Source organism: Salmo trutta, chromosome 12 (genome assembly GCF_901001165.1).
Source record: "Salmo trutta chromosome 12, fSalTru1.1, whole genome shotgun sequence".
Lineage (NCBI taxonomy): Eukaryota > Metazoa > Chordata > Actinopteri > Salmoniformes > Salmonidae > Salmo > Salmo trutta.
The window spans coordinates 86,186,036-86,330,214 of record NC_042968.1 but is presented as its reverse complement, the minus strand read 5'-3'; the positions used below and the strand labels follow the sequence as shown (position 1 = coordinate 86,330,214).

The window sequence follows — 144,179 nt, the reverse complement described above, 5'->3', positions numbered from 1 at the left end:
GAGAAAGAGAGAGAGAAAGAGAGAGCGAGAGATATAAAGAGAGAGAGAAAGAGAGAGAAAAAGAGAGAGAGAAAGAGAGAGAGAAAGAGAGAGGGAAGAGAGAGAGAGAAAGAGAGAGGGAAAGAGAGAGGGAAAGAGAGAGAGAAAGAGAGAGGGAAAGAGAGAGGGAAAGAGAGAGGGAAAGAGAGAGAGAAAGAGAGAGCGAGAGATATAAAGAGAGAGAGAAAGAGAGAGAAAAAGAGAGAGAGAAAGAGAGAGAGAGAAGAGAGAGGGAAAGAGAGAGAGAAAGGAGAGAGGGAAAGAGAGAGGGGAAAGAGAGAGGGAAAGAGAGAGAGAAAGAGAGAGCGAGAGATATAAAGAGAGAGAGAAAGAGAGAGAAAAAGAGAGAGAGAAAGAGAGAGAGAAAGAGAGAGGGAAAGAGAGAGAGAAAGAGAGAGAGAAAGAGAGAGATAAAGAGAAAGGTTGGATAGTGGTTGGTTAGTGGTTGGTTATGATTGGATAGTGGTTGGTTAGTGGTTGGTTATGATTGGATAGTGGTTGGTTAGTGGTTGGTTAGTGGTTGGTTATGATTGGATAGTGGTTGGATAGTGGTTTGATAGTGGTTTGATAGTGGATGGTTAGTGGATGGTTAGTGGTTGGTTAGTGTCTGTTTGTGGTGGTTGGTTAGTGGTTAGACAGTGTCTGTTGGATGCTTGCCCTTTCCCGTTTTATGAGGAGATACATGAATTGTGTTTGGGATTATAACACCACAGACATATACCTGTTTGGATACACAGATTTCTGAGTGGATATTGACCCTACACATTGACCCTCTACTGCACACATTTTGTTTTTTTCATTCTTTGGAAGATTTAGGCTTTCTGATCATGTATCAATAATAATTTTAAAAAACTTTTGCCCCACCCAGAATTGTTTTTGTTGCATCAGGGCAACGCTGTGCCATAAGCATACTAAAACATATTTCCAGAAAATGTATTAAAGGGGAAAATAGTAGAAACATTATTCATCGCTGTCACTGTCCTCAAGCTCACTGTCATTACCATCATTATTTTGTTTAAAGAGATAACTTGACACAAAAAAACATGTACTTGTGTAGGAACCTCTAAAGAAACATATTTGATAGGTTTTGAATATATTTTGTTTTAATACATATTTAAAACATATAGTTGTATTTTTGTTGCCTCAGGGCACCGGTTGTGCAGTTAGGCTACTTTCAAGGCAATATCATGATCAATGAAAAACATGTAATTTGACGTAAAATGATAGCTTTGGTCAATGCTTTTTGCCAACACATACACTGACATTCACAGGCAATGCACACAGGGGCATTATATGGGTGAAAGAATCTCTCTCCCCCTCTCTCCCTCTCCCTGATACTATTCAGACCGCTGTAGACGATTAATAGACACATTGTGATCTGATTGTGACCAGATCTTATAAGTGTAAACAGACAAAATCAGGTCAAGATCATTATGAAGGACGCATGTTAGAGGCAGGTATAAACAGGGCTTCATTTTCCCCACCTGTTTCAGTAAGGAGGCAGACAGATGGGTCCAGTTCAGTGCTAGTGGTGAGGACTTTTTATTGGTGAAAGCGTGTACAGTTTCAACAGCTATGTACATCTACTACGTACAGACAAAATAACAAACCAGACGATAACTGGATAGGTTACATAAATTGGACAATAACTGAAGATAAATCTAATTAAGGTTGAGTTCAATAAACACCAGGACTCAAAAATATAGCAACTTGTCCCCTCTTTCTCTTGCACAATAAACATCTCCAGGAAATAATCCAACATCACCATCAATATTTATGTTTCAACTAATAGTGTAAGACCCTGCATTAAGCAGAAATATACCGGGTTAATATTTATCTCACACTTGGGTCTTGGCCAGCTTGACACTACCCAATTACCCAGGATAAATCACGCTTCAGACCGCAGACCTGGTTTGACACCCCAGCCTGGTCTCATGGACTAGACGTAACATAGTAAATGTAAATCTGGGACATTGAAATGAGTATGATATGTTACGTATGGTATGGTTACATAAGACAGAGGGTTACTTAAGGCAAAAACGAAGTAGGGTGGTTGGTTGAGGTGGATGGGTAGGCATGTAATACGAACGTCTAGTAACCCATAGGTTGTGTGTTTGAATCTCATCATGGCGAACTTTAGCAGTTTAGCTAATTTGCAACTACTACCTACTTTTTAGCAACAACTTAGCATGTTAGTTAACCCTTCCCCTAACCTTAACCTTAACCTCTAATCCTAACCCTGAGCCTAGCTAACGTTTGCCACCTAACCTAGCTAACGTTATCCACAAAAAATTTGAATTCATAACATATACATTTTGAAAATGTGTAACACTGTATGAATTGCAATTCGTAACATATCATACGGAATGGGTGATGGACATCCACAAATGAAGACATACCATACGAAATGAAACGCAACATATCATACTATTTGGAGGGTCCCGGGTTTACGTTTACTATGCTACATCTACCCCTGAGTCCATGGTTGGACACCAGGAAGAAATAGTTTGGCTCTTCAATAAACAAGGATTAACCTGTTGGGGATAGGGGGCAGTATTTGCACGGCCGGATAAAAAACGTACCCGATTTAATCTGGTTACTACTCCTGCCCAGTAACTAGAATATGCATATAATTGTTTGATTTGGATAGAAAACACCCTAAAGTTTCTAAAACTGTTTGAATGGTGTCTGTGAGTATAACAGAACTCATATAGCAGAACAAAACCTGAGAAGATTCCAAACAGGAAGCGCCCTCTCTGACCATTTCTTGGCCTTCTTTGTCATCTCTATCCAAAACAAAGGATCTCTGCTGTAACGTGACACTTTTTAAGGCTCCCATAGGCTCTCAGAAGGCGCCAGAACTTTGAATGATGACTCTCCAGTCTCTGGCTGAAAAACAGTAGCGCATTTGGTAAGTGATCGATCTGAGAACAATGAGACGGGCGTGCGCATGCACGTGAAGAGTCCATTTTACTTTCTCAGTCTTTGAACGAAAACAACGACTCCCGGTCGGAATATTATCGCTATTTTACGAGAAAAATTGCATAAAAATGGATTTTAACATGTTTTCTCTCTTTACAGGCAAACATCAGCAGTACCTAAGGATGTGGATAGACACATATTATGCAATAAATAAATGTACTTTCTCATAAACCAATAAACCAATTCCAGTGTCTGGTAATTAAAGTCAGGAACAAGGCATGGTACTGACCCAGCTCTGCGATGCCACCTCATCCGCCCCTTTACCCCACTTCACTCTCTCTCTCTACATCAACACATCCCCTCTCTCCTTCTCTCTTTCCCTCCCCATCTCAACCCCTCTCAATCCCCCGTCCACTCTCCCTCCTCTCCCCTCTGTCAGGGCGTGCCAACCCCCATAGATGAACTCAAGAGTATAATGTTATTTGTACATGTATCATACACCCATTCATTTGGATAAGCTCTACGTCATAGTGAGCTATATACTATGAGTTTGGATAAGCTCTACGTCATAGTGAGCTATACTATGAGTTTGGATAAGCTCTACGTCATAGTGAGCTATACTATGAGTTTAGTTCAAATACATTCTGATAAGATATGTGACTTGATCTGACACTTAGCCCAGTGCTGACCTGTCATTCAGGGCAGGTAGGGTCCACCTGTTTTGAGCCCCACATTTTTAGCAACCAAAGAAAATGCCTGTTTTGCATGTTATTTTGGCATTAATACGTGTCACATATCAGTTTGCAAACAATGTAAAATAAAAAATAATAATAAAAAAAAAAAATATATATATATATATACTGCTAAAAAAATAAAGGGAACACTTAAACAACACAATGTAACTCCAAGTCAATCACACTTCTGTGAAATCAAACTGTCCACTTAGGAAGCAACACTGATTGACAATACATTTCACATGCTGTTGTGCAAATGGAATAGACAACAGGTGGAAATTATAGGCAATTAGCAAGACACCCCCAATAATGGAGTGGTTCTGCAGGTGGGGACCACAGACCACTTTTCAGTTCCTATGCTTCCTGGCTGATGTTTTGGTCACTTTTGAATGCTGGCGGCGCTTTCACTCTAGTGGTAGCATGAGACGGAGTCTACAACCCACACAAGTGGCTCAGATTGTGCAGCTCATCCAGGATGGCACATCAATGCGAGCTGTGGCAAGGTTTGTTGTGTCTGTCAGCGTAGTGTCCAGAGCATGGAGGCGCTACCAGGAGACAGGCCAGTACATCAGGAGACGTGGAGGAGGCCATAGGTGGGCAACAACCCAGCAGCAGGACCGCTACCTCCGCCTTTGTGCAAGGAGGAGCAGGAGTAGCACTGCCAGAGCCCTGCAAAATGACCTCCAGCAGGCCACAAATGTGCATGTGTCTGCTCAAACGGTCAGAAACAGACTCCATGAGGGTGGTATGAGGGCCCGACGTCCACAGGTGGGGGTTGTGCTTACAGCCCAACACTGTGCAGGACGTTTGGCATTTGCCAGAGAACACCAAGATTGGCAAATTCGCCACTGGTGCCCTGTGCTCTTCACAGATGAAAGCAGGTTCACACTGAGCACATTTGACAGATGTGACAGTCTGGAGATGCCGTGGAGAACATTCGGCTGCCTGCAACATCCTCCAGCATGACCGGTTTGGCGGTGGGTCAGTCATGGTGTGGGGTGGCATTTCTTTGGGGGGCCGCACAGCCCTCCATGTGCTCGCCAGAGGTAGCCTGACTGCCATTAGGTACCGAGATGAGATCCTCAGACCCCGTGTGAGACCATATGCTGGTGCGGTTGGCCCTGGGTTCCTCCTAATGCAAGACAATGCTAGACCTCATGTGGCTGGAGTGTGTCAGCAGTTCCTGCAAGAGGAAGGCATTGATGCTATGGACTGGCCCGCCCGTTCCCCAGACCTGAATCCAATTGAGCACATCTGGGACATCATGTCTCGCTCCATCCACCAACGCCACGTTGCACCACAGACTGTCCAGGAGTTGGCGGATGCTTTAGTCCAGGTCTGGGAGGAGATCCCTCAGGAGACCATCCGCCACCTCATCAGGAGCATGCCCAGGCATTGTAGGGAGGTCATACAGGCACGTGGAGGCCACACACACTACTGAGCCTCATTTTGACTTGTTTTAAGGACATTACATCAAAGTTGGATCAGCCTGTAGTGTGGTTTTCCACTTTAATTTTGAGTGTGACTCCAAATCCAGACCTCCATGGGTTGATAAATTGGATTTCCATTGATTATTTTTGTGTGATTTTGTTGTCAGCACATTCAACTATGTAAAGAAAAAAGTATTTAATAAGATTATTTCATTCATTCAGATCTAGGATGTGTTATTTTAGTGTTCCCTTTATTTTTTTGAGCAGTGTATATATCATTGAGTTAATAAAGCCGCATACAAACATGGTCTCTTTTTTGTTTTCTTGAGTAAGGCAGCTCCAAAATGCAGGTATTTCAGCCTAGTTCAGTGCTTTCTGTTGGTGGGGCAAGCCAGCAGAAAATACAGAGTGTTGCGCGTGATTGGCTCATTGTTCTGTCAGTCATGGGGACACTACGTCACCACAAAGTCTAAGGGTAGAGCTTGAAATATGTTGCCCCTTGGTTGCTGCCATAGAGTTACATGAAGTGCCCATCCAAGAAGGCTCAAGGTCATTGGAGACGGATAAGATTTTTATTTCTTTCTTTTTTATTTTACCTTTATAGGCAAGTCAGTTAAGAACAAATTCTCATTTTCAATGATGGCTTAGGAACAGCGGGTTAACTGCCTTGTTCAGGGGCAGAATGACAGATTTGTACCTTGTCAGCTTGGGGATTCAAACTTGCAACCTTTTGGTTACTAGCTCTAACCACTAGGCTACGCTGCCGACATCAATTCACATTATATGTGCAGTAGCTTTGATTGGACTGATCATGTCAACATCATACTTTCAAAACAATATCCGACTGGGAAAATACGTTTTAACTTTCATCCAACTCGGAATTGTAAAATCGGGAACTCTGGCCTCTTTCTAGACCTCCGACCTAAAGATCACTGACATCATCATGATTTGATCTTATTTTTCTGAGTTCCCAGTTGTCTTGAAGCACTATAAATCCAGAGAATGACAGACTTTCATGACAAAGTTTGATGACAAAATTTGCCCACGAATGACCGTTGCGCCACCTTCCTGTACAAATGAGCACAGCACAACAAGGTGAGTCCAAAAATGTACTGTATGCTGCTGCATAAATGATGTAATATGCCAGGGAGATATGTATACTGTAGCTAAGAAAGTAATACTAAGTGTATGTTGTGTAGTAAGCTGTTAGTAGCCCATGTGCCTCACCCTAATAATTTGGTATTTTTTCACCCCTTATTTTTGCCTACTGTTCTGACTTTGTGGGAAATGTAATCATCGAATATTGTAAGAGCTTTTATTGTCTACTTATATGTGTTGCCCTGTATAATGATAGGAGACAGGCGCAGGAATACGTAATAGAGTTTTTTATTTCTCCACCCAAAATAAAGTATGTCATGAAAACGATGGGGACGAAGCCCAAAACAAACACGTATATATATATATATATATAACACAGGGATGTAACCCAAACAACAGAGTGAGGTGTAAACCTCTAATAACAAGTGCACAAAAACAAGTGCACAAAAACACTTAGCACAAAAGCCAATACAACAGAGTACAGGTACTCACAAGACCAACGGACATGGGACAATAATTGACAAGGACAATGGGGAACAGAGGGCACATATATACACATACTAATCAGGGGGAATGGGAACCAGGTGTGCGTAATGAGACAAGACAGTCCGGGGTTGGTGGTAATGAATCCAATTCAGTGACGCCTAGAAGGCCGGTGACGTAGACCTCTGGAGCTGGTGAATGGAATGAGCAGCAGTACCGGGGGGATCCGTGACAATATGCCCCCTTTATGTATCCTACGGTTCTGACTTGGTGTACAGGGAGAACACTGTAAGAACGGCCCATGTTCTGAATTCTGTCGCTGTACATTTCTGAACAAATAGTTATATCGACTAAGTCCATCCTAGCTCGCTCATTAATGTCTTAATCGAAATTATAGATTGCCTCTTATCCGCTTGTCATCCTCTTATGCCATAGTTTGTACATCTCAATTGTCAGTGGAAACCCCATTTGTTTAAGGCTCCACTAATAGCCAGGTGTAGCAGTGGTAAGGTGTTGGGACTGCTGTTGGGACAGCTTTATGTAGGCCCTAACAGTTTGTGGGCAGCATTTGTCACCGCTATAGTGCAATTAATGTATTGTTTAGTGTTGTGTTGTGTAGTGGCTTTGCTGGCATGCATCCCACCTTTTTTCCCCCCCACCAAGATGTACATGCTAAAATTGCACCGGACTTAACTACAGTGCCAGAACATCCAGCGGGCAAAACTGATTAGGATGGCGTCATAATGATGGCATCGCCTGTTTTGCCTCAGTACTGGTAACTGAGACAAGGGGTTCGATTAGACAGTGGAGAATGGTCTCTGTCTGTCTGTCTGTCTGTCTGTCTGTCTGTCTGTCTGTCTGTCTGTCTGTCTGTCTGTCTGTCTGTCTGTCTGTCTGTCTGTCTGTCTGTCTGTCTGTCTGTCTGTCTGTCTGTCTGTCTGTCTGTCTGTCTGTCTGTCTGTCTGTCTGTCTGTCTGTCTGTCTGTCTGTCTGTCTGTCTGTTCTGTCTGTCTGTCTGTCTGTCTGTCTGTCTGTCTGTCTGTCTGTCTGTCTGTCTGTCTGTCTGTCTGTCTGTCTGTCTGTCTGTCTGTCTGTCTGTCTGTCTGTCTGTCTGTCTGTCTGTCTGTCTGTCTGTCTGTCTGTCTGTCTGGGGAGAGAATGAAACAGGGATCAGATCATTCAAATGACAGGTCAGGATAATTGATCTCTCACTATATGTATGAAATGTATGCATTCACTACTGTAAGTCGCTCTGGATAAGAGCGTCTGCTAAATGACTAAAATGTAAATGTAATGTGTTTAGTATTGATTACATAACAAGTTAATCAGAGTGTCAGACAGGCTTCAGCCCCGAACCATTCACACCAATTAACAATGTGTTTATGTCACTCAGTGAAATGAGAGAGTGCTGAGTTACCGCTCTCTCTCTCTCTCCCCATCTGTCTTCCATCCTTTCAAGCAGTTCAGAGGGGAAGCAGAGAGACGATAACATGACAGAGAGAGAGAGAGAACCGTGTGTGGGCACGATTTCTCCTCTAAGTAGTAAAGCAAGTAGCCAAGCCAGAGCAACTGTTTCTGTAGCATGAGGCAGCTTGATGTACACACCCTGGACAGGATGTTAGTCTATCGCAGGGCCTTAGCCCCAATCTATCTCCCTATCGCTGAGTGCCAAGCAGAGATGCAGAAGGGTCCCATTTGTACAGTGGTGTGATTTGGTATGACTTGGCCAGGGATCCAACCTTCCAATCTCAGACACTTTAATCACAAGGCCACCGAGTTGGATCTCCTATAAACGTTTCTATAATTGTTTAGATGACAATTATAGAAAAGTGTCTGAAGAAGATGATTGGCAGAAGAGGACTGTCTGAAGAGGACTGAATAAGAGTGTCTGAAGATGATTGGCTGAAGAGGACTCACTGAAGAGGCCTGCCTGAAGAGGCCTGCCTGAAGAGGAGTGTCTGAAGAGGAGTGTCTGAAGAGGCCTGCCTGAAGAGGCCTGCCAAAGAAGACTGAAGAGGAGTGTCTGAAGATGATTGGCTGAAGAGGCCTGTCTGAAGAGGACCTCTAGTCCACACAACACAACCTCTAGTCCACACAACACAACCTCTAGTCCACACAACACAACCTCCAGTCCACACAACACAACCTCTAGTCCACACAACACAACCTCTAGTCCACACAACACAACCTCCAGTCCACACAACACAACCTCCAGTCCACACAACACAACCTCTAGTCCACACAACACAACCTCTAGTCCACACAACACAACCTCTAGTCCACACAACACAACCTCTAGTCCACACAACACAACCTCTAGTCCACACAACACAACCTCCAGTCCACACACCACAACCTCCAGTCCACACAACACAACCTCCAGTCCACACAACACAACCTCCAGTCCACACAACACAACCTCCAGTCCACACAACACAACCTCCAGTCCACACAACACAACCTCCAGTCCACACAACACAACCTCCAGTCCACACAACACAACCTCCAGTCCACACAACACAACCTCCAGTCCACACAACACAACCTCCAGTCCACACAACACAACCTCTAGTCCACATAACCACATTATTGTCCAATCACACATCAACCAGCTCAGTGGCCTTGTGGTTAGAGTGTCCGCCCTGAGATAGGAAGGTTGTAAGTTGAATCCCTGGCTGAGTCATACCGAAGACTGTAAAAATAGGACCTAATGCATCTCTGCTTGGCACTCAGTGTTAAGGAGCTAGATTGGGGCTAAAGCCCTGTGATAGACTAGCATCCTGTCCAGAGGGTGTACTTGTACATCAAGCTGCCTCGCGCCGGCTTGCTTGTGCAAGGCTACTTAGTTTCACATCAATGCCACCTTATAGGCTGTCAAGACACCACTTCCTGTCCCACATTATTGACCAACACCAGTAACTGTCACCTGTTCAGAGAAGAATGAAGATTTGAGGTTGTACAGTATCCATCCATCCCAAGGAATATTGATCTATTCAAAGCTGCCAGAGCATGGTGACAGATACAGGTTCAAGTGTGTGTGTTTACAAGCGTGTGGTGCCGCATACAGTGGCCTGTTTTATCTGACCTGCAGCTCAATAAGATCCAGCAGTCTGATACAACGTGTGTGTGTTCAGCTAACAGAACCACAGAGGAACAATATGTCTCCACTTGGTATTTTATTAGGATCCCCATTAGCTGTTGCTAAAGCAGCAGCTGCTCTTCCTGGGGTTCCACACAAAACATGAAACATAATACAGAACATCTAATAGACAAGAACAGAACAAAAAAATATATTAAAAAAAAGGCACACGTAGACTTCATATCAACCGGGGTGACCCTGTGTTTAATAATAATAACGGGTGATTAAACACACAGACAGACACCAATGCGGACCGGCATGCACACACACACACACGCACACACACAGAGATCAATATCTAATTTGACACTGCCACCACCTTCATCAGGTCTGCCAACTGACAAAGTGTGTGACCTCCAACTCCAATCAGTGTGTGTATGTGCGTATCTATAAGCGTGTGTGTGTGTGTGTGTGTGTGTGTGTCTCAGTTCAGTGTGTTACTCCCTCTGTGCTGGATTTGCATCTCAATGACAAAGTGTCTCTGCCAGAAAGTCTGCTGCACTCTGCAACAACAACCAGACTTCAACCATCCTCATCCACTCCCCAGATACCCCCTCTAAAAGGTCTGCTTCCTTTAAAATAACACCACACACACACACCTCGTATGATGAGGTTGCATACCGGTAGAAATCACATCCCTGTAAAAACACCAGAAACAATGAAAAAACAGTGACACCCCCCACACACAACACCTTAGTTAAAGTGCCACATCTTCTCTCTGTGTTGCAGTTCTCTTTATGGAGTCACACAGGTACTCTTTCTGTTTGTGTGTGTGTGTGGTGTTTTCACCTTGAGAAGTCTGATCTATCCTTCATGCTTCACTGCTCACACAACCTGCCTGATACACATTGAAGATAATATGGTATGATTCCAATATTAAATGTAACCGTTTTTAAATCCCCCAGTCACGGGTCTGTTCAGTCCAATAGAAAGCTGCCATCTGCCAATACGTGAAAATAACCTTTTGCTAAGAGATGGCAACACAGGATGTCTCCACACCTGCGCACGCACACAAAGCCCTGTAGATACATAATATCATGTGCTGTCAATCACTCAGTCCAGCCAACCAGGAGAGAATATGACAGGTAGTGTAGAGAACTCCCATTGGACAACTAGACTGATCCGGCCCATTGACCCTGTCACTGACGTCTCTCAATATAGGCTGTGTATAACACACAGGTGCTGTCACGCATGCTTAAGTCCAGGTACAAATAGAGGGTCTCTCTCTCTCTCTCTCTCTCTCTCTCTCTCTCTCTCTCTCTCTCTCTCTCTCTCTCTCTCTCTCTCTCTCTCTCTCTCTCTCTCTCTCTCTCTCTCTCTCTCTCTCTCTCTCTCTCTCTCTCTCTCTCTCTCTCTCTCTCTCTCTCTCTCTCTCTCTCTCTCTCTCTCTCTCTCTCTCTCTCTCTCTCTCTCTCTCTCTCTCTCTCTCTCTCTCTCTCTCTCTCTCTCTCTCTCTCTCATCAATTTATAAAGCCATGCTGATGTCACACAGTACTGTACAGAAACCCAGCCTAAAACCCCAAACAATGCAGGTGTAGAAGCATGGTGGCTAGGGAAAAACTCCCTAGAAAGGCCAGAACCGAGGAAGAAACCTAGAGAGGAACCAGGCTATGAGGGGTGGCCAGTCCTCTTTTAGCTGTGCTGGGTGGAGATTATAACAGAACATGGCCAAGATGTTCAAATGTTCATAGATGACCAGCAGGGTCAAATAATAATAACCACAGTGGTTGTAGAGGGTGCAATAGGTCAGCACCTCAGGAGTAAATGTCAGTTGGCTTTTCATAGCCGATCATTCAGTGTATCTCCGCTCCTGCTGTCTCTAGAGAATTGAAAAATGCAGGTTTGGGACAGGTAGCATGTCCGGTGAACAGGTCAGGGTTCCATAGCCGCGGGCGCCAACCCGGACAGGAAGTTCACATCAGTGACTCAACCCACTCAAGTGACGCATGCCTCCTAGGGATGGCACGGAAGAGCACCAGTAAGCCAGTGACTCAGCCCCTGTAATACGGTTAGAGGCAGAGAATCCCAGTGGAAAGAGGGGAACTGACCAGGCAGAGACAGCAAGGGCGGTTCGTTTCTCCAGTGCCTTTCCGTTCACCTTCACACTCCTGGGCCAGACTACACTCAATCATAGAACCTACTGAAGAGATGAGTCTTCAATAAAGACTTAAAGGTCGAGACCAAGTCTACGTCTCTCACATGGATAGGCAAACCATTCCATAAAAATGGAGCCCTATAGTAGAAAGCCCTGCCTCCAGCTGTTTGCTTAGAAATTCTAGGGACAATAAGGAGGCCTGCGTCTTGTGACCGTAGCATACGTGTAGGTATGTACGGCAGGACCAAATTGGAAAGATAGGTAGGAACAAGCACATGTAATGCTTTGTAGGTTAGCAGTAAAACCTTGAAATCAGCCCTTGCCTTAACAGGAAGCCAGTGTAGAGAGGCTAGCACTGGAGTAATATGATCAAATTCTTTGGTTCTAGTCAAGATTCTAGCAGCCGTATTTAGCACTAACTGAAGTTTATTTATTGCTTTATCCAGGTAGCCGGAAAGTAGAGCATTGCAGTAGTCTAACCTAGAAGTGACAAAAGCATGGATTCATTTTTCTGCATCATTTTTGGACAGAAGTTTTCTGATTTTTGCAAAGTTACGTAGATGGAAAAAAGCTGTCCTTGAAACAGTCTTGATATGTTCGTCAAAAGAGAGATCAGGGTCCAGAGTAACGCCGAGGTCCTTCACAGTTTTATTTGAGATGACTGTACAACCATCAAGATTTATTGTCAGATTCAACACAAGATCGCTTTGTTTTTTGGGGACCTAGCACTAGCATCTCTGTTTTATCCGAGTTTAAAAGTATTACATTTTCCGCCATCCACTTCCTTATGTTAGTGGTTGTTCCACTGGATATCATAAGGTGAATGCACCAATCTGTAAGTCGCTCTGGATAAGAGCGTCTGCTAAATGACGTAAATGTAAATGTTATGTCTGAAACACAGGCTTCCAGGGAGGGCAATTTTGGGGCTTCACCATGTTTCATTGAAATGTACAGCTGTGCGTCATCCGCATAGCAGTGAAATTTAACATTATGTTTCCGAATGACATCCCCAAGAGGTAAAATACATAGTGAAAACAATAGTGGTCCTAAAACGGAGCCTTGAGGAACACTGAAATGTACAGTTGATTTGTTAGAGGACAAACCATCCACAGAGACAAACATATCTTTCGGACAGATAAGATCTAAACCAGGCCAGAACTTATTCGTGTAGACCAATTTGGGTTTCCAATCTCTCCAAAAGTATGTGGTGATCGATGGAATCAAAAGCAGCACTAAGGTCTAGGAGCATGAGGACGGATGCAGAGCCTCGGTCTGACGCCATTAAAAGGTAATTTACCACCTTCACAAGTGCAGTCTCTGTGCTATGATGCGGTCTAAAACCAGACTGAAGCATTTCGTATACATTGTTTGTCTTCAGGAAGGCAGTGAGTTGCTGCGCAACAGCTTTTTCAAAAAATTTTGGAGAGGAATGGGAGATTCGATATAGGCCGATAGTTTTTTATATTTTTTTTTGTCAAGGTTTGGCTTTTTCAAGAGAGGCTTTATTACTGCCACTTTTAATGAGTTTGGTACACATCCGGTCACACTGTATTCTCTCTTTCACACTGTATTCTCTCTTTCACACTGTATTCTCTCTCTCACACTGTTCTCTCTCTCACACTGTTTTCTCTCTCTGACACTGTTCTCTCTCACACTGTATTCTCTCTTTCACACTGTATTCTCTCTTTCACACTGTATTCTCTCTCACACTGTATTCTCTTTCACACTGTTCTCTCTCTCTCACACTGTATTCTCTCTCTCACACTGTATTCTCTCTCTCACACTGTATTCTCTCTCACACACTGTATTCTCTCTCACACACTGTATTCTCTCTCTCACACTGTATTCTCTCTCTCACACACTGTATTCTCTCTCTCACACACTGTATTCTCTCTCTCACACACTGTATTCTCTCTCTCACACACTGTTCTCTCTCTCACACACTGTTCTCTCTCTCACACACTGTATTCTCTCTCTCACACACTGTTCTCTCTCTCACACTGTTCTCTCTCTCACACTGTATTCTCTCTCACACACTGTATTCTCTCTCACACACACTGTATTCTCTCTCACACACACTGTATTCTCTCTCACACACACTGTATTCTCTCTCTCACACACTGTATTCTCTCTCTCACACACTGTATTCTCTCTCTCTCACACTGTTTTCTCTCTCTCTCACACTGTTTTCTCTCTCACACTGTATTCTCTCTCACACTGTATTCTCTCTCACACTGTATTCTCTCTCACACTGTATTCTCTCTCTCACTGTTCTCTCTCTCTCACTGTATTCTCTCTCTCACACTGTTCTCTCTCTCACACTGTTCTCTCTCTCACACTGTATTCTCTCTCACACTGTATTCTCTCTCACACACTGTATTCTCTCTCACACACACTGTATTCTCTCTCACACACACTGTATTCTCTCTCTCACACACTGTATTCTCTCTCTCACACACTGTTCTCTCTCTCACACACTGTATTCTCTCTCTCACACACTGTTCTCTCTCTCACACTGTTCTCTCTCTCACACTGTATTCTCTCTCACACACTGTATTCTCTCTCACACACACTGTATTCTCTCTCACACACACTGTATTCTCTCTCACACACACTGTATTCTCTCTCTCACACACTGTATTCTCTCTCTCACACACTGTATTCTCTCTCTCTCACACTGTTTTCTCTCTCTCTCACACTGTTTTCTCTCTCTCTCACACTGTATTCTCTCTCACACTGTATTCTCTCTCACACTGTATTCTCTCTCACACTGTATTCTCTCTCACACTGTTCTCTCTCTCTCACTGTATTCTCTCTCTCACTGTATTCTCTCTCTCACACTGTTCTCTCTCTCACACTGTTCTCTCTCTCACACTGTATTCTCTCTCTCACACTGTATTCTCTCTCTCACACACTGTATTCTCTCTCACACACACTGTATTCTCTCTCACACACACTGTATTCTCTCTCACACACACTGTATTCTCTCTCACACACACTGTATTCTCTCTCACACACACACTGTATTCTCTCTCACACACACACTGTATTCTCTCTCACACACTGTATTCTCTCTCTCACACTGTTCTCTCTCTCACACTGTTCTCTCTCTCACACTGTTCTCTCTCTCACACTGTTCTCTCTCTCACACTGTTCTCTCTCTCACACTATTCTCTCTCTCACTGTATTCTCTCTCTCACACTGTATTCTCTCTCTCACACTGTATTCTCTCTCTCACACTGTATTCTCTCTCTCACACTGTATTCTCTCTCTCACACTGTATTCTCTCTCACACTGTATTCTCTCTCACACACTGTATTCTCTCTCACACACTGTATTCTCTCTCACACACTGTATTCTCTCTCACACACTGTATTCTCTCTCTCACACTGTATTCTCTCTCTCACACTGTTCTCTCTTTCACACTGTTCTCTCTCTCACACTGTTCTCTCTCTCACACTGTTCTCTCCCTCACACTGTATTCTCTCTTTCACACTGTTGTCGTGACGTTGTATTAGTTAATGTGACGACTGTTGCTCATCGAATCTCTAGGACGCACTGCTCCGAAATTTGGTATTGGTCCGAAAAAACAAATTCCCAAAATTCTTTGGGGTCTTTAAATGATCAACGTTGTTAGCATATTGTATCTCTGGGAAAGCTTCCTCCAAAGAGAGTTTAAGTACAATCTCGGCACATTTCTTTTGGTTTTGTTGACCTCTATTCTGTCAGGGTCAAGAAGTATGCCTTCTCTGTTGTGATAGTCTTGAATGTACTTGTCTTTGCTCTCTTGATCTGTGACCGATGCAGGATAGCCTAAAGCCATTTGCTTGCATCTCAAGAAGGTCTTGATGTACTCTTTAAAAAGAGTGTCTGATTTCCTGGAAAAGTTCCACACTTCAAAGATTTTGGCCACACGATATGTCATCTATAGAGCCTTAGAGAATTGAACTGTGACCCATACACCTGTCGGGGCTCTTTCATGATTTGAGTGATCACAAGGCTTTTCCTGGTTGTTGTTTTCACTGCAGGTGCAACAAAGGGGAAAGAAAAGTTTTCCTTGAGATCCCTTGTAAGGTAACACTGGTATAAACAAACCCCTAGGAGGGTAGACAGTTGCTTTGATCATACCCAAATAGTTTTGGGGTAAGTCAAAGTCGCGGTGAATAATTTCAGCATGCCCCATAGGACAGCATGAGGAACTCATTACATGAGGATAAAGGGATGTAAAATCTAGATATCCTATTGTCTCGTCGGGTTGCGCTACATACCGCAATGTCAAAGCATTGGTACGGCCTCCATACAAGGCCTGTCGTGGTTCCAAGGTTTCTGGTGTGTCAAAGCTGGAAAGGAAGGCTCGAACATGAGGATCAGACTTTTTGAGTGTGGTCCACTCATGCTCCCACATCACATTCACTTTCAACCCGTAAGTAGCCTGTAAAGATTCACATTTGTCTTGAAACTCTTGGTACATTTCCCCAAAAGTCTTTTGGGTTAGGACACACATGGCCTGGGGCACAAAGAAAGATTTACAACCGTGGAAGAAACAAGCGTTGTACTCAAATACGGTCTCAACACCGTCAATCTGTGTGTATCCATCTACATGATCAGGCCCAAACGCCTTCTCACCCTTATTCAAAGCATGTTGAATAAAAATGTCTTTATCCTGGGCCAAGTACTCCAACCACTGAATGGACCCACTAGAGTATGACTTGAATTGGCTTCGGTAGTTGTCAGGCGATGGAATAGCGATAGATGCTGGAGGTAAAAAGTGTGTACAATAGGTTTTCATGCATGCCGATGCAATAGTTGTACAACTCCAGGGGTCAATGCCTGCATCTATGATTACCTCTTCTCTGAATCTGAGGCATCCTTCACAAAGTATAACTACATCGTTGTCACAGTATGACTCCATCTCTTTGTGGAAATCAAAAGTGCTGTGACATACTGTCCCGTACCATGTCATGAATCTCTCGCTTTTTGGGAGACATCTGATCACACCCGTAAATTGGGATAAGATCCTATATAATGTACATTCTCCTCAGATGTGAAGAAATGGGGAAACCAGCCTTTCACAGAGTTCTCAAAACCCAAGGCCTCAGGCATTTGAGCCAATCTCATGGGTAAGAAGCTTAAACTGTCAATGTATCTCTGGTTGAAGGCGGGGTCTACAAAACACAAGATTTTACTACCTTGAGCTATGACACTGGGTGCAATGCCTTGCTGTATCAAGGGGTTCAAAAGAAGGTAGGAATCATAGGCTCTAGAATTGTGAGCTATAAACGTGAAGTTTCTGTACTGGGGTTTTCTAAAGTGTTTTAGAAAGAGGAGTGCACAATTGGGCCCCTCTGCCGACCACTTATCACTCTTGAAAGTCATGGTAGATACAAAAATAGGTAAATGAACACCTGATTGCTGATTAGTCTCAAAATCATAAAAAAAACGTATTTCTCTGAATGACATGTGCGGTGACAAGCCGCACAGGGTGTCAGGTTTAAGGGTTGCATCGGACATGTCTCATGCAGACATACTGAACAGTTATAACGACAAGAGTGCTCCCCCTTTCGGGTGTAGCCTGTATGACAGGCTGGAGACATACAGTGAGGGAAAAAAGTATTTGATCCCCTGCCGATTTTGTACGTTTGCCCACTGACAAAGAAATGATCAGTCTATAATTTTAATGGTAGGTTTATTTGAACTGTGAGAGACAGAATAACAAAAAAAATCCAGAAAAACGCATGTCAAAAATGTCATAAAATGATTTGCATTTTAATGAGGGACAGGCTGGCGGCTCTGGCGGCTCCAGACTGGCGGGCGGCTCCGGACTGACGGGACTTGCAGTGGGCCTGGCTCTGGGCGCAGGCACAGGATTCACCAGGCTGGGGAGACATGTAATGGGCCTGGCTCTGGGAGCAGGCACAGGACTCACCAGGCTGGGGAGACTTGCAGGAGGCCTGGCTCTGGGAGCAGGCACAGGACTCACCAGACTGGGGAGACATGCAGGAGGCCTGGCTCTGGGAGGAGGCACAGGATGTACTGGGCAGGGAAGGCGCACTGGAGAGAGAGTGCGAGAGGCAGGCACCTGCTTACCGCAAAAAGCACGGGTAGTTGACTCAGGCCTCACCCCTAGTCCAGCCAAACTACCCGTGTGCCCCCCCCCACCAATTTTTTGGGGGGCTGCCTCTCGTTCTTCCCGGGTACGCTCCGATATCTGTTGATCACCTGGCCCCAAGTCCAGTCTCTCCTCCCAATCCACTCCTGATGAGACCAGGTGTCCATCTCCTCCCGAGCACGCTGCTTGATCCAGTTGTGGTGGGTAGTTCTGTAACGATCGTCTGAAAGAGGGGACCAAGATGCATCGTGGTCATAATTTAATATAAATTACGAAACATTTAAACAAAGAAACAAAAACAAAAGCCAACAGTTCTGTCAGTTGAAAAACACAAGACAGAAAACAACTTCCCACCAAAACCCCAAGGGAAAACAGGCTGCCTAAGTATGGCTCCTAATCAGCGACAACGATGTACAGCTGTCCCTGATTGAGAGCCATACCAGGCCAAAACAAAGAAATACAAAAACATAGAAAAAAGGACATAGAATGCCCACCTAAATCACACCCTGACCAAACCTAGATAGAGACATAAAAAGGCTCTCTCAGGTCAGGGCGTGACAGGTATGCCCTTTTATTGCTTATGATTTCTGATTGCAAGAGACTATCTACAGTGAGATACAGCCTAATACAGTGAGATACAGCCTTCAGCCTACAGCCTTCAGCCTACTACAATGAGATAGTCTACTACAGTGAGATACAGCCTGCAGCCTACTACAGTGAGACACAGCCTAATACAGTGAGATACAGCCTAATACAGTGAGCTACAGCCTAATACAGTGAGCTACAGCCTACTACAGTGAGCTACAGCCTACTACAGTGAGATAAAGTCTACTACATTGAGATGCAGCCTACAGTCTACTACAGTGAGAAACAGCCTACAGCCTACAGTCTACTACAGTGAGATGCAGGCTACTACAATGAGATGCAGCCAACAGGCTACTACAGTGAGATACAGGCTAATTCAGTGAGATACACCCTACAGGCTACTACAGTGAGATACAGCCTACTACAGTGAGATACAGGCTACTACAGTGAGATACAGCCAACAGCCTACAACAGTGAGATACAGGCTACTACAGTGAGATGCAGCCTACTACAGTGAGATACAGCCTACAGCCCACCGCAGTGAGATACAGTCTAATACAGTGAGATACAGGCTACTAAAGTGAGATACAGCCTGCAGCCTACCACAGTGAGATACAGGCAACAGGCTACAACAGTGAGATGCTGCCCACTACAGTGAGATACAGCCAACAGCCTACTACAGTGAGATACAGGCTACTACAGTGAGATGCAACCTACTACAGTGAGATCCAGTCTACAGCCTACCACAGTGAGATACAGTCTACTACAGTGAGATACAGCCTACAGTCTACTACAGTGAGAGACAGCCTACTACAGTGAGATACAGCCTACCGCAGTGAGATACAGTCTAATACAGTGAGATACAGGCTACTAAAGTGAGATACAGCCTGCAGCCAACTACAGTGAGATACAGCCAACAGGCTACAACAGTGAGATACAGGGTACTAAAGTGAGATACAGCCTACAGCCTACTACAGTGAGATACAGCCTACAGTCTACTACAGTGAGATACAGCCTGCAGCCGACTACAGTGAGATACAGCCTACTACAGTGAGATACAGCCTAATACAGTGAGATACAGCCTAATACAGTGAGATACAGCCTAATACAGTGAGACACAGCCTAATACAGTGAGATACAGCCAACTACAGTGAGATATAACCTACTACAGTGAGATACAGCCTACAGCCTACTACAGTGAGATACAGTCTACTACAGTGAGATACAGTCTACTACAGTGAGACACATTCTACCACAGTGAGATACAGCCTACTACAGTGAGATATAGCCTACTACAGTGAGATACAGCCTACAGCCTACTACAGTGAGATACAGTCTACTACAGTGAGATACAGTCTACTACAGTGAGACACAGTCTACTACAGTGAGATACAGCCTACAGTCTACTACAGTGAGATACAGCCTGCAGCCAACTATAGTGAGATACAGCCTACAGCCTACTACAGTGAGATACAGCCTACAACAGTGAGATACAGCCTAATACAGTGAGATACAGTCTACTACAGTGAGATGCAGCCTACAGTCTACTACAGTGAGATACAGGTTGCTACAGTGAAATGCAGCCTACTACAGTGAAATACAGCCTACAGCCTACTACAGTGAGAAACAGGCTACTACAGTGAGATAGAGCCTAGAGCCTACCACAGTGAGATGCAGTCTACAGCCAACTACAGTGAGATTAACTCTACAGGCTACAACAGTGAGATACAGGCTACTACAGTGAGATGCAGGGTACTACAGCGAAATGCAGACTACAGCCTACTACAGTGAGACACAGGCTACTACAGTGAGATGCAGCCTACTACAGTGAGATACAGTCTACTACAGTGAGATACAGCCTACTACAGTGAGATTCAGCCTACAGCCTACTACAGTGAGTTACAGCCTAATGTAGTGAGATATAGCCTATAGCCCACTACAGTCAGATACAGCTTAATACAGTGAGATACAGCCTACAGCCTTCTACAGTGAGATAGAATCTACTACAGTGAGATAAAGCCTACTACGGTGAGATAGTCTACTTCAGTGAGATGCAGCCTACTGTCTACTACAGTGAGATACAGTCTACTACAGTGAGATACAGCCTACAGTCAACTACAGTGAGATACAGCCTACTACAGTGAGATACAGCCTAATACAGTGAAACACAGCCTACAACAGTGAGACACAGACAAATACAGTGAGACACAGTCTACTACAGTGAGATACAGTCTACAACAGTGAGAAACAGCCTACTACAATGAGATACAGTCTACTACAGTGAGATGCAGCCTACAGCCTACTACAGTGAGAAAGTCTGCTCCAGTGAGATACACCCTGCAGGCTACTACAGTGAGATACAGCCTACTACAGTGAGATACAGGCTACTACAGTGAGATACAGCCAACAGCCTACAACAGTGAGATACAGGCTACTACAGTGAGATGCAGCCCACTACAGTGAGATACATCCAACAGCCTACAACGGTGAGATACAGGCTACTACAGTGAGATGCAGCCTACTACAGTGAGATACAGCCTACAGCCTACCGCAGTGAGATACAGTCTAATACAGTGAGATACAGGCTACTAAAGTGAGATACAGCCTGCAGCCTACCACAGTGAGATACAGGCAACAGGCTACAACAGTGAGATGCTGCCCACTACAGTGCGATACAGCCAACAGCCTACTACAGTGAGATACAGGCTACTACAGTGAGATGCAACCTACTACAGTGAGATCCAGTCTACAGCCTACCACAGTGAGATACAGTCTACTACAGTGAGATACAGCCTACAGTCTACTACAGTGAGATACAGACTACTACAGTGAGATACAGCCTACCGCAGTGAGATACAGTCTAATACAGTGAGATACAGGCTACTAAAGTGAGATACAGCCTGCAGCCAACTACAGTGAGATACAGCCAACAGGCTACAACAGTGAGATACAGGGTACTAAAGTGAGATACAGCCTACAGCTTACTACAGTGAGATACAGCCTACAGTCTACTACAGTGAGATACAGCCTGCAGCCTACTACAGTGAGATACAGCCTACTACAGTGAGATACAGTCTAATACAGTGAGATACAGCCTAATACAGTGAGATACAGCCTAATACAGTGAGACACAGCCTAATACAGTGAGATACAGCCAACTACAGTGAGATATAACCTACTACAGTGAGATACAGCCTACAGCCTACTACAGTGAGATACAGTCTACTACAGTGAGATACAGTCTACTACAGTGAGACACATTCTACCACAGTGAGATACAGCCTACTACAGTGAGATACAGCCTACAGCCTACTACAGTGAGATACAGTCTACTACAGTGAGATACAGTCTACTACAGTGAGACACAGTCTACTACAGTGAGATACAGCCTACAGTCTACTACAGTGAGATACAGCCTGCAGCCAACTATAGTGAGATACAGCCTACAGCCTACTACAGTGAGATACAGTCTACAACAGTGAGATACAGCCTAATATAGTGAGATACAGTCTACTACAGTGAGATACAACCTACAGCCTAGTACAGTGAGATACAGTCTACTGCAGTGAGATGCAGCCTACAGTCTACTACAGTGAGATACAGGCTACTACAGTGAAATGCAGCCAACTACAGTGAAATACAGCCTACAGCCTACTACAGTGAGAAACAGGCTACTACAGTGAGATAGAGCCTAGAGCCTACCACAGTGAGATGCAGTCTACAGCCAACTACAGTGAGATTAACTCTACAGGCTACAACAGTGAGATACAGGCTACTACAGTGAGATGCAGGGTACTACAGCGAAATGCAGACTACAGCCTACTACAGTGAGACACAGGCTACTACAGTGAGATGCAGCCTACTACAGTGAGATACAGTCTACTACAGTGAGATACAGCCTACTACAGTGAGATACAACCTACAGCCTACTACAATGAGATTCAGCCTACAGCCTACTACAGTGAGTTACAGCCTAATGTAGTGAGATATAGCCTATAGCCCACTACAGTCAGATACAGCTTAATACAGTGAGATACAGCCTACAGCCTTCTACAGTGAGATAGAATCTACTACAGTGAGATAAAGCCTACTACGGTGAGATAGTCTACTTCAGTGAGATGCAGCCTACTGTCTACTACAGTTAGATACAGTCTACTACAGTGAGATACAGCCTACAGTCAACTACAGTGAGATACAGCCTACTACAGTGAGATACAGCCTAATACAGTGAAACACAGCCTACAACAGTGAGACACAGCCTAATACAGTGAGACACAGTCTACTACAGTGAGATACAGTCTACAACAGTGAGAAACAGCCTACTACAGTGAGATACAGTCTACTACAGTGAGATGCAGCCTACAGCCTACTACAGTGAGAAAGTCTGCTCCAGTGAGACACAGCCTACTAAAGTAAGTCACAGTCTACTGCAGTGAGATGCAGTCTACAGTCTACTACAGTGAGAACCAGCCTGCAGTCTACTGCAGTGAGAACAAGCCTGCGTCTACTACAGTGAGATACAGCCTACAGCCTACTACAGTGGGATACAGTCTACTACAGTGGGATAGAGCCTACTGTCTACTACAGTGAGATACAGCCTACAGCCTATTACCGTGAGATACAGCTTACTACAATGAGATACAGCCTGCAGCCTACTACAGCGAGATGCAGCCTACAGCCTAATAGAGTGAGATGCAGCCTACAGCCTACGACAGTGAGATGCAGCCAACAGCCTACGACAGTGAGATGCAGTCTACTATAGTGAGATACAGCCTGATATACTGAGATGCAGCCTACAGCCTACTACAGTGAGATACAGCCTAATACAGTGAGATACAGCCTACAGTCAACTACAGTGAGATACAGCCTACTACAGTGAGATACAGCCTACTACAGTGAGATACAGCCTACTACAGTGAGATACAGTCTACTACAGTGAGATGCAGCCTACAGCCTACTACAGTGAGATACAGCCTACTACAGTGAGATACAGCCTACTACAGTGAGATACAGGCTACTACAGTGAGAGGCAGCCTACAGTCAACTACAGTGAGATACAGCCTACTACAGTGAGATACAGCCTACTACAGTGAGATACAGCCTAATACAGTGAGATACAGCCTACAGTCAACTACAGTGAGATACAGCCTGCTACAGTGAGATACAGTCTGCTACAGTGAGATACAGCCTCCTACAGTGAGTTACAGCCTACTACAGTGAGACACAGTCTACTACAGTGAGATACAGCCTACAGTCTACTACAGTGAGATACAGACTGCAGCCAACTACAGTGAGATACAGCCTACAACAGTGAGATACAGCATAATACAGTGAGATACAGTCTACTACAGTGAGATACAGCCTACAGCCTAGTACAGTGAGATACAGTCTACTGCAGTGAGATGCAGCCTACATTCTACTACAGTTAGATATAGGCTACTACAGTGAACACAGCCTACTACAGTGAAATACAGCCTACAGCCTACTACAGTGAGATACAGCCTACTACAGTGAGATAGAGCCTACAGCATACCACAGTGAGAAGCAGTCTACAGCCAACTACAGTGAGATTAAGCCTATGGGCTACAACAGTGAGATACAGGCTACTACAGTGAGATGCATGCTACTACAGTGAGATGCAGCCTACAGCCTACAACAGTGAGATACAGGCGACTACAGTGAGATGCAGCCTACCTCAGTGAGACACAGTCTACTACAGTGAGACACAGCCTACAGTCTGCTACAGTGAGATACAGCCTGCAGCCTACTACAGTGAGATACAGCCTACTACAGTGAGATACAGCCTACAACAGTGAGATACAGCCTAATACAGTGAGATACAGCCTACTACAGTGAGATACAGCCGAATACAGTGAGATACAGCCTACAGCCTACTACAGTGAGATACAACCTACTACAGTGAGATACAGCCTTTAAGCCACTACAGTGAGATACAGGCTACTACAGTGAGAAACAGCCTACAGGCTACCACAGTGAGATGCAGTCTACAGTGTACTACAGTGAGATACAGCCTGCAGTCTATTACAGTGAGATACAGCCTACTACAATGAGATACAGCCTACAGCCTACTACAGTGAGATACAGCCTACAGCCTACTACAGTGAGATACAGCCTACAGCCTTCTACAGTGAGATACAGCCTACAGGCTACTACAGTGAGATACAGCTTACAGGCTACTACAGTGAGATACAGGCTACAGCCTACTACAGTGAAATACAGTCTACAGCAAAATACAGCCTACAGCCTACTACAGTGAGATACAGCCTACTACAGTGAGATACAGGCTACAGCCTACCACAGTGAGATGCAGCCTACAGCCAACTACAGTGAGATACAGGCTACTACAGTGAGATGCAGCCTACAGCCTAATAGAGTGAGATGCAACCTACAGCCTACGACAGTGAGATGCAGCCAACAGCCTACGACAGTGAGATGCAGTCTACTATAGTGAGATACAGCCTGATATACTGAGATACAGCCTACAGCCTACTACAGTGAGATACAGCCTAATACAGTGAGATACAGCCTACAGTCAACTACAGTGAGATACAGCCTACTACAGTGAGATACAGCCTACTACAGTGAGATACAGTCTACTACAGTGAGATGCAGCCTACTACAGTGAGATACAGCCTACTACAGTGAGATACAGGCTACTACAGTGATATGCAGCCTACTACAGTGAGATGCAGCCTACTACAGTGAGATGCAGCCTACAGCCTACTACAGTGAGATACAGCCATGCACAGCTGTCTTGACAAACAAACAAATAGGCCTATCGGCACCATGAACAGCACCCTACACACTAAAACAAGATTGTGATAAAAAACAACAACAACATTCAGCTAAATTGTTTTAATCTTGCCTTTTAAAAAGAGATGCAGCTTCCTTGAACTTCCTGAGTAAATCGATCATTTGCCCCGAAGATCCCCCTCAATTGCCAGTTGGTTTAGTTGAGCTTAGTTGTGATTTATTAGTTGTTGTTTTTTAACAGCCATAACCTCCAGACTCCTCATTACAGTTTAGAACAGGGGTGTTAAAATAATTTGGCCCCAGGGGCCACATTCGGTCTTCGACTAGGTCTGGAGGGCCGCAAAGGAAATTGGTTCTATTTCATTGCAGTCAATTTGCAAAAAATAGTCCTCTATCCATTGTTTTTGGAATGTTCAATGCACCCTGACTGTCAATTACTAGCGAGATGGACAGTCAAGAAACTGTACACCTGCTCGTCGAACATCTCATTCCAAAATCATGGGCATTATTATGGTGTTGGTCACCCCTTTGAAGCTATAACAGCATCCACTCTTCTAGGAAGGCTTTCCACTAGATGTTGGAACATTGCTGCAGGGTCTTGCTTCCATTCAGCCACAAGAGCACTGGTGAGTTTGGGCACTGATGTTGGGCGATCAGATCTGGCTCACAGTCAGCGTTCCAATTCTTCCCGAAGGTGATGAGGTTGAGGTCAGGGCTCTGTGCAGACAATTCAAGTTCTTCCACATCGATCTCGACAAACTATTTCTGTACGGACCTCGGTTAATGCATGGGGGCATTGTAATGCTGAAACAGGAAAGAGCCTTCCACAAACTGTTGCAACAAAGTTGGAAGCACACAATCGTCTTGAACGTCATTGTATGCCGTTGCGTTAAGATTTACATTCACTGGAACTAAGGGGCCTAGCCCGAACCATGAAAAACAGCCCCAGACCATTATTCCCACTACACCAAGCTTTACAGTTGGCACTGTGCAATGGGGCAGGTAGTGTTCTCCTGGCATCTGCCAAACCCAGATTTGTCCGACGGACTGCCAGATGGTGACGCGTGTTTCAACACTCCAGAAAACAAGTTTCCACTGCTCCAGAGTCCAATGGTAGCAAGCTTTATACCACTCCAGCTGATGCTTGGCATTGAGCATGGTGATCTTAGGCTTGAGTGCGGCTGCTCAGCCATGGAAACCAATTTCATGAAGCTCCTGACAAACATTCTTGTGCTGGCGTTGCTTCCAGAGGCAGTTTGGAACTTGGTAGTGTGTTACAACCAAGGACAGAAGATTTTTACGGGCTACATGCTTCAGCACTCGGCGGTCCCGTTCTGTGAGCTTGTGTGGCCTACCACTTTGCTGCTAAGCCGTTGTAGCTCCTAGACATTTCTACTTCACAATAACAGCACTTACAGTTGACTGGAGCAGCTCTAGCAGGGCAGAAATTTGACAACTGACTTGTTGGAAAGGTGGCCTCCTATGACGGTGCCACGTTGAAAGTCACTGAGCTCTTCAGTAAGGCCATTCTACTACCAAGGTTTGTCTATGGAGATTGCATGGCTGTGTGTTCGATTTTATACACCTGTCAGCAACGGGTGTGGCTGAAACAGCCAAATCCACTAATTTGAAGGGATGTCCACATACTTTTGTATATAGTGTAGGTCCATTGTGTAGGTCCATTGACTGTGCACAGTGCTTATTAGCGAGCTGGACAATCAAGAAACTGGTTTTAATCATTTTAAAGTACATTGAGTTTGTCTCGCCCCCACCCTCCCCCCCAAAAAACAACAACATTTAAACAAAAATACAAAATATATACACTGCATATTATAATTTTTTACTCAAACCACCCGCGGGCCGGATTGGACCCCTTTGTTTTGAGCTGTACGTTTGACACCCCTGGTTTAGAACATCATTCATAGTTCTCTCCTCCACACAGAGAAGAGCAGGAATCCACCAAAGGTGCTTTAGTTGAAGTCATTATCATAGATTGCCATGCATGAGGGAAGGCTCACGTGCACCTGATCCCCTGTCTCCAGCTATAGAGCAACTGCATTAGATGGATACTCAAAACCAGCGTTTTCCTTCCGTTCTACATGAAACATTATTTTCTGATTATTCTTGGACATGTACACACCCATGTTGGCCTCACCATGGAGGCCTCACCATGGAGACCTCACCATGGAGACCGCACAAGGTAAATCTGATGTAGTAGACTCCTCTCACTGGTGCTGTCAAGAAACCTGCAACATGGAGAAGAGTAAAGAAATCAACACCGTCAGTCTCTTACAGACACTGAAGTAACCTAGTAATATATTGCAGCAACAACCAGCCATAGGAGGGGTTCAAACCCTATGGCACCACAGCACCACCTTTTGGACAAAATGGACTCATTTCCCTTGGATGAGCTACTTCTGTACTCCTTAACATGCCTGCCAAACAGGGGCCTCCCGAGTGGCGCAGTGGTCTAAGGCACTGCATCACAGTTGCTAGCTCTGTCACTAGATCCTGGCTCGAGTCCACGCTCTGTCTCAGTCGGCCGCGACCATGGGGCGGCGCAAAGCTGTCCAGGTTAGGGGAGAATTTGCCCGGCAAAGATGTCCTTGTCCCATTGCGCTCTAGCGACTCCTGTGATGGGCCGGGCAAATGCACGCTGACACGTTCTCCAGGTGTACGGTGTTTCCTCCGACACATTGGTGTGGCTGGGTTGCAGGTTAAGCTGGTATTGTGTCAAGAAGCAGCAGCTTGGTTGGGTTGCAACTCCGTGTGGGAGTTGCAGTGATGAGACTATAACTGTTACAATTGGATACCGAGAAAAAGGGGTAAAAAATATTTTTTTATTAAAAAACATGCCTGCCGCCTCCCGGGTGGTGCAGCAGTCTAAGGCAGTCTCTGTGCCACCAGAGACTCTGGGTTCGAGCCCAGGCTCTGTCTCAGCCGGCCGTGACCGGGAGGCCCATGGGGCGGCGCACAATTGGCCTAGCGTCGTCCGGGTTAGGGAGGGTTTGGCCGGCAGGGATATCCTTGTCTCATCGCGCACTAGCGACTCCTGTGGCGGGCCGTGCACGCTGACCAGGTCGCTAGGTGTACAGTGTTTCCTCCGACACATTGGTGCGGCTGGCTTCCGGGTTGGATGCGCACTGTGTTAAGAAGCAGTGTGGCTTGGTTGGGATGTGTTTCGGAGGACGCATGGCTCTCGACCTTCGCCTCTCCCGAGTCCATGCGGGAGTTGTAGCGATGAGACAAGACAGTAACGACTAACAATTGGATACCACGAAATTGGGGAGAAAAAGGGGGTTACATTTTTTAAATTAAAATAAAAACATGCCTGCCAAACATAACAACTCAAAATATAACAGATCATGAAATACACTTTGATGGATATTTTTCTTATGTTGACTACTTTAAATGGGATCTTCTCCAAAAACCAAGCCATGAGTTCAAAGGAATAGTCTGTAGAGCCCCGAGACAGGATTGTGTCAAGGCACAGATCTGTGGAAGGGTACCAAAACATTTCCAAGTCCCCAAGAACACATTGAAGAATCTATATATTCTTATAGATTCAAATCAAAAAATATATTTTGATTTGTTTAACACTTTTTTGGTTACTACATGATTCCATATATCTGTTTCATAGTTTTGTAGAAAATAGTAAAAAAATAAAGAAAAACCTCCATCATTCATAAATGACAATCCAAAAAACTAGGCTAAATAATAGCTAACAGCAACAAATACAATTGGGTTTCTCTCAGCGTCGCTGCTTGAACCCGTAAATATTCTCCTCGTGCCAGCATGTGGCCAGTTTAGTGTAGTCATTAGCCTACTTGTGGCTGGGTTTTAGCCCTTGCCGATGTTGGTGAAGAAGTTACTGTACTTCAGAGTAGTGTCAGTGTTGAAGGGCCCCATGTATCCCGTATTAGTCAAATCAGTTTAGAATGCCACCTTTGGTCTCTCTGTGAACACAAAATAGTAAACACTTTTTGATTTGTACTGGCAACTATGTTAGCATGAAGCACACAACGTGCACTATATACTAAAGCAAATAGTTCAATCTACATAGTAAGCACATGAGGAAGGACTCAAGGCCTATTCTGACAGAAAACAGCAATATGGTGAAGGATGGTGTTGTGTTGAGTCCATGTACACATTACCTGCATTCACACTCTTCAGCTCATCTACCTGGCTCTCACTAGCACTTAGTCGGTTGTCCAGGGCTGACAGTTCTGCTGCTCGGGCTGGAATAATGGGAAGAACTTTTGTATTTTGGAAATTCATTTTAGGGCTTTTAGAATGAATCAAATTCACTTTTTGTAATTTTAGTGCACAGTCGTTTTTTAACTGTGTCTGAATGCATTGAAAATACACTGAAAACACCCAAAATACACTGCTCAAAAAAATAAAGGGAACACTTAAACAACACAATGTAACTCCAAGTCAATCACACTTCTGTGAAATCAAACTGTCCACTTAGGAAGCCAGAGAACACCAAGATTGGCAAATTCGCCACTGGCGCCCTGTGCTCTTCACAGATGAAAGCAGGTTCACACTGAGCACATGTGACAGATGTGACAGAGTCTGGAGACGCCGTGGAGAACGTTCTGCTGCCTGCAACATCCTCCAGCATGACCGGTTTGGCGGTGGGTCAGTCATGGTGTGGGGTGGCATTTCTTTGGGGGGCCGCACAGCCCTCCATGTGCTCGCCAGAGGTAGCCTGACTGCCATTAGGTACCGAGATGAGATCCTCAGACCCCTTGTGAGACCATATGCTGGTGCGGTTGGCCCTGGGTTCCTCCTAATGCAAGACAATGCTAGACCTCATGTGGCTGGAGTGTGTCAGTAGTTCCTGCAAGAGGAATGCATTGATGCTATGGACTGGCCCGCCCGTTCCCCAGACCTGAATCCAATTGAGCACATCTGGGACATCATGTCTCGCTCCATCCACCAACGCCACGTTGCACCACAGACTGTCCAGGAGTTGGCAGATGCTTTAGTCCAGGTCTGGGAGGAGATCCCTCAGGAGACCATCCGCCACCTCATCAGGAGCATGCCCAGGCATTGTAGGGAGGTCATACAGGCACGTGGAGGCCACACACACTACTGAGCCTCATTTTGACTTGTTTTAAGGACATTACATCAAAGTTGGATCAGCCTGTAGTGTGGTTTTCCACTTTAATTTTGAGTGTGACTCCAAATTCAGACCTCCATGGGTTGATAAATTGGATTTCCATTGATTATTTTTGTGTGATTTTGTTGTCAGCGCATTCCACTATGTAAAGAAAAAAGTATTTAATAAGATTATTTCATTCATTCAGATCTAGGATGTGTTATTTTAGTGTTCGCTTTATTTTTTTTTGAGCAGTGTATATCATCAATACAACTAAGTCCACAATGTGAAGTAACAAAATGTTGACATTGAGGTTAAAGGGGAACTGGACCCAGTGATTTAGCCTAGTTTTTTTGGCTTGTTCTTCAAGAAATGCTGTTAGCCATGACAGAAGCCAAAGGTGAGTTGACTTCTGGGTGTGGTTTGATGTGGGTATTCCATCTGTCAGAACATTGCCTGCAGCTGTTTCCCCACAATGAATCACAACAACAACAAAAACTCCTGCAGGTTGAGTTCAATAACTACAAGCAGACGTAGCGTGAGATGCCGGAAGAGGTTTTGAATAGGTCAGTAGCCGACAGAGTAATATGAGAAGAATGCAATTGCTTAATTTATGGATATATTCTAAACTAAGTGTTTTGACAACTTTCAAATGTAGCATTAGGTTCATATAGAATAAACAACCCTTTACATAATACCATAGAAGCAGTATTCTGCTAATATAACAATGTACACCTTTCACATGTCCTTATCATTCCCAGCCAATACAGATACTGTACCTATTAGCATTTTGTGTGGTGGTAATGTGGCTACTTTGGCAAACATGTCAGAGTGGTCATACCTTCCTGTGTGGTGGTAATGGGGTTACCATGGTAACATGTCAGCGTGTTCATATATTCCTGTGTGGTGGTAATGGGGTTACCATGGTAACATGTCAGAGTGTTCATATATTCCTGTGTGGGGGTAATGGGGTTACCATGGTAACATGTCAGCGTGTTCATATATTCCTGTGTGGTGGTAATGGGGTTACCATGGTAACATGTCAGAGTGTTCATATATTCCTGTGTGGTGGTAATGGGGTTACCATGGTAAAATGTCAGTGTTCATATATTCCTGTGTGGTGGTAATGGGGTTACCATGGTAAAATGTCAGAGTGTTCATATATTCCTGTGTGGTGGTAATGGGGTTACCATGGTAAAATGTCAGAGTGTTCATATATTCCTGTGTGGTGTACCATATACAACAGGAGTTCCCTGATCCTGATGCAGAATACACAGCCTCCCCATACTGACTGATATCATTGAATTCAATAAAATAAAAAAATACAAGTAAAAGTTGTGTCTAGTAAAAATGATATGCCGAGTCCCATGTTAGAGACATCAGTATCAAGCTTGTTTGTCAGTCTGGACTTCATCACATCGTCTTGCAAGTCTCCAAGTGCTGGAACCATCGAAACATCTGTAGACACATACACAGTCACTGTTCTATTACCAATGGCAGTTAGGGTAGGTGATATCTGACAAGCAAACATATACCATGTTTGAACAGGTCAAACTAAACCTACCTAATTCTGGGTCTCCCCATCGACAACCGTTGGTGAGCAGGAAAGAGGTGAGACTGGAGGTAAGGTCTTTGCCAGCACCCCATTGATGGGCATAGCAGCATACATCAGCTCCTGGCCCCTCATCAAAGATACTGGTCAGACACACACACACACACACCTAGCCTGGTGGACCCAGCTTGATCGCTGTGTTTACCATTCCAGTGAAATAGAATGGTAAACACAGCGATCAAGCTGGGTCCACCAGGCTAGGTTATGAAAGTGAATTGGGACAAAACTGATAACTGTTTCAACCTTTGACCAGGTCAAATGTCACCAACCTGATTCAAGTGTCCTTCCTGTTCCATTTATAGGAATGCCCAGAGCGAGGGCATGTCTGCGTAATGTTGAGGGTCCCCTTGCTGGTCAATTCAACCTCAGAAATTGCAACCCAAATAAATGCCTCAGAGTTCAAGTAACAGACCCATTTCAACATCAACTGTTCAGAGGAGACTGCATGAATCGCCTGGTTCATGCAGTCTCCTCTGAACAGACTCTGTGAGGCATTTATTTGGGTTGCAATTTCTGAGGCTGGTAACTCTAATGAACTTATCCTGTGCAGCAGAGGTAACTCTGGGACTTGCTTTGCTGTGGGGGTCCTCATGAGAGCCAGTTTCATCATAGCGCTTGATGGTTTTTGCAACTGCACTTGAAGAAACTTTCAAAGTTCTTGACATTTTCCGTATTGACTGACCATTCATGTCTTAAAGTAACAATGGACTGTCGTTTCTCTTTGCTTATTTGAGCTGTTCTTGCCATAATATGGACTTGGTGTTTTCCCAAATAGGGCTATCTTCTGTATACCACCCCTACCTTGTCACAACACAACTGATTGGCTCAAATGCATTAAGAAGGAAAGAAACTCCACAAATTGACTTTTAACAAGGCACACCTGGTAATTGGAATGCATTCCAGGTGACTACCTCATGAAGCTGGTTGGTAGAATGCCAAGACTGTGCAAAGCTGTCATCAAGGCAAAGGGTGGATACTTTGAAGAATCTTAAATTGAAAATATATTTTGATTTGTTTAACACTTTTTTGGTTACTACATGATTCCATATTTTTACTTCATAGTTATATAGAAAATAGTAAAAATAAAGAAAAACCCTGGCATGAGTAGGTGTGTCCAAACTTTGAACTGGTACTGTAAATATATTTTTTTAATACCTTAAGACCAAAAATACGCTGCTTAACAGATTTCATGTATATGGCTGCCACCCACCGTTGTACTACAACCCTGGAATTATAGTGCAGGGGGAACTGGGGAGAGAGGGTTGGGGGCTAAGGGGGGCAGGGAAGGGAGGGAAGGGGGAACGATTTATAGAGAGGGTCTACTGGGGGGGGAGTGACCAATGGGTGGGCTTCCCTGTGTGTACTTTTTATTTAACATCCATAGGCGTATCAACACTAAAGACAATTACATTTTTGAAAAACAATGGCAACACTAGCTATTCTCCTATTGAATTGGAAAGGCCTTAATATTTCTATCATGTGTAGTGCTAATTTCTGCATTACCAAATGAGGAGAGTTACAAACACACCAGTCTGAGTTAAACTACATATTTAATAATTAAGATACTTTTGCAAAAGTACTTTGACCTTCAATAATGCACTCTCTCAAATGAACCAGGAAGGTCTCTATACAACAATACAAAGAGCTTTTTATACCCATGAATCCACCCCTTCAACGTACATTGACGAACCACAAATCTTAGGAACAGTTCACAAAGGTTAAGTTTTGTATGAAAAGACATCTATAAAACACAGCAGACAGCAACTGCTATCTCAACAGTGTTCATTATATAGACCGGTGTCTGGTCTCCCTAGAACCGTCCCTCCCTGGTACGGTATAGAACAAAACCATTAGCTCATGTCCTCTGGAATGCTTTTTAGGCGTTCTTATCAAAATACATCATAGCACTGTCAGAGGAGATTTATCTCATAGAGGCCCATCCTTTTGTTCCCACTCCTGGACAAGCTCACTGAGGGGAGTGACCTGCGCACAGACATTGTGGAGACAAATAATTGGTTCCCCATGAATCACGCCATCCCGTCACATGGTTTAAGAATAGGTAAAGACATTCACATAAGACAATGTTTCATTCTGTCCTCCTCTCTTGCTGATATTCCTCATAGCAACAGAGATATGTAAAAAACAAGTCTGACCTCTCCCCTCTCTGGGCCCCGAGTGACTGAGCCCCAACTAAGGGAAACGTGCAACTGAAAAACACCAGAGTCCAAAGGACACTTTCTAATGACAAGTATCTCACATAAGCATATTATACTAATAAAATATCTTAATTATCTATGTTACCCAACTAATTCTGATTCATCCACCACATTCCCCTCTGAAGGGACTCCGTCCCTTCTAGAGAATCAGAACAGTAACGTTACAGGAGAACCAGTGTCTAAACACAGACTTCATCACAACAGAGAAGACAGTCATCCCTCTGAGTCCCCTCTCAACTTAAAAGAAAATCACCAGATTTAATTACATTCATTCACATAGAAAATACATATATTCTACATAAACCAAAAATCACAAAACAATAACTCGTTGCATGGGGTTCCTGCACATGACCAACTTCCACAACACTAACTCGGCCTCATTCAACCCCCCCAACACATTTTCTAGACACTCTAGCAATTTGTCTGGGAAGGTTATGATACACAGTCACCTGCATGAATCCATGAAGAAAAACAAAAAATGCATACAGTTTATGAGATTCCAAGCTATATTTTCCATAGACAGTAAAAAGCACATAATTAATGCATAATGCAGTGCATGCACCAATGGAGTTTAATAAAATAAGCTTTACTTATCTAAAACACTCCAATGGATCAGCATAGTATGTTGCAAATGACTATTTCTATCCCAGAAACCAAAATTAGCATATCTTGTTGTACAAATCCAGGTAGTGACTCCTAGTTAAAATAAAATGTATTCCCCTTCGTGCCTAATGAACATGACCCAAGATAAGCATCATGATTCCACTATTTATAAGGCAATGCCTATAGATCAAATAGACTAGGAACATTTTCACTCTCCAGATCAGAGTTCACCCATGTCATTCACCATGGCATGCTTATAATAACCTCAACATCCTTAGTTCAACAACAATCAATCCCTAATACATTAATTCCTTCACTCATTTAGATATTAACATACTCAACTCAAATCAATCCTTCAGTTTTAAAAATCATTCAATTTCCAAATAAAATCATAATTAGAACTCAGATAATTATCCAACCAAAATGTTAAAATGACATTGCTCAGTGATTCAAATTTGTCTTATCACTCAAAGTAAAAAAACTCAATATAACAAACATCAATATTAGCAGAATGTACATTTATATTAACATCCAGTATAATTATCTCATAATTTTTATCATGATTATTATACAGATCAGATTCTCAATGCATTCTTAATCTAAATTACTATAATTTCACGTGGTGTAGACCTCTACAATCATCCTGATACCCCAAAAGCACAGTTGACCAAACCCCTCTCTCCAGGCACTGATTCTTCTGGCGTCCTCTTCGTTCTTCTTCAGATAGCTTTAAAGTTCAAAGTGAATGGCCCATTATAATGTCCCAATGTCAATGTTTCACCTTGGATGCCCATTCGTCAACCAATATACCAGCAACATAAGAATAGTTTAGAACAGCACCTTTCCCCATGCTCACTCCACGTGGACTCCTCTCACACTCCTGAGAGAAACATGAGAGAAAAGCAGTTGATAGCTTATATCGGATACTGTACACCGGTTGCTGGCTCGGCCATTCCTCTCGGTAGAAATGGTTCGGACAGGGCCATATTCAACGCCTTCGTCACTCCTTCAGCCAATTAGAGGGGGTTTGAGGTACACACACTTTTCGGTCCAATTATCTCTTCCATGCATTAAGATACCGTCTGATGTCACTTTTCATGATAACCTCGAAAGAACATCAGAACAACAGTTTAGTTCAGTTCATTAACTACATGATAAATTACTTTTACCAATTATTCTTAATACAAATGTCTAAACATATTTCAAAGCGAATAACACATTCTATTGAAACTATTCTTTCAAATTGGCTAATACTTCCCATGACAATTTCAACTCCATTGCAGAGCCACAGAATCAGGAAGTTAGACCTATAACCCATCGGGAATAGAACAGAACAACACAACAATACACTCCTTCACATATCACTCAAGGTGTGTAAACTTCAATCCAAATTTTAAAGAACTGAATCCAAAACCTCAAAGGACTGTATCCTCCCCCATTTAACACAACTCTCCATGAGAGTAATGTATAAAAAAACACTACTACTGGTCAAAGGATAAAACAAATTTCAAATAACATAATCAAATGAAAATCACAACTCTGAAAACCTCCACAAAGAAAAAAATATTTTACCCATATGGTCATAGGACAATAGACTTAAATCAGCCTATCCTTAGTTAAAGGCAATGCCCTATATCACATAGATCCAAATATGTCTAAGAACTCTAAATTCTATCATAATTATACATTTCACGAATGATCTTGAAATCAGTATAACAAATGACCTAAAATTCATTATCAAAATGGCTTTCTCATGAGGCTGATCAGACCACAAAGGAAAACCCTGAAAGGTCATAAGTCATACCACCCCTTCACAGAAATGTTTTACTATTTTAGACAAATGAAAGAAAAAAACTCAAACATTTTCTGCATCTTGTATCACAGGTCCCCAGAACATTTCTTTAATTAAAAGAATCCACATCTTTAATTAAAACTCAGGGGGAAAAAAAACTTCTAAAAATTACATGTGTATACCCCTTTAAGATATCTTAGCACTAAGTCAAATGGAAAACTCACCAACCCCACAGGAAATAGAAAAACAAATCAAACATACTATTTTAAAAACACCAACAAATAGTAATAACAAATATGTTGTGTGAGGGTATTTGCAAACCCTAAAGTAAAACCAAACAAAACATTTCCAGGCCTTTTCCATTTTGGTAGCCTCTACCTCACTCACCCAAGACTATAGCCCCAGGAAACATTCCAAAGAGAGACAATTGTCACAGGCCGGCTCATAGCCTGTGGCAAAAATGAGAGGACATCAACAACCGGTATAGGCCAATTCAAAAAGTTCTTTATTATAAAACAAAACTATTAATTCTAAACAAAGAAAAAAGGAATGAGGTGTGGAAATGTCATAATGTAAGGTGCATGGATGCGTGAATATGTGTGTGTAAACATGACTGAGTGGAAACTAAATAAACCAACAAAGGAACAAACAAAACCGGCTCATACCTGGAGGAGCAGGGAGAGAGAGCAAGAGAAGCGAGCCAGAGCGAGAGGTTAGAGGAGCAGTTTGTTAAATACCCTGAGCCCAGGTGGCTCCAATCAACACCAGCTCCAATCACTAACGACCCTCCTCTGCCTGCAGGAGAACCGCCCCTGCACTGCAGAGGAGGGGCCGTGACACAATGAAATCCCCATTTTCCCAAATAAAAACACAAAACACTTCGGTAGCATTCATTATACTACACCGATTCAGAAACCCAAAAGTTAACTACAAACAAAACCTAATAATAATTCCACTGTACTCCGTCAAATCATTAGTTTTAATCTACATCAATGCTTAATTGACCATGCATTACCCTTAGATACAATTATCCTGGTATCATTACTAGACCAATGTCCAACAAATATGTGATAGCTTTTTTCCCCTTTGGATTGTTCCTGTTACCCCACTAAATGTAAAAACAATACTGTCGCAAATGTAGTACATTTCTCAGCGTAAGGAATCAGCAATATTTAATCCCAGTCATTTAATAAAATGTTGTTTGAGACGTGTTCTCCCATGTCGCCTTTAACATACATACTTTAGTTGACTTCCATCCGTCCTGGAGGAAAGAATCCTACTCAATTAGATAATAAAATGCTTAATTAAGTGAAATCAACATAAAAAAAATAACCAGTTGTCACCGCCACTCCTCTGCAGTGCAGGGGCGGTTCCTCCTGCAGGCAGAGGAGGGTCGTTAGTGATTGGGCTCAGGGTATTTAGACCTCTCTCTCTCTCTCTCTCTCTCTCTCTCTCTCTCTCTCTCTCTCTCTCTCTCTCTCTCTCTCTCTCTCTCTCTCTCTCTCTCTCTCTCTCTCTCTCTCTCTCTCTCTCTCTCTCTCTCTCTCTCTCTCTCTCTCTCTCTCTCTCTCTCTCTCTCTCTCTCTCTCTCTCTCTCTCTCTCTCTCTCTCTCTCTCTCTCTCTCTCTCTCTCTCTCTCTCTCTCTCTCTCTCCTCTCTCTCTCTCTCTCTCTCTCTCTCTCTCTCTCTCTCTCTCTCTCTCTCTCTCTCTCTCTCTCTCTCTCTCTCTCTCTCTCTCTCTCTCTCTCTCTCTCTCTCTCTCTCTCTCTCTCTCTCTCTCTCTCTCTCTCTCTCTCTGATCCTGTTTGTTCCTTTGTAGGTTTACTTAGTTTCCACACACATATTCATGCATCCATGCACTTTACATACACCCTACATTATGACATTTCCACACCTCATTCCTTTTTCTTTAAACAAAGTTAATAGTTTTTTGGTTTATTATAAAGAAACTTTTGATTGGCCTTTACCTGTTGTTCATGTCCCCTCATTTTTGCCACAGGCTATGAGCCGGCCTGTGACACAGTAAACAAACCCATAACCTCTTCCCAGCAATCAAATCATTTCCATCTGTTGCATACATTTTGTAAACACATTTTGTTAAACAAATCTAAAACCTTTCAAACGTTTGTGCTGTCTCATCAGCGTAAGAATCAAAACTAACTTTTTTCCACTCATAATATACAACGTTTTCATTCCCCAAAGGTCAGTACTGTTCAGCTCGTACATTAATGATCTTCCTTCTGTCTGTACAGGGTCTGAAGTTCCAATGTATGCAGATGATACATTGATCAATGCATGCAAATAACAAACAAGCTACACAAGAACTCACTACTGTAATGGTTCAGATGACAAAGTTGTTCAGAGACTCATGTTTGCATCTCAATAAAAAAAAAAAAAAATACTTCATTCAACTCTTTCTCTGTATGTCATTTCCAGCAACAGACAACATATATCAAAATTCGCCTTGCTATTATTTTGAATGAATTAGTCTTTCAATTTAAACTAAACAAGCTATTAAAACGTTCAGTTTAAATCTTAAACACTAGCGACAGTATCTTTCCAGGCAAAACATACCAATAGTTGAATTACAATCAAAAACACAGATTTTAGTCCATTAGCGCATTGGCCGGGAAACAAACCCAGGCCTCCCGCGTGGCAGGCGATAATTCTACCACTGAACCACCAATGCTGTTTAAATGAACAAGACTCCCAGCAAATAAACCCATTTACAATCTGTAGTCGTAAAATCAGGCCCGTACTACTGAGACAATTCCCAGAACATAGCCCTCATTTAGAAGTCCAAGCTTTACTCCGGCGATGATTCTCACAGGCCAAATGAATAGATTTAGCAGTCAAATAGTAAAATCAACATTCATAGACTAGGAAACAGATCTTGCGCCTTTTAATAAAAGTAGATTTAAATACGTTGAGAAAACAATTACTTTACTTCATCATATTAAAATCAGGCAATGATAATTAGTTTGATGGATAACCTAGGCTTTGTCCGACTTTATAAATTACGTCGAGATTCCATCTTAATGTGCTCTAACGTTATGTAAAATGGTTTATTCAATATATCCAGCAACTCCTCTCATCCTGGGAGGAAAAAATTAAACAGTTTCAGAATTTAAGGGCAGTTTTAATTTCAACTGTTGTACCCAGACGGAGATAATCCAATACGCATTTATAGTTACATCGTTAGGGTAAGATGGACACACTCCAATCAGATTCTAGAGCACAATTTCCCAAACATTATAGACAGTTTAATAACACTTAAAACCTCATCTTTATCGAATTATCCATTAAAGATACCAACTCAAAACCTACGTACGTCTATGAATGGGTGGTTTAAATTGTATCTAATTATATTCTCAGCATTCTTTATCAAATCTCTAGTAATCGATTATACACACACATACAATTTATCATATTTTCATATATTCACAGAATCCATATAAAATGTTAGAAATGTTTAGGTACTCACACAGAACTTTAAGGACCACCCACACAGGATTGGCCCGAAACTCACACAGAACTGGTCAGATGTCCACACAAAACATAAGAACATAATTGAAAGGTTACTTACACAGAGTAAACCTACCCCGCTCACACAGAACGCTCCTACAAAGATTACCTAATGGTAACTTTAACAAAAATACACACAGAGTAACCCTGGGCATACCTGGCTAGTAACCCTGGGCATACCTGGCTAGCACATTTAAAATTATTCACCACCTCTGAGGGTCACTTAGACAGTCACACAGACATTCTCAGAACTAGGTCCTTATTCCAATAGGGCTTCACCAAGTACCATGTTTCACACAGAACACACAGTCACCTTGGCCCCTCACCCCCACAAACCGCACCAATCCCCACTGTGATCAATTCAGTTTCAGGACGGCTCTAGGTCGCCCGCAACCGATCAGTGGCAGAGTATCAGTGGCAGAGTATCCACAAACTCTCAGATTGCTTTCCTCTGACTCGGCCCTGTTTACACCTCCAAGGTGCCCCCCTCACTTAGGAATACACACTCAGAGCTCATGTAACAGGGGCTTTTCTAAAAACTCCACTTCAAGTGTGTTTTGCTCACCTCTTTCTTTAAAAAAAACTAAGTTTGAGATGTGGTATCCATTCGGCTCGCTGCCTCTCAGATAAAAGGTGGGTCCATCTGCTTCATTCCCGAAGTGTGGTTTCCCTGAGATCCCAAGTTTGAGGGATCCCTCGTGCACGATTTACCCAGATCGTCAGGCGCGATCACCGAGTGAAGATTCACATCCCATCCTCGTCGCCAAATGTAGTGGCTAATTTCTGCATTACCAAATGAGGAGAGTTACAAACACACCAGTCTGAGTTAAACTACAAATGTAATAATTATGATACTTTTGCAAAAGTACTTTGACCTTCAATAATGCACTCTCTCAAAGGAACCAGGAAGGTCTCTATACAACAATACAAAGAGCTTTTCATACTCATGAATCCACCCCTTCAACGTACATTGACAAACCACAAATCTTAGGAACAGTTCACAAAGGTTAAGTTTTGTATGAAAATATATCAATAAAACACAGCAGACAGCCACTGCTATCTCAACAGTGTTCATTATATAGACCGGTGTCTGGTCTCCCTAGAACCGTCCCTCCCTAGTACGGTATAGAACAAAACCATTAGCTCGTGTCCTCTGGAATGCTTTTTAGGCGTTCTTATCAAAATACATCATAAATCTCCTCTGACAGTGCTCTCTCATAGAGGCCCATCCTCAGTAAGACACCTCTTGTTCCCACTCCTGGACAAGCTCACTGAGGGGAGTGACCTGCGCACAGACATTGTGGAAACAAATAATTGGTTCCCCATTAATCACGCCATCCCTTCACATGGTTTAAGAATAGGTAAAGACATTCACATAAGACAATGTTTCATTCTGTCCTCCTCTCTTGCTGATATTCTGCATAGCAACAGAGACATGTAAAAAACAAGTCTGACATCTACCCTCTCTGGGCCCCGAGTGACTGAGCCCTAGCTAAGGGAAACGTGCAACTGAAAAACACCAGAGTCCAAAGGACAAGTATCTCACATAAGCATATTATACTAATAAAACATCTTAATTATTTATGTTACCCAACTAATTCTGATTCATCCACCACACACGCCTTCCAGCTGTCTTGATATTCTAGCAAGAAACCATATTGATGTAGAAATGCTCCAAGGACAAACACCTGCTCCAAAAGGACACACATAGAATAGAGAACAACTTGTACAAACGGGCTGCTTTTTCATCAGCCTTAAATAAAACTAAGTGTGTAATTATAACGATACATAAGAAACTCAAAATCACCATCCTTGGTAAATACGAAGACCAAGAAGGCAGAATCCCTTTCTTTAAATGTATCCATAATGGAAATAAATGGCCTTTATGTGTATACTCCAAATTAATATGATCCTATGTTTATTCTGTGGACAACATATTGTTATAATTAACTGAATTACAACTGGTTATAGGACAGACATGAATGCCATTCTGGACATGGTAAACAGATCTAATAAGCCAAATTACAATCTAAGGCACTCCAACATATACAGTACTATACTCTCCGATTAAAACCTCATTGATGCCTGGCAAGCTCATAACGCCAAAGCAAAAGGGTACACGCTCTATTCAAACAGGCACCAAACATTACCTCCAATCGATTTCGTACCATCTACTCCTCATATGAGCCTCTGTTCATCATACTTATTACTGCCAGATACAAAATGTCAGAATCTCCTAAAACAGTGTTTTCCAACCCTGGTCCTCCAGTACCCCCAACAGTACACAGTTTCCCAACCCTGGTCCTCCAGTACATTTACATTTTAGTCATTTAGCAGACGCTCTTATCCAGAGCGACTTACAGTAGTGAATGCATAAATTTCATTTCATGCATTTTTTTTTGTACTGGCCCCCCGTGGGAATCGAACCCACAACCCTGGCGTTGCACACACCATGCTGGCGTTGCAAACACCATGCTCTACCAACTGAGCCACAGTTTCCCAACCCTGGTCCTCCAGTACCCCCAACACTACACAGTTTCCCAACCCTGGTCCTCCAGTACCCCCATCACTACACAGTTTCCCAACCCTGGTCCTCCAGTTCCCCCAACACTACACAGTTTCCCAACCCTGGTCCTCCAGTTCCCCCAACACTACACAGTTTCCCAACCCTGGTCCTCCAGTTCCCAACAGTACACAGTTTCCCAACCCTGGTCCTCCAGTACCCCCAACAGTACACAATTTCCCAACCCTGGTCCTCCAGTACTCCCAACACTACACAGTTTCCCAACCCTGGTCTTCCAGTACCCACAACACTACACAGTACCCCCAACCCTGGTCCTCCAGTACCCCCAACACTACACAGTTTCCCAACCCTGGTCCTCCAGTACCCCCAACAGTACACAGTTTCCCAACCCTGGTCCTCCAGTACCCCCAACACTACACAGTTTCCCCAACCCTGGTCCTCCAGTACCCCCAAAATTAGTTTCCCAACCCTGGTCCTCCAGTACCCCCAAAAGTACAGTTTCCCAACCCTGGTCCTCCAGTACCCCCATCACTACACAGTTTCCCAACCCTGGTCCTCCAGTTCCCCCAACACTACACAGTTTCCCAACCCTGGTCCTCCAGTACCCCCAACAGTACACAGTTTTGTTGTAGTCCTTGACAAACACACCTCATTCAACTCACTGAGGGCTTGATGATTAGTTACAATAAAACTGTGCAGTGTTGGGAGTACTGGAGAACCAGGGTTGGGAAACACAGTCCTAAAAGAGCCACAAGATGGAGCTTTAAAGTTTCCTTACTATAAAATTATACTTTCTGTGAACAATTTTAAACTGAATTGACAATTCATAATGATTAACAAAAATTAAATCGATGATCCTCTGATTTTATGGGACACCATTAGATGTTTTATTAAAAACCATGCAACTACTTTTTTCAATGTCAAGACAGAACTAAATCTATTGATGAGAGAAAGCAGAATTTGCCATCCATGGAGTTAGACTCAACCATTGTAATCGACCCAGTCGTCTACTGGCTAAAAGCTTAGCAGTAATGATCAATTAGCTGATATTGCAACTATTGAATCTGAATCAGGTGAATTACTATCAGAACCCAAATTAAATCAACCAAAGAGTCTCCTGTTTCTATAAAGAACTGTACACCTGATTGTAAATCCACACCAAGCCAGATAGAGTACTTTTTAAATGATATAAGAACTCCTCTTCTCTCAACTTAGGAAACCGGCTTGCTGGGAGCACCTGGATAACAGCAAATCACCTGGCTGTGACAGTATTCCTCCTGAGGTCTATTTAAAAATGTTGGAACCAATTAGGTCCACTGTTAATCATTTCTGGCACCCCAATGGTGGAACAAGCTCCCTCACGACGCCAGGACAGCGGAGTCAATCACCACCTTCCGGAGACACCTGAAACCCCACCTCTTCAAGGAATACCTAGGATAGCATAAAGTAATCCTTCTAACCCCCCCCCCCTTAAAGGATTTAGATGCACTATTGTAAAGTGGTTGTTCCACTGGATATCATAAGGTGAATGTACCAATTTGTAAGTTGCTCTGGATAAGAGCGTCTGCTAAATGACTTAAATGTAAAATGTAAATTTCAACTAACACAGCCGTTCAAAAAGGTTAATTTGGAAGGGATGTGAATACAGCATGAATTTTGCTTTCATTAAAAAAAGGATGACACCCATTGTTTTCACAATCGCCCTCCATCTTCGAACTTGACTGGCCGGCACAGAACCCTAACCTCAACCTCATCAAACACCTTTGGGATGAATTGGAATGGCAACAGGGAGCCAGGGCTAATCTCCAAACAGCAGTGCCCGACCTCAAGAATGCACTTGTGGCTGAATGGAAGCAAGTCCCTGCAGCAATGTTCCAACATCTAGTGGAAAGCCTTCCCAGAAGAGGAGAGGCTGCTATATATAGCAGAGTGGTACCAACTCAATATTATTGCCCATGATTTTGGAATGAGATATTTGACAAGCAGGTACATTCAAACAAACATGTACATTCATATCCATACTCTACCTGAATTCTCCCTCTCCTCCCTGTTTCTATTGGTAAGAATCATGTCTTTCTTCTCATCCAGCAAGAATAGCTGGATCTCTTCTCCCCTCTAGTGGAACATCAGAGTGGTACAGCGCAGACAGTCAGCCACTCCCAAATCCCTCTCTACCCCTTGGCCCTTTGATATAAGCAGTGTAGTAGTGGTGGTGGTGATTTGCACCATTTCTTTTTTCACCTTACAGATCTGCAAACATTGAAGTGTTTCACACTCAATTTGATTACCAATATCAGCAAAACACATGTATCATGAATATAACTAGTTAGACTAGAGTTACACAGCTTAAGCACAAAATGTATAAAGTACTTAATAAATATTTGATTGATGGATGCGGTCCTCTCCTGCTTCATTTGGACTCGCACTTCCTTTTACGATTATCATTGGTGACAACACTTCACCCCCAACAATCAATCTGTCTTTGGTGTGGCTGCCAAGGGTGCAGCAGGTAGCCTTGTGGTTAGAGGTGGAGGGTTGCTAGTTTGAATCACGGGTCTGCCGGGGAAATAATCTGGCGGAAAGTGAGCTGCCTGCCGTTCTGCCATTGAGCACGTAACCCCCCCACAATAACAGCTCCGCACACGTCTCCTAAAACCTGTAGGTATGGGTCTTTCAGAGGGTTTGATAAAGACAGAAGGCAAATGTCAGTTGGATCTTGTGTGCAATTGACCAATAAAGTGATCTTAACCTTAACACTTTATCAGCAAATGTTTAAAAAAAACAAAAAAAACAAACAAAAAATAATAATAATAAATCGGTCTTCTCAAATGTATTCCAAACATCAACACAAAAAACATAAATCATTAGACAAGAGTTGTACAACTTCAAGACTATAACCATCAAGAACTGTGACAAAACAAGCAATGCAAATGTATATTTGTTTTTATAAGCAACAGCCAAGCCCTGTGACAACATTGATTCACTTATGACAAAATGCAAAAAAACAGCACTCAAAACACTTAATCTCAGAAATCAGACATTGTGACTCGCTTTTGTTTGGCATGTCCCTCCCTGACTGTGTCTTAATAGTGTTAACTAGCTTCCTTCCCTTGTGTCCTTTCCTCTATGGCCACTGATCTGGCAGGGCATGATAGGTGACAGCTACACGGAGGTAAACCTCTACACGGAGGTAAACCTCTACACGGAGGTAAACCTCTACACGGAGGTAAACCTCTACACGGAGGTAAACCTCTACACGGAGGTAAACCTCCACACGGAGGTAAACCTCCACACGGAGGTAAACCTCCACACGGAGGTAAACCTCCACACGGAAGTAAACCTCCACACGGAAGTAAACCTCCACACGGAGGTAAACCTCCACACGGAAGTAAACCTCCACACGGAAGTAAACCTCCACACGGAAGTAAACCTCCACACGGAGGTAAACGGTAAACCTCCACACGGAGGTAAACCTCCACACGGAGACGGAGGTACACCTCCACACGGAGGTACACCTCCACATGGAGGTCACACGGAGGTACACCTCCACACAAGAGGTACACCTCCACACAAGAGGTACACCTCCACACAAGAGGTACACCTCCACACAGAGGTACACCTCCACACAGAGGTACACCACACAGAGGTACACCTCCACACAGAGGTACACCTCCATAATTGACTAGTGGCAATAAAGGTACGGAATCAAAGTTGTGAAGAAGAAAAACACAGTCCAGTGTAGTGTTTTACAAGGTCAGCCATAGTAGTACGGCGCCCCTGGAGCTCAAGGGCACATCGACAAATGTTTCACCTTGTCGGCTCAGGTACTCGAATCAACGACCTCTTCGGCCGTTTACTGGCCTAACTAACCGCAAGTTTACTTGCCATCCTCTAAAAGGAAAGGAGGCAACGACAGAGTGTTGAGACACAGTCATATAGTGTCTGTGTCCCAAATGGCACCCTATTCCCCCTTGTATAGTGCACTACTTTGACCCGATCCTGATGCTGGCACTGGTCAAACGTAGTGCACTATATAGGGAATAGGGTGCCACTTGGGACAGATATGGGTGATTTCAGTAAACCTATAGATATGGAACAGTTCTGAGGTCATCTATTAAAACAAACAGTTAAAAACAAAAACAAACTGATGTGACACTTAAGCCTTTTAAAGCTGATGAACACATGAAAAAGGAGGAGTGCGAGAGAGGGAAAGGAGGATATGGGGGGAGAGGATGGAAAAAGCAGGAATGGTTAAGTCAACAACAGTAAAGAGAGTTTCTAGCTTCAGATAAACAACAAAAAGGAGTTAACATTGTAAAACCCAACAACACTATTCTACACACATACATAGGTATAACCATCAGAAATGAAAAACACATGTACACAACGGTTATGCTGAGAGTGTGTGTGTGATATCTTGCCATCCAAAACAACTCCATTTCAATTCAAACCTGACATCGGTTAGAGGAAATTCTGACAACAGATCTGACAATAATTTAATTATGTTACAATAAAAATGACTAATAAATGTAGGGTTTAAATGTGATATTGACACATGGTTTGAATACATGGCTGTGTGTCTCTGTACGTGCAGGTGTCTGCACCCACACAAATGCCAAACCAACCCCCAACCTTGAAAATGTTGCATAATCTGCCAAGCAGTGTTCTGTTAGTTAGGATATCTGACCATGTAAGACATGGCTCCCGTTCAAAAAACACAGTGAAGGTTGGGTCCAGACCATTCCAACTCAGCAAATAGGCATTCTAATTTTATTATAGTCTGTTATTTTCAGATAATTTATGTGAAATGGAATTGACCCCAACCCTTAACCATGAGTTATTACATCTAAAACCTACTTCCTTCACAAGCAGAAACCACCTTCTCTCTCTCCCTCTTCTCCTCCTCCATATACAGAATGTCTTCCCTACTTTTCTAGATGGAATCTTCCTCTGAGCTAAGCACTAATAAGATGTCGTAGAAATCAGAAGAGAAGTGGACTTGTCTGCCTGCTAAACCCACCCCAGAGGTGTTGGAGCTAAACCCACCCCAGAGGTGTTGGAGCTAAACCCACCCCAGAGGTGTTGGAGCTAAACCCACCCCAGAGGTGTTGGAGCTAAACCCACCCCAGAGGTGTTGGAGCTAAACCCACCCCAGAGGTGTTTGACAATTCAGGCAGGTCACCGTCCCAAATGTCACCCTAAATGAACTAAATAGGGCACTGGTCAAAAGCAGTGCACTAAATATGGAGCATCCCAAAAGGCTCCCTAACAGGAACTAGTGAACGAGGGATTGCATATTTAAATGTTCGTAACGGGAAGAAAACTCTTTAAAAAGCAACGCTCTAAAATACTAAAAAAAGAAAACCGTTGAAATGACAGTTTGAACTGATAATGGTTAGGAGGCATAATGTGATGCAGGACACATGCATGTTGCTCTGGAGACGATCAGTTCGACCATGCTACAACAATAAAACGACTGAGTAAAGTAAGACATTATTCAACGAAGGCAGGGTATCACACCTGAAGCCTGGTAGCTTGACAGACATGATCCTGGTCGCTGAGAGAGTATATTCCCCTAAAGGCACACTGTAGTGTAGAGTCAGTAATATAGGATAAAATACCTCAGTCAAATCTCTATCACACTCTACCATGCATCCCTTTAAAAACCAAACATTGAAGTAAAATACATCCACAGAACACGCACACAGCACCGTCTTTGATAATATACGCCCACAGGCAGTGTAACTAGGGCTGCATCAAATAAAACATAACGGAAAACTGGAAGGAAAACTTGTAGTGTTGTGGTGTGTCATCTGAGGAATACAAATCTTTCCAAAGCACAGTCTTTTCTGGAGTGTCACTGGGAGTGTGTGTGTCAGTGTGTGTGTGTCAGTGTGCTCCTTTTGTCAGGCACAAAACATAGATAGATGAAGTAGGCATATCTTGGTATTAAGGAACAAGAGTCACAACCAATGTCCCGCCTCCCTGCGTGTCTTCCAATGGCACTTAGCCTACCCCTGTTTTATCCAATGGCAGTTGGATCACACTTCCTCAAAAAAAGCCATCTGAGCCATGTAGGCAGAGTTTCTCTGAAAGAACAAAGAACAAAAATGTTTCAGAAAGGGGAAAAATACTCCTCATAAAGAGGGCCCTGAGTTTTTCCTGGTCAGGTCATGTGGTCAAAATAGCATCTGAAAGGTATGGAGTTTGTTTTCTGTTGCCTCGGTTACAGTAAACTGTAAAGATGAAATTAATGTCTTAACAATAAAAAGGGTAAAAACGGCAGTGTTTAACACTCAATTCAGTAGTTTTGTGGTAAGTAACACCATCTAGTACTGTCCTCGTCATATCAAGGGTTCAACTGTCCCAGGGTTTAGATCTGTTCCTGGTCGCTAGGAGACCGTAAGAGAGGTCTCTTATCAACGGGAATAAAAACAACATTCTAACTGGTCAGGGGAAACAGCTGACACAGATACTGCATGTTCACATTAATAAACAGAAAAACACCACAACATTTTGTTTACGGGGTAGGAGGGCAACTCTTACATTACTATTGGGGCATGTAGGGAGGTTCTGGGGGGTAGCTGCTTTTAGTAACGCTAGTATTCACACACTAGCGTTGCTGGGAATTAGCTAGCAAAAAACTGAATAGCCGCCCGCGAGTCAGAAGTTAAATTCAATCTTACACTGTCGATTGTCTGTAGGCTTGGTCCTTATGCAGGGGAGGAATTTGAGAGAGAAACATCTAACGAAAGATATAATTTAATGGGTCTGTTGCAGACCCATGCACTTCCTCAGTGAACTGTGCTCATCTCGGCTTACCTCATGTAAAAGAAAAAGTCCCCCACAAGTTCTTGTTTTTTTGTGCACGCAGGACTTTTGGAAAGTCTGTTTATTTATACATTAGATGTATTTTTCTCCATTCCCCCTGTAAGGACCAACCCTATGGACAATCGACAGTGTAAGAATAAAATCAATGTAAATTCAGGCTTGCGGATGACTATTCCGCTTTTATATTTTGAAAAAAATACCTACCAAACATGTTTAACCTTTTGATTGTTAACACATTTAAATTGTACTATTTAGTATAACCAAGGCAACAGTAAACAAACTGCTTTCCTATCAGATGCTATTACTATGGGGCATATAGAGTAGTTCTAATATTACTATGGGGCATGTAGGGTGGTTCTGGGGGGGTAGTTCTAATATTACTATGGGGCATGTAGGGTGGTTCTGGGGGGGTAGTTCTAATATTACTATGGGGCATGTAGGGTGGTTCTGGGGGGGGTAGTTCTAATATTACTATGGGGCATGTAGGGTGGTTCTGGGGGGGTAATTCTAATATTACTGAGGGGCATGTAGGGTGGTTCTGGGGGGGTAGTTCTAATATTACTGAGGGGCATGTAGGGTGGTTCTGGGGGGGTAGTTCTAATATTACTATGGGGCATGTAGGGTGGTTCTGGGGGGGTAGTTCTAATATTACTATGGAGCATGTAGGGTGGTTCTGGGGGGGGTAGTTCTAATATTACTATGGGGCATGTAGGGTGGTTCTGGGGGGGTAGTTCTAATATTACTATGGGGCATGTAGGGTGGTTCTGGGGGGGTAGTTCTAATATTACTATGGGGCATGTAGGGTGGTTCTGGGGGGGTAGTTCTAATATTACTATGGGGCATGTAGGGTGGTTCTGGGGGGGTAATTCTAATATTACTGTGGGGTATGTAGGGTGGTTCTGGGGGGGTAGTTCTAATATTACTATGGGGCATGTAGGGTGGTTCTGGGGAGGTGGGGTAGTTCTAATATTACTATGGGGCATGTAGGGTGGTTCTGGGGGGGTAGTTCTAATATTACTATGGGGCATGTAGGGTGGTTCTGGGGGGGTAGTTCTAATATTACTATGGGGCATGTAGGGTGGTTCTTACATTACTATGGGGCATGTAGGGTTGTTCAGGGGGGTAACCGCGGGCCTCGTTGCGGAGGCTGTAGACCCCAGCCTGCTGCTGCTGCTGCTCCTCCAGCTTCAGAGACTCAATCTCAGACTTCAGCTCCTTCAGCTGGTCCTGCAGGTGTTTACTCTTCTCCACGTACTCTAGTCTGGGGGAGAGAGGGAGATAGCCTTCACCTATCAGTTTTGTTTACTCAGATTCTTCAGGTCATGAGAAAAGGGAACAACTTTTTGGAATCAAATGTCCCAAATGGCACCCTATTACCTATGTAGTGCACTACTTCAGACTTCATAACCTGGTCAAAATTAGTGCACTATTTAGGGAATAGGATGCCATTTGGAGGGAGCCCAACTCACCTCTCCCTCTCTATCTCCATTGACAGTCTCTTCATATCAGAGTCTTTAAAGTCGATCCGCATCGATCCGGATCCCAGAGCTAGATCTCCTCCCTCTGGGGGAGGAGGAGGGGGGGAGTAGGCCGCTATGAGCTGGAACACACACAGAGAAAGAACAAGAGGCACCAGTTATAGGGGCCAGGAAAAGGGAGGATGTGGTTTTGATAACCTCTGTTCGACATGATCAATATGGTTATGGTATGGACTGTACTGGGTATGTTGTATTAGCTGTGATTGTAGTAGTGGTGAGCTCTAAAATGATGGTTCAGGTACCGAGTAAGATTTATTGGTTAGGGTTATAGTTTTCTGTACCGGGTAAGATGTCTTGGTGATCTCCAGGAGTTTCTGCTTGGCTCTCCTCTCAGCATCCTTGGCCTCTGTCAGGTCCTGCTTCAGATGGTCCGCCTCCTTCGACCTACAGAGAGGAACCGCTACTTACTGTGCATTGACTAGTCAGCGATGCACAAAATATACTGCAGAGCTGGGCCGACTTTTATAACCAAGAGCGTGGAAAGTGGGTGTTTAAACTTCTCCTCTGTTTCGGTCCTGCAGCTATTACATTGGTGCATAATGAAGCGCACCCTGTGTACATGTGCAGACACTGAGTGAATTGTCTTAGGTTAAGCTCATCTGCAATCTCTACCATTCCTCCTGCGGCTATTTTAAACTCATCTGCAATCCCTGCCGTTCCTCCTGCTGCTTTAAGCTCATCTGCAATCCCTGCCGTTCCTCCTGCTGCTTTAAGCTCATCTGCAATCCCTGCCGTTCCTCCTGCTGCTTTAAGCTCATCTGCAATCCCTGCCGTTCCTCCTGCTGCTTTAAGCTCATCTGCAATCCCTGACGTTCCTCCTGCTGCTCGTGGCTACATTTGACCTTTACTACTACTTATCCTCTTAAGTAAAACACTTATAATAATAAGATGAATACTGACAGTAATATCTGTACCTCCTCTCTGACTGCTCCACCAGTTTGACGGCCAGCTGCTCTGCCTCTCTCATCTTCTGCTCCATCAGTCTCTTCTCCTCCTTGGTCTTGAGGGCAGTAGCCTCTATCCTCTGCCTCTCCTGCTCCGCCTCGGCAGCCTTGTGGGCCAACAGCTTGGCTTCCTCCTCGGCGATCTGGGCCTTCTCAGCCAGCAGGTCTGCGGTCTCCTCTGAACGCAGCTACAAACAGACACAACACCTTCATAAGCAGATATAACACTTATAAACGGTTCATAAACATTCCAAAGGAGACCCCGCCCTCATGGAACAGACGCCACCCTTACCAGCGCCTCATTGGCCAGCCGTGCCTCGTCCTGCAGCTGGAACAGCCGTCTCTCCATCTCCTCCTTCGCTCGCTCTGCCTCCTCCCTCATTTGCTTCTCCCGCGCAAGGATCTGACGCTCCACCTGCAGATGGACAGGCAGTTCAGCCAATCAGAGAACAGATAATATCACTCGCAACCAATCAGAACGCTCTGCCTGCAAACGGATAGGCAGAACAGCCAATCAGAGAACAGACTGGCTAGCAACTGACATGAACAGTGTGGTATGTTCACAACATATCTTCTCATTGAAAAATACTGGCAGCTACTAAGTCATATATATATATATATATATATATATATCTCTCTCTCACTGAAAACTACAAAAATACAGGGGTGTGGTAGAGTGTCTGTGGATGTGTTGAGAGCGGACCTTCTTGCGAGCCTTCTCCTCCTTGGCCTGAGACTTCATCTGCTGTACCTCGATGGAGTCCACCTTCCTCCTCCTCATGAACAGGTCATGGTTCCCAATGCACAGCTGCAGGATCTGAACACACACACACACAGGCGCAGGCAAACACACATGGGTTAAAATGGGCTTGACCCGATAAGAGGTTAAAACTGGCACCAATTGACTTCCTACAAACAACAACCTACCAGTTTGTTGACTCTCAGTTGGGAGGAGTAGAATTTGAAAACATCCTTCTTCTTGTCCAGAGGTTTTATTGTGAACTGTACCAGGGGAGAGGACAAAGTTAATAACAGGTTATCATCTGTGTAGTAGATGGTAGCCATTAGCGTCAGGAAACCAGACCGCTGCGATCAGGTTTACTTCACGTAAAACATAAAAGTGAGCTTGCGAGAGCAGGCCAGTTTAATGTGGCTAGGTAGCCATAACATCAGAGATGTATTTTTAATTGGATGAAAACGAAATAAATAAATAATAGCAGATTCACCGTGGTTACCTCCTTCTCGCTGTAGGAGATGTTGCGGATGCCGCTCCAGGGGAAAGATTTGTTGGGGTTCAGTTTGCTGTTGGGGCTGTAAATATGAAGGCCCTGGGCATCGACACCCAGTAGCAGGTCTGTGTCTCGTTTATTTTGCTGCGGAGATATCACAATATAAAACATTTGTACATATATAAACTCATGCATGTCTGTGCCATGATTAATTTGCTGTGGAGACATAACGTATTATAACATTCATACATGTACTATTAAGACACTGAACAAAAATATAAACGCAACATGTATGTGCTGGTCCCATAATAATAATAAAGCTAGCATATGGAATTGTTTTAAGATCATCATACCAAGGATCGTTTAGCTATATGATTTAGAATTTTAGGACTCCTTAAGGTATAAAAAAAACAAATATGTACATTTTTGTTGATGAAACATTGAATTTGGCATTATTGCTATTAGCCCATAGAATGCATTGAATATCAGATTCACTTCATAAAACAGATAGATTTTTTCCGGGACTATAGGAAGTTTGTTCTGTCCTATATCTGAGAGACATAACAATTATCAGGAAACAATATATTTCTATATTTTTTTACATGTATTTAACTGCTTATTTTAGGCACTAAACTAACTCCGTATATACACACACTAAATGACCAAAAGTATGTGGACACCTGCTCGTCAAACATCTCATTCCAAAAATGATGGGCATTAATATGGAGTTGCTGACGTTGCTTCCAAAGGCAGTTTGGAACTCTGTAGTGAGTGTTGCAACCGAGGACAGATGACTTTTACGCGCTACTCGCTTCAGCACTAGGCTAAGTCTACCACTTCGCGGCTGAGCCGTTGTTGCTCCTAGATGTTTCCACTTCACAGTAACAGCCCTTATAGTTGACCGGGGCAGCTCTAGTAGGGTAGAAATGTGACGAACTGACCTGTTGGAAAGGTGGCATCCTATGACAGTGCCACGTTGAAAGTCACTGAGCTCTTCAGTAATGCCATTATATTGTCAATGTTTGTCTATGGAGATTGCATGGCTGTGTGCTCGATTTTATACACCTGTCAGCAAAGGGAGCGGCTGAAATAGCTAAATCCACTAACTTGAAGGCGTGTCCACATACTTTTGTATATATAGTTGACTTCCATTCATTTGGAAGTACGTGTTCATGTATGTGTTCGTGAGAGACTCACCTTTCCACAGAGGGGTCATATTAGTGTGTAGCCCAAACTGTTCAGACGCTACAGACAGAAGTTGGCAGAAGAGGCTGTACCGACTTCAGACGAGTCCCGTGATGCTTGTAGGGGTCGTAGAGCAACACTGAGAACACCATTGTGTTCTTAAGACTCAACTTTCCACAGAGGGGTCATAATAGTTCAGGGTCATTATTACCATACGGAAATGTTAGACTGTCTCGTGGTCTGACAAAATACCGCTCTAGCTAGCTCTGCCACCTTTCACCACAGATGTGGAAGGGCGATATCGGCGGATGACGTGGATTGAGACGCAGCCCATGCAAAAAAAAACATCTCTAGCTTAAACAGACAGATGTGTATTGTGTTAATTAGATTTCTGAAGGGCCCCGGAGAAGGGTGCAATACTTAATTTCTGAGTATTTGAGAATTTACAAAAAATGCGGCCGAATCAACTACTTCTATTAGAAGTATTTGAAAATATTTTCTCACAATTTCCTATTAATAGCGTAATACTTGAAAGTATTTTCAAAATACCTGGGTTAAATGCACGGGAGTCTATTTCAGTCAGTGTATGAGTATTTTCAAATACTTCCCAAGTGTATTTCCAAATACATTACAATAGTCAACTACTTGTCTTTTCAAATAAAACATATCTTAATAGTTATTTCCAAATGTGTCAAAGTATTTGTAATACCATAGATAGTATTTAAACCCAGGTCTGACGGAGTGCGTACATCAATACAAACCTTTGTTCCAGGGGATGGGTGAGCGAGGATAATGTAGAAGAGATAATAACTGGTATAATGCTTCCAAAGTGTAGTTTAATCAGACAAGGTTTCGACCCTAAACAGCATCTTTATCCAATAATTAGGGGTCAAACAGCAAAAAAAACATATGACTGTAAAATACCTTCACTGTATTGGGCTGCTGAAGGTTGTATCGGGCTGCTGAAGGCTGCGTTCTTATGTCCTTGAATGTAATACAGGCAATGTGTTTGTGTGATTTTATTGCATTCAGATGTGCCTGGCTTTATTGACAAAGTTCCTATGAAGATAAATAAAGGTCTAAATTAGTTTGTGTTTGCATAGTATACTGACGATGTGCCCTTGAGCAATGCACTTGACCCTAATTTGCACCAGCGGCACCGCATGGCTGACCCTGCAAAAACAACATTTCACTGCACCTATCCGATGTATGTGACAAAATATATTTTTTTAATTCAACAAGGATGGGCAACTCCAGTCCTACTCCTGGCCTGAATGGTGTCACACATGTTCCCCCAGCCCTAGCTAAAACAGCTGATTAAACTAACTATTCTATACTGGAGACCGTGATTGGTTGATTATAAGAGTCACGTGTCTGTCAGCTAGGGCTGGGCCAATCAGGCCAGTGAGTTGCCTGCAGCCCATTCCTGTTATACAATATGAAATCACCAGAGTGTAACAAACTACTGTTTGATTGAAAGGTATGAGAAACGTGGTGGAAACTCCCTCTATCCCATGCCTTCACCAATCCAATTACTTTATTTGTGGGAAGTAGTGAACGAGTGTACACTTCAGGAGAAAAGAGGGATTATTGGGACGCAACCATAGTAAGAGAGAAGTGTTTGACTGAAGGGGTGACTCACAGTGATGGCAAAGTAGCTGACTCCGTACATGTCCAGGTCCTGCGCTATCTTCAGGTAGTCCATCTCAGCCTCATCCCTGTAAACAGCACACATACCAAACACATCAATCATTAGACAACACTGTCTCTGGCCAAGCAACACAAGTCAATGGGTCATGTAGTTCTGTATCTATGGGAGAAACATCTGACTCGTCTGGTACTGGTAGATACTGCTCTATAGCTGTGTTTCTCAACTCCGGTGTTCCAGTAACCCCAACAGTACACATTTTTGCCATAGAACCACACCGGATTCTATCAATCAACTAATCATAAAGCCCTTGACAAGTTGAATCAGGGCCACGTTCAGCAGCCAATATCGAACTATGCAGATAGAAATGCCATGAATGTCACAGACGTGAGTCCTTATTCTACATGTCAGAGATACATGTTAGTTCTACATAACATATCTATCTGAACTTTCCTAAACGTGGTGTGCTGCTGAATGCTCCTCAGGCGCGTTTGTCCGGGGCTACAACAATAATGTGAACCGCTGGGAGAACTTCAGGACCGAAGTTGAGAAACTCTCTGCTTCTCTATAAGTGCAGTAGTAGCTGCGTCAGCTGGTCTTACCTGGCGATGCCTCTGTGCTCTGCGTACCAGGCTGTGATCTTCTCCTCCCACATGTCTGCAGTCATCTGGTACTGCATCAGAACCTGTGGAAACAAACAAATAACAACATGATCTCACACACCAAAAGATGACCACACATACACAAATAACATGATCACACACACACACACACACGCACACACGCACACACACCCCCACACACACCCCCACACGCACCCCCGCACGCACACCCGCACACCCACACGCACACCCACACGCACACCCACACCCACTTATTTTTCCATAGTGGTACTACTTACTCTTTTAGGTAGGAGCTCATCCTGGGCTAAGAACCCCGGCTTGTGAAAGTTTGGTTCATAGTCCCCATACTGTATGAGAGAGAAAAAGACATTCATGTAGATGACAGCTTTCGAAATCTACACCTGGAGAAGCCTTGAAAACACAGCCCATATATTAACATCAACACAGGTTATTCACACTGAAAGGGCCTTTCCTTACCTTGGCTTGAACAGCGTACGACGCCAACAGGACAGAGGCTTCAGGAGAACAGAAAATCTCCTCGTCTAATATTTGCTTTTTCACCTGGAGGGAATTAACATTAACCCAACCCGTTCTCAGCAGATAGACATTAACCCAACCCGTTCTCAGCAGATACACTGGGTAGTCTGAGAACAGTTGGCACGACAAGACTTCTCAGGACAATTAAGCTACAGTAGTAAAGTCAGAACATAAAAGAGCTGAATCCCAACTTGATATATATACTAGAGGTCGACCGATTAAGGCATCACCGATTAATTAGGGCCGATTTTAAGTTTTCATAAATCGGTAATCGGCAATCCACGAGGAAACTGCGTGGTAGGCTGACCACCTGTTACGCATGTGAGCCTGCCACGCGAGTGCAGCATCAAAAGGACCTTGTGGCTGCAAGGAGCCAAGGTAAGTTGCTAGCTAGCATTAAACTTATCTTATAAAAAGCAATCAATCTTCACATAATCACTAGTTAAATACACATGGTTGATGATATCATTAGGTTAACTAGCTTGTCCTGCGTTGCATATAATCAATGCGGTTTATCATCAAATCACAGCCTACTTCAACTGTAGCAAAAGCGCATTGCCAAAAAAAGCACAATCATTGCACAAATGTACCTAACCATAAACATCAATCCCTTTCTTAAAATCAATACACAGAAGTATATATTTTTTAAACCTGCAAATTTTGTTAAAATACATTCATGTTAGCAGGCAATATTAACTAGGGAAATTGTGTCACTTCTCTTGCGTTCTGTGCAAACAGAGTCAGGGTATATGCAACAGCTTGGGCCGCCTGGCTCGTTGCGAACTAATTTGCCAGAATTTTACATAATTATGACATGACATTGAAGGTTGTACAATGTAACAGCAATATTTAGGCTTAGGGTTGCCACCCGTTCGATGAAATACGGTTCCGTATTTCAATGAAAGAATAAACGTTTTGTTTTCTAAATGATAGTTTCCGGATTGACCATATTAATGACCAAAGGCTCGTATTTCTGTGTGTTATTATGTTATAAATAAGTCTATGATTTGATATTTGATAGAGCAGTCTGACTGAGCAGTGGTAGGCAGCAGCAGGCTCGTAAGCATTCATTCAAACAGCACTTCAATGCGTTTGCCAGCAGCTCTTAGCAATGCGCTGTTTATGACTTCATGCCTATCAACTCCCGAGATTAGGCTGGCAATACTAAAGAGCCAGCCTAATCCAATAGTCAAAGGTATATGAAATACAAATGGTATAGAGAGAACTAGTCGACGCGTCATAATTCCTTTATTAACTACAACCTAAAAGGACCGACTGACCCATGTTCAACTGCTGTTCACACGGAACCCTTCTCCACTTCGACCTTCAAAGTTCTTGTTTGAATATTTGCTCTTTCTAAAATTATCCGCCGCAATTGTTGCAATCCCTATTACTAGCCTGTTCAACCTCTCTTTCGTATTATCTTAGATCCCCAAAGATTGGAAAGCTGCTCCAGTTCCCCCTCTTCAAAGGGGAAGACACTCTAGACCCAAACTGTTACAGACCTATATCTTTCCTACCCTGCCTTTCTACAAGTCTTCGAAAGCCAAGTTAACAAACAGATCACCGACCATTTCGAATCCAACCGTACCTTCTCCGCTATGCAATCTGGTTTCCGAGCTGGTCGTGGGCGCACCTCAACCACGCTCAAGGTCCTAAACGATATCATAACCGTCATCGATAAAAGACAGTACTGTGCAGCCATCTTCATCGACCTGGTCAAGGCTTTCGACTCTTTCAATCACTGCATTCTTATCGGCAGACTCAACAGCCTTGGTTTCTCAAATTACTGCCTCGCCTGGTTCACCAACTACTTCTCTGATAGAGTTCAGTGTGTCAAATAGGAGGGCCTGTGGTCCGGACCTCTTGCAGTCTCTATGGCAGTGCCACAGGGTTCAATTCTTAGGCTGACTTTTCTCTGTAAACATCAATGATGTTGCTCTTGCTGCTGGTGATTCTCTGATCCATCTCTACGCAGACGACAGCATTATGTGTACTTCTGGCCCTTCTTTGGACACTATATTAACTAACCTCCAGACGACCTTCAATGCCATACAACACTCCTTTCGTGGCCTCCAACTGCTCTTAAATGCAAGTAAAACTAAATGCATGCCCTTCAACCGATCGCTGCCCGCACCTGCTCGCCCATCTAGCATCACTACTCTGGACGGTTCTGACTTAGAATATGTGGACAACTACAAATACTTAGGTGTCTGGTTAGACTGTAAACTCTCCTTCCAGACTCACATTAAGCATCTACAATCCAAAATTAAATCTAGAATCGGCTTTCTATTTTGCAACAAAGCATCCTTCACTCATGCTGCTAAACATACCCTCGTAAAACTGACTATCCTACCGATCCTCGACAATGTCATTTACAAAATAGCCTCCAACACTCTACTCAGCAAATTGGATGTAGTCTATCACAGTGCCATCCGTTTTGTCACCAAAGCCCCATATACTACCCACCACTGCGACCTGTATGCTCTCGTTGGCTGGCCCTCACTTCATATTCCTCGCCAAATCCACTGGCTCCAGGTCATCTATAAGTCTTTGCTAGGTAAAGCCCCACCTTATCTCAGCTCACTGGTCACCATAGCAGCACGCGCTCCAGCAGGCATATTTCACTGGTCATCCCCAAAGCCATCTCTCCTTTCGGCCACCTTTCCTTCCAGTTCTCTGCTGCCAATGACTGGAACGAATTGCAAAAATCACTGAAGCTGGAGTCTTATATCTCCCTCACTAACTTTAAGCATCAGCTGTCAGAGCAGCTTACCGAACATTGCACCTGTACACAGCCCATCTGTAAATAGCCCACCCAACTACCTCATCCCCATATTGTTATTTATTTTTTGCTCCTTTGCACATTCATCTTCTGCACATCTATCATTCCCGTGTTAATGCTAAATTGTAATTATTTCACCACTATGGCCTATTTATTGCCTTACCTCTCTAATCTTACTACATATGCACACACTGTATATAGGTTTTTCTATTGTGTTATTGACTGTACGTTTGTTTATCCCATGTGTAATTCTGTGTTTGTGTCGCACTGCTTTGCTTTATCTTGGCCAGGTCGCAGTTGTAAATGACAACTTATTCTCTACCTGGTTAAATAAAGGTGAAATAAAAAAATCAAACTTCTTAACTGGGAATATTGAACCACCAGCTTTCATATGTTGTCGTGTTCTGAGCAAGGAACTTAAACGGTAGCTTTTTTTACATGGCACATATTGCACTTTTACTTTCTTCTCCAACACTGTGTTTTTGCATTATTTAAACCAAATTGAACATGTTTCATTATTTATTTGTGACTAAATAGATTTTATTGATGCATTATATTAAAGTTAAAATAAAAGTGTTCTTTGTTCATTCAGTATTGTTGTAATTGTCATTATTACAAACAAATAAATATATACATTGCCCTATATAAATATATATTGACCTATATAAATATATATATTGCCCTATATAAATATATATAAAAATTGGCCGATTAATCGGCATCAGCTTTTTTTGGTCCTCCAATAAATCGATCGACCTCTAATATATACACAAATAATCGACATCAAAGCATCGTTAGATTCCTGGATTCCCTAACAAGAGTTTTAATACAGTTGTTTTACCTGCAGGAAGAAGAGGTGTTGTGTGATTTCCTGCACCAGCTCTTCTTCTACCTTCTCTGGGAAGAACTTGGCCAGGAAGTGAAACGTTATCGGCGAGTCTTTAGGGACCTCTTGATCCAAGACCTGCATACACACAAACAAAAAAATCAATACTGTTAGGCAATATTTTTTTCCATTATCTTGCTTTCTCTCCATCTTTCCTTCTCTCTCTCCCTTGCCCCCCCCCCCATTTCCTATCTCTTATCAAGACCCACCCCCTCCTCTTCTTGCCCTACTTCCCTCACTCACCCGTTTCTCTGTCTTCAGCCATGCATAGGTGTCCTTCACTGTGTACCGGAGCCCAAAGAACCAGGTTTCCCTCAGACCCACTGTCCGACACACCAGATCAAACAGATCCTTCCCTTTCCATTTCACCTGAGAGATATTGGGGGGAGGGGGGGGCAGAGGAGACAAAGAATATTTGCATTAATAATTATTTGTACAGTATTCTAACATTACCATGATGAGGGAGGAAGGGGGAAGCGAGAGCATTCAAGACTACTATTTCAGCTACTGTTTCTGTTTGTTGTACACACAAAAATGTAATGTCATTACAATAAGGCAAAAGTACATTACCTCACAACTAAACTCCATTTCAGCATCCATAGTGATGACTTTGACCTTAAAAGTCTTTGGTTGTTTCTTTTTTAATCCTAAAATCGACATTTTGGAGGCCTTGGAGATTGGTGAGATACCTGTAGAGGGGAAAACACCACCAAATACATGTCAATCACCATTCCATCAACAACTTCATGGTTCGCTTGCCCAGATTTAGGCCCACATCCCCTTTCCCAAATTAGCGTTCACGCGAGAATTTAGTTCTGGGTTCAGAGATCATCCTGTCTTGATCGCTACAATAACTAATTTGCTGAGTTCTGAATATTTTATATCAATATATAATAAGCAAAAGATACCCGCTCTCAAACAAAGTAAAGAAAATGGTCTAGCGTAACTAGTTAAATGAGTTGTTAGATTCTTGTGAATCTATCGTTACCCTCTTGTTGTGACCATCCTCTATCAGCATCTAACTTAACTACTGTTAGCTAGCTAGTTAGCAAACATTTCTTACTCACAGTTTGTCCCAGCTTTATAGAGTTCATTAACTACAGGGTGTCAACACTGCTATTCCTTCAAATATAATTATTCACAACATGAATGTGTTTTAGCTATTTGTTTACACATGCGCAAAGTAAGGTAGCCTGTGTTTGGTCTAGCTAAACTAGCTAGTAAATTAGCAAAACGGCTTTGTAACTGTAGTCAGAAGAAATGATTAACAACGTCTAAACCATTTTTTGGTGTCATATCTGCTAGCTTTAAAAAAAAGTTCATTAAATGTAGCTAAACCTTTACTTTTGGAAGAAAAAAAAGTAACTAACGTTACTAGACAAGGCCGAGTCACAGGAATAAACTGCTCCACTCCTGCCGTCCAAGAGTCAACAGGAAAGGCTGAGATTTGGCTGGTAAAGCCACCGAACCTTTCGAAGCTAGCTAACAGTTATTGGCTATAATAACACGAACAAGTTTTACGCCACGAAAGCGGACCAAAACAAGTTGTGGGACGGGCGAAACTTTCTCCAAACATCCATAATGACAAAAAATATATATATTTAAACTGCCACTTCGACAACTTTGTACAGAAGGAGCTTTTAAAAGGGAACGGTAAAACCGATTACTTGCTAGCTAAACGCTCATAATATAGGGGACGTGAATTACAACGTAGCTAACTATGAATTCCCAAATACGCGTGCACTAGCAGAGATCCGTTTGAGGAGATGGGAATCCTATTAACGCCCGTTGTGTACGTTTCCCCTGCATCGTCAACGGGCTACGCGGTGCACTCTGGGCCAAGGTGAGTTTTCCTTCCAGGAGAGAATTGGGAGTCAATTGCTTTGCTAGCGCGACAACCCAACATTAGCATGAATTTCGTGAACAAGAAGTACAACATTACAAATATTTTTCTGAGATGTGAGATAATTAACTTGTTTTCTGTAATATAGTAGAGAGTTGGAATCGCGAAAATACGTACTTTCCAGGAAAATAGGCAGGTGTATCGACTCATACCCTGACTGAGAAGGGATTATGTTAGCAACTGACAAACGTGAACGCGATTGGTCCAACAGTCTGCTGGGTGGGTGGTAAATACGTTTCGCCATTCAATGCCCAATTCGTTTCCTATCTCCTTTCTGTAATGTCTCTAGTACTTGGAATGCGATTCCTATCTCCTCCCTTTCTCTGATACCGCTGGTACTTGGACTTGGTGGTCACTAGTTACCACAGTCACAAACCCCGACCATTTCTACAATTTTCTTCTTAAAATTTGGATTTTAGACCTAACCTTATCCAGACGGTTAACCGTATGGCTAACAATAACCCTTAATTAATACCCCAAATCACATTTTTGTTTTTTATATATTTTACTATATAGTTGTTGGACTCCCGTTTGCATTGCGTGTGTGCGTCACATCAGTGCCACCCCAAAGTCATTCCAGTTTTCTAGTGTAGCTAGCTAGCTAAATCATCTGGTAAGTAAAAACATGAGTGATAACGGTAAATAAAATTAGTTGCACGGTTAGTCTTGCGCGATTGAATGACCTCAGAAAGTCTACATCAGTAACAGAAGCGGGCTGTTTCCTCATCTTTCCTCATGCTTTTGACATGCTTAGTTGTATCCTTTGATGTTGTACGTGCTGATCATGCATTGTGGGAATAAATCAATGACTTCCCTAATCTATAGAACAAACTGTTTTTAAGCCTAAAATTGAAACAGTTGTTTTGAAATGACTTTAATGTCCTATAGGTCGTTAACAATAAACGTCACAATACTGTGCAGAGCGTTTGATTTGGCTGCTGGGGGGCAAGGAGACCCAGTTCCGCTAAAACTATTGACAACAACGTGTTGTTTTGGTTTTAATACCGTCACCTCTTGAAGAGCATAGTCAGAAATACACATTTCCGATTATTCCACATTTAGCTCTATCATCAGAGTTATACAGCATGTAGCTAAGTGCATGCTTTTCATGACGAGTAAAAAAACTATTTAGCAGATACGTGTGGTATCTTATCCATTTGACATGTACTGTAACGTTAGCTATCTATGCAAACGTATCATTTACTGTAGCTTGTTTTTTCAGATTTGGCTTTTGGAAAGAGTCCTCCACCTCCTGGTAAAGTTGTCAATCGGACTACTGCCATCACCAGTATTAGATGGCAAGCAAATCAAACAATATTTGGCCATCTAGTTTTACCACTGAAAATGAACTTGTTAACTAGCGACATTGACGTAGTCTTCTATTACCTATCTAGACAATTTGACTGACGTGGTCCATCAATCAATGTTGTCTATCCTGTCTGTCAGCAGCAATCGTGATTAAACACTATTAAAAACAATGTTATAAAGGTGGTTACGTTAGATAACTTCTCTAGGTAGGCAGGCCTACGTTGGTTAGAGAAAAAAGTACTGTACACAGTTTCTACCGGTAGCTTGCAAAGTCAACGTGTCAGCTAAGGGACAGTTAGAAATTTGCTGGGAGGGGTCAAACTCTTTTTGTTGTTGTTGCATTGAGGAGTTAAAAAAAATAAACATATAACGTTAATGGACACAGGAGGGGAGTGCGTTTTCCCCCATTTTGCAGGTTTTACTATATAATGTCTTCCATATAGCCACATTTTCTCATCTGCTTGCGCCTCCCATATAAAGGTGTTTGGTATTTCCACACTCTTACCATACCACAGGTCAGTATTCTCTACCAGTCAACTGTCTATCCTGCCCTCTGTCCATAGTGACTGCAGTAGTAGGTCGATCATATATCAGTTTTTATTAGTAACATGGCCAAATACAACAGGTGAAATACTTGCGAGCCACTAACCAACAATGCAGTTAAAAAAAATACGGATAAGAATAATCAATAAAAGTAACAAGTAATTAAAAAGCAGCAGTAAAATAACAATAGTGACATTATATACAGGGGGTACTGGTACAGAGTCAATGTGCGGGGGCACCGGTTAGTTGAGGTAATATGTACATGTAGGTAGAGTTATTAAAGTGACTGCATAGATGATAACAACAGAGTAGCAACTGTGTAAAAGAGGGGGAAGGGGCAATACAAATAGTCTAGGTTGCCATTTGATTAGATGTTCAGCAGTCTTATGGCTTGGGAGTAGGAGCTGTTTAGAAGCCTCTTGGACCTAGACTTGGTGCTCCGGTAGTGCTTGCCATGCGGTAGCAGAGAGAAAAGTCTGACTAGGGTGGCTGGGGTTTGATAGTTTTTAGGGCCTTCCTCTGACACCGCCTCGTATAGAGGTCCTGGATGACAGGAAGCTTGGCCCCAGTGATGTACTGGGCCGTTCACACTACCCTCTGTAGTGCCTTGCGGTCGGAGGCTGAGCTGTTGCCATACCAGGCAGTGATGCAACCAGTCAGGATGCTCTCAATGGTGCAGCTGCAGAACCTTTTGAGGATCCATGCCAAATCTTTTCAGTCTCCTGAGGGGGAATAGATTTTGTCGTGCCCTCTTCACGACTGTCTTGGTGTGTTTGGACCATATTAGTTTGTTGGTGATGTGGACACCAAGGAACTTGAAGCTTTCAACTAGAGGTCGACCGATTAATCGGAATGGCCGATTTAATTAGGGCCATTTTTTTTAATTGATTTATATATATATATATATATATATATATATATATATATATACTGCTCAAAAAATAAAGGGAACACTTAAACAACACAATGTATCTCCAAGTCAATCACACTTCTGTGAAATCAAACTGTCCACTTAGGAAGCAACACTGATTGACAATACATTTCACATGCTGTTGTGCAAATGGAATAGACAACAGGTGGAAATTATAGGCAATTAGCAAGACACCCCCAATAAAGGAGTGGTTCTGCAGGTGGGGACCACAGACCACTTCTCAGTTCCTATGCTTCCTTTGCTGATGTTTTGGTCACTTTTGAATGCTGGCGGTACTTTCACTCTAGTGGTAGCATGAGACGGAGTCTACAACCCACACAAGTTGCTCAGGTAGTGCAGTTCATCCAGGATGGCACATCAATGCGAGCTGTGGCAAGAAGGTTTGCTGTGTCTGTCAGCGTAGTGTCCAGAGCATGGAGGCGCTAACAGGAGACAGGCCAGTACATCAGGAGACGTGGAGTAGGCCGTAGGAGGGCAACAACCCAGCAGCAGGACCGCTACCTCCGCCTTTGTGGAAGGAGGAGCAGGAGAAGCACTGCCAGAGCCCTGCAAAATGACCTCCAGCAGGCCACAAATGTGCATGTGTCTGCTCAAACGGTCAGAAACAGACTCCATGAGGGTGGTATGAGGGCCCGACGTCCACAGGTGGGGGTTGTGCTTACAGCCCAACACCGTGCAGGACGTTTGGCATTTGCCAGAGAACACCAAGATTGGCAAATTCGCCACTGGCGCCCTGTGCTCTTCACAGATGAAAGCAGGTTCACACTGAGCACGTGACAGAGTCTGGAGACGCCGTGGAGAACGTTCTGCTGCCTGCAACATCCTCCAGCATGACCGGTTTGGCGGTGGGTCAGTCATGGTGTGGGGTGGCATTTCTTTGGGGGGCCACACAGCCCTCCATGTGCTCGCCAGAGGTAGCCTGACTGCCATTAGGTACCGAGATGAGATCCTCAGACCCCTTGTGAGACCATATGCTGGTGCGGTTGGCCCTGGGTTCCTCCTAATGCAAGACAATGCTAAACCTCATGTGGCTGGAGTGTGTCAGCAGTTCCTGCAAGAGGAAGGCATTGATGCTATGGACTGAATCCAATTGAGCACATCTGGGACATCATGTCTCGCTCCATCCACCAACGCCACATTGCACCACAGACTGTCCAGGAGTTGGCAGATGCTTTAGTCCAGGTCTGGGAGGAGATCCCTCAAGAGACCATCCGCCACCTCATCAGGAGCATGCCCAGGCGTTGTAGGGAGGTCATACAGGCACGTGGAGGCCACACACACTACTGAGCCTCATTTTGACTTGTTTTAAGGACATTACATCAAAGTTGGATCAGCCTGTAGTGTGGTTTTCCACTTTAATTTTGAGTGTGACTCCAAATCCAGACCTCCATGGGTTGATACATTGGATTTCCGTTGATTATTGTTGTGTGATTTTGTTGTCAGCACATTCAACTATGTAAAGAAAAAAGTATTTAAAAGATTATTTCTTTCATTCAGATCTAGGATGTGTTGTTTAAGTGTTCCCTTTATTTTTTTTGAGCAGTATATATTTTTGTATTTTTTAATATATTTTTTTATTATATATTTTAAAATATATATATATATTTTTTTTTTACACCTTTGTTTTACTAGGCAAGTCAGTTAAGAACACATTCTTATTTTCAATGACGGCCTAGGAACGGTGGGTTAACTGCCTTGTTCAGGGGCAGAACGACAGATTTTTACCTTGTCAGCTCGGGGATTCGTTTTTGCAACCTTCCGGTTACTAGTCCAACGCTCTAACCACCTGCCTTACATTGCACTCCACGAGGAGCCTGTATGGCAGGCTGACTACCTGTTACGCGAGGGCAGCAAGAAGCCAAGGTAACTTGCTAGCTAGCATTAAACATATCTTAAAAAAAACTATCAATCTTAACATAATCACTAGTTAACTACACATGGTTGATGATATTACTAGTTTATCTAGCGTGTCCTGCGTTGCATATAATCGATGCGGTGCTTGTTAATTTCTCATCGAATCACAGCCTACTTCGCCAAACGGGTGATGATTTAACAAGCGCATTCACGAAAAAAGCACTGTCGTTGCACCAATGTGCACCTAACCATAAACATCAATGCCTTTCTTTAAAATCAATACACAAGTATATATTTTTAAACTTGCATATTTAGTTAATATTGCCTGCTAACATGAATTTCTTATAACTAGGGAAATTGTGTCACTTCTCTTGCGTTCCGTGCAAGCAGTCAGGGTATATGCAGTAGTTTGGGCCGCCTGGCTCGTTGCGAACTGTGTGAAGTCCATTTATTCCTAACAAAGACCATTATTCATTTGCTAGAATTGTACATAATTATGACATAACATTGAAGGTTGTGCAATGTAACAGGAATATTTAGACTTAGGGATGCCACCCGTTAGATAAAATACGTAACGTTTCCGTATTTCACTGAAAGAATAAACGTTTTGTTTTCGAAATGATAGTTTCCGGATTCGACCATATTAATGTCCAAAGGCTCGTATTTCTCTGTGTTATTATGTTATAATTAAGTCTATGATTTGATATTTGATTGCTCAGTCAGACTGCTCTATGGTAGGCAGCAGCAAGCTCGTAAGCATTCATTCAAACAGCACTTTCGTGCGTTTGCCAGCAGTTCTTCGCTGTGCTTCAAGCATTGAGCTGTTTATGACTTCAAGCCTATCAACTCCCGAGATTAGGCTGGTGTAACCGATTTGAAATGGCTAGCTAGTTAGCGGGGTGCGCGCTAATAGCCTTTCAATCGGTGAAGTCACTCGCTCTGAGACTTGGAGTAGTTGTTCCCCTTGCTCTGCAAGGACCGCGGCTTTTGTGGAGCGATGGGTAATGATGCTTCGAGGGTGGCTGTTGTCGATGTGTTCCTGGTTCGAGCCCAGGTAGGAGCGAGGAGAGGGACGGAAGCTATACTGTTACACTGGCAATACTAAAGTGCCTATAAGAGCATCCAATACTCAAAGGTATATGAAATACAAATGGTATAGAGAGAAATAGTCCTATAATTCCTATAATAACTACAACCTAAAACTTCTTACCTGGGAATATTGAAGACTCATGTTAAAAGGAACCACCAGCTTTCATATGTTCTCATGTTCTGAGCAAGGAACTTACACGTTAGCTTTTTTACATGGCACATATTGCACTTTTACTTTCTTCTCCAACACTTTGTTTTACATTATTTCAACCAAATTGAACATGTTTCATTATTTATTTGAGGCTAAATTGATTTTATTGATGTATTATATTAACTTAAAATAAGTTCATTCAGTGTTGTTGTAATTGTCATTATTACAAATAAATTTAAAAAATTGGCCGATTAAGGTGGGAAGGGCAGTGTGGAGTGCAATAGAGAGAGCATCATCTGTTGGAGAGGTATGTCAATTGTAGTGGGTCTAGGGTTTCTGGGATAATGGTGTTGATTTGAGCCATGACCAGCCTTTCAAAGCACTTAATGGCTACAGATGTGAGTGCTACGGGTCGGTAGTCAATTAGGCAGGTTATCTTAGTGTTCTTGGACACAGGCACTATGGTGGTCTGCTTAAAACATGTTGGTATTACAGACTCGGACAGGGAGAGGTTGAAAATGTCAGTGAAGACACTTGCCAGTTGGTCAGCGCATTCTCGCAGTACACGTCCTGGTAATCCGTCTGGCCCCGCGGTCTTGTGAATATTGACCTGTTTATAATGGTCTTACATTGGCTGTGGAGAGTGTGATCACACAATCTTCCGGAACAGCTGGTGCTCTCATGCATGTTTCAATGTTATTTGCCTCGAAGTGAGCATAGAAGTAGTTTAGCTTGTCTGGTAGGCTCGTGTCACTGGGCAGCTCTCGGCTGTGCTTCTCTTTGTAGTCTGTAATGGTTTGCAAGCCCTGCCACATCCGACGAGCGTCAGAGCATGTGTGGTACGATTCGATCTTAGTCTACCCGTCAACCTGTCTATCCTGCCCTCTATCCATAGTGACAATAGTGGTAGTTTGATCATTTGTCCAGATCTGCAATAGGTTAACAACAATCATACCACACATAAAACAATTCAAATCTTCACCAATTTTCTATATAAATCCACAAGATAGAGGAATAGCTGATAGGCAGCGGAGAGGTCACGTGCTTCATTGCGCATAAAAGAGCAGTGAAGACATGCAGCTCAAAAATCTCCCCTATTGATCTTGTTGATGGATAATAAAATGATCCTACCTAGACTATCCTACAACGCCATAATCAATTAATAATTGCATTATTGTTTTCAAATAAGTACAGTTCTACTATAGGCCGTAAACTGCAGTGAAAATTTTATTTGAGTAATGGCGCAAAAGCCTTGTTTCATTCCATTTGGGTCAGTTGTGGGTCTACTCTGGACAGACTACAGAAAGGCACAGTAGCAGGCTAGTCTGGCTGTATTTTTACTTCTAATACTGATGCGCTGTCTGTTGCCGATCATCATTCTCCCAAGTTGTCACATAGGCTTATGTCGCTGTGTTATTGGGGACCTTCAATGCTGCAGTAATGTTTCGGTACCCTTCCCCAGATCTGTGCCTCGACACAATCCTGTCTCGGAGCTCTACGGATAATTCCTTCGACCTCGTGGTTTGGTTTTTGCTCTGACATGCAGTGTCAATTGTGGGACCTTATATATACAGGTGTGTGCCTTTCCAAAATTATGTCCAATCAATGGAATTTACCACAGGTGGACTCCAATGAAGTTGTAGGAACATCTCAAGGATGATCAATCGAAACAGGATGCGCTTGAGCTCAATTTCGCGTCTCATAGCAAAAGGTCTGAATACTTTTGTAAATACATTTATTTTATTTTTTATTTAAAAACTGTTTTCGCTTCGTCATTATGGGGTATTGTGTGTAGATTGCTGAGAGAAAATATATATTTAGTACATTTTAGAATAAGGCTGTAACGTAACAAAATGTGGATAAAGTCAAGGGGTCTAAATACTTTCCGAAGGCACTGCAAATTTAATTTAATTATATACATAGCATCAAAATGTAGAAAATGTAATTTCCCCCTAGCTGATCATTGTCTGCAGCCTTCTCTGATCGTAGTGTAATGAGACAGGCAGAGATGGTGAGCTCGTCCATGGTGATTGGCGAACCCTAAACCTTCTGGCCCTTTAGCCTTGCATGTTATCGACTGTGCCACAAAACCATGCTAAAGTGGTAAGGTCCATATCCCCATTTATAAACACAGGGTTACTACAGTTATTGTTATTTATGCTGGTAATAATTATTTTTGAGTTAGTTTTAATAGGGGCAGGGTCATATGAAAAAATATGTAACTTTGGGGATGGGGCTGAATTTGTTTTTAATGACACCTCGAGTTGGACCAGCCGAACGCTCTGCACATTATTGTGATGTTTTATTGACAACGACCTATTTTGATAGCCCTGACATAATAAGGTCAGTCCAATCGTTACCTTTGGTGTCTTGGGCCAAGGTTAGTATTCTGAATGCATGACATTGATTACAGAATTTTCTTCCACCAAAGGGATTGACAAGAATCTAGAATGTCATATAGAACATTTGAGGACGTGAAGGAAGTCATTCTATCAGCCCACAAAAACACAGAGGCCGGGGATAAAGTCGGCTTTTACAACACCTGGGCAGAGAACTATGACCAGGTAGGATCATTACTGTAGGCTACATCTCAAATGGCACCCTATTTCCCATATACGGTAGTGAATGACTTGTTATGACCTGAGGTCTAAGTGGCATTGGTCAAAAGAAGTATGGTGCACTAAAGGGGGGGACAGGGGTGTCATTTGAGATTTGCCTAAAGTCCAACTACTTGTCAATGTAATGCGTTAGGCCTACTGCTCCACTACTACTCCACGTTCTGTGAGCTTGTGTGACCTACCACTTTGCAGCTGAGCCGTTGTTGCTCCTAGACATATCCACTTTACAATAACAGCACTTACAGTTGACCGGGGCAGCTCTAGCAGGGCAGAAATTATACAAGCTGACTTGTTGGAAAGGTGGCATCCTATGACAGTGCCACGTTGAAAGTCACTGAGCTCTGCAGTAAGGCCATTCTACTACCAATGTTTGTCTAGGAGATTGCATGGCCATGTGCTCGATTTTATACACCTGTCAGCAACGGGTGTGGCTGAAATAGCTGAATCCACTAATTTGAAGGGGTCTCAAAATACTTTTGTGTATGTCTTTCTATACATTTTTTTTAAGAAATCATTTTGACAGTATCCATCTTTTTTTTACTATCCACATGTTGCAAGCCATGTGTTTTGTTGTCCAGTCTTCATGGTAGTAGGTGAGGAAAACAGACTATATTGTCACGCCCTGACCAGGGGAACTCTGCTATTTTGGTCAGGGTGTGGTATTTCTATGGTTTATTTTCTATGTTTTGTTATAGCCTTTCTTTGTGGTTTATTTCTATGTTGGGCTCGGGGGTGATTTCCAATCAGACAGCTGTCGCTAGTTATGTCTGATTGGGAATCACATTTAAGTTCCTTTCCCCCCACGATGTTTGGGTTGTTGTCTCTTTTTGTTGAGCAGTTAATGATCAGGCATTTTCTTGGTTTTGTGTACGTGTTTAATTCAGTGTAAGAATAAACATGTGTTCGCTCCCAGCTGCGTTTTGGTCCGCTTCCTCGTCACCAGGCGACGATCGTTACAGAACAACCCACCGAACCAGGACCAAGCAGCGGGAGGATAAGGAGCGCGAGAGATGGGCTCGCGAGGGGAAGGAGTTCTGGACCTGGGATGAGATCATGTCTGGGAAAGGACCCTGGCGGAAGGATTCCCAGGTCGAGGAGGTGATGCCAGCCGGTGGAAGGAGTCGCAGGCGGCGGTCGAGGAGGCCCGGAAGACACCCCCAAGAAAAAATTTGGGGGGGGCTAATGGGGTGGTCCGGAAGGGCAGAGGAAGAGCCCAGACCACTGCTCTCGTGGGGGATAACGGCGAAGGAGGAGGCAGAGATGTGGCAGGTCCTGGAGGACCTGCGTAGGGACAGCGTGGAGGAAGAGCCTTCGGTGGCAGAGGTGCGCACGGTATCGCCAGTGCGCCTGCACAGCCCAGTGCGCTCTGTGCCAGCGCCCCGCATTTGCCGGGCTAGGGGGAGTGTTCAGCGAGGACGTGTTGTGCCGGCTCAGCGCTCCTGGCCTCCGGTGCCCCTTCTCGGTCCGATGTATCCTGCGCCGAGGACGCGCACTGTGTCTCCGGTACGGCTGCACAGCCCAGTGCGTTCTGTGCCAGCGCTCCACACTTGCCAGGCTAAGGTGGGCGTTGAGCCAGAACGGGTGATGTCAGCTGTGCACTCCAGACCTCCAGTGCGCCTCCTCTTTCCAGGATATCCGGCGCCGCTTATGCGCACTGTGTCGCCGGTGTGCGGTCACGGTCCAGCACGTCCTGTGCCAGCACCTCGCCCTTGCCGGGCGAATGTGGTGCGTGTCCACAGTCCAGTCCGGTCCATCCCTGCTCCCCGCACCAAGCCAGTGGTGCGTGTCCCCAGTCCTGTCCGGCCCATCCCTGCTCCCCGCACCAAGCCAGTGGTGCGTGTCCCCAGTCCAGTCCGGCCCGTCCCTGCTCCCCGCACCAGGTTAGTGGTGCGTGTCCCCAGTCCTGTCCGGCCCATCCCTGCTCCCCGCACCAAGCCAGTGGTGCGTGTCCCCAGTCCAGTCCGGCCCGTCCCTGCTCCCCGCACCAGGTTAGTGGTGTGTGTCCCCAGTCCTGTCCGGCCCGTCCCTGCTCCCCGCACCAGGTTAGTGGTGCGTGTCCGCAGTCCTGTCCGGCCCATCCCTGCTCCCCGCACCAAGCCAGTGGTGCGTGTCCCCAGTCATGTCCGGCCCATCCCTGCTCCCCGCACCAGGTTAGTGGTGCGTGTCCCCAGTCCTGTCCGGCCCATCCCTGCTCCCCGCACCAAGCCAGTGGTGCGTGTCCCCAGTCCTGTCCGGCCCGTCCCTGCTCCCCGCACCAGGTTAGTGGTGCGTGTCCCCAGTCCTGTCCGGCCCATCCCTGCTCCCCGCACCAAGCCGGGGGTGCGTGTCCCTAGTCCAGTCCGGCCCGTCCCTGCTAAGAATAAACAGTCCGGCCCGTCCCTGTTCCCGCACCAGGCCCACGGCGCGTGTCCACAGTCCGGCACGGCCTGTGTCCGGTCCACCGGTGACCAGTCCTGTTCCGGTCGGCGGCTCCGCTCCGGAGCCTGAGCATGCCGCTCCACCGTGGTCCAGTCCGGGCCAGAGGGGTAGGGCTAGGGTGGAGGCAGGGGGAGAAACACGCCCGGGGCCAGAGCCTCCACCGAGGGTGAGGCGCCCACCCGGGTCCCCCCCCTAATAGACTTTAGGTTGGTGCGCCGGGAGTACGCACCGTTGGAGGGGGGGTACTGTCACGCCCTGACCAGGGGAACTCTGCTATTTTGGTCAGGGTGTGGTATTTCTATGGTTTATTTTCTATGTTTTGTTATAGCCTTTCTTTGTGGTTTATTTCTATGTTGGGCTCGGGGGTGATTTCCAATCAGACAGCTGTCGCTAGTTATGTCTGATTGGGAATCACATTTAAGTTCCTTTCCCCCCACGATGTTTGTGGGTTGTTGTCTCTTTTTGTTGAGCAGTTAATGATCAGGCATTTTCTTGGTTTTGTGTACGTGTTTTATTCAGTGTAAGAATAAACATGTGTTCGCTCCCAGCTGCGTTTTGGTCCGCTTCCTCGTCACCAGGCGACGATCGTTACATATATATAGTTGTCATGCATCTAATTAGCCATTTCTCAGTGGCACCGGTGGCAGCCCACCTTGGCATCCTATTTGGCTATCAATTTAAAAAAAAGTTAGGGGAATCAGGTCGGACTCCGATGGAAAAAAGTTAATTCCTCAACGTGGATCAACAAAAGGCAAGTGGTGCCTGAAGACAAAGCAAAAAAGCTTTATCTCAACAAGTTCGTGCCAATTTACCACATCACCGAAGCTACCAACTCGTTCTCAACTGATGAAACACCATCACAGGTGGAAGCTAGTAGACCTACTGATGCAGCCTCCCAGTCCAGACTGACCTGACTGCTCTGGCCCGGCAATGACAGTGTCCTCCTCTAATTTCTCCCATCAAGAATAGTTTGGTATTTTATTAGGATCCCCATTTAGCTGTTGCAAAAGCAGCAGCTACTCTTCCTGGGGTTCCACACAAAACATGACATAATACAGAATGACATAATACAGAACATCATTAGACAAGAACCGCTCAAGGACAGAATTACATATATATTTTTAAAAGGCACACGTAGCCTACATATCAATGCATATACACAAACTATCTAGGTCAAATAGTGCCTCAGTTACAGTGCCTCTAGTGAGAGTGCTGGCCATCCTCCTCTCCCAGAAAACAAAGATAACGACTGCAAGGTTCCCAGTGGTGCTCATGACCCCCCCCCCCCCCCCCCCCCCACAAGTGATGAGACGGTAGCCTAATTTAATAGGCTACCAGCTAAATACTATATATAGCTATAGATAGGCTAATCGGCTAGACTACGTTGTCTGCATAATGGAACATCCCCTAGTTAGCTATTGTTTTGACAGTGGACTGATTGTATTACTTGGCATTAATAGACTGGTTTTATGCAGCACAAACTTTCTATCCAAGTTGCGAGAGAGCGTGAGGATGGCTAAGTTAGGCTGTAGGACAGTTGTGTATTCTTAAAAATCTATTGGTTACTGATTAGTATGCTCTGGCATCGAAAATTCATTTTACAATCTGCAATGTTTGAATTTCCCACTTTTAATGACTAAAGAAGTAGTGTAGCTAAATACATTATTGCTGCCAGACAGCATTCAACATAGCAGCATCGCAACACCGTAGGCCTATAGCTTCATGAAACATAAACGAAAATGACAACCTAATAAAAATAAACATGTATCCATTAAAGCAAAGCCATAGGCTAACATGTATCCATTAAAGCAAAGCTACAGGCTAACATGTATCCATTAAAGCAATGCTATAGGCTAACATGTATCCATTAAAGCAAAGCCATAGGCTAACATGTATCCATTAAAGCAAAGCTACAGGCTAACATGTATCCATTAAAGCAATGCTATAGGCTAACATGTATCCATTAAAGCAAAGCCATAGGCTAACATGTATCCATTAAAGCAAAGCTACAGGCTAACATGTATCCATTAAAGCAATGCTATAGGCTAACATGTATCCATTAAAGCAAAGCCATAGGCTAACATGTATCCATTAAAGCAAGGCTATAGGCTAACATGTATCCATTAAAGCAAAGCCATAGGCTAACATGTATCCATTAAAGCAAGGCTATAGGCTAACATGTATCCATTAAAGCAAAGCTACAGGCTAACGTGTATCCATTAAAGCAAGGCTATAGGCTAACGTGTATCCATTAAAGCAAAGCCATAGGCTAACATGTATCCATTAAAGCAAGGCTATAGGCTAATGTGTATCCATTAAAGCAAGGCTATAGGCTAACGTGTATCCATTAAAGCAAGGCTATAGGCTAACATGTATCCATTAAAGCAATGCTATAGGCTAACATGTATCCATTAAAGCAAGGCTATAGGCTAATGTGTATCCATTAAAGCAAGGCTATAGGCTAACGTGTATCCATTAAAGCAAGGCTATAGGCTAACGTGTATCCATTAAAGCAAGGCTATAGGCTAACGTGTATCCATTAAAGCAAGGCTATAGGCTAAGACGTATCCATTAAAGCAAGGCTATAGGCTAACACGTAACACCACATAGTCTGATAGACAGCCGCGTAGACGTCGCAATTTCAGAACTCTGGATAGCAATTAATAGTCAATACTTTGAGTGGCTGGCGCATTAGATGTATGTGTTTTTTTTAGGGAGGGGAGTGGTCCAGAGAGACTGGGCTACTCCAGTGTCTACTGTGTATAACTGTGTGTATGTTAACTCCACCGCAGGACGTGGGTCTTCTGGACTATCGTGCGCCGAGTCTGGCGGCAAACTGCCTGTCCCCCTGTTTCCATGGCGACCGGGTGACAGCAGTGATTCTGGACGTGGCCTGTGGCACTGGATTGGTCGCAGCACAGGTGAGCCTCACTAAATCACACCCCGACACCTATGGTAAAATGTCAGGTAGCTTTAACACAGTTTTGCGCAGTACACAGGATGGAGTGTAGCTTTGGGGTGAGTGATGACGTCTGTGATTTTGTGTCTGTCTGATATGCAGCTGAAGAGGATGGGCTTCAGGCATTTTGTGGGCGTTGATGGGAGCAAAGGCATGTTGGAACTGGCCAATAAGACGGGCCTCTACCAGGACCTCAAGCAATGCATGCTGGGAGACGAACCACTTCCTGTCCAAGCTGGTACCACTGAACTTTGTATAACTGATCATGTTCATAATAGTCAGCAAATATCAATCTGTCTGAAGCAATCCGACATTACTAGACCATTAGATTTATTCTGACTTGAATACTGGCAGACTTTTATGCTTTACCCTGGGAGATTACATTACAAACATGCAGGGAGATTACATTAGACATGCTTTACCCTAGGAGATTACGTTACAAACATGCAGGGAGATTAGATTAGACGTGCTTTACCCTAGGAGATTACGTTACAAGCATGCAGGGAGATTAGATTAGACGTGCTTTACCCTAGGAGATTACATTACAAACATGCAGGGAGATTAGATTAGACGTGCTTTACCCTGGGAGATTACGTTACAAACATGCAGGGAGATTAGATTAGACGTGCTTTACCCTGGGAGATTACATTACAAACATGCAGGGAGATTAGATTAGACATGCTTTACCCTGGGAGATTACATTACAAACATGCAGGGAGATTAGATTAGACAGGGTTTACCCTAGGAGATTACATTACAAACATGCAGGGAGATTAGACATGCTTTACCCTGGGAGATTACGTTACAAACATTCAGGGAGATTAGACTAGACATGCTTTACATTACAAACAAATGCAGGGAAAGAAAAGCAATTTGGTGAAAAAGAGTTTACTACAGTTTCTCACTGTCTCCTCTTCACCCTCTGTCTCTTTCCCCCTCCTCCTCATCCTCCCTCTCTATTCCTTCTCCCCCCTCTCTATTCCTTCTCCCCCCTCTCTATTCTCCCTCTGCTTCCTCATCCCCTGTAACTCGTCGTCCTCCTCCTCTACCCTCCTGCAGGGCAGTTTGATGTGGTAGTGATTGTTGGGGCGCTAAGCGACGGCCAGGTGCCAGTGAGAGTCATCAGAGAGTTGTGCCAGGCCACCAGACCAGGTCACATGACTGTTTTTAATTGGACAAAACATACTGTACATAATGTAGTACCACTTTATATAGCGGGTAGTTTGGGTTCTGAAAGCCGTGGTATGTCAGACAATATACCACTGGTATGACGCAAAATTACTTGTTTACTCTTCTAGTTGCGTTGGTAACCAGGTTTGTGGTATATGGCCAATATAACCTGGCTACGTGCTGTATAAGAATGGCTATATACCACACCTCCTCGAGCATTATTGCTTAAGTATACTATTCAGTAATAATACTGAAATGCATACACTTGTTCTATATACACGACAGTTCAAAAGTTTGGGTGTTTTGTGGGTACTATTTAATAAAGCTGGCAGTTGAGGACTTGTGAGGCGTCTGTTTCTCAAACTAGACACTCTAATGTACTTGTCTTCTTGCTCAGTTGTGCACTGGGGCCTCACTATCCTCTCTATTCTGGTTAGAGCCAGTTTGCGCTGTTCTGTGAAGAGAGTTGTACACAGTGTCGTACGAGATCTTTAATTTCTTGGGAATTTCTCGCATCGAATAGCCTTAATTTCTCAGTTTCTGGCCATTATGAGCCTGTAATCGAACCCACAAATACTGATGCTCCAGATACTCAACTAGTCTAAAGAAGGACAGTTGTATTGCTTCTTTAATCAGAACAACAGTTTTCAGCTGTGCTAACATAATTGCAAAAGGGTTTTCTAATGATCAATTAGCCTTTTAAAATGATATACTTGGATTAGCTAACACAACGTGCCATTGGAACACAGGAGTGATGGTTGCTGATAATGGGCCTCTGTACGCCTATGTAGATATTCCATTAAAAATCAGACCTATCCACCTACAATAGTCATTTACAACATTAACAATGTCTACACTGTATTTCTGATCAATTTTATGTTATTTTAATGGACAAAACAAGGTGCTTTTCTTTCAAAAACAAGGACATTTCTAAGTAACCCCAAACTTTTGAACGGTAGTGTATATGTAACAAGTAGCAATGGAGATCTACAAACAGCCAGATAGTGTATTTATAAACAGAAAGAGACAGAAACAAACTCCCCACCATGTCTCACTTTTACCCCTTCCAGGTGGTTACGTCTGCATGACAACCAGAGGTAACCATGACAACCTGGAGTACAAGGCAGCGCTGGAGCGTGAGCTGGAGCTGATGGAGGGGGCGGGACTCTGGGGTCACGTGGCGATCACGGAGGTGGAGGAGTGGGAGAAAGCCGTAGCGGAGCCGGAGAAGGGGTACATACCTGGAGTGGTGTATGTTTACAGGAAGTCATCACAGTGACATTATCACAAACACGTGTACCGTTTTTTTTTTGCCAAAATAATTTCCATATAAATAATTTGTCCATGTAAATGGACAATAAAGTATAGTGTATCGTATCACATTGACCTCATCACAGTAACAGACCTGTAACAACCCTGTACAGTAACACCTGTACAGTAACACCCCAGTAAAGTAACACACTTGTACAGGCCATAACAGTGACATCAAAGTAACACCACTGTGCAGTCTGTGACAGTGGCACCCTCTATTGGCATTGAGCGGCCATCTTTGAAGGCAACTACTATTCCAAAGATAAAGATGCCTATAAAATGCTTATCCAATAGAAATCCCCTCAATCACGCTTGTAGACAATGTTATGGTGACGTTAGCTAGTGAAGATCATCCCCAGAAAAATGAAATCAGGTCTAACGGTCGTGTTGCTCCGAACTGCTCCATTTTAGCTAGTGGCCATTACAGAGTGTCTATATACCAAATATTGAATGAATCTGAGTTGCGGTTCATGAGAAGAAGAATTTTAAAGGAATTTAGCATTAGCTTTATGCTAGCCCTTTTTTGTCAAACTTCAAAGACCTGTGTTGTCTTTGGAGATATCAACAACAAACTTATTTAATTATGATCAATCATGTACGAGTTGTATTTGATAGTTTGGCTGATAGAACAAAATAGCCTGGATTTATAGGCATCAAAGTTTGTGAGAAGTTGTCATCAGACAAGCCAGCTGTAGCTTCAGAAGTTGTAGTAGAGACGTCGTCAGACAAGCCAGCTGTAGCTTCAGAAGTTGTAGTAGAGTCCTCGTCAGACAAGCCAGCTGTAGCTTCAGAAGTTGTAGTAGAGACGTCGTCAGACAAGCCAGCTGTAGCTTCAGAAGTTGTAGTAGAGTCCTCGTCAGACAAGCCAGCTGTAGCTTCAGAAGTTGTAGTAGAGACGTCGTCAGACAAGCCAGCTGTAGCTTCAGAAGTTGTAGTAGAGTCCTCGTCAGACAAGCCAGCTGTAGCTTCAGAAGTTGTAGTAGAGACGTCGTCAGACAAGCCAGCTGTAGCTTCAGAAGTTGTAGTAGAGTCGTCGTCAGACAAGCCAGCTGTAGCTTCAGAAGTTGTAGTAGAGACGTCGTCAGACAAGCCAGCTGTAGCTTCAGAAGTTGTAGTAGAGTCGTCGTCAGACAAGCCAGCTGTAGCTTCAGAAGTTGTAGTAGAGTCCTCGTCAGACAAGCCAGCTGTAGCTTCAGAAGTTGTAGTAGAGACGTCGTCAGACAAGCCAGCTGTAGCTTCAGAAGCTGTAGTAGAGTCGTCGTCAGACAAGCCAGCTGTAGCTTCAGAAGTTGTAGTAGAGACGTCGTCAGACAAGCCAGCTGTAGCTTCAGAAGTTGTAGTAGAGACGTCGTCAGACAAGCCAGCTGTAGCTTCAGAAGTTGTAGTAGAGTCGTCGTCAGACAAGCCAGCTGTAGCTTCAGAAGTTGTAGTAGAGTCGTCGTCAGACAAGCCAGCTGTAGCTTCAGAAGTTGTAGTAGAGACGTCGTCAGACAAGCCAGCTGTAGCTTCAGAAGTTGTAGTAGAGTCGTTGTCAGACAAGCCAGCTGTAGCTTCAGAAGTTGTAGTAGAGTCGTCGTCAGACAAGCCAGCTGTAGCTTCAGAAGTTGTAGTAGAGTCGTCGTCAGACAAGCCAGTTGTAGCTTCAGAAGTTGTAGTAGAGTCGTCGTCAGACAAGCCAGCTGTAGCTTCAGAAGTTGCACAAGTAAAGTTGCATGAGTAATGCAGAGTAATTCTGGAGGTGGACACGGTGACATGTAGATGCAAGTCAGACAATTTTGTATCCCCAAAATGCAACATACATTGAAAGTTGGTGATCAATGGAATCGGGTAAGAGCATTTATTTTGTATCGTTGTTGATAATGTTTCTTGAACTATTTGTAATCGTATACTGTCTATATGGTTTTTGTTTGTTTATTTCTTTTTCATAAGGTAGTCATTTATGAGCCTTTAGCTGTTGTAATCATCATGTATGTCAATTGTCTTTTTTGGTGTTTAAACTCAACCAAATCATAAAATCAAATGTTTTTATAAAGCCCTTTTTACATCAGCTGATGTCACAAAGTGCTTATACAGAAACCCAGCCTAAAACCCCAAACAGTGAGCAATGTAGAACATGGTGGCTAGGAAAAACTCCCTAAAAAGGTAGGAACCTAGGAAGAAACCTAGAGAGGAACCAGTCTCTGAGGGGTGGCCAGTCCTCTTCTGGCTGTGCCGGGTGGAGATTATAACAGTACATGGTCAAGATGTTCAAATGTTCATAGATGACCAGCAGGGTCAGATAATAATAATCACAGTGGTTGTAGAGGGTGCAACAGGTCAGCACCTCAGGAGTAAATGTCAGTTGGCTTTTCATAGCCGATCATTCAGAGTTAGAGACAGTAGGTGCGGTAGAGAGAGAGAGTTGAAAACAACAGGTCCGGGACAAGGCAGCACGTCCAGTGAACAGGTCAGGGTACCATAGCTGCAGGTAGAACAGTTGGAACTGGAGCAGCAGCACGACCAGGTGGACCGGGGGCAGCCAGGGCTCAGGTCCTCAGGGAGGGAGAGGGAGAGAGAGAATTAGAGGGAGCACTCAATGTGTGTTACACCTCAATGTTGGTAACGCAATTGGAGATGCCAAAGCGGAAATAGTCCATCCACACACTGGAAGAAGTTCACGATAGCAGAGAGAAATTGGCGAAGCAAGAGGTTTTACTCCGGCGAAAATCTGTCCACGACAATAAGCCCACTAAATGAGGTCAATGAGTTTCAAATTTGGTCTACAAAAAAATTGAATTGCTATTTTGCTACGTGAGGCGTATTTGATGAAATATAAGTTTTGTAGTGGTTAGGTTGTTACGCAAATTTTCAAAAATAAACTTTATATGGGTGTTGTGCCTGTAGTCAGAGATAAATAGAGGACTGATCATGGATATAACCCATTTTAGCATGGACATTGCCATTGAGGGCTTCCACCATTTTTTAAATTAGTCAACTGGGTGGGGGTTTTGGGCGGCATTAAGAGTGTTGGGCCAGTAACCGAAATGTCGCTGGTTAGAATCCCAGAGCCAACTTGGTGATAAACCTGTCGATGTGCCCTTGAGCAAGGTACTTAACCCTAATTGCTCCTGTTAGTCGCTCTGGATAAGAGCGTCTGCTAAACGACTCAAATGTAAATGTATACAAAAAATATATAAAAATGCAACATGCAACAATTTCAAGGAACTTACTGAGCTACATTTGAAATAAGGAAATCAGTCAATTGAAATAAATTCATTAGTCCCTAATCTATGGATTTCACAAGACTGGGAATACAGATATGCATCTGTTGGTCACAGATACCTTTTTTTTTTAAAGTAGGGGTGTGGATCAGGAAACCAGTCAGTATCTGGTGTGACAACCATTTGCCTCGTGCAGCGCAACACATCTCCTTCGCATAGAGTTGATCAGGCTGTTGATTGTAGCCTGTGGAATGTTGTCCCACTCCTCTTCAATGGCTGTGCGAAGTTGCTGGACGTTGGCGGGAACTTGAATAAGCTGTAGTACACATCAATCCAGAGCATCTCAAACGTGCTCAATGGGTGACGTGTCTGATGAGTGTGCAGGCCATGGAAGAACTGAGACATTTTCAGGTTCCAGGAATTGTGTGCAGATCCTTCTGAAATGGGGCCGTGCATTATCATGCTGAAACATGAGGTGATGGCGACGGATGAATGGCACGACAATGGGCCTCAGGATCTTGTCACGGTATATCTGTGCATTCAGATTGCCATCGATAAAATGCAACTGTGTTCGTTGTCTGTAGCTTATATACCCCGTTCTGTGTTTTCAAACATTGGCGCACGAAGGCGATGCGGGCTAGTTGGTAGGAGAACAAGGGGGAGTTCTTATAGAACGCCAGCAAAAAAGCCTCTATTTACATGAGTTAGTGAAAACCTTCTACAGCAGCCATTATATCTTACATGAGAGCATTTCACACAACTTTTGGATTATAATTGGATGTTAAGGCTCATAATGTCCTGCTTCATATAATGGTTGTCATCATCGCAAATCAACTGCATTATACTTCAACACTTCAACTTCAACCAATAAAATGGCAAACTTTTGCTACAGCCTATATCAATGAGTGTTAGCATTCTAGCTAACAACTGCTACATCCAAAATAGTTATTTAGCAAACCACAACCAAATATAATCTGTTCAAGCAGGAATGAAAACATAAGCGTTTTGAGAACCTAAAAAGTTATTTTGTTTAGAAGTAATAAAAACGTAAATCTAGGCAATGTTGAATGTCACGAGCATCTGTGCATGATGTCAGTGTGTCGTGTAATGGAAAAGGGTCAATGCCTGCCCATTCCATAACCCTACCGCCACCATGGGGCACTCTGTTCACAACGTTGACATCAGGAAACCGTTCGTGCACACGACGCCATACACATGGTCTGCGGTTGTGAGGCCGGTTGGACGTACTGCCAAATTCTAATTTCTTATGGTAAAGAAATTAACATTCAGTTCTCTGGCAACAGCTCTGGTAGACATTCGTGCAGTCAGCATGCCAATTGCATCTCTGACATTGTGTTGTGTGACAAAACTGCACATTTTAGAACGGTCTTTTATTGTCCCCAGAACAAGGTGCACCTGTGTAATGATCATGCACATCATGTTTGTATGGAAAATGTCTGGGTCTTTTATTTCAGTTCATGAAACATGGAACCAACACTTGACAACTCCTATGAGGTATGTGTTTGCGTAAAATGTACATTTTTGTTTTATTCTATAAATTACTGACAACATTTCTCCCAAATTCCAAATAAAAATATTGTAATTTAGAGCAGTTATTTGCAGAAAATGACAACTGGTCAAAATAACAAAGATGCAGTGTTGTCAGACCTCAAATAATGCAAAGAAAATAAGTTCATATTCATTTTTAAACAACACAATACTAATAATGTTTTAAGCAGCTCAGCTTTGTTTGATGGCTTGTGACCATCCATCTTCCTCTTGATCACATTCCAATAATTTTTTCCCTCATCAATCCACACACAATACCCCATAACAACAAAACAAAAAAACAGGTTTTTACACATTTTTGCAATGTGTAAAAATATATATAAACTGAAATAGCTTATTTACTGAAAGCTGTCCGTGGCATTAACTATTTATTTATATTCACCTTTGCTAAATGATTACACTTCCTGATGGCGGTGCATTTGTCTTGGTAGCTGAGTAGAGGAAAGGAGGGAGGGAGGAGGGAGAGGAGAGGTGAAGGAGGAGAGGAGAGGAAAAGAGAATACTCTTTTAATGCCCACAGGGGAAAGCTCCAGCTAAGCCATATACAGACACAACAATAGACATACAGTGCCTTGCGAAAGTATTCACCCCCTTAGCATTTTTCCTATTTTGTTACCTTACAACCTGGAATTAAAATGGATTTTTTTGGGGAGTTTGTATCATTTGATTTACACAACATGCCTACCAAATATGTTTGTGAAACAAACAAGAAATAAGGCAAAAAAACTGAACTTGAGCGTTTTTAGAGCCACCTTTTGTAGCAATTACATCTGCAAGTCTCTTGGGATATGTCTCTAAAAGCCAGTTATTTTTTTCACTTCACCAATTTGGACTATTTTGTGTATGCCCATTACATGAAATCCAAATAAAAATCAATTTAAATTACAGTTTGTAATGCAACAACATAGGAAAAACACCAATGGGGTGAATACTTTTGCAAGGCAATGTTTGCCTGATAAAATTAAGTGCAGAGTTAGAATGGGGTTACAGAGTAACAGAGAACCTCACATAAACCTCTGTGCTGCACCTCAACAACTGCATGTGGTTTGTTTGAAAATACTATATCCCTGAAAACAGGTAACATCTGCTTTCTGCCAACACCGCTAAGGCTGTAGGTTGACAGGAGGAAATGGGGCTAATGCAGCTATTTGGAGCTAATGGTGCACAGCACATCCACAGAGATAGAAAGACGACTCATCTCTATTTCAAAGAAGTTCATTTTCTTCTTATTTTGTGTTTGAAGAAAAGCATAAAGCTAATATTGGTGATTTACCGCCACCTGCAGTGCTGGAGTCCTGAACCAAATCTGATCATTCATTTATTGTGGCCACTAGATAGCAGTGATATAGCTTAAAGCCATGACAAACCAAGACAATGCTCTGATCCTTAGCTGATCACTCCCAACCCATAGGAATCCCCACCCAATTGACTACTTTCATATCGTGAATGTTAATTGTGTTGTCTTCATTGGTGTTTAAATTCAACTTGCCACTTACCAGCTCAATGCTTCGAACTCAATGTGTATTGCAACTCTATTCGAGGTGCCACAGCAAAAATAGTCCACCTACACATTGGCAGAAGTTCCCTGAACAAACATGTTCAAACCTGTGGCATGCTCAAACCCTGTGGGCTGTTGTGGGTGAAGTATTCAGAGGGGCCACACCTCTTGAAGGTTTCTTGAAGCAGTGTGAACAGCCTTCCATAAACCCTTTGTACAACTGCTGCACCTCAACTAGAACATTTGAAGATGTGAGGTCGGGGATACAGTCAACTTCTACAACACCTGGGTAGACAACTATGATCAGGTAGTGAAATGATTCTAATTCATGTACTCTTATTGTACAGACTTCTTATAGATGACTGCTTACTGTGATCGCTATGGCTTTTAAAATGAACCTCTTGGTCTGACGAGGTCAATTGTAAACAAGTAATTGTGTGTATAACCGAAACATACTACATGTGGGCTGTTGACTGTATATTCAATATACAGGATCATGCACTTCTGGACTTTTACGGGCCGTGTAGGGCCTGCAAAATGCCTGTCCTGTTTCCATGGTGACCGGGAGACAGCTATGGTTCTGGACTTGGCCTGTGGTACCGGAATGGTCGCATCACTGGTAAAACGCAAAACCACACTCACTATGTTAGGACAGTAGGAGGGTGATTGACAACACCTCAATTCAAGCATATCTTCTTCCCGCTTGCTGAATAACTTGTATTGCAGCTTTGAAATGTGTCTGTCTGATATGCAGCTGAAGAGGATGGGCTTCAGGCATTTTGTGGGCGTTGACAGGAGCAAAGGCATGCTGGAACTGGCCAATAAGACGGGCCTCTACCAGGACCTCAAGCAATGCATGCTGGGAGACTAACCACTTCATAACCAAGCTGGTACCACCCAACTTTGAACTTTATATAATTTATAATATGGATGATAATCAGCTAAAATCTTTGAATTGAATCAAAGTGGCACACAGAGAAGGACGGGAGCTGCCCTGATGTTCCCTTTCATTATATTCCTCTGTCTTCATCCTCTTGTCACACGCTATTCCCACTCAGAAGCGAGAGCTATGGAATTTTCCTTCCAAATTATCCCATTCACTCTTCAAAGGGGCAATCTGCAGTTGCTACATCAATACATTTTTTGAATTCAGTCAGAAGAGCATGTCCTCTGGCAGTGAAGCCTTTCCTTACTGCTTCTTCAAACATCTTTCAGTACCGTCTCTCATCATCCTCATGTCATTCTCTGGGCCACAGGCAGCTTTAGCCTTCATCTGCCTAGAGTGGTACCTTAGGTGTTGCTGTGGTTTCGCAGGATCTTGACTCTCTCTCTCTCTCTCGTTCCTCTCTTCTACCTCCTCTATCTCAACCACTCCCGGCAGGTGTGTTTGATGTGGATGTGATCGTCAGAGCTATGGCTCATGGTTAGGCACCTGTGAGTGTTGTCTGAGAGCTGTGTGAGGCCCTTAAACCAGGTGAGATTCCTCATTATACTTTACTCATTCTTCTGATTTGTACTGTAGGCTTAATGCTGGAGCTAAATAGACAGATGGAACAATACCGGTAGAAATCAAAAGAGAACTCGCAACGTCTCTCTCTCGTTAACGTTATGTTGGCAACGGTCATCAAAATTGTTAAAAGGTTTTAAAAACAATTCTAGTAAATACAACGGTTGGACAATGGATGAAGATATTCCTTGACACTTCGCCCAGACATATTTAAGGTTAGAACTACCTTTCTAAGTGTTCTGATACTTCTAGTTTGGAGTTACATTTTCATGATAACATAGCTACAGCATTTCACTTTAAAGTGTGTATACTATTGCTTACTAGGTGAGTCCAATCAATTTTAACCACTCCCCCTTCAAATTAGGGTTAATTGGAAAAGCTGTTAAACAGAGAACATTGTATTATTTCTTTGTACTCCCTGACGAAGGCCATTAGCCGAAACGCGTCGGTTTTAAAAAAAACATTGTTTCTATTGAACATGCCATACTAATAAAGGCAGTTTAATCAATTATATGAAGAGTGCCTTGGTCCTCCTTTCTTTTTGAAGATTATTCCCAACTTCAAGAATTGTTTAAATCCATCAGACATTGAGTGAATTATAGCACATAAAACACGTGATCCCTCTGTCTTCCGTCTGTCTTCCATAAATACTCGCTATAACATGGCGATATGGCCGTGTGGGAACATTAAACCCTAACCCTATATAATGTGATGGAACTCAGTCACGATCAAGGGCTAGGACAGATAATGAATTGAGTTCAGGGATTTAGTAGAGAATTCAGGTTTTCAATGTATTGTAAAATATAAATGTTTCTTAGAATGCACTCATGTACAGTATTGTCTAATGGTATCAGGTATTTAAAAAAATGTTTTGTCTTAAAATAAAGAAAATGTTGCTTAATTTGCATAAATGCACTAGGTGTAAGTTAACATAAAGGGAGGAGCAAGGCTGTAACCACTGTAAAACATGCTCTTTGTCGGCCTGCCTGTGCTGTCTAGACTGCCTCTTTAATTACTGTTGTTACTTTGTTGCATAATTCAACAAGTATGTCAATAGCAGGATTCTCTCAGATGATTTACCTTTATTTAATCAGGAAGTCACCATAGAGACCAAAGTCACTTTTTTAAGATACAATATGAAACAAATAAAATACAGCACAACACATATTGAACTTTTCTTCTAAAAGTTTGGTAATTTATTAAAAACAAAAACCATAAATACCTTATTTACATACAGTACTAGTCAAAAGTTTGGATACACCTACTCATTCCAGGGTTTTTCTTTATTTTTACTATTTTCTACATTGTAGACAAATAGTGAAGACATCACAACTATGAAATAACACATATGGAATCATGTAGTAACCCCAAAAAAGTGTTAAACAAATCCAAAATATATTTTATATTTCAGATTCTTCAAAGTAGCCACCCTTTGGCTTAATGACAGCTTTACACACTCTTGGCATTGCAAGTATGGCTCGTTCACCTGATCACCAATTGTGATTACAGCATTCCCAAGAGTCTAGATCAGATATACAATAGAAATATACTGTGCAGACATCAAGATCTTCTGAATGTCCAGATGAAAAACCATCAGAAGATCTGACATTCTTGTCTCATGGTCTGATTACTACCAAACCTGGGCTTGGTCAGAATGGGCGTACTATCTTATTTAGTATGTCACGCCATGGGGACGGATTGTGAAACTCACTATATACTGTATATTCTGTGTCACGGCCGTCTCTTTCCTGCCAAGTCATGCAACGTGATCCCTCGATGGCCCGTGGAGTACAGAGGCTGAGCCTGATTTTTATTTTTTTTGTCTGGTGATGGCAGTCTTCTGCATTTTGGGTTGTTCGGACATCAAGGACCACCATACCTGGGAAGTCACACGTGTTGATGGCAACATTGTCAAAGCACGGAGCTCTTGGAAGACCTCCGAAAGCTCTGGAGAACTGAAGTGTCAAGAGCATGATCCCGACTCCTTTGAGAAGCTTCCATCATATTTGCGCAATGCTCAAGACTTGATCAATAGAACTATCATTATAGGCGTAAGTGGCATATTGTTTGGAATATGTGCCCTAGCTGAAGCCCACAATTCAAGAAGAAAACATTGCTCTTACTACTGTAATTCATTTCATGCTCTCTGGACTGTGTCCTCAACGCTTCCAGCTGGGCGGCCAATGGCCTCTCAAACAACCAGTATGAGCTGTCAGTGGCTGATGGTCAGATGTGGGAATTCGGGAACTGTCTCTACATTGGCTGGGTGGCTGCAATCTAACTTGTCCTGGGAGGGGCATGCTGGTTAATATGCCACTTTGGACTTTAATCTTACATCTATTAAAGCATGCTTTGATTCGTTTTAATTATGTTCAGTCTATTAACAGTAAAATACATGTTGTCGGTGATGTAAACCTGCCAAGGACCGCAATACCTCAAAGTCAAACGGGTTCATGGCAACATTGTCAAAACACGGAGCTTTTGGAAGACCTGTGGAATAGAAAGCTCCAGAGAACTTTGTACAGAATGTGTTTTTGAGAAAGATTAGATTTGTACAACTTTGTAAACAGTTAATGTACTAACCAGCAAGTCAGTTAAAAATACTTCACCAAAACCCTATTTATTTTTCTCTGAGTTTCAATTAGTTAGATTGCTTTATGTATTTTAGTCTCTTATATTGATATATAATTGATCAAATATGGAGTACTTGTTTATAATTTCCTTCCATCAATTCCAATAGTTTGTAGCTGTTACTTTTTGTCAGTTTAAAATCTATCCAATCTGGGATGGTTCTTATCCATAAATGTAACAACACTGCAAAAAATGTTTTTTAAATCATCGATGTTATTAGATTTAAATCATATGGTGTTGCTTTAAGTCATCTCTTCTGTCCTTTATTTCTCGTTAAAATATAAAACAAGTAGCTGAATGTCATAGCATTACTCTGGTGCACTATGTTTGAATTAATTTGCAGTTTAGTGTCTTTCCAATTTTACGTTGTTCATGTCTGAAAATGAATCTCATCTCTCAAAAGACCACAACAACAACATTCTTTAAGGTCTACATCAGATAAGTGAATACAGTTGATACTGTACATTCATAGAGGACATCTTTTCTCTTATCTGACACCATTCATACAGAGTTATATCATACCTTCTTCTTACAGGTTCAATTTGAAAGGGATAGGGGTGGTTAAAAATATATTGTGTTTTTTTTACCCCTTCTGACTAGGGTTGCAAAAATCCGGTAACTTTCCTAAAACGCCCAGGTTTTCCAAAAATCCTGGATGGAGGTTTCTGGGTTTCCTGCTTATTCCGTCTTGATTCCAGGAATCCACTACCCAGGATCTCTGGAAAACCTGGGAATTTTGAGAAAGTGAATTTTGCAACACTACCTTTTGACACTGAAATCCTAACTCTGTTTGAAAACAACCTTCTGTTTTACCTTATCTCAAATTCATGTTTGTCAATGAAGGAGTAGCTCACCCAAATTACTAAATGATTTGTTTCCTTACCATCAAAGCAATATATGGACAAGGTGAGACCACAAGTGGTTCGAAACATTTAATAATATTGTACATTCAGTCCTTGGGGCCTGAGGGTTTTCTCCTGCTCATTAATATATACCCTTTAGTCAATGAGAGTTACTGTGTTTACTGTGTTCATGTACAAACCCATCCAGACACCAGAGGGAGCTCAAACCTGCATTGTCATCCTAATTTGGCAAAACAGAGCTTGTGTTTGTTACATTCGGTTTAGTAGGCTAGAAGCATGTAGGCCGACAGTACATTTGATCCCCGCCTCCTGGTAGAGATATACTTGTTCAGGGTAAACAGGAAAACATCCGTATTTTAATAAACAAAACCCAGACGTCACATGTCCATGATCTGGTGAAACTCACATTTGAATCCTTCACGGACATCATGGTGTAAATCCCAAATTGCACCCTATTCCCTATGAGCCCTGGTCGAAAGTAGTGCACTGCATAGGCAATAGGGTGCCATTCGGGACACAGTGTTTTCTAGCTCCCCAACACAATGCAAACCGTTGGTGTGAGCTCAGCCTCAACTCACTCTCTGTCAAACTGGTTTGTCCTGGCTGGGGCTTTCTGTAGCGTAGCTGGTCACATACTAATTCATATTGAACTGATTCTGAGTTTTGCACGTGAAAGAGCTACATACAGAGGAAATTCAATTTTAAATGGGTCAAAATGAAGCTATGAAACAAACTGCAGAACCAAGAAGCTTCATATAAACACTAATCAATAGTCTTACTGTATATAATGTCTGGTCATTGTTAAAGGGACTGAAAACATTCACATCAAGGGAAGTAGACTTTTCTTTACATACATTATTACAGCAACAAAACATGGAAAAGCTTTTACATGTCACAAACAAACCCAACTAATAAAAAGAAAACCTAACTTTCAGTGCCAGTTATATCCTTCATCAAATATTAAAAATTCTAATATCACTTTTTACACACAAAACAAATAAACAAGTATGCACAGGCATAGTTAATGTCCATATTTGCCATAAACCATGCTGTGTGTGTGTGTGTGTGTGTGTGTGTGTGTGTGTGTGTGTGTGTGTGTGGTCTCAGAGATAGGTCTTAGTTGGGTTTAAGGATTCATCCTCACTGGGTTGAGACTTGTCTGCTAAACTCTCCTGAGACTCCAGTCTTTTCAACTGAGACTTTGTAGACGGTGCCTTACTCCCCCAAGACCCCGGCCTGTAGTCCTGCTCTACCACACCCAGCCCGTCCTCCTCCCAGGGAGGCCTGGTTTTCACCACTCCCCAGGGCTGAGACTGGGCAGATGCTGCCTGGCTGCTGTGAGACCTGGTAAAGGCCATTTTGCCGTTGGCCTGGAACTTTGTGGACGGTCCCCTGCTGTGCTGGGAGGCTGCTGCCTGGCTGGAGGCGGCTCCGTTGGAAGAGCGAACCACCAGGTAGCGAACAGAGGGGCTCTTATCCTCGTCGTGGGCCGGGAAGGGGCAGGAGGAGCTGATGAACAGCCCCCCTCCCAGGATGAGAAGGATGGATGCCCCCCAGCCGATGTATAGACACGCCCCGATCTCCCTCCGCTGGGCATCGGTGGTGGAGCTGTAGAACCCCTGCACCACCGCCCCAGCAGCCCACGAAGTGGGGATCAGGCACAGCACCCCCGTGGCGATCAACACCGCGCCCGCTGTCACGGCAACCCGTTCTTTGACCCCACCCCCTTGCTCATCCAGAAACCGAGTGCACTTCCCCCCGACGAAGGCCAGTAGGAGCCCAACGGCGCCCGTGGCGATGGCGAGGGCGGTGAGCGCTCTGGCGGCTTGGAGGTCGGAGGACAGGGCCAGGAGGGAGTCGTATGGTTTGCACTGCATCTGGCCCGTACTCTCGACCACGCAGCTCATCCAGATACCCTCCCAGATGGTCTGAGACGTGATGATGGTGGCTCCAATGAAGGCCGTGACCCTCCACATGGGCAGGGTGCAGGTCAGGATGACCCCCACCCAGCCCAGCAGGCTCAGGGCACTGCCCAGCATCTGGATCCCCAGAGAGACCATGTTAGAGGGGGCAGAGGAGAGAACACACTCTCTCTAGCTGCTTGCTGGTTGTTGTCAGTCAGAGTCCTTAGAAAGTCTGACGTTCGCACGCCTCTGTCTCTCACAGTCTCTATCTACTCTATTGGCACTCCCTATGGATTGTTCAGGGTCTGTGAGTGCTGAACTGAAACACTCTTTAGTCACTTCCTGTTTTCTCCAGTCTCTCAGTCCTTTAATGGTTGGCAGTGTCTTTTTTTTTCAGCTGACCCTTCTTCAGTTTCAGCCTCTTCTTTCCCTCCGTTAAGCTGCTGTTATGTATAGTGGGTCACCAGAGATGACAGAGATCCCGGATCGCTGCCTTGCCCACCTTTTAAAGGCCTCTGTTCCTGCGTACAGTTCCTACCTGCCTACCTCTGGTGTATCTGTGTCTCTATACCTGTTCTGCTACACCTGACTCTCTTCCCCTCCCTCTCTTTGCCTCTCTCTCTCTACCTCTCTATTTTCTTTCTTTTTCTCCCTCCTCCTCTATCAGTCTTTCCCTCCTCTCTTCCTCCCTCCCTCCTCTCAAACGCTCTCTCTGTGAATGGTGGCGTCAGTATTGTCTTCTCTCTCTCCTGAGTATCCACCTGGGTGACAGTGAGCAGGTGTATATACCACACCTCCCTCTGGGGGAGAGAGGGAGATATATGTGTGTGTGTATGTGTGTATATATATATATATATATGTGTGTGTGTGTGTGTGTGTGTGTGTGTGTGTGTGTGTGTGTGTGTATGTATGTGTATGCCTGTGACATCTTCTAGCCCAGCAGGGCCACGTTCAGTTGAAAAACCTTCTCGAACGTTGCAGATAGAAATTCCATGAATAGAGCCGACGTTATTCCTTATTCAACATGTCAGAGAGGCATGTTTGTTCTACATAGCCAATTTCTATCTGAACAATCCAAAAAGTTGCATCCTGCTGAACTCGCCCCAGGTTCTTCTCTGGGCAATAAGGGCGGGGCATGATGCAAAGCATTATGGGTCATGGAACATGATGGAAGTTTAACAAATGCTTTAGACTAGGATAAGATAGTACTTTATTCAGGCAATGTTCCTTAGTTTATGCCCTCATGAATATCTTACGCATCATAACATTTCTGATTTTGCCAGACTTTTGATTTCTTCATTTGGGTTTAATTTGATAAAAATTATTACAATATGTGAGGGACAGACAGAATGTGTGTCAGATTTTGCACGTGTTATGTGTGGTGTGCATGTGTGTGTGTGTTTGAAGGGACACATTGAGCAGAGTGTGACAGGCGGAGGAGGGATGTGACGGGGAGGTGGGATGTGACAGAGGGAGGAGGGATGTGACAGAGGGAGGAGGGATGTGACAGAGGGAGGAGGGATGTGACAGAGGGAGGAGGGATGTGATGGGGAGGAGGGATGTGAAAGGGGAGGAGGGATGTGAAAGGGGGAGGAGGGATGTGACGGGGAGGAGGAATGTGACAGGCGGAGGAGGGATGTGACAGGCGGAGGAGGGATGCGTCAGGCGGAGGAGGGATGTGACGGGGAGGAGGGATGTGACGGGGAGGAGGGATGTGTCAGGCGGAGGAGGGATGTGACGGGGAGGAGGGATGTGACGGGAGGAGGGATGTGACGGGGAGGAGGGATGTGACAGAGGGAGGAGGGATGTGACAGAGGGAGGAGGGATGTGATGGGGAGGAGGGATGTGACGGGGAGGAGGGATGTGACGGGGAGGAGGGATGTGAAAGGGGGAGGAGGGATGTGACAGGCGGAGGAGGGATGTGACAGGCGGAGGAGGGATGTGTCAGGCGGAGGAGAGATGTGACGGGGAGGAGGGATGTGACAGGGGAGGAGGGATGTGAAAGGGGAGGAGAGACGTGACGGAGGAGGGATTAGTGTAACAGGATCGGCTGAAAGAAAAAGCTTTTTGTTCAAACAAAAAAACGGCATCTAGAAAAAACTGTTTGTAACCATACTCCCCCCACTCCCAGACTTCAGAAACACTTCCCTTTCTTGTGGAGTTGTGAAGGAGGCTTTGTGTGGCCAAGGGGTGTTTCAGATTCCATGCTGTCAGTTATGAGATTAAAAAGGACCATAGGGACTGTTGCTGTGAATTACTATAATTTAAAGTGTTATGGTGCAAATAATCTGACTGCTGCTGATGGTGATTCAGACAGTTTGTTGTGTTTTTGAAACTGCACTGTGGGACTTTTTGGGTGACCTGACCAAATTCACATAGAAATGTGAGTTAAAAATATGTCATTCTCATTGAAATAAATCAAGTCTAAGAAGCGCTATATAGATCTGTTTCTATGTGCGCTATTTCTATGCTTCCCTTAAGTTTATTTTTTGTATCTTTTACTTTTTGTTTTGCACACCAGCGTCAAACAGCTGAAAATACAATATACAACTATTCTCTACACTATGTGCTGCTTGTTTTCTCACATAACTGGAAATTGCACCTTTAAGTGTGCGTGCGTGCGTGCGTGCGTGCGTGCTCTTATCTGGTAAATCTATGTTGTTGACACTGAAAACAGTATCCTGCTTGTTGCCAGTTTAATGTAAGGGACAGATGGACATGCAAGCTGTGTAGAGTGTAATGTAAGGGACAGATGGACATGCAAGCTGTGTAGAGTGTAATGTAAGGGACAGATGGACATGCAAGCTGTGTAGAGTGTAATGTAAGGGACAGATGGACATGCAAGCTGTGTAGAGTGTAATGTAAGGGACAGATGGACATGCAAGCTGTGTAGAGTGTAATGTAAGGGACAGATGGACATGCAAGCTGTGTAGAGTGTAATGTAAGGGGGGAGTCGGCTGGTCCAACTCAAGGTGTCATAATATAAAATGCACCCCACTCCCCAAAGTAAAACATTATCACATGACCCTCCCCGGGTACTGTAAAATACATTGAACACAAAATAAAGTTAATGAGCACAAATAACAACTGTAGTGACCCTGTGTTTATAAATGTTGATATTGACTTTGCCACTAAAGCATGCTTTTCAAATCAAACCAAATGTTATTTGTCACACATACATATGTTTAGTAGATGTTATTGCGGGTGTAGCGAAATGCTTGTAGGACAAAGTTGCTTAGGAGCTAGAAGCAGAGCTGCCCTATCTGTCGGCACCATCTTGACAGTTTCTTGCATGTTTTTGTGGCATAGTCGATGCCACGCAGGGCTACGTGCCAGAAGGTTGACGGTTTGTTGACCACAGACGAGCTCACTTTCCCGGCCTGTTTTCAGTTAGGGGGAAATCAGATTTTCAACATTTTGATGCCATATTTATAATTATATAAAATATATGCAACAGATTTTCCACCAACAGGTTTCTGTGCCAATACACCACACAACCAATAAACTAATTTATACTGACTTTGAGCACTTCAGTATCATGGTTTGCGTTTTCAACACCTCAATAATAAACTATGTCAATGTCGACAAACAGAAAATCCATCCCTCCATTCTATAGGGATGGCCCCATTTTGGTCAACTGAGATTTATTTAGTCAAGCAGTCACAAATATATGTCTTTTTTCATGGTGCACAAGACACCAGTCTGATTAGCGCCTGTCTCAGTGGACTAATCCATTGCAGATGCTGTAGGGATGGCACAGCAGTGGCGTGTATTCATGGATGCCAAGGGAAGCCAGGCTTCCCCAAAAAATGTATTAAGAAAAAAAACATACAATTATTTATCTTAATTTTCCTTCAATTCGCAGGTGGCTGAATGTATCTCATCGGAGAAAGCGTCAGAGCAAGCAAAACAGCGCCTCTCTGTATGTGTAGCCCATCTGTCAAATGCTTTCGGGTCAAAAAGACTATGATATTGTTGTCGCCCATAGCATTGAATGCAAGGGAAGCCAGCGAGCATTTGGCCTCCCTTGATTTAAAAAAAGTATACAATAATAGCCAATCAGCATTGAGCTAAACTGAGTGAGCTCAGCTTTTAATGGTCCTGGCGCACCAAAACAAGTGTCAAAGGAAGCCAGTTTAGATTTGACTTCACACAATCACATCACATCAAGCTAAACATCATTGACGGGGAAAAAAATTGGTCCTTTCCGAAGTTAGCCATGGATGATTTTACTTAATTCTCTGTACTGACCAATGATTATAACCAACCATACATTGTGCCCCTGGCCTGAGAGGATGGAAATTCAATATGTAGCTAGATGTAGTAGACTAATGTTAACTAACTGGCTGATTGTTGCCCATGAAATGAAGTGGAAAGGAATTTGCCAGTGTAATGCAATGGAACGATCTAAATGTAAGGGGGGCAACCATTAAATTGAACACCCTCCCCCTCATATAATTAACTCAAAATAATGTTTATGAGCACAAATATCAATAGCGACACTGTGTTTATAAAAGTTGATATTAACTTTGCCACTTCAGCCTACTTTTGTGGCACAGTCGATGCCACGCAGGGCTACGGGCCAGAAGGATGAGGGTTCACCGACCACCACAGACGAGCTGACTCTTCCTGCCTCTTTCATTACACTATGATCAATTAGCCAGGTAGACTAGGACAACAAAAACTAAAAGCGTGTACTGTATGACAGAGTCATAGACCGTTTCAGCAACATGAGAGGAGGATGGCATTGGCGTTTCTCTACAAGTAGGGGGAGACGTTTTTTTTTCTTCTACTTTTTCTAAGACGCTGCATCTCAGTGCTAGAGGCATCACTCCAAACAACCTGGTTCGAATCCAGGCTGTATCACAACCGGCCGTGATTGGGAGTCCCATAGGGCAGTGCACAATTTTTTATTTATTTATTTATTTATTTCACCTTTATTTAACCAGGTAGGCAAGTTGAGAACAAGTTCTCATTTACAATTGCGACCTGGCCAAGATAAAGCAAAGCAGTTCGACAACATACAAAAACACAGAGTTACACATGGAGTAAAACAACATACAATCAATGATGCAGTAGAAAAAAATAAGACTATATACAATGTGAGCAAATGATGTGAGATAATGGAGGTAAAAGCAAAAAAATGCCATGGTGGCAAAGTAAATAAAGTATGGCAAGAAAAAAAACACTGGAATGGTAGATTTGTAGTTTGAAGAAAGTTAAAGTTAAAATATAAATAATATGGTGCAAAGGAGCAAAATAAATAAAATAAATAAATACAGTAGGGGAAAAGGTAGTAGTTTGGGCTCAATTAAAGATGGGCTATGTACAGGTGCAGAGATCTGTGAGCTGCTCTGACAGCTGGTGCTTAAAGCTAGTGAGGGAGATAAGTGTTTCCAGTTTTAGAGATTTTTGTAGTTCGTTCCAGTCATTGGCAGCTGAGAACTGGAAGGAGAGACGACCAAAGGAGGAGTTGGCTTTAGGGGTGACCAGAGAGATATACCTGCTGGAGCGCGTGCTACAGGTGGGTGCTGCTATGGTGACCAGTGAGCGGAGATAAGGGGGGACTTTACCTAGCAGGGTCTTGTAGATGACCTGGAGCCAATGTGTTTGGCGACGATGATGAAGTGAAGGCCAGCCAACGAGAGCATACAGGTCGCAGTGGTGGGTTGTATATGGGGCTTTGGTGACAAAACGGATGGCACTGTGATAGACTGCATCCAGCTTGTTGAGTAGGGTATTGGAGGCTATTTTGTAAATGACATCGCCGAAGTCGAGGATTGGTAGGATGGTCAGTTTTACGAGGGTATGTTTGGCAGCATGAGTGAAGGATGCTTTGTTGCGAAATAGGAAGCCAATTCTAGATTTCACTTTGGATTGGAGATGATTGATGTGAGTCTGGAAGGAGAGTTTACAGTCTAACCAGACACCTAGGTATTTGTAGTTGTCCACAAATTCTAAGTTAGAACCGTCCAGAGAAGTGATGCTGGATGGGCGGGCAGGTGCAGGCAGCGATCGGTTGAAGAGCATACATTTAGTTTTACTTGTGTTTAGGAGCAGTTGGAGACCACGGAAGGAGAGTTGAATGGCATTGAAGCTCGTCTGGAGGGTTGTTAACACAGTGTCCAAAGAAGGGCCAGAAGTATACAGAATGGTGTCGTCTGCGTAGAGGTGGATCAGAGATTCACCAGCAGCAAGAGCGACATCATTTATGTATACAGAGAAAAGAGTTGGCCCAAGAATTGAACCCTGTGGTACCCCCATAGAGACTGCCAGAGGTCCAGACAGTAGGCCCTCCGATTTGACACACTGAACTCTGTCAGAGAAGTAGTTGGTGAACCAGGCGACGCAATCGTTTGAGAAACCAAGGCTACTAAGTCTGCCGATGAGGATGTGGTGATTAACAGAGTCAAAAGCTTTGGCCAGGTCAATGAATACGGCAGCACAGTAATGTTTCTTATCGATGGCGGTTACGATGTCGTTTAGGACCTTGAGCGTGGCTGAGGTGCACCCATGACCAGCTCTGAAACCAGATTGCATAGCGGAGAGGGTGCGGTGGGATTCAAAATAGTCGGTAATCTGTTTGTTGACTTGGCTTTCGAAGACCTTAGAAAGGCAGGGTAGGATGGATATAGGTCTGTAGCAACTTGGGTCAAGAGTGTCACCTCCTTTGAAGAGGGGGATGACAGCAGCTGCTTTCCAATCTATGGGAATCTCAGACGACACGAAAGAGAGGTTGAACAGGCTAGTAATAGGGGTTGCAATAATTTCGGCAGATAATTTTAGAAAGAAAGGGTCCAGATTGTCAAGCCCAGCTGATTTGTAGGGGTCCAGATTTTGCAGCTCTTTCAGAACATCAGCTGAATGGATTTGGGAGAAGGAGAAATGGGGGAGGCTTGGGCGAGTAGCTGTGGGGGGTGCAGTGCTGTTGAATGCAGTAGGGGTAGTTAGGTGGAAAGCATGGCCAGCCGTAGAAAAATGCTTATTGAAATTCTCAATTATAGTGGGCTTATCGGTGGTGACAGAGTTTCCTATCCTCAGTGCAGTGGGCAGTTGGGAGGAGGTGTTCTTATTCTCCATGGACTTTACAATGTCCCAGAACTTTTTAGAGCTGGAGTTGCACGAAGCAAATTTCTGTTTGAAAAAGCTAGCCTTGGCGTTTCTAACTGCCTGTGTGTATTGGTTTCTAACTTCCCTAAAAAGTTGCATATCGCGGGGGCAGTTCGATGCTAATGCAGAACGCCACAGGATATTTTTGTGTTGGTTAAGGGCAGTCAGGTCTGGGGAGAACCAAGGGCTATATCTGTTCCTGGTTCTAAATTTCTTGAAAGGGGCATGCTTATTTAAGATGGAGAGGAAGGCATTTTTAAAAAATAACCAGGCATCCTCTACTGACGGGATGAGGTCAATATCCTTCCAGGATACCAGGGCCAGGTCGATTAGAAAGGCTTGCTCGTTGAAATGTTTCAGGGAGCGTTTGACAGTGATGAGTGGAGGTCGTTTGACCGCTGACCCATTACGGGTGCAGGCAATGAGGCAGTGATCGCTGAGATCTTGGTTGAAAACAGCAGAGGTGTAATTAGAGGGCACATTGGTTAGGATGATATCTATGAGGGTGCCAGTGTTTGCGGCTTTGGGGTTGTACCTGGTGGGTTCATTAATAATTTGTGTGAGATTGAGGGCATCAAGCTTGGATTGCAGAATGGCTGGGGTGTTAAGCATGTCCCAGTTTAGGTCGCCTAGTAGCACAAGCTCTGAAGATAGATGGGGGGCAATCAGTTCACATATGGTGTCCAGAGCACAGCTAGGGGCCGAGGGGGGTCTATAGCAGGCGGCAACGGTGAGAGACTTGTTTTTGGAGAGGTGGATTTTTAAAAGTAGAAGTTCAAATTGTTTGGGTACAGACCTGGATAGCAGGACAGAACTCTGCAAGCTATCTCTGCAGTAGATTGCAACACCGCCCCCTTTGGTCGTTCTATCTTGTCTGAAAACGTTGTAGTTAGGGATGAAGATTTCACAGTTTTTGGTGGACTTCCTAAGCCAAGATTCAGACACAGCCAGGACATCCGGGTTGGCAGAGTGTGCTAAAGCAGTGAATAAAACAAACTTAGGGAGGAGGCTTCTAATGTTAACATGCATGAAACCAAGGCTATTACGGTTACAGAAGTCATCAAAAGAGAGCGCCTGGGGAGTAGGTGTGGAGCCAGGCATTGAAGGGCCTGGATTCACCTCTACATCCCCAGCGGAGCAGAGAAGGATAAGTATGAGGGTACGGCTAAAAGCTATAAGAATTGGTCGTCTGTGACGTCCAGAATAGAGAGAAAAAGGAGCAGGTATCTGGGGGCGATAAAATAGCTTCAAGGTATAATGTACAGACAAAGGTATGGTGGGATGTGAGTACAGAGGAGGTAAACCTAGGCATTTAGTGATTATGAGAGAGAAACCAGAAGATGTCATAGCATGTGTGGGTGGAGGAACTGAGAGGTTGGATAAGGTATAATGAGCAGGGCTAGAGGCTCTACAGTGAAATAAGCCAATAAACACTAACCAGAACAGCAATGGACAAGGCATATTGACATTAAGGAGAGGCATGCTTAGCCGAGTGATCAGAGGGTCCAGTGAGATTCAGACAGCTAGCTGGGCCATAGGTAGCAAGCTGGTGGAAGATGGGAGGGAGGTCTGTTTTTAGCCGCCTCGTGCGTTTCCGTCTGTGGGTTAGTGGGGTTCCGTGTGGAAGGGGGGACCTGTCCAAGTTGGCAAAATAGTTAGTTATAGTGGCCCAAGAAAAGTGTCCGACAGACCTATTCAGATCACAGCCGAAAAGACAGCTAACGATTAGCTGGCCGCAGATGGGCGATCAGGTTACGTCGCGACGGAGGGGCCAGTTGGAACAACTCCCTCGGGCAGATAACGTCGGTGATCCAGTCGTGAAGACCCAATGGGGCTCCGCATCGGCAGTAAAACGGGTCAGGATAGGTGAGTTGTAGCCCAGGAGACACTTCAGCTGGCTAGCTCAGGAGTAGCCCACGAGTGGCTGACGGAATTCTTCAGCTGGCTAGCTAGCTAGCTCCGTAATTGTGTGTGTTAATTCCGAGACCGACGTTGCCAATAGTCACTCAGGTAGCAGCTAGTTAGCTGCAAGATCCAGGTGTAAATGTCCAGAGCCTGCGGTAGAAATCGAGGAAAGGAGAGAGAATAGGTCCGATATGCTCTGGTCTGAGTCGCGCTGTACAAAAACTGGCGATAGCTTTTCGAGCTAATGGATAGCTGAGGACAGCTAACCGTAGCTAGCTGAACTTCAACGTTAGCCTGTGAAAATAGCTAACCTCTGGCTAGCTTCTGTCGTGGAATTCAGATGAGGTAAATAATACTTTCTTTTTTTTTAAATTGATGAGGCGGGTTGCAGGAGAGTGCTTTGAGGTTGAGTATTTAGAATAAAAAAATGTAAAAAGATAAGTGAAGAAAAAATAAAAAAATAAATAAAAAAATAAAATAAAATAAAATTGGCCCAGCGTCGTCGGTGTAGGCCGTCATTGTAAATAAGAATTTGTTCTTAACTGACTTGCCTAGTTAAATAAAGGTTAACTTTAAAAAAATAATAATAATAATTTGCATTCACGAATACATGCGACTATTTTTATTCTTTGCAGTAATAAAGGCTTTACAATTTTTTTTTGTTAGAACAGACTCTCTGGTACACTTATAATTTAGTGTAGTTTACACTGTTCCAAACGGTCAGATTTTTTTTTTATATTGTTAGCTTCCACAACTAAGTCAAATGTCTTCCACACATCGGACTTCCCATTTCCCTCCTGAGCAACCAGTTAACATTCCGTTGTTTGGAGTTTATTTGTCATGCCCTTATTTGTCACGTGCATCCATTGTTCTGTCACATGTGTTATGGTGTTTGGAGTTTGCTATAACCAATTTATTGATGGGGTTGAGGGAATAGGGAATATTTTTCCTGAACAAATGAGGGATTTTGGTAACAGAACTTTTCAAGTAAGAAACTAGAAATGTCTGTAATTATGTTGCAGCTTCAGCACCACGGACAGTGCGATAAACACTGTCGCTATGGTCACTGCAACAGGGATGAGAGAGAGACAATGTGCTCCAGTCACAGATACTAGCTGTCTTTTAAAAAACACAGCACAGCAAGTCCGAGCCCGGCCCAAATCAATTGTCTTCGGGCTGCCTCTTGAGTCATTTGCACGTCTTAATTATTTAATTAAACAGTCTACTTAAAGTAGGCTCTCAGACAAGCTCAGTGCATATAGTTAATTTGATTAAAATTCATAGGGTGTTTTTATATATGGGAAAAATACACATTTAAAAATTTGACTGGTCGGAAGAAGAGATGACTCTTGGTCGACCAAGGGGACAGCCCTACTCCCTACCTTGTAGGCTTACTCATTATGGAAGGGTTGGCATGGCAATCTTCCAATGTCATTAAACTTTTGGGTGTTTTGTAACAGATGAATGTCATTAAACTTTTGGGTGTTTTGTAACAGATGTCTTCATCAAATGGCCACTGCACAGTTTTGATTGATTTTATCAGTTAAAAAAAATGCCTACTTACTGTATATACCCAAGGAAGTGACTGGGATAAAGTCGGGGTCCCTAATTTTTACATAAATACATACAATTACATAGATAGAGACTAGTGGTGCGAAGGTTCACCAAACCCACCGTTCGGTTTTGGGGTCACGTTTTAGTTTCGGTTATGGTACAGGGGTAAAATGAAATTCCAACAGTTACTCTAGTTAAGTTTTGTTTATTTGGCTAAATATGCAAAATTAAAAAGCATCCTATTTGTAGCCCAAGTCCACTTTCTGTGACATCATTCACAATGTTCCTGGCATTGTCTGTTGTGACATCATTCACAATGTTCCTGGCATTGCCTGTTGTGACATCATTCACAATGTTCCTGGCATTGTCTGTTGTGACAGGGATTGTTATGTTGGGCCTCTCAAGTAGAATTCTAAAAAGTTGGACCGTTCCAAAATGGACCTGGGGCTTTCCCACCCGGACAAATATGCATGAATACATTTTTCAACCTAGAGACCCGTTCCGAACTGAACCGAGGATGACCAGTTCCGTATAGACATGGTCTGATCCGAGTGAAGGAATCAGCAGAAAAGTCCATTTGGAAGCTACTTTATTAACCAGAAATGATAGAGCGAGGGAGAGCAGGTGGAGGAGGGGCCTTGCAGTGTGTGTACTGTGAGTGAGTGACACAAGAGCAAGGAGGAGGGAGGAAGAGACAGAGAGACAGCAACCAACCATAACAAGCCGACTCTCGCTAGAATACTAACTTATAGCTTGTCTTAGCTAGGTTATTAATGTGATTATTTAGTACCTGTCTTGACTACATCAAACCAAGAGAAGCTAGCTGTCTAAGATAGCTAGCTAAGTTAGCAAACCAGCTAGCTAGGCTAATTGAGTCACTGCATGCACTTTGTTCCTGTCCTACAGTTACAAATAACAACACCTCCATTCAGATTATTAAATAGCAGTCTACCTGTTGGCTCTTGGTCATTGTACCATATACTTCTCATTTAACTTTTATTTCCATCATTTTAATTCCATCTTCCATTGATTAGTTACCCGCTGCGCCTCACAAAAGGATCATTCAAAATCCGCCACTTGAGATTAGAATTTTGATTACACGGTGAGCTAGGCTGCAGTGGTTTTAACGGAATAGCCTTCAATATTTTTCAGCTCAGATTTACTCACGAGGCAATGGTATACAACGCATGCGTAGACATAGCCTATAAGCTTAGTGTTTTCATAAAAAATGTTAAATTATTGATATTAATTCGTGTTCACTGTGCGGACCAAACCGAAGTCCCTGTACCTAACGGTTCGGTACGAATACGTGTGTGCCGTTACAGCCCTAATACAGACACATTACAGAGATACAGACAAAAAAATTCTCAACCTCCAGATGAGCGTGAGGGGAGAGTTTACGTACAAATCTTACAAGCTTGTTTGGCTGGTCTGTAGCTATAGGTTATTCTTTCAATGTTTGGGGCTGCTGGTGAAGCATGGTGTGCAGGCCTATTCGGAGTGACACTGGACTAGCTAACTTGCCATGGTCTTTAGGATGTCTATAGCTAGGTTTCCATCCAATTGGAAACCGATATTCATGTGAATATTCCAAAATCTGCATAAAAACAATATGCGAATTTCAGATTTTCCTTTAGGATAATTTGCAGCAGGACAATGTGATTGTGAAGATTTTAATTTACCGGACATTTTAAAAATGTACCAGACATCCGTATGCGTTCAGATTCGACTTGGCACAATTAGCGCCATTAATAAACGAGGGATATTTGCCAAATTAGCCACATTTACATATCCTTAAAAACAGCAAAATAAAATTGTTTGACAACTCTCCCCTATTTGGGATCACCCCTCCCCCAGTAAATTGTGATCTGTCCCTAAACAGAGTCAACTCTAACTTTTAAGATAGTGATAACCATCTTGTGTCCAGAAAGCCCACCCGTATTTTACCTACACACAAACACTGTGGTGGGGGTCAGTAAAAACATGGTGGTATCAACACTGTGGTGGGGGTCAGTAAAAACATGGTGGTATCAACACTGGTGGGGGTCAGTAAAAACATGGTGGTGTCAACACTGTGGTGTGGGTCAGTAAAAACATGGTGGTATCAACACTGGTGGGGGTCAGTAAAAACACATACTATAGTGTATATACTACTGTAGTGTTTTTGTAGTGTTTTTGCTGACTTTACTGTAATATTCAGTGTAGTGTTTTTGTCCACAAAAGTCCACAAAAACACTACAGTGAGTATGGTAGTATTTATTGTAGTATACTGTAATATTTACAGTTGATTATAGTATAAATACTGTAGTAAAAACAATTGTAGTATATATTAAAGTATTTACTGTTGTGTTTTTGAGGACATTACTGTTGTATTTACTAAAGTGTTTTTGTTTTATTACCTTTGACATAGAAGTGGGGGTCTTTCTCCTTGAGGAAACCTACTGGAGAAATACTAAAATATAACATTTTCCATAACCTCTAGGTAGGTAGGACATTTTCCATGATTTTTAAAGTCTTTATTAAGTTCAATGCAAGCATAACATAGATCCTCACGTCATACTATCCATACAATTTCATTACAGTCAAGGTCGACATTATCATAAACACTGGCATACATCCTATATCACATTTTTTTTTTGTGCTGTATTACGGATTTTCCATATAACTTGTTCAGATTTGATTTATCTAATGTAATCGCGTAAAGAATTAAAGCTGACTATTATGACCATTTTCATGTGGGACACAGTATTTCTTGAAGGCCATAACATTTCTTGCTTTCCATAAACCCTCCTTAACAAAATGTACAACTGTCCACCATCTGTTCACATTGTCCAGTGACTTGCCCTGTAAATAACCATATACTATGTTTTCATAGCCTGAAGGAGCCCTGTACGTAACCAATCAGCCACAAGGGACCATACTTCTTTAGGAAAAGGGCAATACCAGAACAAATGCTAGACTTTCATAATTTCCGCAAAAGGGTCTTGGACACATGGCGCTACAGTGCCTTTTTCTAAGGGAGGTGTCTTGTGGGCAAGCACTGATAGGCAGTTTGCGACGCTGAGTCTTGACATGTATTTAACAAAAAGTCACTATTTACATTAACCCATACTAATTTCAACTTTATTTCGGTAGGATGCTCCTTTGCAGAGAAAGGATAACACTTCTCTATATATCTTAGAGCAGCACTCTGGTTGTGGTGGGCAAAAGGATAGTCTTCTGCCCCAGGTGGTAAAAATATTACGCCCCACCCAAAATTTGGCTAAATGGCAAACTTTCAAGATTGGAGTAAAAAACATTGCCTTCAGCTTGGCCTCCGATGTCTGCAACAGCTTTCACCCCTTTATCAAATGGCCTGTACATAATGCCCCTTTTCAATTTCTCTTGTTGTCCACTCCAAATAAACGGAAAAATAATTCATCACATCCTCTTTCAACCTTGCAATTTTCACGCTCAACAGTTTCCCGTGTGTATGAAGAATGGTCCACCACTCAAAGGACATGGAGCCAACTTGACACAACTCTGGGAAGCATTGGAGTCAACATGGGCCAGCATACCTATAGAATGCCGTCAGCACCTTGTAGAGTCCATGCCCTAATGAATTGAGGCTGTTCTGAGAGCAAAGGGGGGGTGTACCTCAATATTAGGAAGATGTTCTTAATGTTTTGTACAACTCAGTGTATATCCATTCTCCTTTCAATCACTTTTTGAAGCTTTTGGATGTGAAAGAGCGACCTCTGAAGAGAATAGCTACCCCTGAGGACCTGGTTTTGATGTCACCTGACCAAACAGATCGGAGGATGTCGGAGGATGGTCTGACATCAGAGTTCCCAGAAGCTCCTGGGCAGAGGTTGCAGGTGGTCTTGTCTCAGTGCCATCTGACTGCTGTTAGCTGGTTGATTATCTCTGGTGGATCTCGGTGGCTGGGCTGGATGGTTGGGTGCAGAAGTCATGCAGGTCTCCTTTTTATCAACTGTGATGAGGGTTGGGTGAGCTCTCCAATCTGCTTGACCTTCACTGGTTGTTGCAAGGCTGGGCTGTATGTCGTCAGCAGAAGTTCCGGGTGCACTCTGTTGGTCGGGTTCATCCTGGTGAGGGGTGTGACTTGGTGGTTGTGGGGGAGGAGGTTGGTTGCTCTCAGGTGGAGCGTCTGGCCTGTTGGGGTCATGCTGTCTTGTCCTGTTGGCATATTTTAGATGTATTTTATTTAACCTTTATTTAACTAGGCAAGTCAGTTAAGAACAAATTCTTATTTACAATGACAGTCTACCAAAAGGCCTCCGGCGTGAACGGGGGCTGGGATAATATATATATATACTGCTCCAAAAAATAAAGGGAACACTAAAATAACACATCCTAGATCTGAATGAATGAAATCATCTTTTAAATACTTTTTTCTTTACATAGTTGAATGTGCTGACAACAAAATCACACAAAAATAATCAATGGAAATCCAATTATCAACCCATGGAGGTCTGGATTTGGAAAAAAATAAAGAGATCCTCAGACCCCGTGTGAGACCATATGCTGGTGCGGTTGGCCCTGGGTTCCTCCTAATGCAAGACAATGCTAGACCTCATGTGGCTGGAGTGTGTCAGCAGTTCCTGCAAGAGGAAGGCATTGATGCTATGGACTGGCCCGCCGTTCCCCAGACCTGAATCCAATTGAGCACATCTGGGACATCATGTCTCGCTCCATCCACCAACGACACGTTGCACCACAGACTGTCCAGGAGTTGGCGGATGCTTTAGTCCAGGTCTGGGAGGAGATCCCTCAGGAGACCATCCGCCACCTCATCAGGAGCATGCCCAGGCGTTGTAGGGAGGTCATACAGGCACGTGGAGGCCACACACACTACTGAGCCTCATTTTGACTTGTTTTAAGGACATTACATCAAAGTTGGATCAGCCTGTAGTGTGGTTTTCCACTTTAATTTTGAGTGTGACTCCAAATCCAGACCTCCATGGGTTGATAAATTGGATTTCCATTGATTATTTTTGTGTGATTTTGTTGTCAGCACATTCAACTATGTAAAGAAAAAAGTATTTAATAAGATTATTTCATTCATTCAGATCTAGGATGTGTTATTTTAGTGTTCCCTTTATTTTTTTGAGCAGTGTATATATATATATATATATATATATATATATATATATACACATATATATATATGACAACATACGTCAAGACAAGAGAGACACCATAATATTACATAAAGACAGACCTAAGACAACAGCATAGCATGGCAGCAACACATGAAAACACAGCATGGTAGCAACACAAAACATGGTACAAACATTATTGGGCACAACAACAGCACAAAGGGCAAGAAGGTAGAGACAACAATACATCATGAGAAGCAGCCACAACTGTCAGTAAGAGTGTCCATGATTGAGTCTTTGAATGAAGAGATGGAGATAAAACGGTCCAGTTTGAGTATTTTTTGCAGCTCGTTCCAGTCGCTTGCTGCAGGGAACTGAAAAGAGGAGCGACCCAGGTATATGTGTGCTTTGGGGACCTTCAACAGAATGTGAGTGGCGGAACGGGTGTTTATGTGAAGGAGGAGGGCTGCAGTAAGTATCTCAGATAGGGGGGAGTGCGGCCTAAGAGGGTTCCCAGTGGGTCCTGTGTGTGGTCAGGTTCTAAAGGAGTGGCTGGGCAGGTTCTGAAGGAGTAGTTGGGCAGGTTCTAAAGGAGTGGCTGGGCAGGTTCTAAAGGAGTGGTTGGGCAGGTTCTGAAGGAGTGGTTGGGCAGGTTCTGAACGAGTGGTTGGGCAGGTTCTAAAGGAGTGGTTGGGCAGGTTCTGAAGGAGTGGTTGGGCAGGTTCTGAAGGAGTGGTTGGTGGCTCTACCCATGTTGCACTTAATTCCTTGGTCTCTCTAGGATATGTTCAGAGCTCCTGCAGAAGGTGAGTGTGTTTTCAGCTGCAACACAGCCTAGGGAACCACACTTGCTGCAGTTTTTGGGCTGGTTTGCATTGAAGATATGGCCCCTACAATGTCCTAATTGGATAATTGATGGCATGTGCTGCAATCTTCCAAAGTTTTTTCTAAGGCAGACAACAAAGAGCATAGCACCTGTTCTAATAACATCCCAATCTCTTAATTAACTCTATGCCCAGTATCACAGTGCAATGGAAGGAAAGCCAAGTCTGGATGTCTTTGGTGCAGATCTTTTCTGAGTACATGATTACTGTGATTGTTCTTGAGTCTCTTTCAAAAAGTAATGTCGTGGATATTCACCACTAAGGACTTAAACTCAATATAAATGAATCAATCTAAATTATTATGGCCGGAGAGGTTCACAAACTCAATACAAGCTTGATGAAAACCCTGAAGAGGGTGTTCTCTTTCAGTCCTTATATAAGGCTACACAAACAAGTCATATAAGCATGATTTATATTATTAATTATTAATGTTGGTTCCTGCATGTGACTGACGAGGCTTCTTCTCTCAAAGCTGAGACCTTGAAACTGAGATACTCCTATTGGTTCCCAGAGCAATGTTCTGGGTGTACTGCCAATTGGTCTGAGGAGGTCGTCACAGTCACCTGCATGAACCAAGATAGAGTGAGAGGAGATGCTGTGTACAATTCAAGGTTATCTCTTCAGACAACAACATTTTCCCTCATATTCTCTCCTTTTATCACTCAGTGATAATTATTGTAAAATGTTAGGGTAAGCATTAGATTATGGCTTAAACTATCAAAGGATGTTATATACTTCCATTAAAGTAAGCTAAATCAACACATAAAACCAGACTTTATCCTTTCAAACCCTTCACTCTGGGTTGTACAATCTAAAATACACACACATACACAAGGCATCTGTAGACTCAGAGGTAAATACATCTCTCAATGTTTATCCATTGTTTCCATAGTTCTTACCACAATCAGGTTGCTTTGAACTGTTCTGTACTAACTGTCCCTGGGACATCAACTAGTCAAACTACAAAACCTGTTGTTTAACAAATACAATAGGGCCTTCAAAAAGATTGGTCTACTTTTTATCTGTGGGTATTGCTGTATTAAAGATGTTGTCTCCCCTGAGGGGTGTCCCTATTGTGGCTGGTTAATTTAATGTAATTCTTGTTGAAGCCTCTGATTTAACATGGCAATGATATTTTGCATTGGAAGTTGTTTTAAAAGCATAGAAAATGCACTAGTCTTTGTCTGAGGCTTTATTTCCCAGAACCTTTAGACAGTCATACTCATCAGAAAACTTGGTAGTGGCCATTCCATCAGTCCTCTTGGTTATGAGGGCCCAGCAGGGCTTCCCCGATTACAAGCTACAGCTGAAGTGGGAAGTTTACATACACCTTAGCCAAATACATTTAAACTCAGTTTTTCACAATTCCCGACATTTTATCCTAGTAAAAATTCCTTGTTTTAGGTCAGTTAGGATTACCACTTTATTTTAAGACTGTGAAATGTCAGAATAATATTAGAGAAAATGATTTATTTCAGCTTTTATTTCTTTCATCACATTCCCAGTGGGTCAGAAGTATACATACACTCAATTAGTATTTGGTAGCATTGCCTTTAAATTGTTTAACTTGGGTCAAACGTTTTGGGTAGCCTTCCACAAGCTTCCCACAATAAGTTGGGTGAATTTTGGCCCATTCCTCCTGACAGTGCTGGTGTAACTGAGTCAGGTTTGTAGGCCTCCTTGCTCGCACACGCTTTTTCAGTTCTGCCCACAAATTTTCTATGGGATTGAGGTCAGGGGTTTGTGATGGCCACTCCAATACCTTGACTTTGTTGTCCTTAAGCCATTTTGCAACAACTTTGGAAGTATGCTTGGGGTCATTGTCCATTTGGAAGACCCATTTGCGATCACGCTTTAACTTCCTGACTGATGTCTTGAGATGTTGCTTCAATATATACACATAATTTTCCCGCTTCATGATGCCATCTATTTTGTGAAGTGCACCAGTCCCTCCTACAGCAAAGCACCCCCACAACATGATGCTGCCACCCCCGTGCTTCACGGTTGGGATGGTGTTCTTCGGCTTGCAAGCCTCCCCCTTTTTCCTCCAAACATAACGATGGTCATTATGGCCAAAGAGTTCTATTTTTGTTTCATCAGACCAGAGGACATTTCTCCAAAAAATGCCATGTTTGTCCCCATGTGCAGTTGCAAACCGTAGTTTGGCTTTTTTATGGCGGTTTTGGAGCAGTGGCTTCTTCCTTGCTGAGCGGCCTTTCAGGTTATGTCGATATAGGACTCGTTTTACTGTGGGTATAGATACTTTTGTACCGGTTTCCTCCAGCATCTTCACAAGGTCCTTTGCTGTTGTTCTGGGATTGATCTGCACTTTTCGCACCAAAGTACGTTCATCTTTAGGATACAGAACGTGTCTCCTTCCTGAGTGGTATGACGGCTGCGTGGTCCCATGGTGTTTATACTTGCGTACTGTTTTTTGTACAGATGAACATGGCACCTTCAGGCATTTGGAAATTGCTCCCAAGCATGAACCAGACTTGTGGAAGTCTACCATTTTTTTTCTGAGGTCTTGGCTGATTTATTTTGATTTTCCAGCTGTTGTTTTCACAGCTGTCCTTCCTCTCTCTCCTTGGCTGCTAAGTGTGTGACTGTGAGTGAGTTGGCTCGGACCTCCCTCACACATCTTTGGTTCATTGGTTGACACTGCGTGTCTGATTGACAGGAGCAACAGATGAGGCTGTTAGTCTGAGCAGACAGTCAGAACGAATGTGTGCGCTTGAGCATTTAGGCCTATATTATTTTATTTCTTTTTTCCTTCTTTAAATTAGTTCATTCTACTCATTTAAATCTTTTGATTATTCATATCTTAATTTTTTTATTTGATATTTTTATAAATAGATTCGGCTCTTCTGATATGCGAGCCGGCTCCCAACGTTCACCTACAAGAGCCGGCTCTTACAGCCGACTCGTTCGCGAATGACCCATCACTAGCTGCCAGTTGTAAAGCTTTTGGAAAAAGTTAAAATAAGTGCATGTGACAGATGGGAGAAATAATAATAAAAATATATATATTTTGCAATCAAAATTGTCTTTTCAACGTTTATTCAGAACCTAAAATGAACCTAACTTCAACGTCTGAAAAATATGTATTTTCAACATAATTTAGCTTACTGGGATGGCTCTCTGGGATGTGCATGCCAGAATCTAAAGAGGAGGCTTTAATGTGTTTTTTCTCAGGGCTGCTAACACTACTTGAAACATCTTAACTCGCACCTCTCTGTTCTACCTCTTCTTCTTCATCTTCCTCTCTGTTTCTACCTCTACTTCATCTCCCTCTCTGTTTCTACCTCTTCATCTCCTCTCTGTTCTACCTCTTCTTCATCTCCTCTCTGTTTCTACCTCTTCTTCTTCATCTCCTCTCTGTTTCTACCTCTACTTCATCTCCCCCTCTGTTCTACCTCTTCTTCATCTTCCTCTCTGTTTCTACTTCTTCTTCATCTCCTCTTTGTTTCTACCTCTTCTTCATCTCCCCCTCTGTTTCAACCTCTTCTTCTTCATCTCCCTCTCTGTTTCAACCTCTTCTTCATCTCCCCTATCTGTTTCTACCTCTTCTTCTTCATCTCCCCTATCTGTTTGTACCTCTTTTCCCTCTCTCTGTGTGTTGATTTGAAGCATTCCCTCTGAAGTAGGCCACATTGTCACATCTCTTAGTATCATACCTGTTTGCACAGATTCCTTCATGCACAAATATTTGAGTGCAGCACTGCCCAACAAGTTGTTTTCGGTGCGTCACACTACACATACTTTCGGTGTGTATGTATGTGTGTGACACACATACATTCACATTGTGCTATTCCCCACAGGAAAAGAAACAGCCATTATGAGTTCAAGTTTAAAAAAGGATCCAACAATAATAGTCTGACTTTGAAATATAATTGTTTATTAAAACATTTACTTGGAATAATAGAATACTAAATATATGGGTTTTAAATATGTCTTAGGATGTGGATAATATAGAATAATATTAATAATAATATATGGTAGTACTGAGTGATAAAAACAAAACAAATCCATGTGAGTCGGAAGGCGACATACAAAAACAGAAAACAATATTAATCAAACAGTTAAATCCAACCTTCCCTAATTCATGAACGTGCCAGTTGTTTTACAACGAAAATTCTAGAAATAGTCCAAAAACATGCTTTCAAATTAATGATAACAGTGTGTTCAAAAGTGAGTGGAATTCTGTTTTTACGATGCTTGATTGTAGACTTTTTGCTGAGGCCTTAGAGAAGAATTCTTCTGCATTTGTCTAAATGGGTTGCACAGTAACTGACATCACATTTTACACCAACTAGAAAAGTACATACTTTAGCCAACACACTGTCAACACACTCATACATTGACTCTTATATTTCACTTTGGTACCACAGTCGAACATGACAGTAAAAGCAAAAAACTCCATCAGCAAATTCACACGAGAGAAACTTCATTACTGCAAAGAATGTGGCAAAAGCATCAGTAAAAACATTAAAACAGCAGAGTGAACAACCTGGAGAGTCCCATTTTCAACACCACCTCCCTTCAGTCCTCTCACCCAGGCAGGCTATCCATCCCCTCATCCCCTGGTGCTGGTCTGTGGTGGTCTGGTCTGTGGTGGTCTGGTCTGTGGTCTGTCTAACCCTCTAGACGTAGGCCCTGCTGCTGCCAGCCACGGAACTAGCAGCCTTGGAGTACTTGACATTGTGGTTCTCATCTTTGGGGGGGCAGGAGCAGCAGAGGAGCGCCCCGCCCAGGATCATCAGCCCCGCGGAGCCCCAGCCGATGTAGAGTGAGGCTCCCAGCTCCCTTCTCTGGGCCTCGACCAAAAGGGGGTTGTAGAAGTCTCGGATGATGGTGTTGGCCGACCAGCAGACAGGGACCAGAACCAGAAGGGCTGCAATGAGGAAGATGACTCCACTAGCGATGGCTACCTTGGCCTTGGACCTCTCGTTATCCACGAAGTTGGTGCACTTCCCGCCGGCGATGCCCAGCAGGATGGCGAACACGCCGGCAATTATGGCGATTATGATCAGAGCTCTGGCGGCCTGCAGGTCCTGGGGCAAGGCCAGGAGGGAGTCGTAGACCTTACACTGCATCTGTCCCGTGCTCTGGGTCACACAGTTCATCCATAACCCTTCCCAGATGACCTGAGCGGTGACGATGTTGGCTCCGATGAAAGCTGTCACCTTCCACATGGGCAGAGCACAGATGATGATGCTTCCCAGCCAGCCGATGATCGCCAGGGCCGTGCCCAGCATCTGTAGCCCAGCTGACACCATCCTGATGGAGCCCTGGTAGAATGGATGGATTGAGTTGATGGAGGGAGAGATAGAGAGAGACAGGAGAGTATAGTCTGAACAGGGTAGATGTTGACAATGAAGAACTCACCTACTCTACGTTTCTGACTTATAGGGTTTACTGTGAAAAAGTGACGGAATAGGGAGGAGTTTTTTCATTTCTCTTTCTTTCTTTCTCTCTCTCAACTACCAAGTGAAACTGGTTTCCTAAGGTATGTCACCTGACCCGAAACTCTCCTATTGTTTATACATCTATTTCTGTCCTAAATCCTGCCTTCGAAACTCCATGTTTGAAAATAAAACAATTCCTGATTTTTGTATTTAAGACTATTATTTTAATAGAACATATTGAGTTGTTATACATTGAAAGACACTGATCTAATTAGTAGTTTTGTTTATTTTTAAGCATCTTCCCTCAAAAGAATGCAGTCCCACCTTGTGATGTCACCACCGAAACACACGGGCACACTCAGACACTCGTCTGAGTGTGCCAGAGTGCAGAATAACTGACGAATTTACGAACGCTCAAAACCTGTTGAATATGGCCGGTTCCAGTAAATGTCGGCAAAAAAGCATAATTAAATTGTTGCCAGCAGCAGTTACAGTCACCAACACTCTGGATAACATAAAACAGCCTAACCGGCTCTGCTAGGATGAGTAAAATGGTCAGAGTGATGTGTTCTCTCATTTGTTTCTGGAAGTAGCTAGCAAGCTAGCCAATGTTAGCAAGCCAGTTAGCTTGGGTGCTTGACTGCCGCTGTGAGGCCAGAACGCTCGGATCAACCCTACTCCTCAGCCAGAGCGTCCAATGTGCCCTCTGTCCGTTCGTAGGAGCGCTCAATCTGACAACGCTCTCAATTTACGAATGCCCCTTATTTCCCTCATTAAAATGCAAAAAGTTCTATAACATTTTTCTGGATTTTTTTGTTGTTATTCTGTCTCTCACTGTTCAAATAAACCTACCATTAAAATTATAGACTGATCATTTCTTTGTCAGTGGGCAAACGTACAAAATCAGCAGGGGATCAAATACTTTTTTCCCTCACTGAAAGTTTGGGAAAAATAGAATACAAATTAGATTTTTTTTTCCAAACCCCAATTTGCACAGCTTCTGTAGAATTGTATACTGTGTGTACAAAACACTAAGAACACCTTCCTACTATTGAGTTGCACCAAGGTTAAAAATCCTTCTTTAACCTGTCTCCTCTCATTCATCTACAACAGGGATCATCAACTATATTCTGATTTATTTTGTTGATCGGAGGGCCGGAACATAATTACAAATCATTTGTAGACTCCAAATGACTTCCAGAAGCCCAAACATATATAATGTTTGACAAAAACATAATAATTTCAAACCTTGATTACATTTGTATATAATCACGTGTCTCTCTATTATGCATGGGAATACTTGGTAAAATATTTATTCAATAAAAATCAATTGGAGCTGATTTCCTGGTTTCTTTTGTCTTTTATGTCCAACAATGGAAAGAATATACACATACAGTGTGTGTATATATATATATATTTTTTTTTTTTTTCTGAGCAAATGTTTTACTATACTGCCAGTTGGGGAACCCTGGACTAAGATTGAAGTGGATTTAACAAGTGACATCAATAATGGATCATAGCTTTCACCTGGATTCACCTGGTCAGTCTATGTCATGGAAAGAGCTGGTGTTCTTAATGTACATACAAACATACATACAGATTTTTCCATATTTGTTGTATTACAAAGTGAGATAATTGTCATTTTTGTTCAATGATCTACACAAAATGCTCTCATGTCAAAGTGATAGAAAAATTCCAACATTTATAACAAATTAATTTTTAAAAAAAACATAATATATCTTCATTAGATAAGTATTGACCCCCGAGGCAATACATCTTAGAAACCGCTTTGGCAGCGATTACAACTGTGAGATTATTTTGGGGTGAGTCTATAAGATCTTTGCACACCTGAATTGTACAATATTTGCCCATTATTATTTTTTTAATTCTTCAAGCGCTGTCAAGTTGGTTGTTGATCATTGCCATTTCCAAGTCTTGCCATAGATGTTCAAGCCGATTTAAGTCAAAACTGTAACTAGGCCACTCAGAAACATTCAATGTCGTCTTGGTAAGCAACTCCAGTGTAGATTTTTTGTGTCAGTGTCCGTCTTTGCGAGGCATTGAAAAACCTCCCTGGTCTTTGTGGTTGAATCTATGCTTGACATTCAATACTCCAAAGTGGGTCGCGGACCTGCTAATGGTGGGTCGCGACGTGCAGTGTAAATGTAGAATTATTTCATGAATTACTGGAATTGATTTGGCCAAGTGCAACTGCGGTCTCTGTTCAGGGTGCTATCTGCTTAGGAGCGGTCTCTGCTCAGTTTGGCAGCTGTGCGAGAGGGAGATGCCTGTGTACTTTGCGGTTAACCGCATCTTTTTTATGCAGTTTTCATGAAGACCACTCTAAGACACACGCTGCAGCGCTGTGGTTCAGCAGCAGATGATGCGCTGTGAGCCACTGACTTGTCATTCCCACTCGCCATGACTCACCGCTGTCGTCAAATGGACTCATGCTAGCCACAAGTTCTGACTGAGCTCTACTGTCATGAAACGCATATTCACCGATCAGTTTCTCTCTCTTTCATACTAACTTTGAGAAATAACAAGGTGCGCTCACAATGTCTTTTGTGCGGGGATGTGCTAGGTAATGATTCAATCAAAATCAACAAATGAATATAACGACACGTCCTGACCAAACATCTACAGCATAACGGTAAACCCAGGGAGTTCTTTCAGAACAGGGCAGAATGCTTCTGGAAACAGGGCTTCAGGAAACAGTGGAAAAGTAGGTCAGCTAGCAAGGCATTGTTGTCATTTTATAACAGGTGATGGTAAGCAGAAATAAGGGAGGACTATCTCTCATAGTATATGTGAGTTTCTCTTTCAAACAATCCCCTGGCCTTCGACACTGCTAATACCTAACATTAGCTAAGCTAGCTAGCTTCTGTCATCAAGGCAACGGGTGGCTACTTTGAAGAATCTCAAATATTAAATATATTTTATTTGTTTAACACTTTTTTGGTTACTACATGATCCCATGTGTTATTTAGTAGTTGTTATGTCTTCACTATTATTCTACAATGTAAAAAATAGTAAAATAAAGAAAAACCCTTGAATGAGTAGGTGTGTCCAAACTTGACTGGTACTGTATAATTATGACATTGAATGTCAACACTGACCTTAATTTATATAAATATCATAATATTTATGCAAAATAAATAAAACAAAAATTGTACCTTCTTAAATGTGTCATTTTGTGTGTCTACACTTAATACAATCAGACAAATGCTCAGTTATGTTGGAAAGCAGTTTATTGATAATGTTGTTCATCACGACTCATCATTACAATCATTATTCGTTTCCTTAACATAATCTATATCAGATTTAGGTTTTGATCAAAGACAAAGTGCATTTTATTACTTCTGATCTAACCTGACCTAGTCTGATCTAACCTGACCTAGTCTGATCTAACCTGACCTAGTCTGTTCTAACCTGACCTAGCCTGATCTATCCTGAAATAGTCTGATCTATCCTGAAATAGTCTGATCTATCCTGACATAGTCTGTTCTAACCTGACCTAGTCTGTTCTAACCTGACCTAGTCTGATCTAACCTAACATGAGTCTGATCTAACCTGAGTCTTATCTAGCATGAGTCTGACCTAGTCTGATCTAACCTGATTCTGATCTAACCTGACCTAGTCTGATCGGACCTGAGTCTGATCTGACCTAGTCTGATCTAACTTGACCTATTCTGATCTAACCTAACCTGAGTCTGATCTAACCTGAGTCTGATCTAACCTGACCTAGTCTGATCCCCGTCACATATACTGTACAGTCATATACTGTATCTCAGGGGTACCGTCTCACTTTACCCTGCATGATTTTGCAGGGATTCAGTCATATAACAGTGTATCTATCTGTGTACTCTATGTTTAAAACGCTCTGATTAGGCTGGTGAATAAAGAGCTGTCCAGCAGATACAAGTCTCTCATTGCTTGACATTATTTTTTTTACAATCAATTAAGAAACATGTTAAAACATCACTCAGAACTATTTCTCTATCTGTCCTCCACAAACAGCCATGATGGAACACTTTGCCTCTCTGATGCTGCAAACCCCATGTCTGGGGTGATGGAGGAGGCTGCATCCAAAATGGAATCCTATTTCCTATATAGTGCGCTACTTTTGACCAGGACCCATAGGGCTCAGTTTAAAAGTAGTGCACTATATTGGGTATAGGGTCCCATTTGGGAGGCAGTCACTGCACCTGTCCTGTGAATTTCACCATACAGTCACTACACAGTTAATCTACAGGCCTCACCTAATACATCTCCACACAAGAAAATCATCTAGGTGGGAGCAATGTGGACTAAATCATCCCAGACTTAGGCATGTCTTTAGGGGAGTGAGGAGAGAATGTGTTATCCTCTCTCTCCTCCCTTCCTCCCCTTATCCATTCCTCCCCTCATCCATCCAGGACAAGGCCAGCATTTGATATCCTCTCTTCTCTCTTTTGGCATCCATAACTAATGTCCTCCTCAGCACCTGTACGTGCTGCAGAGCATCCCCCCTCCGATCATGAGCAGTGCTCCAGACACCCACCCCACGTAGATGGACGCCCCCAGCTCCCCTCTCCTCTCCTGGGTGGCCAGAGGGTTGTAGAAGCCCTGGATGATGGTGTGAGCGGACCAGCTGACAGGGATAACACACAACACCCCCGCTGCCATGAACACCGCGCCTGCCGCAATGCCAACCTTCGACTTGGCCAGCCAGTCATCATGGAGGAAGTTGGTGCAGCGTGCCCCAACTACAGTCAGCCCGATGGCGAGCACACTGACCCCAATGGAGACGCAGATGAGAGCCCTGGAAGCCTGCAGGTTCTGGGGTAAGGCCAGGAGGGAATCGTAGGCTTTACACTGCATGTGGCCCGTGCTCTGGATCACACAGTTCATCCATAACCCTTCCCAGAACACCTGGGCAGTGACAATGTTGGCTCCGACAAAGGCTGTTACCTTCCACATGGGCAGGGCACAGATCACGATGGTCCCCATGAACCCGATGAAGGCCAGGACAAAGGCAAGGATCTGTCGGCTCATTGTTCCACCCCGGAATAGTTGAAAGTGTCCAATAGGGGGTTCTGGAAGTATTCTAATGGTTAAGTTGTCGTTAGCTTGTTGGATCTGATGTGGGGTTGACTTTGCATAGTTTGTATTTCCTACACTACAAAATGAGACTGGTCTTGGAAAATGGCCTGATAGTTCAGATGCGGACAAATCAAATTCTCCATTCTATCTATAAATGTCCATGAATCCAAACGTTGCAGCTAATCCAAGGCAGCTGTGAGAGCAGAGCAGACCATTGTATCCCCTTTGTCCTCTTTGAAACTAACAATGATTACAAGTCCACAGCTTGCAACTAAGCCAAGGCAGCCGTGAGAGGGGAGCAGTGTTTGTCGAATGAGAGCATATTTCCTTGTGTCAGTAACACTGGAGGTATTGTGAAAGGAAATAGAACAGGGAGGGGATTGAGCAAGTTTGTGGCTCAGGTTACTGGCTTGTCCTGATTCCCCATGCAGTATGGGAATGTGTGAGGGTGGACAGTGGTTACCATGGAAATACACTGAACAAAAATATAAATGCAACATGTAAAATGTTGGTCTCATGTTTCATGAGTTGAAATAAAAGATCCCAGAAATGTTCCATATGCACAAAAAGCTTATTTCTCTAAAATGTTGTGCAGAAATTAGTTTACATCCCTGCTAGTGAGCCTTTCAACTTTGTCAAGATAATCCATCTACCTGACAGGTGTGGCATATCAAAGAGCTGATTAAACAGCATGATCATTACACAGGTGCACCTTCTGCTTGAGACAATAAAAGGCCACTAAAATGTGCAGTTTGGTCACAAAATGCCACAGATGTCTCAAGTTTTGAGGGAGCGTGCAATTGGCATGCTGACTGCAGGAATGTCCACCAGAGCTGTTAGCAGGGAATTGAATGGTAATTTCTCTACCATAAGGCAACTCCAACATTGTTCTAGAGAATTTGTCAGTACATCCAGCTGGCCTCAACTGCACAACACATATGGCGTTGTGTAGGTGAGCGGTTTGCTGATGTCAACGTTGTGAACAGAGTGCCTCGTGGTGGTGGGGTTATGGGTAGGTATAAGCTACAGACAACGAACACAATTTAATTTTATTGATGGCAATTTGAGTGCACAGAGATATCGTGACGGGATCCTGAGACCCATTGTCGTGCCGTTCATCTGCCGCCATCACCTCATGTTTCAGCATAATGTACAGCCCCATGTCACCAGGATCTGTACACAATTCCTGGAAGCTGAAAATGTCCCAAATCTTCCATACTCACATTACCCATTGAACATGTTTGGGATGCTCATAATTGACGTGTAGGGACAGCATTCCAGTTCTCTAAAATATCCAGCAACTATGCACAGCCTGATCAACTTTATGCAAAGGACATGGTCACACCAGATACTGACTGGTTTTCTGATCCACGCCCCTACCTTTAAGGTATGGGACCAGATGCATATCTGTATTCCCAATCCATAGACTAGGGCCTAATTCATTTTTCCAATTGACGTTCCTTACGGACTAACTTTTTGTTTTACCTTTGACTCAATTTATTTTGTTCACTGGTGTTCTAGCCTATTGAAGTTCCTGATGGAAGAATTTTCAGCCATCGGTTCTGTATACACCGCAAATAACTCCCCATGGAGAATCATTAAAATAATTGACTTAAATAGTTTTGCGTCAGGGGAATATGAAGGGGGTACTTATAGAGTCGTGCTCAAAACATGTACAATTGGGTAACCTGTACATTTAGGACATGGAATTGGGGGAAGAATTTAAGGCCGCCATTAAATGCAACCCTGGAGCAATGTGTTAATTGCCTTGCTCAAGGGCAGATTAGTATATTCTAGCCCAATATTGGAATTGACCTTCAAGAGATCGTGAAGACTCCGTTTTAAACCCTCTTCTATACCATAGCCTGCTTGAAACAAAACATGAATAAACGAAAGAATAAAGTACAATAATTTATTAAAGCAATAAATCGTTAAAACATTTCATGAAGAAAATAAAATTCGAAGCCCCACTCGTATTTCCAGGTACATTGCAGTTAAGCGAAGAGATTCATTCATGCATCATTTCTACTACATTAGTCTCATTTAAGACAACAGGTCAACTTCAGGGTTCATCTTCTCAGACGTAGGCCGCTCCACTGGCGGCAGAGCGCGGGGCGGAATATTTGGCAGAGTACCCACCCTCCTTGCGCTGGGGGCACTGGCAGCAGAGAAGTGCGCCCCCGATGAGCATCAGGCCAGCAGAGCCCCATCCGATGAACAGCGACGCGCCCAGCTCTCTCCTCTGCGCGTCAGTTAGAAGCGGGTTGTAGAAGTCCCTGATGACGGTGTTGGCGGACCAAGACACCGGGATCAGGCAGAGGATGCCGGCGACTTGGAAGAACACGCCGGATGCGATGGCCACCTTGGACTTGGCCGCCTCGTCGTCGATGCAGTTTGTGCACTTCCCCCCAGCCATGGAGAGCAGGATGCCGATCACGGCCACGAGGATGGAGATGACGACCAGAGCCCTGGCGGCCTGGAGGTCCTGAGGTAAGGCCAGCATGGAGTCGTAGACCTTACACTGCATCTGGCCCGTGCTCTGGATCACACAGTTCATCCACAGGCCCTCCCAGAAGATCTGCGCGGTTACGATGTTATTGCCGACGAAAGCAGTCACCTTCCACATGGGGAGCGCGCAGATTATGATGTCACCGATCCAACCGATGACAGCCAGGGAAATGCCCAGAATCTGGAGACCGGCGGAGGCCATTGCGTTCTATCTGCTTCTATCTACTCAAACTCGCGTAAACCGGGCAGGACTAGTGTTTGGCTGTGGGAATGCTAGCTGTTCTGGTTAGGATACAGACTCCAACCTTTATACCCACCTACCAGGGTATGACTACTAATTGGGACGATTGAAAGCACCTGTTTGTTGGCCGATACACACCCACCGAACTAATAAACGTGCCCAATCTACCCACATGTCATGCTGCGTTCAAACGCTAGTCGGCCTAGGAAACTCAGAAATGTCCGAAATTGTTGTAGCTGTACACGTGCCGCGTTAATCCAGTTAGCACACGTGTCAAACTCATTCCACGGAGGGCAGAGTGTCTTTTTTTATTTATTTTTTTGTTATTTCATCTTTATTTAACCAGATAGGCAAGTTGAGGACAAGTTCTCATTTTACAATTGCGACCTGGCAAAATTGATTGATGAATTAAGGTAACTAATTAGTAAGTAACTCCCCTCACCTGGTTGTCTAGGTCTTAATTGAAAGGGAAAAACAAAAACCTGCAGACACTCGGCCCTCCGTGGAATGAGTTTGACACCCCTGAGCTAACAAGTCAGAAATGTCCGAGTTTCCTAGTTCCGACTAGCACTTGAATGAGGCATCGTTCCCGCCACCATGTGCTGAACATAGCCTACGCAATTTACTGCCATTGATACCAGCTGTCAGTCTATTAGTCCCAGTCAGTTCATGTGCAGCATGTTAACTATACGCAGTTGTGTCCACTGATCTCCAAATAACCCGAATGGCTAAGCTTTCTGTGCGTAAAACCTGTGCGTCAGTTTGGAGAGTATTGAAGGTTCGCCTCGCATGGGCTGATTCTTATGGATGCTTATGAATGAGCTGTTGGTTTCTGTGATAAATTATCCTTTAAACATCCAACAACGGATATCAAATTCCCACGTGGGCTATTGCCGCATTCAAGTGATACTCGAATTAGTAAACTGAAATGTTCCACTTGCTTGCTTGGTTGTAGTTCCGAGTTTCCTAGTTCCGACTAGTATTTGAACGCAGCAAAAGTCCCTGATATAATAATTCTCCTTCACACGGTTCCTTTCTTCATTCTTTCATTCATTCCCTACTTTCTTCCTTTTCTTTATAACGCGACTGGAGAACAGCTTTTCAAAAGTAAAATATAAGCATTCAAAGCAATGTTTTTCTAGATCTCAAATAAAATGTGAGCAGCCTATTTAACTTTTTTGAGATCTTGGTTGTTTCCTATTTTGTGTTCTTATTTTGTTTACGTCACATTTAATTGGGAAGGTCTATTTTATTCGATAACAACAGCATGCTTTACTGTATCCTGATAAAGGCCTTGCTGAGTTTCGACCATCTGGTCTGGCTCCAAAGTTAGTGTCCATCGCAGTGCATGGTAGTAAAAAAACACAATTTGTGTTAATAACAGTGTCCTAATTATTTAATGTTACAAAAATCACGTTGATGGTTTTGGCTGTAAAAAATACATAATTTATGTTTCACACACACCTCTCCACCTGTGGCATTGGGTAGGACAGCCAGTGCTAAACTGGAGAGACCATTCGAAGCCAAAACCCTCCCAAATAAACTTTTGTACAATAATTATTTCAAGTTTATTTCATCATTGATTAGCCTACTTTTGCAGATTGGAGCTGTCTATTTTTTAGCTTTGAAATGATAAGAATATAAATGTGGTGGATATCTCTTGGCAACGGCCCAAGACACATTCCTATGTAGGGTATTTTTCCAGGAGTTTGTACACAGCTGGGCACATTGAGGGGCTTCCTGTGTGGGAAGAACATTCCTGAACTGCAGGACAGCGTGATATATGTGTGGATATCTTAGTAGCGGAGCCAAAGCCCACCCGAGGATGGAGGGGGATCGGTTGGTTCTCTATATAACCGTTTTCTGCTTTAGGGGTCACACAGTCGGTGCGCTTTTTGGAGGAGAAGAGGGAGAGTAGCAGTAGCTGGCAACGGTGGTATCTTTGGGGCTGCAGATTCTGGGCGTCGGGATGGTGGTGCGTGGCCCTGTTCGGGCTCATGCTCTCGGTTGTCGGGGGGAAATGCACCACCTGCGTCGGGGACCAGTTGGCCAAGGCCCGGGTGGCCATCACTGCCGGGATGTTCTTCCTTGTAGCTGGGGCGCTGTGACTTCTACAACTCTGGTACCCGACTCGCAGAGGAGAGAGCTGGGCGAGTCCCTGTACGTCGGCTGGGGCGCGTCAGTACTGCTCCTGATCGGGGGCGCGCTCCTTTGCTGTCAGTGCCGGTCGAGGGGAGACCGCTATAATGGAGCGAAGTACACCGCGCCCAAGTCCTCTGCGTCGGGGATATCATTTTTAGGAGTTTGTTAAGAAAAATAAAATATATATATGGAAAGGGTGTTTTGATTTTTTTCGTTTTGTGAATTGTTTGTGTTGCTAATTTCTTTGATTCCTCTTTTTTGGAACGTTCGTTTCAAAGTAGATGTGTGCTTTAGCCCAGAAATTCCCAAACTGTGGGTGAAAGTCGTACTAGTAGAGTGCACAAGGTGCAATTTCAAAATCAGTTCCTCCTCATGTTAGTCATTTCATACCTTAGAGCAGGGCTGTCCAACCCTGTTCCTGGAGAATTACCCTCCTGTAGATTTTAACTCCAACCCTGTTCCTGGAGAGCTAGTCTCCTGTAGGTTTTAACTTCAACCCCAGTTGTTACTAACCTGATTCAGCTTTTCAACCAGCTAATTATTAGAATCAGGTGTGCTAGATGAGGGATGGATTGAAAACCTACAGGACGGTAGCTCTAAAGGAACAGGGTAGCTCTCCAGGAAAATGATATCCACCAACAAGAGGGGTACGAACAGTTTGTCATGAACTGTGCTCGTGCCCATAGAAATAGACATGGCGAGCGCTCAGGGGGCGCGGGATGTTCCCCAATGCTGGAAGGGGGGACTGAGTGAAAAGGTTTAGGAACCTCTGGCTTAGCCTATGTATAGTTATAGCCTATATTTTGCCTTTTGTTTAGCTTGCGCATTTAGAAAAATATCGATGACACCAGGAGAGTAATTGAATAATAATTTCATCTTGTTGTTATGAATTTTGACTGAGTTTTGCTCGAACTGTAAACAGACAACATCGTGTTTTTGGGGGGATTTGCCCTGATTTCTATCCCTTTTGGGACATTAGCCTACTTTTCCGTAAAATCTGCAAGGACATTGCAAAACAGAAGCACTTCAGAAAACTAAAGGCACTTACTATTTGCTCTTAGAGTGTTGTTATTTAATATATATTTTTAAATATATATTATTTCCAACGAATTGTGAGAACTGATTAATTAGTGATGCTCAGCACATAAATTATGTTAATGTTCCTTTTCAGAAACCCGTCTTGAGGGAAACTGGGCGGGGGATTATTTGTATTTTTATGTAGCCATTTATTTTCACCTGAAAAGGAACTTGTAGATGTGCGGTCTGTAGCCTACTCTATGTGAAAAGAGGCGCGCTCTCTGTAGCCATTAAACAGTCATGGCTAGAAAGGAAACATATTTTTTCAAATTAATGTCAAAAGTGGATTTTTTGTTGTTGTTGCATTTTAGCTAACCCTAACCCTTTTCCTAACAACCTAATTTTCCTAGCCTTGTGTTAGTTCTCCTAACCTGCTGCATAAGTTCTCCTAAACTGCTGCTGCGTAAATTCTCTTAACCTGCTGCGAAAATTCAAATCAGACGTCAATTTGACAAAAAGCTGGATTCTTCGTCAATGTGTTTCCAGGCGCGCTCAAACGGATTGTCTCGAGGTGTCGCCGACATCTGTTTTATTCAGGTTTTTTTTCTGTAAAATACTGTCCCCCACGAGGACAGTCAATTTAACAATGTCAAACAGCCCAACGGTGAAAATGCACTTGTCAATAGAAATTCCTCTTAATCAATCAATCTAGGTCTATGCGCCTACTTTGCGCAACTCGAATGAACAGAGAACAACAACGTCACTTAAACCGTGATGCTAAATAGTTATATTCAAACAGAACATTTATTTTCGTTTTAAAATCTACTTTTATTTAAAATGTGAATATTTGTGAAATGAAGGGGTGAAAAAATGCACATACTGAAAAGCATACAAAAGAGGGCGTCAGACAGAATACAGGAATACAGGAATACAGGATACAGACAGAATGTAACATTCTATTTGAGCAGAACAAATAAATAAGTTGTCACAAGAGGACATTCATGTAAAAACATTACAACTCCAAAGTCACCTAGCAACATTCAGAATATAGAAATATATCAAGCGGAGCAGACCCAACATCATATCATGTCATAAGATATAATATATATTTAGAACATAGAGCTGGCAATATGTAGATTAGACAAAATGTCGTGTCGTCTGAAAAAGAGCATCGGACAGCTCAATAAGAGCATCAACATTTCATCTGTAACACTGAACACCCCATTCAGCTCCTATATCCCGTCCCATCTTCCAAAAGCACCTGAACCCCTCCCCTTACTAGCTCTGACTTTGCTGATAGCTACTTTATTAAGGAAAAGTGTACATACTATGCCTGTGATATGTGGTTGTCCCACCTAGCTATCTTAAGATGAATACATTAACTAGAAGTCACTCTGGATAAGAGCGTCTGCTAAAGTACTAAAATGTAAAAATGTAAAAAATGTAAAATGTTCCCATATCAACCAGAGATTCTACTCCTCACTCACACATAGTTCATGGATGGAGATGTGGTCCGGACGGGGGCGAACTTAGCCGCCACATATGGCCTGCCCATGTTGCCCTCCTTGGGGGGGCAGTTGCAGCAGAGCAGACCCCCTCCCAACAGCAGCAGCCCTGCGGAGCCCCAGCCGATGTACAGAGCCGCCCCCAGCTCCCTCCTCTGGGCTTCTATCACCAGGGGGTTATAGAAGTCTCTGATAAGCGTATTGGCTGACCATGACACAGGGATGAAGATGAGGAGGCCGCAGATGATGAAGACGATCCCGGCGATGATGCAGGCTTTGGCTTTGGCAGCCTCGTCCTCCATGCAGTTGGTGCACTTCCCCCCGACGATGGCCATCATGACGCCGCAGACGCCCACAATCACTGCCACGATGACCATGGCTCTGGCGGCCTGAAGGTCCTGAGGTAAGGCCAGCATGGAGTCATAGACCTTACACTGCATCTGTCCCGTGCTCTGGACCACGCAGTTCATCCATAACCCTTCCCAGATGACCTGAGCGGTGACGATGTTGGCTCCGACGAAGGCAGTGACCCTCCACATGGGCATGGCACAAGTGAGGATGGTCCCCAGCCAGCCAATCATGGCCAGCATTACTCCCATAATCTGGAGGCCCTGGGAAGCCATGGCTGAAGTATACAAAGTTAGAAGTTCAAGGTATGCTAGTGCCACTGGTTACTACGGCTGGTACGCTAAATCTACTTTTGCTGTTGTACAGATGATCGACTTACACCCCTGCACACATTTTGCCTCTACACGGTTATTTGTTAATGATTCGCTCAAGTCAAACTGCTTCTATCTAGACAATGCTGCACAGTCTCGAACACGGAAAGGTTGCAATGGAGGCTCTCCTCTCCTTCTTTGTCTGCCTCTTATTCCTTCAGACTGACCACTGGTGGTCTTCTTCCTTCTCTCCGATAGCCTGAATTCTGGGATGATGAGGAGTAAACAGGATCTTATTATATAGATCACACTTTGGAGGGAGGGAGGGAGGGTGGGGTTTGGGTTTCTATGCTCCCAAACAATAGAGGAAAGCCGACACTGGATATCCCTGGGCCTTGTTTCCTGCTCTTTGTGTGTTTTGTTCTGGTGATATGAGCTTTACTGAAGGACCTCAAGCAACGCTCCCAAACACAGGACAATGTCTCTCTCTCCAACCCCCACCCGAATACACATAGTATTAACTTCAGTATATTATTTCCCAGACTATCTTTACAGTGAGTGACATCCAACTGTGGATCTTGCTAAAAGACTGAAATGCAGTAGTGTAAAGTACTTAAGTAAAAGTACTACTTAAGTCGTTTTTTGAGGTATCTGCACTTTACTATTTATATTTTTTAACAACTTTTACTCCACTACATTCCTAAAGAAAATATGTACATTTTACACCCATACATTTTCCCTAACACCAAGGAGGTATTTGGACATAAATTATGGACTTTATCGAACAAAACAACATTTATTGTGGACCTGGAATACCTGGGAGTGCATTCTGATGAAGATCATCAAAGGTAAGTGAATATTTATAATGCTATTTAGGATTTTAGATGACTCCAAAATGGCAGGTTCTGAGCGCCGTACTCAGATTATTGCAAAGTGTGTTTTTTTAAATCTGTCACAGCGGTTGCATTAAGGAGATGTTTATCTATAATTCTTTGAATAACAGTTTAATATTTTATCAACGTTTATGATGAGTATTTCTATAAATTGATGTGCTCATTCACCGGAAGTTTTTGAAGGAAAAACATTTCTGAACATTACGGGCCAATGTAAAATGTTTTTTTGGATATAAATATGAACTTTATCGAGCAAAACATACATGTATTGTGTAACATGAAGTCCTATGAGTGCCATCTGATGAACATCATCAAAGGTTAGTGCTTAATTTTAGCTGTATTTCTGGTTTTTGTGACGCCTCTCGTTGGTTGGAAAATGGCTGTGTGGCTTTTATTTTCTAGGCGCTGTCCTAACATAATCTAATGTTTTGCTTTCGCCGTAAAGCCTTTTTGAAATCGGACAATGTGGTTGGATCAACGAGAATCTTATCTATAAAATGGTGTATAATACTTGTGTGTGTGAGAAATTTGAATTATGAGATTTTTGTCGTTTTGAATTTGTCGCCCTGCTATTTCACTGGCTGTTGAATAGTGTGTCCTGCAGGTGGGACGGTCACGTCCCACATACCCAAGAGAGGTTAAGGAGGAAATACACCTGTGACCTGTCTAAAGGGTCAAGAAGACCAACAGGTGTATTTCGTCACATGCCAAAAATGGATACTACTCTTGTTATTTTGTAATGCATGATTTACTGTCAGAATAATGTTCTCTTTACGGCCCAACTTTGATTTTTTGTTTGGTATTGAAAATGTGCACTTTTTGTTCTAAAAGTTGACTAAAACAGTGAATACCTATTCACTTTTGGAGTCTGGGGACAGGAAAGGAGCACTCACTTTTACTCTGCAAGAAAAGGCCCCATACACCGGTTGTATTAACCAAATCATTAACGATTGACTTCATTACAATCTCTCTCTCTCTCTCTCTCACTGAGAGAAAAAAAATGATATTTAAAAAAATACAAAATTACAACACACTGGTTGGCTTATCTTGAATACGCCAAACAATTTGAATTCTAGATAGCCAGTGGGTTGGAGTGAGTTTTGACTTCTCCAAACAGGCTTTGTTCAAAATGGTTCTGTTAAATCCTGCTCTCCTATTTCACAGGGGAAATAAATCCAATCAATCAAATAACATTTTATAGGTCACATACACATGATTAGCAGATGTTATTGCGAGTGTAACGAAATGCTTGTGCTTCTAGTTCCGACAGTGCAGCAATATCTAACAAGTAATCTAACAATTCCACAACAACTACCTAATACATACAAATCTAAGTAAAGGAATGGAATAAGAATATGTCATATAAATATATGGATGATCAATGACCGAGCGGCATAGGCAAGATGCAATAGATTGTATAAAATACAGTATATATATGATATAAGTAATGCAAGATATGTAAACATTATTAAAGTGGCATTATTAAAGTGACTAGTGATCTATTTATTAAAGTGGCCAATGATTTCAAGTCTGTATGTAGGCAGCAGCCTCACTGTGTTAGTGATGGCTATTTAGCAGTCTGATGGCCTTGAGATAGAAGCTATTTTTCAGTCTCTCAGTCCCAGCTTTGATGCACCTGTACTGACCTCGCCTCCTGGATGGTAGCGGGGTGAACAGGCAGTGGCTCGGGTGGTTGTTGTCCTTGATGATCTTTTTGGCCTTCCTAAGACATCGGGTGCTGTAGGTTTCCTGGAGGGCAAGTAGTTTGCCCCCGGTGATGTGTTGTGCAGACCGCACCACCCTCTGGAGAGCCCTGCGGTTATGTGTGGTGCAGTTGCCGTGCCAGGCGGTGATGCAGCCCGACAGGATGCTCTTAATTGTGCACTTGTAAAAGTTTGTGAGGGTTTTAGGTCACAAGCCACATTTCTTCAGCCTCCTGAGGTATGGTGGAGGTGATTCTATCTTTGATTAGTCTCTCAAAGCACTTCATGATGACAGAAGTGAGTGCTATGGGGTGATAGTCATTTAGTTCAGATACCTTTGCCTTCTTGGGTACAGGAACAATGGTGGCCATCTTGAAGCATGTGGGGACATCAGACTGGGATAGGGAGAGATTGAATATGTCCGTAAACACACCAGCCAGCTGGTTTGCGCATGCTCTCAGGACGCGGCTAGGGATGCCGTCTTGGTCGGCAGCCTTGCAAGGGTTAATGTCTTACTCACGTCGGCCACGGAGAAGGAGAGCCCACAGTCCTTGGTAGCGGGCCGCGTCGGTGGCAAAGTATTATCCTCAAAGCGGGCAAAGAAGGTGTTAAGTTTGTCTGGAAGCAAGACGTCGGTGTTCGTGAAGTGGCTGGTATTCTTTTTGTAGTCTGTGATTGTCTGTAGACCCTGCCACATATGTCTCGTGTCTGAGCCGTTGAATTGTAACTCCACTTTATCTCTATATTGACCTTTCACTTGTTTGATTGTCTTGCGGAGGGAATAACTACACTGTATTCGGTCATATTCCCAGTCAACTTTCCTTGGTTATATTCGGTTGTTCGCACTTTCAGTTTTGCGTAAATGCTGCCATCTATCCACGGTTTCTGGTTAGGGTAGGTTTTAATAGTGACAGTGGGTACAACATCTCCTATGCACTTCCTTATAAACTCAGCATATAAATACATATTATTCTGAGGCTACCCAGTCCGCGTGATCAAAACAATCTTGAAGCGTGGATTCCGATTGGTCAGACCAGCTTTGAAGAGTCCTCGTCACGGGTACATCCTGTTTGAGTTTCTGCCTATAGGAAGGGAGGAGCAAAATAGATTTGTGGTCAGATTTGCCGAAGGGAGGGTGGGAGAGGGCCTTGTACGCATCGCAGAAGTTAGAGTAGCAGTGATCCAGAGTTTTGCCAGCACGCGTGCTACAATTAATATGCTGATAGAATTTAGGTAGCCTTGTTCTCAAATTTGCTTTGTTAAAATCCCCAGCTACAATAATACAGCCTCAGGATATATGGTTTCCAGTTTGCATAAAGTCCAGTAAAGTTCCTTGAGGGCCGTCGTGATATCGGCTTAAGGGGGGATATACATGGCTGTGACAATAACCAACGAGAATTCTCTTGGGAGATAAAAACGATCAGCATTTGATTGTGAGGAATTCTAGTTCAGGTGAACAAAAGGACTTGAGTTCCTGTATGTTGTTACAATTACTACACCATTAGTCGTTAATCGTGAAACATACACCCCCATCCTTTTTCTTCCCGGAGAGATGTTTAATTCTGTCGGTTCGACGCACAAGAATCCTGGTGGCTGTACTGACTCCAACAGCATATCCCGAGAGAGCCATGTTTCTGTGAAACAGAGTATGTTACAATCCCTGATGTCTCTCTGGAAAACAACCCTTGCCCTTATTTTGTCTACCTTGTTATCTAGAGACTGGACATTACCGAGTAACATACTCGGAAGCGGTGGGGGGGTGCGCCGCCGAAGTCTGACCAGAAGGCCATTCTGTCTACCTCTTCTGCGGCGATGTTGTTTTGGGTCAGCCTCTGGAATCAGCAGTTCAGATGCCCTGGGTGGTTTGGACGAAGGATCCGGAAAATAGTTGTATTCCTGGTCGTAGTACTGGTAAGTTGACGTCGCTCTGATATCCAATAGTTCTTCCCGGCTGTATGTAATAACACTTAAGATTTTCTGGGCTAACAATGTAAGAAATAATACATAAAAAAACGAAATACTGCAAAGTTTCCTAAGGACTAGAAGCGAGGCGGCACTCTCTGGCGGTAATATCTTGTTTATACCATGCAAAGCAACTTATCTTAGGTTATAACTGAAGCTGGAGACTCTTACCTCCCTCACTAGCTTTAAGCACCAGCTGTCAGAGCAGCTTACAGATCACTGCACCTGTACATAGCTCATCTGTAAATAGCCCATCCAATCTATCTCATCCCCATACTGTATTTATTTATTTATCTTGCTCCTTTGCACCCCAGTATCTCAACTTGCACATTCATCTTCTGCACATCCTACCATTGTCACGCCCTGACCTTAGAGAGCCTTTTTATTTCTCTATTTGGTTAGGTCAGGGTGTGATTTGGGTGGGCATTCTAGTTTTTCTATTTCTTTGTTTGCCGGGTATGGTTCCCAATCAGAGGCAGCTTTCTATCATTGCCTCTGATTGGGGATCATACTTAGGCAGCCTTTTTCCCACCTTTGTTTGTGGGATCTTGTTTTTGTAAAGTTGCTGTGTAGCCTGCAGAACTTTACGTTCGTTTTGTATTTTGTTGTTTTGTCGGCGTTAATTTTAAATAAAAGTAAAATGTTTGCCTACCACGCTGCACTTTGGTCCAATTCCATCAACGAACGTAACAACCATTCCAGTGTTTAATTGCTATATTGTAATTCATTTGCCACCATAGCCTATTTATTGCCTTATCTCTCTTATCCTACCTCATTTACACATGCTGTATATAGATTTTTCTACTGTATTATTGATTGTATGTTTGTTTATTTCATGTGTAACTCTATTGTTGTATGTGTTGAACTGCTTTGCTTTATCTTGGCCAGGTCGCAGTTGCAAATGAGAACTTGTTCTCAACTAACCTACCTGGTTAAATAAAGGTGAAATAAAAACTAATAGCCAGTAATTTAGGGCCTGATTCAGACTTAGGAAATGTATGGCTTTCCTACACACGCCTTTCCTACGCACTTCTCAGTAGTTGGTATTCAGAATTACCTTATGCGTAACAGGCTTTCCAGGCGTGGTTCCCTTGCACACACTGAATAAATGATATTAAACTGCTGCAAACCCTCGGTGGCCAACACATTTTCTTGTGGAGTTTCATTCAATCGGGTTTACAGTACATTTATCAAAAGCCATCCACTTAAATTCGGTGTACCTTTTTAACTTGAATTATCTCGACAGACTCACTAGAACATTGGTCACCAACCTTTTCTGAGTCAAAATGCATGCTGAGATCTACCTCAGATTTTTTTTTATTAACATGACTTTAAAAAATGTAAGCCTATGCAACATTAACCAATTAAAAACATTACTGTAGCAATGAGGTTACTGCAGTAAGCTATAGGCCCAATACATTATCACCACATACTGGCTTTGCTTGAATTTACCCGCCAATGCATTGTTGTTCGGGACTTAACAAAAATGATATTACAAAATTTGAGGTAGGCTATATGATCACACCGGTAATAGATCCACTAAGCGGCAGGTAGCCGCCATCATTGTAAATAAGAATTTGTTCTTAACTGACTTGTTTAGTTAAAAAAAAATGGTTGTGAGGAACAGCTGAGTTAGCACACATTTAAATAATTTGCTTTTTATTTTATTGGGTTGATGATGTCTGCATCTGATGGTCCGTCTCTCAACATCCCTCCGCTCTCCCTTTCCTCCACTGACACAGACCAAAAAGGGACACGCTTGTTGTAGCGCTGAGTGGAAATAGGAAGAACGCGCATTTTATGACTTATAAAAGTGTTGAATACAAAGTGTTGACAGTGCTGAGTAAGAACTTAACTCACTCATAAAAACAGCAACTCTTTGCTGTATTCATTGACAGTCTCTCTCTAGTCATGGTTTTAAACATTTTGAAATCTCACAGTACGAACTTTACTGTAGCTGTCTTTCATGCCAACTACGTTACTGCAGACTCGGTCATCTGAGCAATCTGATTGGCCAGCGGTAGACTTATAGTACACTTGATTTCCTCCCCGGGCCCACCGGGAAGGCAGAGTTTGTTCCTTCAGACACACGAAATGACAACAGTTTGCCTATCCGGCGCGCAGGACAGCTGAATTGACTGCATCTACCACCAACAGCCCGAGACTAATAATTAAAAAAATATATAGGAACACAAGGCTTTATCGTTGGGTTTTTTACAGAAATGTTTGGCGATTGACCAGTCGATCGACCGGTTGCTGACCACTGCACTAGACTATATGGAGAGACCGTTCAGAATATTAGAGATCAATGAAAGAAAACCATGCAAATACACATCTCAGTTTCCGCACCAATTGGTAGATTTTAAAATACTCTGATCTTGTATATTATTATTTAGTGTTAGGAAAGTAATTTTGAATTATAATTTAAAAAATGGTTTGTAGAACTTTTATGTACAACATATATTGTTGTACAGTGGTTTGATACATCCTGGAAGTTGCCAAATTCAATTGTTCAGTCCATGAAATATTGGAAGGTGAGAAAGTGTACAATAGGGGTTAAATAGTAGTCCTATAAATCTATCATAATAATCTTCACTAATCATGGAGCTGTGATAAAAACGGTCCTGTGGTCTTAAACCGTGTGCCAGAATCCAGGTTTAAAACAGCTACGTATGGGTTCCATAATGACTAAAATAGGCTGCATGTCCCAAATTATTCACAAATTGTAATACGTTAGCCTAATATGATCCACTATTGCTAGCGATGCTGAGGAACAACCAGAAGAACGAGACAGAGCAAAGAAAGGTAAACTAATTATGTAATGGAGTGATGCAAAATGTAAGGAAACTAACACTAAAGTGACAGTTATAAATGTGAGGAAACACTAAAGTGACAGTTATAAATGTAAGGAAACACTAAAGTGACAGTTATAAATGTAAGGAAACTAACACTAAAGTGACAGTTATAAATGTGAGGAAACACTAAAGTGACAGTTATAAATGTATGGAAACTAACACTAAAGTGACAGTTATAAATGTAAGGAAACTAACACTAAAGTGACAGTTATAAATGTATGGAAACTAACACTAAAGTGACAGTTATAAATGTGAGGAAACACTAAAGTGACAGTTATAAATGTAAGGAAACTAACACTAAAGTGACAGTTATAAATGTGAGGAAACACTAAAGTGACAGTTATAAATGTGAGGAAACACTAAAGTGACAGTTATAAATGTAAGGAAACTAACACTAAAGTGACAGTTATAAATGTATGGAAACTAACACTAAAGTGACAGTTATAAATGTAAGGAAACTAACACTAAAGTGACAGTTATAAATGTAAGGAAACTAACACTAAAGTGACAGTTATAAATGTAAGGAAACTAACACTAAAGTGACAGTTATAAATGTAAGGAAACTAACACTAAAGTGACAGTTATAAATGTATGGAAACTAACACTAAAGTGACAGTTATAAATGTAAGGAAACACTAAAGTGACAGTTAAAAATGTAAGGAAACTAACACTAAAGTGACAGTTATAAATGTAAGGAAACTAACACTAAAGTGACAGTTATAAATGTGAGGAAACACTAAAGAGACAGTTATAAATGTGAGGAAACTAACACTAAAGTGACAGTTATAAATGTAAGGAAACTAACACTAAAGTGACAGTTATAAATGTATGGAAACTAACACTAAAGTGACAGTTATAAATGTGAGGAAACACTAAAGTGACAGTTATAAATGTAAGGAAACTAACACTAAAGTGACAGTTATAAATGTAAGGAAACACTAAAGTGACAGTTATAAATGTAAGGAAACACTAAAGTGACAGTAATAAATGTGAGGAAACTAACACTAAAGTGACAGTTATAAATGTAAGGAAACTAACACAAGTGACAGTTATAAATGTAAGGAAACTAACACTAAAGTGACAGTTATAAATGTGAGGAAACACTAAAGAGACAGTTATAAATGTGAGGAAGCTAACACTAAAGTGACAGTTATAAATGTAAGGAAACTAACACTAAAGTGACAGTTATAAATGTAAGGAAACTAACACTAAAGTGACAGTTATAAATGTAAGGAAACACTAAAGAGACAGTTATAAATGTGAGGAAGCTAACACTAAAGTGACAGTTCTAAATGTAAGGAAACTAACACCAAAGTGACAGTTACAAATGTAAGGAAACACTAAAGTGACAGTTATAAATGTGAGGAAACTAACACTAAAGTGACAGTTATAAATGTAAGGAAACACTAAAGTGACAGTTATAAATGTGAGGAATCACTAAAGTGACAGTTATAAATGTGAGGAAACACTAAAGTGACAGTTATAAATGTGAGGAAACTAACACTAAAGTGACAGTTATAAATGTATGGAAACTAACACTAAAGTGACAGTTATAAATGTAAGGAAACACTAAAGTGACAGTTATAAATGTAAGGAAACTAACACTAAAGTGACAGTTATAAATGTAAGGAAACTAACACTAAAGTGACAGTTATAAATGTGAGGAAACTAACACTAAAGTGACAGTTATAAATGTAAGGAAACTAACACTAAAGTGACAGTTATAAATATAAGGAAACTAACACTAAAGTGACAGTTATAAATGTGAGGAAACTAACACTAAAGTGACAGTTATAAATATAAGGAAACTAACACTAAAGTGACAGTTATAAATGTGAGGAAACTAACACTAAAGTGACAGTTATAAATGTATGGAAACTAACACTAAAGTGACAGTTATAAATGTAAGGAAACACTAAAGTGACAGTTATAAATGTAAGGAAACTAACACTAAAGTGACAGTTATAAATGTAAGGAAACTAACACTAAAGTGACAGTTATAAATGTGAGGAAACTAACACTAAAGTGACAGTTATAAATGTAAGGAAACTAACACTAAAGTGACAGTTATAAATATAAGGAAACTAACACTAAAGTGACAGTTATAAATGTGAGGAAACTAACACTAAAGTGACAGTTATAAATGTAAGGAAACACTAAAGTGACAGTTATAAATGTAAGGAAACTAACACTAAAGTGACAGTTATAAATGTGAGGAAACACTAAAGTGACAGTTATAAATGTGAGGAAACTAACACTAAAGTGACAGTTATAAATGTGAGGAAACTAACACTAAAGTGACAGTTATAAATGTAAGGAAACACTAAAGTGACATTTATAAATGTAAGGAAACTAACACTAAAGTGACAGTTATAAATGTAAGGAAACTAACACTAAAGTGACAGTTATAAATGTAAGGAAACTAACACTAAAGTGACAGTTATAAATGTGAGGAAACTAACACTAAAGTGACAGTTATAAATGTAAGGAAACACTAAAGTGACAGTTATAAATGTAAGGAAACTAACACTAAAGTGACAGTTATAAATGTAAGAAACACTAAAGTGACAGTTATAAATGTAAGGAAACACTAAAGTGACAGTTATAAATGTAAGGAAACACTTAAGTGACAGTTATAAATGTGAGGAAACACTAAAGTGACAGTTATAAATGTGAGGAAACTAACACTAAAGTGACAGTTATAAATGTGAGGAAACTAACACTAAAGTGACAGTTATAAATGTAAGGAAACACTAAAGTGACAGTTATAAATGTAAGGAAACACTAAAGTGACAGTTATAAATGTGAGGAAACTAACACTAAAGTGACAGTTATAAATGTAAGGAAACATTTAAGTGACAGTTATAAATGTAAGGAAACTAACACTAAAGTGACAGTTATAAATGTAAGGAAACTAACACTAAAGTGACAGTTATAAATGTATGGAAACTAACACTAAAGTGACAGTTATAAATGTAAGGAAACTAACACTAAAGTGACAGTTATAAATGTGAGGAAACACTAAAGTGACAGTTATAAATGTAAGGAAACTAACACTAAAGTGACAGTTATGAATGTAAGGAAACTAACACTAAAGTGACAGTTATAAATGTAAGGAAACTAACACTAAAGTGACAGTTATAAATGTGAGGAAACTAACACTAAAGTGACAGTTATAAATGTAAGGAAACTAACACTAAAGTGACAGTTATAAATAACTGTGGGTGTAATGGCAGGTAGCCTAGTGGTTTGACATTGGGCCAGTAACCGAAAGGTTGCTAGATCGAATCCCCGAGCTGGCAAGGTAAAAATCTGTCATTCTACCCATGAACAAGACAGTTAACCACTGTTCCTAGGCTGTCATTGTAAATGAGAATTTGTTCTTAACTGACTTGCCTAGTTATATAAAATAAAAACTGATGGTGGCTACTGATATATATTTTTAAATACAGTGAACAGTCAGGGCATATAAATAATGAAAACATTCTAGAAATCATAAACCAACTCGGTAGGTTTGGCGCTGTACTGTCATTGCTACAGAAGCCTATAGTTTGGGTCTTCAAATTTCATCCCTTCAAGTTATAAGGCCAGCATTTCATAAACTTCACTGTGGAAAAGGTGATATGTTGATATGCTTCAGTTTGCTGCCGTATGACAGGTTTCACATTGGTCTCCAGTGATCGTAAGGTCAAATATATCTAAAACAATTGATTTCTCATTTACCTAGCTCTTATCAAAAGCTCTTATCAATAGCTCTTATCAATAGCACTTATCAATTTGTAAATTACAGTGCATGTAGAATGGTGTTACTTTTATCTGAAATAAATAAAGTACATGTCGTTCCACTTGGAACCGACAGGATGCTCGACCTTATTCATCGTTTCATCGCCCGTAAAGGTGGTGGAATTATGAGGGAATTAAGTCAAGGTCAAAATATCTGTATACACACCGCCGCCAGACCTTCATTTATTTGATCTCCACCCCAAACGAATAGCGGGTGAATGGCATGCTAAGTTCAAGGTCCGAATACGTGCGGAGAGAAACGTGCATACTTGCATAAAAATGTAATTACCACACTGGGCAAAAACTGGTTGAATCAATGTTGTTTCCACCTCATTTCAATCAATAAAATCTATGTGATGACATTGAATCAATGTGGAAAACTGATTGGATTTACAAAAAGTCCTCAACATAAGGGCATTTAGTTGTTTTTGAACCCAACTTTGAACCTAAATCTAATGATATAGTGAAATGTTTTGTTGTTAATTTCACATGGATTTTACGTTAGTTGACAACTCAACCAATTGTAAATCAAAACTAGATGTTGAACTGATGTCTATGCCCAGTGGGACGTTCAATTTACAAGTGCTTAACTCAAATCAAATCAAATTGTATTTGTCACATGCGCCGAATACAACAGGAAAGTAATACTGTGAAATGCTTACTGACAAACCCTTAACCAACAATGCAGTTCAAGAAATAGAGTTAAGAAAATATTTACTAAATATACTAAAGTAAATTTTTAAAAATATAATTATTAAAAGAACAACAATAAAATAACAATAACGAGGCTATATACAGTGGGTACCTGTACCGAGTCAATGTGCAGGGGTACAGGTTAGTAGTGGTAATTGAGGTAATACGTACATGTAAAACAATTCTGACTATGCATAGATAATTAACAGCGAGTAGCAGCAGGGTCAATGCAAACAGTCTGGGTGGTCATTTGATTAGCTGTTCAGCAGTCTTATGGCTTGGGGGTAGAAGCTGTTAAGTAGCCTTTTGGACCTAGACTTGGCGCTCCGGTACCGCTTGCCGTGCTGTAGCAGAGAGAATAGTCTGACTAGGGTAGAAATTCCCCCCTTAGATAGTACAACTGCAGGGAAAAATACCTGAGAAATATTTTGTTTTATGGACATAGTTTAATATTTAGTTGCTATTTAGTTGAATGAAAGTTATTGCAGTTATTGCATCTGATAGAAATAAAGGGCTGAAATACTTCTCATGTTGAAAATGGTGTTGATGAAATGACATCAAAACATACATTCAAATACATAGGGAAAATATTTATTTACAGTTTCAGAACTATATACTGTAACTCATACACTTTAAGAAAAGCTACACATGACAATATTAACAATAACATGTACACACACACACACACACACACACACACACACACACACACACACACACACACACACACCCAGCCAAACCAGCCCAGGACAATGTTGCAGACTGCATGGGGTTGTTTTTAAGGAATTCAGTTCCTTCTACAAAGTTAAGTCAAAAATATACAGGTTAGGACAATATTTATGCAAAGACTTATGGGATAGAATCCTCTTGTTCTAAAGTATATTTTATACCTAGCTTCAGCTGTGGTTCACTTTCAACTGTAACTTCCATGAAATCTTTAGTCACTGTAGTCTTCCTCTTTGCTCATCACCTTCAAATATCCTCATTATCAAACCTTCCTAATACAGCAGCACCATAGTGACCATAGAATAGAGTCCATATATACACAACTGGATCTCAGCTACAGACAGACAGTCTCTCATGGCAGACAGACCTCGCTCTCTTCTCTTCCATTCCTGTTCTTCCATTCTTCTCTCTCTCCCTCTCTTCCTTTCTCAGACGTAGTCTTTTCCAGAGGCTGGTCCCAAGGTCTCGGAGCGAGGGGACTTGTTGTACCTGGCGGTGTACGATCCTTTGTCCTTCTCGGGGCAGTTGAAGCAGAGCAGGCCTCCTCCAATCAGCAGCAGGGCAGCTGCCCCCCAGCCCACGTAGAGCGCGCCCCCCAGCTCCCTCTTCTTAGCGCTTATCAGGTGCGGGTTGTAGAAGTCCTGGATGATGCTGTGGGCCGTCCAGCAGACAGGGATCAGACACAGAACCCCGGCAATGATGAACACCACCCCAGACGTCACGCCCACTTTAGCCTTGGACGCCTCGTCCTCCACGCAGTTGGTGCACTTTCCCCCAGCTACAGCCAATAGGATGGCGATGATGCCGGAGAGGATGGCGATGACAATCATGGCTCTGGCAACCTGAAGGTCCTGGGGCAGGGCCAACATGGAGTCATAGATCTTACACTGCATCTGGCCCGTGCTCTGGACCACGCAGCTCATCCAGATACCATCCCAGATGACCTGAGAGGTGATGATGTTACTGTCAATGAAGGCGGAGACCCTCCACATGGGCATGGCGCATACGATGATAGTCCCGATCCAGCCTATGACTCCCAGGGCCGTGCCCAGCATCTGTAACCCAGCTGACACCATATTGGATCCGGTTGGCGTTGGTTTCTCTGTTTGTCTGTGTGTCTGAGTGAAACTGGATGGCCTTTTGTTTTCGTCTGTGTCTCCTCTATCTCTATGTGGCGTAGAGGTTCTTTGTCTTCTCTCTGTGTAATCTGAATACAGTGGGTGGTCGTCTCCATGTGCTGCTCTAGGTCTGAGTCCGAGTGGGGGAGGACTACCAAGAGTACAGGTACTTATAACCTCCACCTCAGGGTGGAGGGAGGGGGAGGGGGAGGGGAGGGGGAGGGAGGGAGGGAGGAAGGGGAAGGAGAGAAGGGGCCGTGCTTGAAATCACCTAACAACCAACCTGCTCTGTTGTCTCGCTCTCTCTCTCCAACTTTCTCCCTTCCCTTCTCCTAGTTCACTCTCTTTCCTCCTCTCTCTCTGACAACAATAGTATGTACAATTTAATCTATAATTCAATTCCTAGAGCATCATAAGACAATATAGTCAACAGTATCCCCTAACAACAAAAAAACACGTCAAATTTGCAGTTTCACATGTGAAATATTTGTTTTCACATCTATTAAATTTAGAGTTAACAAGTTAACATCACCTTTTCACAAGTGAGGAGAATAACATGTTTTCACCTCACATGTGAAAATCTCACTTTCACATGTGGAATTGCAAGTTCACGTGAAAAATCATTTACATATGAAAATCAATCACATGTGAAAATCAAATTCGCAGGTTCACATGTAAGAAAAGACGTGATTGTTTTTCACATGTGAATTTGCAATTCCAAATGTGAAAGTGAGTTTTTCAAATGTGACAGTTTTTCACATATGAAACTGCAAATGTCATTATTTCATGTGATTGTTTTTCACATGTGAACTTGCAATTCCACGCCACTCCCACTTTAGCCAAGGATGCCTCGTTTAAACACCTCGTCTAAATCTGATTTACAGTTTCACATTCAAGAAAACTCCACATGCGGTTGAAATAATGTTATTCTCCTCACATGTGAAAAGAGGGTGTTAACATGTTGCAGTAGAAATGTTTCCACCAGTGGAATTAGGTCTAAAAAGCCCAAATGCAGGACAAGGGAACGCTTTTGCGGGACATTCGTGGAGCACAGTGGACAGAAAACATTTTGGGGGGCAGGTTAGTGATCACGTTCAAATGGTGAAATAGTTCTGCTGTATGAAGGTCACTGCCTGTTAAGGGGCAATCCTTGGCTTCTACATCCATTTTTAGACGTATAAATTAATGATACTAATGTACTCATTGATTTTTTTAAAGAACGACCAGGACTGTTACTTCTCAGCGCATTTTTGCATTCCAGTTCAACATTTACCTGCTCGCAGTCTACCATTGAAATCCATTGAAGACTACACGCAGAAAAGTTGCGCTATTTGTATTTGAGCAATATGATTTGTCGTTCATTCAAGCTCCACTATGCTCCCGCGTGTCACAACTTCTCCAGCACACGAGCAGTACAGAAGTTGATAGCTATGTGTGTGTGTATCACTATAAATGTAACAGCTTTGAAATTGTAATAAGAATGCTGTACTGCAGGAAATCAGTAGGAATGAGAATTCTTTGACAAATTAAAAGTTTGCTCACCCAACAGTAAATCAGTGACTGTTAGACAGTGAGAGAGAGAGGGGGGTTCTTCCTAGATAGTGGAGGGCTTTAGAACTTCTTCGGGATTGGTGTCCCTTCCACGGGACGGTTGAGCTAATTGAAGGCTAATGTAAATAGCATGAGGTTGTAAGTAACAAGAAAATCTCCCAGGACATAGACATATCTGATATTGGCAGAAAGCTAGTGCACAATTTTGAACATGAAAAGTTATTAATAAACAAATTAGGCACATTTGGGAAGTCTTGATACAACATTTTGAACAGGAATACAATGGTTAATTGGATCAGTCTAAAACTTTGCACATACACTGATGCCATCTAGTGGCCAAAATCTAAATTGCACCTGGGCTGGAATAATACATTGTGGCCTTTCTCTTGCATTTCAAAGATGATGGTACAAAAAAACTTCCATAAACTTCCAAGTGTTTCCTTTCAAATGGTGGCAAGAATATGCATATCCTTGCATCAGGGCCTGAGCTACAGGCAGTTAGATTTGGGTATGTTAATTTTAGGTGAAAATTGAGAGAGAGAGAGAGAGAGAGATTAGTATAACCTTCCAAATAAAGGACTGCCTTTCTCTGCCTCTCTGTCTGTCTACACACACAGCAGGTCAGTAGAAATAGAACAGTTGTTTACTCTCTATGGGGAGATCTGCAAAGGGCAGATCAACACACAGAGAGTCAGTGAATAGCCAAATACATTTCCTTAAACCCCATGGATCCTGCTGAGGAATATGAGACCCAACACCATGGATCCTGCTGAGGACCATGAGACACCAACACCATGGATCATGCTGAGGATCATGTGACACCAACACCATGGATCCTGCTGAGGATCATGTGACACCAACACCATGGATCCTGCTGAGGATCATGAGACACCAACACCATGGATCCTGCTGAGGATCATGTGACACCAACATCATGGATCCTGCTGAGGATCATGAGACACCAACACTAACTACACTGAACAAAAATATAAACGCAACCTGTAAAGTGTTTCTCTTTTGCCAAGACAATCCCAAAACCTGACAGGTGTGGCATATCAAGGAGCTAATTAAACAGCATGATCATTACACAGGTGCAACTTGTGCTGGGGACAATAAAAAGCCACTCTAAAATGTGAAATTTTGTCACACAATGCCACAGATGTCTCAAGTTGTGAAGGCGCGTGCAATTGGAATGCTGATGGAACATCGACCAGAGCTGTTTACAGAGAATTTAATGTTCATTTCTCTACAATAATTCTCCTCCAACTTCGTTTTAGAGAATTTGTTAGTTCGTCCAACCGGCCTCACAACCGCAGACCACGTGTAACCACGCCAGACCAGGACCTCCACATCTT

At 42.8% G+C, this 144,179-nt stretch overlaps 8 protein-coding genes, 1 long non-coding RNA gene and 1 other non-coding gene across 16 annotated transcripts; 2 read left to right on the top strand and 8 right to left on the bottom strand.

Annotated features, from left to right (window-relative positions):
- Positions 1–39,356: 39,356 nt before the first annotated feature.
- trnag-gcc (transfer RNA glycine (anticodon GCC)) lies at positions 39,357–39,427 on the bottom strand. The gene has a single exon. It is a non-coding gene; the product is annotated as a tRNA-Gly (tRNA).
- Positions 39,428–45,712: 6,285 nt separating this feature from the next.
- On the bottom strand, positions 45,713–63,091 carry nf2b (NF2, moesin-ezrin-radixin like (MERLIN) tumor suppressor b). Of its 5 annotated transcripts, XR_003880391.1 has the most exons (19): positions 62,364–62,739; positions 61,564–61,682; positions 61,237–61,362; positions 60,949–61,071; positions 57,263–57,346; positions 57,064–57,132; positions 56,765–56,847; positions 56,157–56,232; positions 53,327–53,473; positions 53,028–53,102; positions 52,804–52,917; positions 52,393–52,515; positions 52,071–52,288; positions 51,438–51,540; positions 51,088–51,218; positions 50,708–50,879; positions 46,440–48,876; positions 46,261–46,331; positions 45,713–46,217 (listed from the first exon to the last, which is right to left on the bottom strand). XR_003880391.1 is itself a non-coding variant. In XM_029770229.1 (17 exons), the coding sequence occupies exons 2-17, from the start codon at positions 61,651–61,653 to the stop codon at positions 48,829–48,831; spliced, it is 1,773 nt and encodes a 590-aa protein (XP_029626089.1). In that variant the 5' UTR covers positions 61,654–61,682; positions 63,014–63,091; the 3' UTR covers positions 48,689–48,828. The 5 variants fall into 5 exon arrangements, 3 of the variants coding, with proteins under 3 accessions (XP_029626089.1, XP_029626088.1, XP_029626086.1); XR_003880390.1 differs by having other exon boundaries at positions 45,713–46,331; XM_029770229.1 differs by lacking the exons at positions 45,713–46,217; positions 46,261–46,331; positions 62,364–62,739 and adding an exon at positions 63,014–63,091 and having other exon boundaries at positions 48,689–48,876; positions 53,336–53,473.
- Positions 63,092–63,240: 149 nt separating this feature from the next.
- mettl27 (methyltransferase like 27) lies at positions 63,241–81,280 on the top strand. Its single transcript, XM_029770222.1, has 6 exons — positions 63,241–63,509; positions 71,204–71,336; positions 76,601–76,729; positions 76,870–77,005; positions 77,827–77,919; positions 79,008–81,280. The coding sequence occupies exons 2-6, from the start codon at positions 71,223–71,225 to the stop codon at positions 79,214–79,216; spliced, it is 681 nt and encodes a 226-aa protein (XP_029626082.1). The 5' UTR covers positions 63,241–63,509; positions 71,204–71,222; the 3' UTR covers positions 79,217–81,280.
- Positions 81,281–84,951: 3,671 nt separating this feature from the next.
- On the top strand, positions 84,952–89,964 carry LOC115204566 (uncharacterized). Of its 3 annotated transcripts, none has more exons than XR_003880388.1 (4): positions 84,952–85,822; positions 86,008–86,134; positions 86,270–86,989; positions 88,434–89,964. It is a non-coding gene; the product is annotated as an uncharacterized LOC115204566 (long non-coding RNA). The 3 variants fall into 3 exon arrangements; XR_003880389.1 differs by lacking the exon at positions 88,434–89,964 and having other exon boundaries at positions 84,961–85,822; positions 86,270–86,405; positions 86,897–87,145; XR_003880387.1 differs by lacking the exon at positions 88,434–89,964 and having other exon boundaries at positions 84,963–85,822; positions 86,270–87,145.
- Positions 89,965–90,570: 606 nt separating this feature from the next.
- Positions 90,571–93,018, bottom strand: LOC115204560 (claudin-4-like). Its single transcript, XM_029770221.1, has one exon. The coding sequence runs from the start codon at positions 92,574–92,576 to the stop codon at positions 91,620–91,622; it is 957 nt and encodes a 318-aa protein (XP_029626081.1). The 5' UTR covers positions 92,577–93,018; the 3' UTR covers positions 90,571–91,619.
- Positions 93,019–112,852: 19,834 nt separating this feature from the next.
- LOC115204562 (claudin-4) lies at positions 112,853–114,494 on the bottom strand. The gene has a single exon (XM_029770223.1). It carries the CDS (start codon positions 114,252–114,254, stop codon positions 113,619–113,621), a length of 636 nt encoding a protein of 211 aa, XP_029626083.1. The 5' UTR covers positions 114,255–114,494; the 3' UTR covers positions 112,853–113,618.
- Positions 114,495–117,616: 3,122 nt separating this feature from the next.
- Positions 117,617–119,805, bottom strand: LOC115204564 (claudin-like protein ZF-A89). The gene has a single exon (XM_029770225.1). The coding sequence runs from the start codon at positions 119,418–119,420 to the stop codon at positions 118,863–118,865; it is 558 nt and encodes a 185-aa protein (XP_029626085.1). The 5' UTR covers positions 119,421–119,805; the 3' UTR covers positions 117,617–118,862.
- A 1,561-nt stretch (positions 119,806–121,366) lies between these two features.
- LOC115204563 (claudin-like protein ZF-A89) lies at positions 121,367–122,268 on the bottom strand. Its single transcript, XM_029770224.1, has one exon. The coding sequence runs from the start codon at positions 122,176–122,178 to the stop codon at positions 121,546–121,548; it is 633 nt and encodes a 210-aa protein (XP_029626084.1). The 5' UTR covers positions 122,179–122,268; the 3' UTR covers positions 121,367–121,545.
- Positions 122,269–126,764: 4,496 nt separating this feature from the next.
- Positions 126,765–127,799, bottom strand: LOC115204559 (claudin-4-like). Its single transcript, XM_029770220.1, has one exon. It carries the CDS (start codon positions 127,502–127,504, stop codon positions 126,860–126,862), a length of 645 nt encoding a protein of 214 aa, XP_029626080.1. The 5' UTR covers positions 127,505–127,799; the 3' UTR covers positions 126,765–126,859.
- Positions 127,800–139,998: 12,199 nt separating this feature from the next.
- On the bottom strand, positions 139,999–141,413 carry LOC115204558 (claudin-4-like). The gene has a single exon (XM_029770219.1). It carries the CDS (start codon positions 141,229–141,231, stop codon positions 140,584–140,586), a length of 648 nt encoding a protein of 215 aa, XP_029626079.1. The 5' UTR covers positions 141,232–141,413; the 3' UTR covers positions 139,999–140,583.
- Between the last annotated feature and the right edge of the window lie 2,766 nt (positions 141,414–144,179).

What these genes read in the sequence shown, in the direction of transcription:
- nf2b (XM_029770226.1), bottom strand. Translation starts at nt 61,653, where the DNA reads ATGTCGATTTTAGGATTAAAAAAGAAACAACCAAAGACTTTTAAGGTC. An exon ending in GGCTGGCCAATGAGGCGCTG is followed by an intron (nt 52,289 to 52,392) that starts GTAAGGGTGGCG and finishes GTCTGTTTGTAG; the next exon opens with CTGCGTTCAGAGGAGACCGC. An exon ending in TCACCAAGACATCTTACCCG is followed by an intron (nt 51,219 to 51,437) that starts GTACAGAAAACT and finishes TGTGTGTTCCAG; the next exon opens with CTCATAGCGGCCTACTCCCC.
- mettl27 (XM_029770222.1), top strand. Translation starts at nt 71,223, where the DNA reads ATGTCATATAGAACATTTGAGGACGTGAAGGAAGTCATTCTATCAGCC. An exon ending in GGGCAGAGAACTATGACCAG is followed by an intron (nt 71,337 to 76,600) that starts GTAGGATCATTA and finishes ACTCCACCGCAG; the next exon opens with GACGTGGGTCTTCTGGACTA. An exon ending in GTGCCAGGCCACCAGACCAG is followed by an intron (nt 77,920 to 79,007) that starts GTCACATGACTG and finishes TACCCCTTCCAG; the next exon opens with GTGGTTACGTCTGCATGACA.
- LOC115204560 (XM_029770221.1), bottom strand. Translation starts at nt 92,576, where the DNA reads ATGGTCTCTCTGGGGATCCAGATGCTGGGCAGTGCCCTGAGCCTGCTG.
- LOC115204562 (XM_029770223.1), bottom strand. Translation starts at nt 114,254, where the DNA reads ATGGTGTCAGCTGGGCTACAGATGCTGGGCACGGCCCTGGCGATCATC.
- LOC115204564 (XM_029770225.1), bottom strand. Translation starts at nt 119,420, where the DNA reads ATGAGCCGACAGATCCTTGCCTTTGTCCTGGCCTTCATCGGGTTCATG.
- LOC115204563 (XM_029770224.1), bottom strand. Translation starts at nt 122,178, where the DNA reads ATGGCCTCCGCCGGTCTCCAGATTCTGGGCATTTCCCTGGCTGTCATC.
- LOC115204559 (XM_029770220.1), bottom strand. Translation starts at nt 127,504, where the DNA reads ATGGCTTCCCAGGGCCTCCAGATTATGGGAGTAATGCTGGCCATGATT.
- LOC115204558 (XM_029770219.1), bottom strand. Translation starts at nt 141,231, where the DNA reads ATGGTGTCAGCTGGGTTACAGATGCTGGGCACGGCCCTGGGAGTCATA.